The sequence below is a fragment of the Vitis riparia genome, chromosome 5, assembly GCF_004353265.1.
Source record: "Vitis riparia cultivar Riparia Gloire de Montpellier isolate 1030 chromosome 5, EGFV_Vit.rip_1.0, whole genome shotgun sequence".
Lineage (NCBI taxonomy): Eukaryota > Viridiplantae > Streptophyta > Magnoliopsida > Vitales > Vitaceae > Vitis > Vitis riparia.
The window spans coordinates 20,961,701-21,091,166 of NC_048435.1; the positions used below are offsets into that span (position 1 = coordinate 20,961,701).

Consider the following 129,466-nt stretch of genomic DNA (forward strand, 5'->3'; position numbering starts at 1 on the left):
CCAAATTCTCCAACTTCTCTTTGAGATCTTGGATCAGATTATAACTCCATAGTTGCCTCACTTATAGTTCGTGAAGGTGATATTTTTCTTCACTCAATACACAACATCCTACTTACCCATGAACAATGTTTATGCTTTCAAATTTTTGTGGTTGAAGAAGATGTTATCTTTGCCGATTTGGCTACTTCACAAAACCGAAGTTATAACAAGAAGAAGAACCATAACCTAAATAATCACACCCACAACAAAAATGCCTTTGGATATAATCCAGGGAGAAGTCCATCTGGTGGCCAGGTCAAGGACATCACAGCAACAATAACAACAATCGCCCGTAGTGCTAGCTCTGTGGGAAGTTTGGTGATAAGGTTAAATTTGAGGAAGAGAAGGTAGAAGAGAAGAAGAGGACGGAGAAGGATTTCTGGAATTTCTGCTCCCCTTTATTGATCGTAATACCGACTATTTATAATAGTCTTACAGTTGGGAAATAACAAACAATGCTATAACTTAGGAAAGAACTAAGGCCAGTCCACCTGGCAAAACAAATAAAACAACATGCTGAAGACTAGCTCCGACCAGCTCATTAAGTGGAGAATAGTTAACAGACTACTGACAAAGTCTTGCAAGGCTCACGTATCATGCCTCCTCCCTCAAGGATCCTTGTCCGCAAGGATAAAAACCTGGATAGGACCTGTTGAAGCGCCATTCGTTCTCCCAGGTTGCATCTTCCCTTGGAGCTCCCTTCCACTTGATTAAAACTTCAGACCTTGGACGGTATTTCCTTTTTTGAATAACTCGTCGATCAAGTACAGCTTCAGGTTGTGGTAGTATAACAGAATCTTTTGAGACTGGAGGAAGTTGATTCTGAACTAGAGTATGTACTGGACCCAAATGTTTCCGCAACATGCTAACATGAAATACATTGTGAATTTAGTCCCCGGAGGGAGAGCTAACCGATAAGCCACTGGACCTACTTTTCCCATAATCTGATAAGGGCCAAAGAAACGTAGAGCAAGCTTCATTGAAGCTCGAAAGGCCACAGAAGTTTGGCGATATGGTTGGAGCTTCAGATAGACATAATCGCCAATATCAAAGGAGACTTCTCGTCATTTCTGATCTGCTTGACATTTCATTCGCTAACTAGCTAGTGAAAGGTTGTGGCGTAGCACACTTAAGATGGTGTCACGGTCACAGAGGTATTCATCAACTGCTTGAATGCGAGAAGTACCTGGAACATAAGTTAGAATGCTTGGTGGAGGAATTCCATAGACGGCTTCAAATGGTGTCATTTTGGTTGAGGAATGGATGGAAGCATTATAGCTGAACTCAGCCCAGAGAATCCACTCGGGCCATTTTTGCGGTTGATCACCTGCAAAACATCGCAAGTATTGTTCCAAATGATAAGGTTAAATTTGAGGAAGAGAAGGTAGAAGAGAAAAAAAACGACGGAGAAGGATTTCTGGAATTTCTGCTCCCCTTTATTGATCATAATACCGACTATTTATAATAGTCTTACAGTTGGGAAATAACAAACAATGTTATAACTTAGGAAAGAACTAAGGCCAGTCCACCTGGAAAAACAAATAAAACAACATGCTGAAGACTAGCTCCGACCAGCTTATTAAGTGGAGAATAGTTAATAGACTACTGACTAAGTCTTGCAAGGCTCACGTATCATTTGGCTACACGATCATCAACTGCTACCACCGTTTTGATGTCAATTTTCAAGGTTATAACACCACCAACAATACCACTCCAGTTAACAAATCCAACAACAACACCTAAATGCAAGCTATGCTTGCATCTCCTCCTACGATAAATGATGAATCTTGGTTCTTCGATACCGGTGCAACACATCATCTATCCCAAGGTGTCCACACTCTCTCAGGTGTCCAACCATACCAAGGAATTGACAAAGTGATTGTTGGTAATGTTAAACAACTTCACATTCTTCATATTGGTGTTAAATTCTTCAAGCTGTTTTCAATGATAGCTAGAAAATAAAAGAAAAAAATTCAATGAACAAGCAAGAATTTGGGAATTTTTTTCTTGGACATTTAGGTTATGTTTGGTTCTCGGAAAATACTAAAGAAAGAAAAAAAAAATGTAAAGGAAAATGATTCTTTTATGTTTGGTTGTCATGTGAAAAATATAAAAGAAAATCAAATATAATTAAAACAAATTAAAAACTTATGTATTTTTAAATTATTTAATCTTTATATTGATGAGTTAAAATAAATAAAATGAGTTTGAAGTAAAAAAAAAAAAAATTTATCGACTTTTAATTTATTTTTTTTTATTTTTTTTTATTTTTTCTTTCTTTCTATTTTTCCTTTGTATTTTCTTTCTCTTGCATTTTCCCTCAAATTTTCTAGGAACCAAACATAGCATTACTTCTAGTGAAACTTGGGTAATTGAATTGGTATGGGCTGGTTTGGTCTTATTTTTGGGCTCACCCAATTATTGTACATCTACAATTCCCTCTGTTATGAACTCTGAAATTTGTAATCCACAATTTCTTTCAACTGATTTTTTTTTTTTTTTTTTTTTTATCATTTGGTTTGAAGAAAATGAAATTTTTTGTTTAACCAAGAAAATCCAATCTTTAATAAAAACCCGACTTCAAATATAGATATAAAAATTACACCTGAGGAAAAATTGAAGTCAATTATAAGTGCTGAAATTTAAGTGTTAAATTAATATAATTATGTAAAAAGTGTTTGTTATTAAAGTAAATTTAAGTGCTAAATTTAATTTCATGGTTTGATAATGAAATAGGTTAAAGTCTTTAGGATGATTCTTTCTATAGACTTAGAGTTTGTTTTATAGTGATTTAGAGAAATGGTTTTAGCCTAAAAAGTGTTTTTCTAAAAGCATAAGTTTTTGGTAAACTTTAGGAAATATTTTTAAAAATCTTAAAAATCACTTGTAATGTTTTATGAAAAAAACACTTTCAAATAAAAACACTATCAAAGTACTTTTATAACCCGTTTGGTAGTGATTCTAAGAAACGTTTTTCATATTTTTAATATTTGAAATTTTTAACATTCAAGTGTTAGAAATACTAAAAATGCTTTATAGAATTCCTCCAAAACACACTCTTAGTCTTATATCTATTATACCATGGTTTTTTCACAAATCTAATATGTAAAAAGAAGTCAAAACATGAAAGTGTGGATTTAGAATGTGTTCGGGAGTGTTTTTATTTGAAATGTTTTCAGTGAAAGAATCTTTTTCAGAAAGCATTTTTAGAAGAATAACCAATGAAGTGTTTTTCTAAAAAACACTACAAATAATTTTTTAATATTATAAGTGATTTTCAAAATTTTAAAGTGTTTTTTAAATTTTACCAAATAATAATGTTTTTTTAAAAACACCTTTTAAGTAAAAATATACCCTCAGATAGAAGCATTCGTATGATAAGTGAGAATAATGTTTTTTTTGATCAATTCAATATTTTTGAAATAAAGTACATGGCTGGTAAAGATGCAAAGTGGGGAATGCATTTATTCGTTGTTAGAAAAAAAAGGCATATGTTTCCCTCATTTCCAAATGTAATAGGAAAGTTTATGGTAAAAGCATAAGCAGTATGAGAGACTTGAAACATGACTAAAATGACTTACATTGTTGTATAACTCTCAATTCTTTTGCCATATATACAGAATCAACCATCGGGGGGTGCCCATGCATGAACAACTAGATCAAAAAACAAAAGCCAAAAGACTGGAAGGATGAAACCGGTGGTAACTTCAAGCAATGAAGAACGATGTAGCACAGCTGCCAGGCCATCAACAAATGCGAACACCATTGCAACCATTGCAGTCATGGTGAGAAAATTGCCGAAAAGTTAAGTATGCCAGAACGGTCTTCTTATTTTTGGTAGGGAATGACGCCAATGGAAAACATACCAATAGCACATATAGAAAGTACCATGGCAATGCTATCTTGTATGACAAAACTTTGAACTGTCCCTTACTGCAATTGCCATGTCTCGGTCTTGCCCTTGGTTCCATTGGTAGGGAGCGACAAGACTGCCATGCCCTGGTTATTGCTCTCGTTCTGAATGTAACCACCAGGTAGTGTGAAACCTGCCGCGAAGGTTACGGTTGCTATGAGTGCCGCCACTATCATATGGCTTTTAATTGTTCTCTTTATTCAGATATTTCTTCACTTTCTTTCCTTTCGCTGCTTCCACTGTCTTCCTTGATCTCTGGCGAACCTAAGGGTCTCATTCTAACTCTGGAGCTTCGCTCCCGAATCTGAAATTATAAATTTTTTGCAGAAAGCATGGATAGATATTCAATTAAAAGGGGTGAAATAATAATCCATGGTGCAATTTTTTTTAAGAGAAAAATCCAAAAAGTGGTAAAATAAATTGGATGTCAAAAACTAACAGTACATAGGAAATTGAAAATTTTGACGGCCTTACCCCTAATCTTACTAAGGTGTCCAATATCCACGTGAAGATCGTTTCTGGAGGTATGATATTGTTGTCATCCTTAGACAAGGGAGAAGTGTGAAACAGATGGAGGGGTGTCTTTCCTTCAACATTCTTCTCATTCATGAGTCCTCTCACCCTTAACCAGCGAATGTTTGACAAACCCGAAGTTACAAATATTTTTATTTCTGGCATAATCAAGTGAAGAACATTATTGCCCTCATCATCAACTTTCTCGCAACAATCTGGAAAGTGTGAGACCAGCACCTTCACTACGTCCACATGGCCGCGACTCGCTGCAATATGAAGAGCTGTCCTGTTTCCATGGTCTTTGACGCCTAGATAGACAACATACCTTTCAGACTTCTCTAGCAATTGCTTCACTATTGTTGGATGACAACCCACATATGCAGCAAAGTGAAGGGGAGACCACCCTTTTTCATCTAATTCGTTAGTTAAAGCCGGCTTCCATTCCAGTATCTTCTTTGTCATTGCTGATAAAATAAGGAACAAAAAGAGATATAAAAAGGTTTAAGAAAATAAAGAAAATAAATAAAAAGCTTCCTCTTGTAATTTGATTAGCAATAAAAAAAAAATGGTGGATCGTCCAATACCTTGGTGATTGAGAATCACCGAAGCGTGCAAAGCCGTCCGACCTTTGATGCCACTATGAGCTGGTGAAGCGCAATTGTCTAGGATCATCTGCACCAAGTCTCCGAATCCACACTCAGCAGCGATGTAAAGAGGAGTGTTGCCTGCGGTATTAGCACCATAGGTGAAGTCGGGGTCTTCCTGAATCAATAACTTCACCACCTCGGGGTGATGATATCTCACTGCCTCGTGCAAGGCTGTGTCTTGGTCCTCATTTGTCATCCTCAGAATCACCTTACAAATTGCTGTAACCCCTCTCTCCGAGTCTCCTTCTTGAAGTTGTTTGGCAGCGTTGATCAGATTTTTCACCACCGTCAAATGCCCTTCTCTGGCTGCAAGGTGAAGTGGAGTGTCACCTTTCTCATTGGGTTGTTGCAATAGTGATGAAGGAGAAGGCAACTGAAGGATCCACTGAACGCAGTCCGCTTGACCGAATTGGGCTGCAACATGAAGAACTGTGTTCTTTTTTGGGGTTAGTTGGACATGAATTTCATCATATTGCTCAAGTACATGGATGTGACCATCTGCTGCAGCCACGTACAATTTAGGATCCATGAATGTGATCTTGGTCAGGCAACCATCTTCAGCTGCCGCCCTGGTTGGTGATCTGGACTTCCTGAGCATCTTTAGCTGCAACCTGAATGGACTCTGTACTCAAGTTTAGTTTGGAAGTAGTGGAATCGGCCATTGTTGTTTGACAAGTATCCGTTCTATACTTTGCTCCGATGAGCAGATCGAGGGAAACTACTCCCAATATTATTTCGCAATTCAGAGTTGCTCCCACTGTGACAGATGGGAAAGATGAAATAGTACCATGCTTGCAAGGTATTCCTCTTTTTGCTTTTTCTTTGGATGGGCGGTGGAGGAGATTTGCCACCTTTAGTTTTTTTTTTTTTTTGAAATAAAAAAAATAAAAAGCCAAGCGGTTAACTTGGTGGTTGGATTGATGGTGACAAGGCCTTTTCATGGCTGCAGAGGGGAGACTGTTGTCCAGCGGCTGTTATGCATGTGTGCGGCTGGGAAAGAAAAAAAGAAATGAGGAAAGTGGTTGTCTGAAAGCTGAAAGACTAAAAAAAAAGAAGAGAAATTGCCTAGGAAAAATTGTCCTGTGAGGAAAATAATAAAGATTAACTCGCACCATGGCGCCTGTAAGGTGTTCCTTTTGTGAAGCATATATCTACCTAGAAAAGTTATTTTATTTATTTATTTTTTTTGTCCATTTTCCTCTTTTGCTTTTTCTTTGGATCGGTGGTGGAGGAGATTTGATTTTTTTTTTTTTCTCTCTCATTTCTTTTTCCTATCTTTTCCTTCTTTGGTTCTTTTTTGCTTTCTCTTTTCCACTCATTGGTGAAGGAAAAGCAAGTTCTTTTTTGCTCATTGGCGAGGGAAAAGGAAGTTCGCCAAAATTCGAGTTTAAAAGCAAGTTGGCCAAAATTCGAGTTTAAAATCAACTTTATCAAAATTCGAGTTTTCCAAAATTTGAGCTTAAAATCGAGTTTGCCGAAATTCGAGTTTAAATCCGGATCAAAATAACACCTTTTTAAGTCTTAAAAAGGTTTTTACTAAACTAATGATGAAATTATAATAGTTGATTAATTAACCACAAACACCAAAAAAAAAAAGTATGATAAACAGATTAATTTACAACACTGGTATGATAAATAAATTAGCTTACAACATTGGTAAAAAATATATATAAATTAATTTATTAGACTAATTGGATAAATGATTTGATTATTTCTAAAATATCACAATATTTATAAGAAATTTCAAAAGAATTTTATTCACATTTAAAAAAAATTTTGATCAATGATCTCAATTTATTTATTCACAAGGATTTAATTTATTGACAAAAGATTTGATTTTTATTCACATTCAATTTATTTTTTGAAATGATTTTTTTTTGTTTTTATTAAAATAATTTATTGAATACAATTTTAATTTTAAGAAGAAAATTTTAATTTTGTTTTATTTACAAGAAAAATATTTTATTTTTTATTTGCTTTTGCTAAAAAAGAAAGAATTTTTACAAATTTATTTTCAAGAAATATTTTGTTTCAATTTTTATTCCAAAAAAAATGATTTTCTACAAAATTAAAAAAAAAAAAAAAAAGAAGAAGAAGAAGAAGAAGAAGATATTTACATATTCATTTACAAAAAGAGATTTTAACCCAATTTTATTAAAAAGGATTTGTACAACTTGTTACTTACAAAATTATTCTCAATCCAATTATATTTAGGAAAATGATTTTATAGCTTTTATTGAAAAAGTAATTTTGAAATTTTATTTAAAAAAAGATCTTATGTTTTTCATTTGAAAAAGTGATTTTGAAATTTTTATTTAAAGAAGTGATTTTACCCTTTTTTTTTTTTGAAAAAAATAATTTTGCAAAAGAAATATTCTATAGTTTTTACTTGAACAAAAGATTTTAACAATTTTTATTTAAAAAGCTTCCTAACAATTTTTATTAAAGAAATATTTGACATTTTTTATTAAAAAACATTTTAACAGTTTTTTTTCTAATTTAAAGAAATATTCTGCAGTTTTATTCAAAAATAAAAAATAAAAAGGTTCTTACAATTTTGTATTTAAAAAGTATCTTTGTAGTTTTTATTATGAAAAAGTTTTATAGTTTATTAAAAAAAAACAATTATAATTTTATTAAAGAAATTTCAGATTTTAGAAATTTGATGGCTAAAAATAAAATGGAATGAAAAATTGCAAAAAATACACAAAAGAATATGGACAAACTAAATGAAATAATAAGAAAGAATGGAGCTATCAACCTAAATTATTTTTATAAAATGTCAAAACCAAATAGAGATGAGGAAATGCATCCAATAGAGTATGGGTTTACAACAAGTCAATCCCAATGGTAGTGGCTCTTCCACATCTCCTAAACTGAAGTTGAAAAATAACACAACAAAGTATCTTACTCTCCCTCACAAAATACAATCACTTAGAAAATACAAGAGAAAAGAGAAGCAAAAAATGAGAGGGTTGTACTCCACTATGAATCGTCCACCACCTCTTCCTAAATCCCAAGGCTATGTTTTATTGACAGGATATAATAGGACATGTATATCTTAGAATATCAAATCCCATTAGATAGGATATGCATATCCCAGGATATGATTTCCAATGAAATATGATATCATTGGATATACATATCCTATGATATTTTAAGGTAACATATCTATATTATATTATATTATATTTATATTTAATTTATGAAATGAATAAAAATTAATATGAAATATATATTATTTTCAATGTTTAAATAAAAATTATTTCACATTCAAATATTTTTTATTTTAAAAATGAAAATTTTGTTATGTTTAACAATATTCAAGATTAAAATATTTAAGTTTTACAAATATTTTTTTTATATTATGTTATTTAATATATAAAAATAATTTTATATATCATATATTCATATTATTTTATAAATATTTTTTTTAGTTTTTTTAATCATAAATTTAATTTATAATAAAAAAAATTATTTCGTAAAATGAGTATATTAAAAAAAATGATAAAAAATAAATTTTTAATACATGAGATATATATATTCCATATCTTACCATGAAATTGATATATCTCATGTGAAAGAAATGAAAAAAAAAAAGTGGATAATATATCTCACCACTTATCCTATCCTATGTTCAACCGAACATAGTATAGGATAAGTGATATGATAACTTATTTAATCCTATCACTAGCCAAACATGAGATGATAGGATATAATATCCCCTCTCTTATCCTATCACATGCTATATCCAACCAACCAAACATGACCTAAGGGTTTTCTACTTTATGTAGCCTTCAACTTGTTTCCCCATTGCTCCACGTATTGATCATCCAACCTTATTTTTTAATCCTCCAATGGTCATCTCTCAATCAACCAATGCAAAATAAAAACCCACAAGAGAACAAGGACGAGCCCAAAGCAAATAACAACAAGCCCAATCCAATAAAAATCAAGCCTAAGTGAATAAAACCCAATAACAAATATGCAAACAAGCCCAAAATAGCAACTGATCATACTAAGGCCTAGAAGGCCCAAATGAACACAAACCCAAAGTCCAATATGATCTAACATGCAAAACCTAACATTCATATCCATAACAAAAATAAAAAGGGCTTTGATCAACATCCAATATGCAAATTAGCCCAAGCTTAAAGTCCATAAACAAATCCAACTACTCAAAATTTAACATTTTAAAGATCTAAAGAAGGGTTTTACCTGTGTTTGAAGTACCTTAAATGAAGATGGTGGTAACTTAGTGTGAGATGCAACCATGGGAGAGGTGGTGCGTGGTGTACGGTACGGTGTGCAATGGGTAGTGGTGAAGAAAGGGGAAAAAATGGGTATGAGAGGGATGAGTGGAAAGGATAGAAAGAGAGAAGGAAGGAGAAAGATGTAGAGAAAGGGCTAACTCAAATCATGAAATATGTTCAAGAGACACCAAGGGAAAGGTGAAATATCATAAGACTGAAAGAGGCTTTACTAAAGGAGAAGTTGAAACAATAACTATAAGAAACTTTGGAGACCTTTCAATCAAGAGAGATGAATGTAAGGGTGAATAAGAGATGGAAAAAGGAAGGAAAGGAAACTAATGATAGAGGGAATGGCTCACCAAAAATATAGAAAGATGGGATGCGACTCGTGGACCGAGACTACCTAAAACATATTTAAAAGAAGGGATTTTTCTCAATAGTACGGTAATTTAAAAAAGTTATGCTTAAATTACTGTAGTAGAAGAAGTTATTACAAATATACGGTAGTTTTTGCCACCTAGGAAAGAGGATTTGCCACTTAGGAGAGAGGAGAGAGGAAAGAGGTTCAGCGGATAATTTTTTTTTTAAACAAAGGGAAATCGTCTTTTCAAAAGACGAGTTCCATGAAAAAAAAAATAGTATTTAAAAAAATTCCCCATTTACAAGGGAACTCGTCTCTTGAAGAGACGAGTTCCATGAAAAAAAATATATATATATAAAAAAAAAAATTCCTCAAGGTATATATTTAAAAAAAAATTCCTTTTAAAATAAAAAAAAAAACTTCCACAAGGGAAATTCAAGAGACGAGTTCCCATGGGAAATTTTTTTTTTTTTTAAATAATTTAAAAAAAAAATCCCAAATTAAAAAAAAAAAAAAAAACAATTCCACAAGGGAACTCGTCTCTTGAAGAGACGAGTTTCCCATGGGAAAAAAATTTAAAAATATATATTTTTTTTTTAAATTCCTAAATTAAAAAAAAAAAGAAAAAACACAATTCCACAAGGGGAACTCGTCTCTTCAAGAGACGAGTTTCCCATGGGAAAATTTTTATTTATTTATTTATTTTTTTTAAATTTCCAAATTAAAAAAAAAAATAATAATAAAATAAAATTTAATAATAAAATAAAATTTTCCACAAGGGGAACTCGTCTCTTGAAGAGACGAGTTCCCCATGGGAAATTTTTTTTTTTTTAATATTTTTTTTTAAATTCCTAAATTTAAAAAAAAAAAAAAAAAAAAAAAAAAACCCAATTCCACAAGGGGAACTCGTCTCTTCAAGAGACGAGTTCCCCATGGGAAAATTTCTTTTTTTAAAAAATTCCTAAATTTAAAAAAAAAAAAAAAACAATTCCACAAGGGGAACTCGTCTCTTCAAGAGACGAGTTTCCCATGGGAAAATTTTTTTTTTTAAAATATTTTTTTTAAAAAAATTCCCAAATTAAAAAAAAAAAAATTCCGCAAGGGAACTCGCCTCTTCAATAGACGAGTTCCCATGGAAAAAAAATATATATTTTTAAAAAAAGTTCCCAAATTAAAAAAAAAAAAAAAAAAAAAAAAAAAAAAACAATTCCTCAAGGGAACTCGTCTTTTTTTTTTTTTAAAAAAAAGTTCCCAATATATATATATATAATATATATATATATATATATATATATATAATATATATATATATATATATATATATATATATTTTTTTTTTAAAAATTCCCAAATTATATTTAAAAAAAAAAAAAAAAACAATTCCTCAAGGGAACTCGTCTCTTGAAGAGATGAGTTCCCATAAAAAAAATCCCAAATTATAAAATAAAAACATAAAAAAAATCCCAAATTATAAAATAAAAATAAAAAATTCCAAAGGGGAAATAGTCTGTTTAAAAAAAGGTAATATTTTTAATATATTTTTAAAAAAAATCCCAAAATAAAAAAAAATATTGCAAAAGGGAAATCGTCTCTTCATTAAAAAATAAATCCCAAAATATATAAAAAAAAAAAAAAAAATTTACTAATTTGGGAACTCGTCTCTTCAATTGAATTGTGTGGTTGCGTCTCTTCATTAAAATTTTTTTTTTTTCCCATGGGAACTCGTCTCTTGAAGATACGAGTTCCTTGAAGAATTGTTTTTTTTTTTTTTTTTTCTTAATTTGGGTATTTTTTTAAAAAAAATTAAAAATTTTTTTTTTCCCATGGGAACTCGTCTTTCCCTTGTGGAATTGTTTTTTTTTTTTTTTTTTTTAATTTGGGAATTTTTTTGATAAAAAAAATATTTAAAAAAAAAAAATTTTCCCATGGGAACTCGTCTCTTCAAGAGACGAGTTCCCTTGAAGAATTGTTTTTTTTTTTTTTTTTTTAATTTGGGTATTTTTTTTTTTTTAAAAAATTTTTTAAATCAAGAGACGAGTTCCCTTGTGGAATTGTTTTTTTTTTTTTTTTTTTTTTTAATTTGGGAATTTTTTTATAAAAAAATTTTTTTTTTAAAAAAAATTTCCCATGGGAACTCGAAGAGACGAGTTTCCTTGAAGAATTGTTCTTTTTTTTTTTTTTTTTTTATTTGGGAACTTTTTATAAAAAAAAAAAAATTCCCATGGGAACTCGTCTCTTGAAGAGACGAGTTTCCTTGTGGTATTGTGTGTGTGTGTGTGTTTTGTTTTTTTTTTTTTTTTTTTAATTTGGGAATTTTTTTAAAATATTTTTTAAAAATATATATATTTTTTTTCCCATGGGAACTCGTCTCTTGAAGAGACGAGTTCCCTCGAGGAATTGTTGTTTTTTTTTTTAAATAATAATTTGGGATTTTTTTAAAATATATATATATTATATATTTTCAAGGAACTCGTCTCTTGAAGAGACGAGTTCCCTTGTAAATGGGGATTTTTTTAAAATACTAATTTTTTTTTTCATGGAACTCGTCTTTTGAAAAGACGATTTCCCTTTGAAAATTTGAAAAGATGATTTTGGTTTAAAAAAAAAATTATCGGCTGAAGCTCTCTCCTCTCTCCTAAGTGGCAAATTCTCTTTCCTAGGTGGCAAAAACTACCGTATATTTGTAATAACTTCTTCTACTACAGTAATTTAAGCATAACTTTTTTAAATTACCGTACTATTGAGAAAAATCCTTAAAAGAAGATAGGACATGGTCAATGATTGAAATCAAGGGAACTAAACGTCATCATAATGATGGTTTCATGTTGTGCATTTACGGCATAGAACAAGGATTACATATTACATAAATATATAATAATGATGATAAAATTGTCTTGGTGGCTAAGGGACCCCTTTTCACACTATAAGGCCTAGGCATGCGGCCAGCCCCTTGCACTTCAAATTTTTTTAATAGGCATTGATGTGGCATGCCCAAAAAAATAAAAAAGGAAGAATTCATCAAAATATCATGATAAAATTAGGAAATTTACAATAAATTGGTAAAAAAACTCCCTGCCCTCGACATTTTCCATCTCCTATCTTTTTTACCAGAATTTTCACGTTGATGCCCACCAATATTCTTACATATCACTAATCACTTAAGATTTTCTATTTTTTTTTTCCTTGGTTCCAACCAATGAAAACCCTAATGGACCTAAAAATGGATAAAGGCCCACCAAATATTACTTGTTTTTGGAGACCCCACTATAAGTCATTCATCACCAACTCATACTAGATCCAATTGCATTTGATTGTAATTGAGAGAATAACCTAAGTGATTCTACTTTACCCTTTTTTTTAAGCAACTCTCATCAACTAGCAATACTCGGATGTGAACCCTTTAATATGTGGTGCCTGTTATAGACATGGAATTTGAATCAAATTTAAGATGCAAGTTTGTTTACTCAATTGACAAAGCGGACCTGAATTAGGTTACCTTCACCTTGGGGAAAAAAAATACTAGAGTCTAAAGTTGTAAGAAAAATATTGAGGATCTCTCTGAAAGATTTAGCTCACATGGGTTCTAATTGATTAATTAGTCTAATTAGATTATGATAAATTAATTAGCCCAATTCAAAAAGACTGTTCACAAGCTCTTGTCAAATCTTACGTATTTATAAAAATGCCTTTATATACAATAGTGAATAAAAAACTTAAACAACCCTCATAAACCATACTATCAAGGAATACTAGCTTGAGTAATGACAATTAGTACCCATAAGCAAATACTGGTCCACTTAGAATCCAATTTGAAATTTGATTCAACATCTCACTATAAAGAATCAACTATACTCTAGTATCCCATGTAATTATAACGAGACAAAAGTCCTTGGATCCATAATTATCTACTATATGTAGGCTCCTATGAATTAGTATTTGTAATTAATAAAGTGAATGTTATCAACCTTTTAAGATTACATTACAATTCTTGAGTCTCAGTTCCTTCTATTGTATGATTAACTTAGGCTTAACTCACAAAGAACATGTATCAAGTTCCTACTATGGAATTACTACTACCATAGTTTTTCCTGAATACACTTCCTTAGAATCATCCAAAGAGACGTACTGTTTCAATCTCCATGAGATATCATGGGCTTTATTGAAAAAACCTATTACCGCCACATTTCATCAACAATGACCCAATCCATAGAGAATATATGATCATATTAGGGTCTCATTTGTAGGTTAAAGACATTGCAAATTTTGGCAAAACTTAATATTTTCTCAAGGTTGAAAGATCATACAATATAGCAACATGGTGAAGTCATGAATGTTCGATATACCACAAGAAATTTGACATCTCCCAATTAAAATATACTATTGGGAAAAAAAATTGTCCCTACATGTATTCCCAATACATGATAGTTAGGGAAATATGTGTTGCCAAAAGTTTGGTGATACGATTTTTTCGTGGCCAATAAAAGTTTTTGGCAATAGATTATCCAATGGAGTTTTACATAGTCGCTATTGCCAATAGATTACATCAGTTGGAAAATATAAACAAAATAGAAGTTTTGAGCAACGGATTATCTAATGGAATTTTATTGTCATTATTGCCCATGGATTAAATCAGTTGAAAAATGCAAAAAAAAAAAAAAAAAAAAAAAAATCACTCTTACCAACATAACAAGTTTTTTGCTATAAATAAAGAATAAAGAAGATTTAATAATTAATTTTCATTAAGTTACCGACGGATAATGTGTGTCACTATCATCAATAAACTATTGATGATGTATGTCACTATCATCAATAAACTACTTGTTGAAGAAGATGATTTCAATTAATAAACGAACAAATTAAATAGTTATTATAATTTTTATAAAATATTTGAAAATTAATAAAATAATTCCATATAAATTAATATTCCACACTCTAGCAATTTAAATTATATTTAACCAATTGAAAATAGTAGAAATTAAACTTATCTATACACAAATATAAAATAAATTTAAATATTTAAACCTTAAAAAGTAATATAAATTTTGATAATGGTTATTCCACCACAAAATGTTCATTCAATCCACAAGGTTTTAAGAATCAAAACCTAAACCCTATATTGGCTACTCTTTTTTATCATAAGTATATATTTATATCCTAATTATTGCCAGTATTTATGGACCTGTTTGATCTAAGTTCTCATAATAATTGATATATTTTTAAATTACAAATTATTTCTAAAAACTGCTAGGTTCGATAAAAAAATTTGGTACTAATTGACTCAGTATTATTATATTTTTTTTTACAATTTGTTTTAAAGAAATATTATCAAATATTTTTATTTTTAAAATATTCTTTATTTTTTTTTTAAAAAAAAAGGTATAACTTATGGTTTTATTAAGACCATATTTTATTATTTCTACCGCTTTTTGGAGAATATAAGCCGAAACAATAAAAAGAATATTTATAGGGAACATCTTTCACAATTCTTAAAGAGTTAGTCCACTAATAGATTATTTGACTCATTCACATTTGGAATCCATATTATGAAAAATCCATATTATGAAAGGATACACTGTTGAAGAAATAACTAAGTTTCAGTTCCCTCGAGTACTAAATTAATCTTTCAAGGAACAAAGGGGCTTTCAAATTCCCTTGCTAAAAAGAAGATCGAAATAAAAAGAGAGTTGGGACCTTAGTCCATTATAACATCAAATCCTACTAACATGTCAACAATCGAGCATGTTCATCCCTTGAGTCTGCTTCCATTGGCACGAGTTAGAGCCCTCTTCTTCAGAGCTCTATCTTCGTTGCTTTAAGCTACTTTTTGGTTTGATTTTCTAGAACGAGCGAAATGCATAACTGAGCAGTGGACTATTTTTTTTTTTAAGACAGTTCGCCCTTTTTGATAGTCCATTGCAGGTTATTCTGGGCTATGTCAAACAATAGATCTTTCCACTAATGATTCCATTCTCCCATCGAGAGGCTATGATACTTGTAAGATTGTCCATTCATATGAATGTATTTTTTATTTATTTTTTATTTTTTATAATTTACAATCCATTTAAAGTAAATTAAAAATGTATGCAAAATTTTAAAATGTAACAATTCATTGTTAAAAAGTTTAAAATGTTATTATTCCTTTTTGATAAATAAACAAATATCTATATATATATAGTCTAAATATTTATTTTAAAAAATTGACAATAGGAGGAATTTTTAATGAAAGGTGAAAGAAAAAAAAAGAAAAACATATCTTGTTTTCAATGATAGTTAGAAAATAAAAGAAAAAAAGAATTTTTTTTTTCTTGGACATTTACTTTTATGAGGAATGAAACTTGGGTAATTGGATTGGTTGGTCTGATTTGGGCCTATTTTTGGGCTCACCCAAATATTGTACATCTATGGTTCCCATTGATATGAACCCCGAAATTTGTAATCCACAATTTCTTTAAGATATGTTTGGTTATCAGAAGATATTAAGGAAAATTGTTTTCTCATATTTGGTTTCATCATAAAAAACATAAAAGAAAATCAAATATAATTAAAATTAATTTAAAATTTTTATATTTTTAAATTACTTAATCTTGTTATAATAGAGATAAATAAGTAAAATGAGTTTGAGGAAATGTAAAAAATAATTTATTAAATTTAAATCTACTTTTTATTTTTCTTTATTTTTATTTATTTATACTTTTTCTCTCTATTTTCTTTCCTTCACATTTTTCCTCAAGTTTTTCCGAGAACCAAACATAACCTTCAACTCTCTCTCTCTCTTTTTTTTTTTTTTTTTTTTCTTTTATCATTTGATTTGAAGACAATTAATTTTTTTGTTTAACCAAGAAATAGTCCAATATTTAATAAAAACCTGACTTCAAATATAGATATAAAAATTACACCCAAAGAAAAATTAAAGTCAATTACAAGTGCTGAAATTTAAGTGTTAAATTAATATAAGTAAAAAAGCGTGTTTGGTATCATCGTCAATTTAAGTTCTGAATTTAATTTCATGATTTGATAATGAAAAAGTTAAAAATCTTTAGAATGATACATATCTTTTTACAGACTTAGCCTTATATTTATCATATGATGGTTTCTTCACAAATTTAACAAGTAAAAAAGAGGAAAAAAACATGAATGGGTACATTTAGTAAGATAAGTGTAGTGAGAATAATGCTTTTGATAAAAGAGTTCCTGCTAAGCTTATGGGCATGTACCAGGGGCATCAATATTATTAAAATAAAGTACATGGCTGGTAAAGATGTCTAAAATCATACGCATTCATACGCATATTTTTCTCGGTAATTTACAAATGTAATAGGAAACTTTACGGTAAAGCATAAACAATATGTAAGACTTGAAACATGCTAAAATCACTTACATTAATGTATAAGACTTGACTTTTTTGCCATACAGAATCCACACTGGGTGGGTGTCAATGTAAGAAACATTGGAACCAAAAACAAAAGAAAGAAGAACCAAGGATGATAGTGGTGGTACCTTCAAGCAATGAAGAAGGATACAGCACGGCTCCCAGGCCTGCAACAAATGCAAACACCATTGCAATCATCGCAGACATGGTGAGCGCATAGCCGCAGAATAAGTATACCTGGCGACCTTCTTATTTTTTATAGGGAATGACGCAAAGAAATAAATACTAATAGCGCACATAGAAAGTAACATGGCTATGCCATCTCCATGACAAAAATTCTGAAATTTTCCCTTCTGCAATTGCCATGTCTCGGTCCTGCCTTGGTGCCATTGGTAGGGAGGACAAAACTGCCAAGCCCTGGTTATTGCTTTCGTTCTGAATGTAACCACCAGGTAGTGTGAAACCTGCTGCGAAGGTTACGGTTGCTATGAGCCCGCCACTATCATATGGCTTTTCATTGTTTTCTTAATTCAGATATTTCTTTACTTCTTTGCTTTCAGATATTTCTTCACTTTCTTTGCTTTCAGAAATTTCTTTACTTCGCTGCTTCCACTGTCTTCCTTGATCTCTAGCGAACCTAAGGGTCTCAGACTAACGATTCTGGAACTTCGCATTCGTCTCTGAAATTGTAAAATTTTACAGAAAGCATGGAATTCAATTAAAAGGGGGTGAAATAATAATCTATGAAGCAATTTTTTAAGACAAAAATCCGTCCTTTTTTTTTCTCACTATATATGATACAAAAAAAAAAGAAAGAAAAAAAAAGTGGTAAAATAAATTGGATGTCAAAAACTAACAGTACATAGGAAATTGTAAATTTCGACGGCCTTACCCTTGATCTTACTAAGGTGTCCCATATCACTTGTACAACGGTTCCGGAGGTATGATACTGTGTGAAATAGATGGAGGGGTGTCTTTCCTTTACCATTCTTCTCATAAGTGAGTCCTCTCACCCTTAACCAGGGAATATTTGACAAACCCGAAGTTAAAAATATTTTCTTTTCTGGCATTATCAGGTGAAGAACATTATTGCCCTCATCATCAACTTTCTCGCAGCAATCTGGAAAGTGTGACACCAGCAGCTTCACTATTTCCACATGGCCTCGGCTAGCAGCAATGTGAAGAGCTGTCCTCTTTCCAATTCCATGGTCTTTGACGCCTAGATAGACAACATACGTGTCAGATTCTCTAGCAATTGCGTCACTATTGTTGGATGACAACCCACATATGCTGCAAAGTGAAGGGGAGACCACCCATTTTTATGTAATTCTTTAGTTAAAGTAGGCTTCCATTCCAGTATCTTCTTTGTCATTGCTGATAAAATAAACAAAAGAGAGAGAGAAAAAAAGATTAAGAAAATTAAGAAAATAAATTAAGTCTCCCCTTGTAATGTGAATCGAGCAGTAAATAAAAATGGTGCGTCCTCCACTACGCACCTGGGTCTTTGAGAATTACAGCAGCATGCAAAGCCGTTCGACCACTGAAGCCACTATGAGCTGGTGAAGAGCAATTGTCTAGGATCATCTGTACCAAGTCTCCGAATCCTCACTCCGCAGCGATGTAAAGAGGAGTGTTGCCTTCAGTATTAGTACCATAGGTAAAGTCGGGTCTTCCTTAATCAATAACTTCACCACCTCAGGGTGATGATTTCTCACTGCCTCGTGCAAGGCTGTGTCTTGTTCGTTATTTGTCGTCCTCAGCATCACCTCCAATCTGCTGCAGCCCCTCTTTCCGTGTCTTCTTCTCCAAGTATTTTGGCAGCGTGAATAAGATTTTTCACCACTGTCAAATGCCCTTCTCTGGCTGCAAGTGAAGTGGAGTGTCACCTTTCTCATTGGGCTGTTGCAATAGTGATGAAGCAGAAGCCAACTCAAGGATCCGGTTAACGCAGCCCGCCTGACCGAATTGAGCAGCAACATAGAGAACCGTGTTATTTTTGGGGGTTAGTTGGACATGAATATCAACACATTGCTGAAGTACATGGATGGCACCATCTGCTGCAGCCACGTACAATTTAGGATCCATGAATGTGCTGTGGTTCCGGCTACCATCATCAGCTGCAGCCTGGTTGGTGATCTGGATTTCCTAGCATCTTCAGCTCCAACCTGATTGGACTCTGTACTCAAGTTAAGGCTGGAATAGTGGAGTCGGCCATATTGTTGAATGAGCAGCATCCTTTCTATATTTGGCTCCAAGGATGGGAAAACAAGTTGACCAATTGTTTAATGGAGAGGGTGGCTCTTAGCTCAACCTCGGGAGAAGTGGATACTTTTTATAGGCCGCAGGCCAGAATGTTAGGCGAATGCTGAAGTATGGATTTACTAAAAAGTTATAAGAATACTAAAAAAGTTGTTTTTTATTTTCTTTAATTTAAAAACAATCTTCAAAAACAAGTGTCAAAAAATAAATATAATAAAATAATCACTTAGTATTTCCAAAACTTCCCACTTTGACAAACTAGAGATAATTTTTATCTTATCAACTTGTGAAATCGGATCAATTGAAAGCTAAATCCATTTCCCATACATCAACAAATAAACACAAAATTAAACGGTCAAATTTGTACACCTAAGAAATAAGTAAAATTAAAATAATAATCAATTTCTAACTAAAATAATAATTCATTTCTAATTAAAATAATAAGAGAATAAAACAAGCTTCAGTGATAATCAATTTCTTCCACTGGAAACAAATTAATAAATAAATATGACAAAGGGGAACAAACAAAACACCACCTACTACATACTAAACGAGTTACAACTTGTAGCCATGAAAGCGATCTTGGAGCCGACACTGTCATTTTAGTCCCTTGCAAACTTATTTAACCCAAACTCCTTTTTTTTGGCTTGATATTTGAAAATTTTAAAGGAAATATGAAAATGAAGAAAATAAAGAGAGAAAAAAATTCAAAATAAATAAATTATTTTTATGTATTACTTCAAATTCATTTATTATATTTTTTTCTTTTATATAAAGATTAAATAATTTAAAATTATATATATTTTAAAATAATTTTAATTATATTTAATTTTTTTCATATTTTTTTATAATAAAACCAAAAGAAATTTATTTTTTTAATATTCTTTTTTTCATTGGCACTTTTGGATTACGTGAAATTTATTGTATCATCTATAGCACCTCACAATCTCCTCACATTTCAAAGGTGAGACTCTTTCAAGGTTACTTTCACTTTTTCAACTTGTAACTTATAAATTGATGAGTTGGTGGTACTAGTGGGAATAATTTAAATTTTTTATTTGCTTCTAGCTAGGGTTGACAAATTTAAGTGTTATATTTTTTATAACAGAGCAAGAGTCTCCATCTCTTGTTTTGATTTTCATGCCAATGGGAATAGTCCATTATCTTTATTAAGTGAAAACATGGCACGCCGTGCACCTTCAGGAAGGTGCACAAGCTGACAAAAGATGTGAAAAGTAGTCTGTTTTTTAATTTGTCAAAAAGCTGTAATTTACAAAATTTATATTGTTTCTATTATGAAAGGGTCCATATATATATAGAATATGTATAAAATATGATTTCGATATATTCTATAAAAAAAATTATAAAATGATTGACCTTTGGGTCATTTAAAATTTGTGCGCCTATTCATGGAAGTATTGCTTAATTTATTTAAATATAAATTTTATCATTAGTGTGGACACATGTACAACACCCTTTAATTATATTAAAAGAACATAATTAAATAAAATATAAGATGATGAAGATTTCAACACAGGTGTGGTTATTTGATGAAAGCTAATACTTAATACATAATTATTATACATGACTTTTAAGTTAACTTATGTCTGAACTATCAACTTAAAACTTATTATCAAATTATTATTTTTAGTGTTAAGATTGTTTATAAATCTCTCTTAAAAAAATTTATATTATTAAATTAACAATTTACCTTCACCAATACTAAAAAAAAAGATGGGGTTAAGAAAAGAGAAATATAAAAATAAAGAGATATTTTGGTAGTGATTCTAGGAAGCACTTTGAACATTTCTAATACTTTAAAAATTTTTGTCTTTTAAGTATTGAAAAAAATAGAAACACTTCTTAGAATCACTATGAAATACACTTACAAATAATTAAAATAAAGTATTTTAGAGGATTTAGAAAAAAAATATTTATTTTAACTTATTAGTATCAACTACTTTTAACTTTAAACTACATATAAATTTACAAGTGGATTAGAACGGAGGGAAGAATTTGTATTGTTTAATTATTTATGCTATAACTTGAATATTATTTACTTATTTATTTATTTAGTGTTAGTTTGATAATGCTTAGAACTTAAATTTTCAAATTTACAAGCCTAGAGACATATGATAAATATATTAATTAATTAATTTCTTTAATTGTATCAACAATAATAAACATATGAAAATAGTGAAATAAGTTTTTCTATCCTCTCCATTTATATATAACTTTTAAGAACTCATATTAAAACTACAAAATGATTATTTATATCCATTTGATATAAATCTTCTTCAACCTTTCCATTATTTACACCTAAGTTTAAAAAAAAATGATTTTTATAAGAAAAAGACAAGACTATTTTCGTCAAAATGGATAGCTAAAAAAATATGAAGGATTAAATTTATAAATTGGGGATTATTTCATTCTTTAATCAAATGATCTTGTTTCAATTATTTTATTTCTATTGTAAACGGCTCCATTTGTAATATTTGTATTAAAAAATAATTTCATATATTCTAAAAAAATGTGAAATGATTGACTATTAGGTCATTTAAAATTTATGTGTCTATACATCAAAGTATTTAATGTAATATTACTTAATTTATTTTGATTTAAGTTTTACCATTACTTTTGAATGTTCAAAAATATACAACACTACTCAATTAAGACAAGGATTTATGATAGTATTATTTTATGTGAAATTATATATATATATATATATATATATATATATATATATATATATATATATATATTATTTTTATATTAGTTAATATAAAATATAAAATTATTCCTCAATAAGGATAAATACTTCATTAACTTATTATGGACCTGTATTTTTCTCGTATTGAGTAGAAACTCGTTTTATTGTGAAAATTTGACTTTTTGAAATAGTCCGGTTATCATTTTTTTTAAAAGGGAAAATAAAATAATTAAAAAAAAACTTAAAGTGGCTTTTTTATTTGATTATGGACTTTTTATTTGATTATTGAGATACATTTAATTCACTTGATAAAATACCCCAAAGGTAGGGAATTTGTTTTTTTTTTCTCATTTTCATTTCCTTCTTTAATATGCTACTCTGATCATCATTGTTTGATTATTGAGACTGAGATCATTGCATGGCTCAACAAGAAGGATCAGTTGTCTGCTCCATTTGTTAAAAGAGGGAACTCTGGAATCTGGTAGTGGAAATAGATGTTGAGGAAATTTAAATAATTTGTACGTAAGTTGTCCTAGTCTTTAGTGTGTTTGTTTACTTAGTCATAGGAGTTTGTTTTTAACATGGGATAGTGCCTATTTTCATGTTGCTTTCACTTATGTATTAGCCTATTTACAGGCTATTTGTTTATCAATAAAATGTGCAGAAAGCATATCCTCTGCTTACCATTGCTAAAGTGAAAAACGTTGTGTTTGTTGTTTGTTTATATCAGTGGTATCAGAGTAAGGTTCCAGGGAGAGTAAAAGTGAAATTAATGGCTTCTGAAAGTTTTGTACAACCCATCGTTCCATGCTTTGATGGTCACTATGACCATTGGAGCATGCTCATGGAGAACTTCTTGAGGTCCAAAGAATATTGGACGGTTGTTGTTTCTGGAGTAGCAGAACCAATAGAAGGTGTTCTGCTAACAGATGTGCAAAAGACAGAGCTTGAAGGGCTGAAGTTAAATGACCTTAAAGCAAAGAATTATCTTTTCCAAGCTATTGATCGTTCAATCTTGCAAACCATTCTTTGCAAGGACACCGCCAAACATATTTGGGATTCCATGAAGAAGAAGTACCAAGGTACAGCAAGAACTAAGAGGCAACAACTTCAAGCGCTTCGTTCGGAGTTTGAAATGCTTCGAATGAAGTCAGGAGAATCAGTTACAGACTATTTTTCAAGAACGATGGCAATCGTTGACAAGATGTGGATCCATGGCAACAAGACAGAGGATGTTCTCATTGTTGAGAAGATTCTTTGATCCTTAACACCAAACTTTAATTTTGTTGTCTGTTCTATAGAAGAAGCTAATGATGTTGGTTTATTGTCAATTGATGAATTACAAAGTTCTTTGTTGGTTTATGAGAAAAAAATTAACCAACAGGAAAAAGAAGAACAAGCATTGAAGGCCTTATCAAAAAATCATTCTACACCTAGTAGAGCTGATAGAGGACGAGGAAGAGGCAGAGGTCGAGGTAGAGAAAGCAGAAATAACAATGATCGTGGTAACCAACAACAAAATCATCATCATCAAGAAATTCAATTTCAAGGAAGAGGCAGAGGATGTGGAGGCCACCACTTAACAACTTATAGATCAAAGTCAACAGACAAGTCCAATGTTGAATGTTACAGATGTCATCGGTATGGCCATTATAAATCAGAATGTTAAACTGATTTGAATAAACAAAGTGGAGATCAAACTAACTTTGCAGAAAATGAAGAAGAGGTGTCTCTTTTAATGGTATGTCACGCGAATGAAGAAACTTAACAAAACATGTGGTATTTAGATACTGGCTGCAGCAACAACATGTGTGGAGAAAAGAAGGCATTCTTTGACTTGGATGAGTCATTTCGCAGCTCTGTTAAGTTTGGTGACAACTCCACAATTTCTGTTATGGGAAAAGGAAAGGTAACAATCCAAACCAAAAGAAATTCCACTCACACTATTGCCAATGTTTTTTTTTTATGCCAGATTTAAAGACCAATTTGCTTAGTGTGGGTCAATTACAAAGAAAAAGGATACGAGATTTTTATCAAAGATGGAGTATGTCAAATTCAAGATGCAAAGTTGGGCTTAATTGCTCAAGTTAACATGATGGCAAATCGTATGTTCCCACTTTATCTCCACAACACCGCTCATTTGTGCTTCTTAGCAAAATTAAAAGATGAGGCATGGCTATGGCATTTTCGCTATGGGCATCTGAATTTTGGCGGATTGAAAAAACTATAACAAAAGAACATGGTGACAAGGCTTCCTCAAATTACAGATTCTTCTCAATTTTGTGAAGAATGTGTTGTTAGCAAACAACATTGTAATCCATTCACACAAGGAAAATCTTGGAGAGCGAAAAAGGTGTTGGAGCTTGTTCATTCTGACATTTGTGGGCCAATAATACCAAATTCTAATGGAGGTAAAAGATATATAATTACCTTCATTGATGATTATAGTCATAAGATATGGGTTTATTTTTTGCAAGAAAAATCTGAAGCCTTTGTAGGTTTTAAAAGCTATAAAGCCCTTGTTGAGAAAGAAGTTGGCAACCCAATAAAAGTTATTCGCACGGATCGCGGTGGAGAATATAACTCATATGAATTTGCAAATTTTTGTGAGAACTATGGAATCAGGAGACAACTTACAACAGCTTATACACCCCAACAGAATGGTGTATGCGAGAGGAAGAACCGCATTATTATGAATATGGTGTGAAGCCTTTTGACAACAAGTGGTATTCCAAAAAGTTTCTGGCCTGAAGCAGTTAATTGGAGCATTCATATATTGAATAGAAGTACCACACTTGCTGTTCAAAATATGACACCAGAAGAAGCATGGAGTAGACAGAAACCTATTGTAGATCATTTCTGGATTTTTGGGTGCATTGCCTATGCCCATATTCCAGATTAGAAGAAAAGGAAGCTAGATAACAAGGGAGAAAAATGCATTTTTCTTGGTGTTAGTGATAAGTCAAAAGCTTATAAACTATACAATCCTAGCACCATGAAAATTGTCATCAGTCGTGATGTGGTATTTGATGAAAAAGGCACCTGGTCATGGAAACAAAATGGTGTTAAAGAAAATATTCCAATAGATTTTGATGATGATGAGAAAGGGCAGTAACCTATGGAGAATGAGCAAGAAGAGAAGTCACTCAAAATGTTCTGAGAAAACAAAGGCTATGTTTAGTTAAGAAAAACACCCATAGGGGGAAAGGGGTGGGGGGTGAATTGGGTTTTTCAAATCTTTTCAATCACAACAAAATTAAACAAAATATAAGCAAAGTAAAGAGATAGATTTTAGAGAATTCAAACTCGAGTTTATAGTGGTTCGGCACTTCCTTGCCTATGTCCACTCTCCTCAACCTCCTAACCGAGTGAGGGTTCCACTAACTTGAAGCTTCAACCAAGCTTCCAATCTTCTTACACTTGGATTCTGGCTCCAATGGGCTCTTACACAACCTCTTCAAGATTCAACCCTCTTGAAGGCTTTAACACTCAGATTGTTACAAAAAAATCACTCAACCTAGCTTAAAGATGGATTATATACAAGATAAAGCTAGGATGACAACAAGAGTGCACTAAAGGATATGCAAATGATGATTTAATGTACTATGAAAGAAATGTGAGCTTTTTGATCAAGAACAGGTAGGCTTTGAATGCAAGTGTTCTCTTATCAATAAATGAAGTGGAGCTCTCAATTTATAGGTTTCTAAGCTCAGGAGTCAAAAACAGCAAAAGGCAACCTTGTCCAGTCGAGCTAGGGGTCGACCGGTTCACTAGCCATTGGAGCATTTAATGCATGACAGGTTATCGTTGCCTCAACCAAACCTCGACCGGTCCTCGACCGGACTTCAACCGGTAAAGAAATCACCTCGACTGGGAAGAGAAGGCTACTAGGAGAGAGAGAAGGTTTTTGACCTTCCTCGACCGGACGACCACAACCGGTCGACCGGTTCCTCAACCTGTTGACCGGTTGGCTATAGCCTCGACCGGTTAAGCTTTTTTGGCCTCGAAAAACCTATTTTTTGATTCCTTTCTTTTCTAACACTTAGGCAAGGTCTTTAGGTAAATTATTAAGCCAATTTTGAAACATTTTGCCTAAAGTAAATTAGTTAAAAACTCATGTTTTAATAAAATCAACATTTTAAAGAATAAACCGAGTTTTCTAAGATGCATGAATCGTATGAAAATCCTAAGTGCACTCATGCATTCATCTTACATTAGTTTCCTATGATCACAAGTCTTCCAAGCATCTCGCTCTTGTATCCATTTGGTCATTTAATGAATTTTCGAGTTTATACCTGAGATTCTTAAACATTAAACCAATTAGTTACTTAACCATGGTTTGTTATCATCAAAACCCGATTAGGAGAACCCTTGGGCTAACAATCTCCCCCTTTTTTATGATGACAAACCTTGGTTATCTAGAAGAGAAAGAAATCTCCCCCTCAAACCAATCATGGATCAATCAAACGATTTCTAATAGGAAGTAATGTAAAACATGAAAAATGAACAATGGATCATAAAAATATCATATCATATATATATGGAAACCTCACATGTACAATAAGATAGATATGACAATGATAACAATGACATGCATGAGGGTTTCCTAGATCCTATAAATAATTTCTCCCCGTTTCGCAACATAAAAAAGAAATTAATGGGGATATCTAAAAAGTCTCAAGGCTGAGGGGATGGAGGGAGGAAACACAGAGCGAAGATATGCCATCATCTCCTCATGCTGACTCTCCTGACGGCTCTCAATACAATCAATGCACTGCTGGAGATGGTCGAAGGTAGCCTGCTGCTGATCCATACACTCCTCTATGCGCTCAAATCGTTGTTGGAAGTGATCAAACAGAGAAGTGACTCCAGTCTGATACTGATCGAGATGCTCCTCCATAGAGTAGAAGCGGGAGTCATGGACTAGGGCAAGATCCTCTATACAAGTCCCAAGAGAGCTGATTTGCGTGGAAAGATCCATCCAAGGCGCATGATCAGGAACATGAGGTGTCTGAGATGGTAACTTGGTAAATGATGGCTGAGATGAAGGGCCTGCTGTGAAAGACGACTCAGTCATCATAGGCTCTAAGAAGGTAGCCTCAACATGAATGCCCTCTGATTGATGTGAATGCAGAATGTCAAGCTCGGGCCCTCTCTGCTAAAGTCCCTCTGAGGGTCCAAACCATCCTCCATCTCTCTGATCTCGGCCTCCTCCTCTACTCTAGGGTGTATCTGATCATGTCTCCGGGCCTGTCGCTCGGCTTTCCTAACCCAGGAGCCATCGGGTGCCTTTTAGAACTTCATGTGCCCCAAAGACTGCTCATCATATGTGTCATAGCTGGTGGGGGCCTCGAAATCCGTCTCTCTGCTCAAGTCGACCCCGGCATACTTGAAAACACGGGTAAGGAAGCGGCTGTAGGGGAGTACTCGTGTCGAGCTCTCAACACAAGAGATCATATGCATCATCATCATGTATCCAACATGAATCCATCTCCCGGTGAGGATCGAGTCCACAATAAAAGCCTCGAGATAGGAGACCTCGTCTCGATGTCCTCCACGTGGCAAGAGAATAGAACAGATCATGTGGTGAAGGACTTGACTAGTCACGGTTAAGCTATAAGCCGATGGTTTGCCCATCCCCTGGGGATCGGCGAGTCCGCACAACCTCTTAACAACCTCTCTAGGCTCGAATCCCGGCACAGTGGGCCATGCCTTAGCCTCATAAACACGGAGTCTAACCGAAGGGATGTCAAGAATGCGGCAGATACTCTCGGGACTCAATCGAATCTCAACTCCTCTCACAGTAGATAATATGGGTTCTCCAAGCCCGTAGGTCGTCCGGGAATAAAAAGCCCGCACCAGAGTCGAGAAGATCGGCTAAGAGATTGTCACTACAGGCAGCCATCCCATCTGTCTGAATAACCCCTCAAACCCGAACTGCTAAAGTTGGGAGAAATTGACACTTCTCCCTCGGACTACTTTCCTCTGGGTAAATTTTTGTTTGTAGCGCTAATAGTTTTCATTCGAACTAAAGAGTGTCGTGTCAAACCTCGCCTTTCGGTGAGCCTCCGCCTGCTCGGGCTGAGATGGCTCAGCAAGGTGCTTGCCCTGAGCCCTGGAAGTGCTCGTCTCTCGCCTTGGTGCCATCCAATGGAATAGAAATGAGAAGGAGAAGGCCAAAACGAGAATGAAAGTAAAAAGGAAAGAGCAACCACCAACCCGAAGCCCTAGACGCACGAAGATGGAGCTGAACAGACCCTGAGACGTACGGTGAAGAGAGGAGACGCTCCTAAAAGCTGAAACCTTGGGTTTCAAACCAAAACCCTAGCTCAAATCCGTCCCAAAAACGAGTCCAAGCCTTCAATTAGACCAAAAACCGACCCAAAATAGCCTTTGGAAGCAGGTATGTGAAGGGACGACAAGCTTTAAAGGAGGAAATGTGAGAAATGAAGCGCGCGGGGGGCGTTTTAAATTCTCAGCCCCGACAAACCGGTTGACCGGTTCCTCAACCGGTCGACCGCGTGGTCAATGGTCAACGGTCAACGGTCTTGGTCAATGGTCAATTTTTCAAAATTTTGTTACATTTTCTTGTCTCGTGATCCTCTCCCTGCCCTTTTTAGATGAAATCCCCAATTTTTTTATGTCCAATGCCACAGGAATTTTGATTTTTGGTCAAAATTTGACCTCTTTCCTATGATTATTTCTATATGATGCATATGATATGAATTTCACGCAATCATAAGGTATATTCAAGAGTAATATCAACAAGAATTCATCAAGCAATCATTTGATCATAAAGAAATCACCCCTAGTTGTCTTCTAATATCAACAAATTGCTCTTCACTTAGGGGTTTTATAAAAATATCGGCAAGTTGATCTTTTGTGCTTACAAATTCAAGTGTAATGTCACCCTTTTGTGCATGGTCTCTAAGAAAATGATGTCTTATCTCTATATGCTTAGTCCTAGAGTGTTGTACTAGATTTTTTGAAATGTTTATGGCACTAGTGTTATCACATTTTATAGGAACATGCTCAAAAATCAAATTGAAATCACTAAGTGTTTGTTTCATCCAAAGGATTTGTGCACAACATAAACCGGCTACTAGGTATTCGGCTTCTGCCGTAGACAAAGCTACCGAATTTTGCTTCTTACTATGCCATGAAACAAGTGAGTGTCCTAGGAAATGACAAGTGCTACTAGTGTTTTTCCTCTCAACTTTACAACTGGCAAAGTCGGCATCCGAGTATCCAATTAATTCAAAGTTATCACCCTTAGGATACCATAGGCCTATGTCCATAGTTCCTTTTAAATATCTAAGAATTTGTTTTACAACACTTAAATGAGATTCCTTAGGACAAGATTGAAATCTAGCACACAAGCATACACTATACATGATGTCGGGTCTACTAGCGGCCAAGTATAGCAAAGAACCTATCATGCCTCTATACATAGTTGAGTTGACGGGCTTATCTTTCTCATCCATGTCAAGCTTGATGGATGAACTCATTGGAGTCTTCATTGTTTTGGCTTCCTCCACATTGAACCTTTTGAGGAGATCCCTTATATACTTTGCTTGATTGATGAAGGTTTCTTTCTTTAGTTGCTTGATTTGAAGTCCAAGGAAGAAGTTGAGTTCTCCCATCATGCTCATTTCGAACTCACTATGCATGCATTTAGAGAATTCTTCACAAAAAGAGACATTAGTAGCTCCAAAAATGATATCATCAACGTATATTTGTACTAAGAGCATGTCATTATCTTTGGTTTTTATGAAAAGAGTTGTGTCAATTTTTCCCATTTTAAAACCCTTTTTCAAAAGAAATTTACTCAATCTTTCATACCATGCTCTAGGTGCTTGTTTTAAACCATAAAGTGTCTTTTTAAGTCTAAAAACATGATTAGGAAAGTTAAAACTTTGAAAACCGGGTGGTTTTTCAGCATATACCTCTTCATTTATAAAGCCATTTAAGAAAGCACTTTTCACATCCATTTGATATAAAACAAAGTCTTTAAAACATGCAAAGGCAAGTAGCATCCTAATGGCTTCCAATCTAGCCACGGAAGTAAAGGTTTCTTCATAATCTATCCCTTATTCCTTATAATTATGCCATTTTCATCCATTTTGTTTCTAAAGAACCATCTAGTTCCAATAACACTTTGATTTTGAGGTCTTGACACTAATTCCCATACTTCACTTCTTTCAAATTGGTTTAACTCTTCTTGCATGGCAATTATCCAATTTTCATCAACTAGAGCATCTTTTATATTTTTAGGTTCAATTTGAGAGATAAAAGCAAGATTATTGTAAATATTTCTAAGGAGTGATCTAGTTCTTACCCCACTGGATGGATTACTTATAATTTGATCTTGTGGGTGGTTGATGACAAACTTCCAATCTTTAGGGAGGTCTTGGCTTGATTCACCTTGCACTTGTTGAGAAGGAGGTAGTGCCAAAGATGATTCCTCTTTCTTGGGATCCTCTACAACTTCTTGTTGTTGCCTTCTATCTTCAATTTGTAATTTTCCCATGGAGGTCTCCAAGCCTAAATCATCATCAAAGCTCTCTCTTTCTTGGAGAGAATTGTTAGATTCATAAAAAATAACATGGATGGACTCTTCAACAACCATGGTTCTTTTGTTAAAAACTCTAAAGGCTTTACTTGAAGTTGAGTAACCAAGAAAAATTCCAACATCCGATTTTGCATCAAATTTGCCAAGATTGTCTTTGGTGTTTTATATAAAGCATTTGCACCTAAAGACTTTGAAATAACTAATTTTGGGTTTCTTGTTTTTTCAAAGTTCATAGGGAGTTTTCTTAAGAATAGGCCTTAATAAAATTCTATTTAAAACATAACAAGAAGTGTTAACCGCTTCGGCCCAAAAGTATTTTGGTAAATTGTTTTCATTTAGCATGGTTTTAGCCATTTCTTGAAGAGTTCTATTTTTCCTTTCAACTACCCCATTTTGTTGAAGAGTTCTAGGAGCCGAAAAGTTGTGGTTAGTACCATGCTCATTGTAATAGTCTTCAAAATCAATATTTTCAAATTCTCTCCCATGATCACTTCTTATACAAGTAATTGTAAAACCTTTTTCATTTTGAACCTTGTTGCAAAACTTTGAAAACTCATAAAAGACATCATTCTTTTGACTTAAAAATAAGATCCAAGTGTATCTAGAGAAGTCATCCACAATAACAAAAGCATAAGATTTTTCTCCAAGGCTTGGTGTCCTAGAGGGACTAAATAAATCCATATCCAACAACTCAAGAGGCCTAGTGGTTGAAATGAAAATTTTGTTTTAAAAGAGTTTTTGATTTGCTTTCCCATTTGACAAGCTTCACAAACTTTATCTTTTTGAAAATTTATTTTGGGAAGACCTCTAATAAGTTCATTTTTGTTGAGTTGGGAAATAAGGTCCATGTTAGCATGTCCCAACCTCCTATGCCACAACCAACTTTGATCATGCATGCTTGAAAAGCATCTATCATGACCATCATATTTTGAAATATTTATTACATAAAGATTATCACATCTATGGCCCATGAAGATGGTTTTATCATTTTAAATATCTTTGATGATGCAATGAGATGCTTTTAAAAATCACTTTAAAACCTTTGTCACAAAGTTGACTTATGCTCAAAAGATTATGTTTTAAACCATCAACTAATAAAACACTTTCAATAAGAGAGGATGTGCCATTACCAATGTTGCCTTGACCAATGATCCTTCCTTTTGAATTGTCTCCAAAGGTAATGTATCCTCCATTTCTTTTTGTAAGGAAAGCGAACTTGGATTCATCCCCGGTCATGTGCCTTGAGCATCCACTATCCAAGAACCACTTATCCTTCTTTGATCCCTACAAAATAAAATTCAAGTTGATTTAGGTACCCATATCTTTTTGGGTCCTTGAGGATTAGTGACCTTGGATTTCTCAACCCAAACCTTTTTAGCTTTAGCATTAGAATTCTTTTGAGTGCCATTTCTTAATGGACATGTACTACTAATGTGCCCTCCTCTTCCACAAAAGTTGCAAGTGGTGGAAGGACTTGCACTTGTGGATTCTTTTACAAAGTATTTTTGATTTTTTGATGATTTGAATCCTAGCCTTTGTTTGTCAAAGACACATTTTTGGCTAGCTAAGATCATTTCAAAAGATTTTTGTCCACAAGAAAAAATTGAAAGAGAAGAGGTTAACCATTCATTTTTCTTTTTCAAAGTCTCATTTTCACTCCTCAAAATCTCATTTTCCTTTTCAAGACGAGTTTTAGATAATTCATCAATTGAAAACTTTTCTTTCACTTCTTCAAGTTCCTTTTCAAGATCTTGAATTTTCTTTTTAAGAGAATTATTTTTCAAACTAAGTTTTTCAAAATCCTCATATAATTCTTCAAAAACATCATGCATATCTTCATCACTAAAGTTAGAGTTTACCTCATCAAGATCATCTATTGCCATGAAGCACATGTTTGCCACTTCTTTCTCATTTTCTTCTTCGGAGGATTCTTCACTTTCACTCCAAGTAGCCATCATTGCCTTCTTCATTCTTCTCTTTGCTTCACTCTTGTAGAGAGGACAATCATATTTGATGTGTCTCGATGTTTTGCACTTGAAGCATGTCAATTCTCTCTTCTCTTCCCATTTCACCTTGTCACCATGGGATGAAGATTCCTTTTTAGAAGGATCCCTTCTAGAGGTGAATTTCCTTCCTCTAAACCTTTCAACTCTCATGTATTTATTGAGCTTTCTTGTGATGAGGGCTAGATCATCATCTTCATTACTTGGCTTTTCTTCTTCAACATCTTCTTCTTCCTTGGTTGTAGCTTTAAGGGCTATGCTCTTTTTTTTTTGTCTTCACCCTCTTGTAGCTTCTTTGTCAAATTAATCTCATATGTCATTAATGACCCTATGAGCTCTTCCATAGGTAGCTTAGTCAAGTCTTTTGCTTCTTGAATTGCGGTGACCTTGGTGTGCCACTTTGATGGGAAAGACCTCAATATCTTCATCACCTTCTCGGATTCCTTGTAGGTTTTTCCCAAAGCTTCAAGACCATTGACAATGTCGGTGAACCTAGTAATCATCTCAACAATAGTATCAGTTTATTTCATTGAAAACAATTCATAATTATGAACAAGTAAAATGATTTTTGACTCTTTCACTTGATTATTTCCTTCATGAGTTATTTCAAGCAACCTCCAAATTTCTTTAGCCGATTTGCATTGACATATTCTATTATATTTATTTCTATCCATAGCACATTGCAAAGTAAAAACGACTTTAGCATTTAATTGAAAGTTTCTTCTATCAAGCTCATTCCATTCTTGCTTGGGTTTTGGAACCAAAACTCCATTTACTAGTTTAGTGGGAAAAGTTGGGCCATCTTCAATGACATCCCATACATCTAAATCAATAGATTGCAAATACCAAGTCATTCTAGTTTTCCAATAGAGATAGTCGGTTCTCGTAAAGAATGGAGCTCTATGTTTTGAAAAAATTTCAGCTTGGGATGAGCTTGATGGAATAGCCATTTCCTCTTAGACGATTAATTCTTGAAAGAAGAGGTCTAGCTCTAATACCAATTGAGAAAACAAAGGCTATGCTTAGTTAAGAAAAACACCCAAAAGAGGGGAGGAGGGGAGGTGAATTGGGTTTTTAAAATATTTTCAATCATAACAAAATTAAACAAAATATAAGCAAAGTAAAGAGATAGAGTTTAGAGAATTCAAACTCGAGTTTATAGTGGTTCGACACTTCCTTGCCTACGTCCACTCTCCTCAACCTCCTAACCGAGTGAGGGTTCCACTAACTTGAAGCTTCAACCAAGCTTCCAATCTTCTTACACTTGGATTTCGGCTCCAATGGGCTCTTACACAACCTCTTCAAGATTCAACCCTCTTGAAGGCTTTAACATTCAGATTGTTACAAAATATAATCACTCAACCTAGCTTAAAGATGGATCAAATACAAGACAAAGCTAGGATGACAACAAGAGTGCACTAAAGGATATGCAAGTGGTGATTTAATGCACTATGAAAGAAATGAGAGCTTTTTGATCAAGAACAGGTAGGCTTTGAATGCAAGTGTTCTCTTATCAATAAATGAAGTGGAGCTCTCAATTTATAGGTTTCTAAGCTCGGGAGTCAAAAACAGCAAAAGGCAACCTCGTCCGATCGAGTTAGGGGTCAACTGGTTCACTAACCGTTGGAGTATTTAATGCGTGACAGGTTACCGTTGCCTCAACCAAACCTCCACTGGTCCTCGACCGGTAAAGGAATCACCTCGACCAGTAAGAGAAGGCTACTAGGAAAGAGAGAAGGTTTTTGACCTTCCTCGACCGGTCCTCGACTAGATGACCACAACCGGTCTACCGGTTCCTCAATCGGTCGACCGGTTCCTCAACCGATCGACTGGTTGGCCATAGCCTCGACCGGTTGAGCCTTTTTGGTCCCGAAAAACCTATTTTTTGATTCCTTTCTTTTCTAACACTTAGGCAAGGTCTTTAGGTAAATTATTAAGTCAATTTTGAAACATTTTGCCTAAGGTAAATTAGTTAAAAACTCGAGTTTTAATAAAATCAACATTTTAAAGAATAAACCAAGTTTTCTAAGATGCATGAATCGTATGAAAATCCTAAGTGCATTCATGCATTCATCTTACATTAGTTTCCTATGATCACAAGTCTTCCAAGCATCTTGATCTTGTATCCATTTGGTCATTTGATGAATTTTCGAGTTTATACCTGAGATTCTTAAACATTAAACCAATTAGTTACTTAACCATGGTTTGTTATCATCAAAACCCGATTAGGATAACCCTTGGGCTAACATGTTCCAATAGCTGATCAAAGCCCACTTGCAGCTGAGTCACAAAGGCCTCAACGTATTCGAAAAAGACCAGCATGGATGACTAATTATGAGGTAACTGGAGTTGATCAAGGTGATGACCCACTTACATATTTTGCTATGTTTTCAAATTGTGATCCTACCATTTTTGAAGCGGCTATCAAAGAACCTAAATGGAGAAAGGCTATGGATGCTGAAATTACAGCCATTGAAAGAAATGATACATGGGAGCAATGTGATCTTCCAAAAGGGCAAAAGACAATTGGTGTAAAGTGGGTTTACAAGACAAAGTTGAAGGAGAATGGTGAGGTTGAAGGAGAATGGTGAGGTTGACAAGCACAAGGCACGCTTGGTAGCTAAGGGCTACAAGCAGGTGTTTAGTGTTGATTATAAAGAAGTCTTTGCTCCAGTTGCAAGACATGATACAATCAGATTGGTGATTGCAATGGCAGCTCAAAACTCATGACTTATCTTCCAGTTGGACGTGAAATCAGCATTCCTTCATGGAGATTTGAAAAAAGAGGTATTTATCTATCAACCTCCTAGTTATGCAAAACTTGGCAATGAGCATAAAGTGTAAAAGTTAAAGAAAGCTCTATATGGATTAAAACAAGCTCCATGGGCTTGGTATAATCGTATAGAAACTTATTTTTTGAAGGAAGGATTTCAAAAATGTCCTTATGAACATACATTTTTTTATAAAGATTGAAGATGGAGGAAAAATGCTCATTGTTTGCTTATATGTAGATGATTTAATCTACACAAGAAATAATACAACCATGTTTGAAAGTTTTAAGAAATCCATGATGGCTGAATTTGAGATGTCTGATCTTTGCATGATGCGTTATTTTCTTGGCATTAAAGTGATGTAGTCTTCTACTGGAATTTTTTTTTCTGGGAGAAATCTTGGACAGGATTTAGATGAAGGATTGTAATCCTGTAAATACTCCATCTAAGTTTGGTATGAAGCTAAACAGAGATAATGGAGGAAAGAAGGTTGATGACACTCTTTACAAACAAATAGTAGGGAGTTTAATGTATTTGATGGCAACAAGACCTAATATAATACATGCTGTAAGTGTGATTAGTAGATACATGGAATGTCCTACAGAGATTCATCTCTTAGCTGCAAAAATAATTTTTCGGTACTTGCAAGGTACTAAGGAGTTTAGACTGTTCTACAAGAATGGAGAAAAGTCAGATTTGTTTGGCTTTATAGATAATGATTATGCAAAAGATCTAGATGACCAAAAAAGCACATCTGGGTACGTTTTCATGATGAGGACTAGAGCTGTTTCATAGTCATCAAAGAAGCAACCTATTGTCACATTATCATCCACTGAAGCTGAATTTGTTGCTGCAACAGCTTGTGCTTGTCAAGCTATTTGGTTAAAGAAAATCCTTAAAGAATTGCATTTCAAAGAAGAGGGACCTACTCAGATATATTGTGACAACAGTTCAACAATAAAGCTTTCAAAATATAGATGTGAAGTATCATTTCTTGAGGGATCTCATGAATAATGGAGTCATTAATCTTATCTACTGTAGAAGTGAAGATCAGATCGTTGATATTCTAACCAAGTCTCTCAAGTTTCCTACATTTCAAAAGTTCAGGAAGCTACTTGGTGTTTGTACTTCAAATATTTGAATTTGAGGGATGGAGCTTCAAATTTTATCCCTTATTAAACTGGATGTTATGTATGGAACATCAGTTTAAGGGAGGGATTGTTGAGGAAATTTAATTAATTTGCACGTGAGTTGTCCTAGTCTTTAGTGTGTTTGTTTACTTAGTCATAGGAGTTTGTTTTTAACGTGGGATAGTGCCTATTTTCATGTTGCTTTCAATTATGTATTAGCCTATTTACAGGTTGTTTGTTTATCAATAAAATGTGCAGAAAGCATATCCTCTGCTTACCATTGTCAAAATGAAAAACGTTGTGTTTGTTGTTTGTTTATATCAATAGATGCCATTACTTGTTTGTTTGTCTAGACGGATTTGTACATTTAAATCTTGAGAACATATGTCCATGAGGTTTAAAAATCAAGGGCCACATCAAATCTATATCTGAACTTGTAAATTTTTCATGTTGCATGTGGATGTTAATATGAAGTTGTTGGTCCCAACAACACTTCGGGACTAGTTACATCCACATGTGATATCCCATTTCAAATAAAAGAAAAAATTTCTGACACTTTATAAGTATAAACTCTTTTTGATCCTCTACACATGTTTTAAAGTTATAAGAGTCCCCTTAAATTCAGAGTATGTAATATCTACATAGTCACAAATGGGTCATTACAAAAGGTATTATAGCATTATGATATCTCATAGTATTGGATAAGGAAAAAAGTCTTTGACATTAAATAAGTATGGACTCTTCTTACCCCCTAGAGTTGATAATATCTACATGGTTGGAATGGGTCGTTCCATCATAAGTGTAATGTGCCCTTTTATGATCTAATTATAGTATAGAAATGTACTTTTTTGGAAATTATCAAAAAGGTATCACAAATCAAGTAGTATTACTTATATATTTTTAAATCTCATTGTTTGTACCATAATATCATATATTTGTATCCTTATATCTTAATCTTATTCATTTGTACCCTTATTCAACAACCTACATCTCACAAAACATATTCAATGGTCCAAGTCTTTTGTTCGCTAATAATGTTAATCTTGTTAAATATAGCAATAATTATTAGATGATCAAAAGAGCACCACCAATCAAGGATAAAAATATGGAAAACTAATAGAATAGAGGTAATTGTATTCTATAGATGCATAAGAAATTTCGTATGAAAAATTTGAAAAAAAAAGATTGGTGAAACAAAAATTGGTCAAAGCTTATAAAAATATTTAAAAACTCTATCAGATAATAAAATAAATAATAATACATATATTAATTTTTTTATTTAATAAAAGAGTTTATGCAGATAAAATTTGTGGCAATTGGGCAATAATATAATGTGCTTTGATAAAAAATATGAATTTTGAAATATAACATACTTTCATAAGAAATATGAATTTTGAAAATATATGTCGAAATAAAAATTTTGTTTATTGTATTGTATTATTTAAAACATATTATATTTCAATGTTTATAAGTTATAACATATTACATTTATAAAGAAATTTAATTTTACCCCAAAATATCTATATTAAAAAAAAAGTTAAATTGTAATTTCTTATTATAAAATATAACTTATTTTCTAAAAACATATTATAAAAAATAGGGTAGTTTTTAAGAACATTATTAATTATTTTTAGTTATTTTTACTTGTCTTTTGGAGCAATTTTTTAAAATAATTATACAAATATAAAGAATAACTCAAAATAAAATATTATAGATGAAAGTTATTTCAAGAAATATTTGTAAACATAGAAAACAAGTAAGTTCTAAAAAGCATAAGACAAATGTTTATGAAATTTATTTTCAGAAATTGTTTAATGAAAATCATTTTAAAAAAGTACCCAAAGAAATCCCAAGACTTTATTAAGGAATTGTTTTTTAAAACAATTTATATTCTCTTTAAAAAAAAATTAGAAAACAAAAAGTAGTTTTCTGTTTTTTAAAATAGAAAAATATATTATTTTTAGAAAACATCTTTTAATTGTTTTCACTTATTTTTTTTTTTTTTTAGGGTTGTTTCAAAAAATAATTATATATACAAATGTTAAAAAAATGATTAAAAATAAATCACAATATATAAGTTATTTTTGAAACATATTAAAAACATAAAAATTAGGTTAAAAACATTCTAATTCTCAAACATATTTTTGTTTTATGAATGATCTTACAATAGCTTTTAAAAACTGTTATTAAAAACTATTTTAAAAAATAGTTACTAAATAGAGTTTAGGCCTTCCTCATGTACTTGGAATAAATTTGGTGTTAAAGTGGTGGATATTGTTTAGGCCTCTAGACACTTGCTTTAAATATTTCACTCAATCATAATCAATTGTGCACATATTGAAAATGTGTTAAGAGGGTGTCTGTTTTTTTTAATTTTTTTGTTGAAAACAATTTACTTTCAAACTTTAAATGGTTTGTTTTTCTACTTTTTTATAACTTATAATAAAATTTTTGCTGAATATAAAAAACCAAAATATTTTAGTTTTTTTTAAATGAAAAAAGCAATATGTTGAATTTTTATTTTTTTATTTTTACTTTTTAATGCTTAATAAAAATAAAATATTAAAAAAACAAACAACTTAATATTAAATACTATTAAGTATTAAAGTTTTATTTAGAGTTAAGTTAAAAATAAATAAATATCACATTAGTGTAAGTAACACACAATAATATATAATTATAATTTATTGAAATATCTAGGCTATATATGTTTGGCTCAATCGGTGGTACTTAGCTTTAAAGAAATACAAAATAAACCCAGGGCCGAGTACGAATTTAAGCATACATGGAACCAAAAACAAAAGGAAGAAGACTAAAATGCTGAAAGTGGTAATACCATCAAACATATATATATATATATATTTTTCCCCTCTTTTTTTTCTTCTATATTTTTTCTCTTTATTTTTCTACTCATCGGTAAGAGACAGGAAAAACAAGTTTGTAAAAAATCAAGTCTAAACCCAAGGGTTAAATTACTTATTAAAAATGTACTTCAAAATAGCACATTTTTAAGCCTTAAAAAGATCTATACTGAACAAGTGGAGAGGATTATAATAATTTATTAATTAATCATGGATTCTAAAAAAAGTATGGTAAACTTATATACAATAATACAAGAAGGAAAATAAGATACAATAATATATAACATTGATAAAGGAAATACATAAATTAATTTATTAAACTATTTAGATAAATGATTTGATTATTTCTAAATATTACAACATCTTTAAGAATTTTCAAAAGAATTTTATTCACATTAGAAACAATTTCAGTTAATGATCTCAATTTATTTATTCACAAAAATTAAATTTATTAAAATAAAATTTGGTTTTTATTTACATTCAAATTTATTTCCAAAATGATTTTTGCTTGTTTTTATTAAAAGAATTTATTGAATATAATTTTATTTTTAAAAAGGAATGCTTAAATTTTATCTAGTTTATAAGAAAAAAAAATTATTTTTTATTTGATTTTGCTTAAAAAAAAAATACAAATTTATTTTTGAGAATTACTTTTATTAAATTTTTATCAAGAAAAATAATTTTCTAAAAAATTAAAGAAAAAACATATTTGTAAATTTATTTATAGAAGGGGATTTCAACCCAATTTTATTAAAAAATATTTTTACAATTTTTATTTACAAAATTATTCCCAATCCAATTTTATTATATATATATATATATATATGTTTAGGAAATGATTTTTCATCTTTAATTGAAAAAGTAATTTTGCAATTTTTACTTGAAAAACGGATTTTATAGTTTTTTATTTGAAAAAGTTATTTTGAAAATTTTCATTTAGAGAAGTGATTTTACCTCCTTTTATTTGAAAAGTGATTTTGCAAAAGAAATATTCTATAGTTTTTACTTGAAAAAAAAATATTACCAGATTTTATTTAAAAAGTATCATAACAGTTTTTATTTAAAGAAATATTCTATGGTATTTTTTTTAAAAAATAGTTTAAGTTTTTTTATTTAAAAAAATATTATAAAGTAATTTTTGCAGTTATACGTGTGTGTGTGTGTGAGAAAAAAATATTTATAGAACTAGAAATGAATAAAAATAAAAAATAAAATAAACAAATAGAGAGGAGGAAACATATTCAATACATAGCGGGTTTACAAGTCATCCATCACCTCTTCGTAAAACCCTAAGGATTCTCCACTTTATGAAAAGCCTTCAACTTGCTTCCTCATTGCTCCACATGTTGATCATCCAACCTTATTTTTGATCTTCCAATGGTTATCTCTCAATCAACCTATGCAAAATAAAAACCCCAAAGAGAACAAGGAACAAACCTTAAAGCATATAAAAACAAACTCAATCCAATAAAAAGCAACCCAAGTGAAATAAAGCCTAATAACAAATATACAAGCAAGCCTAAAATAACAATTGAATACTAAGGCCCAAAAGGCCAAATGAACACAAGCGTAAATTCTAAAATGATCTAACATACAAATCAACAAAAAAATAAAAAGGCTTTGATCAACATCCAAATGCAAACTATCCTAAACCTAAAGCCCACAAATAAATCCAAGTAATCAAAATTTAACATTTTTGAAGATCTAAAGGAATAGTTTTACCTGTGGTTGAACCCTGAATGAAGATGGTGATAACTTAGTGTGAGAAGGGACCATACAAGAGGTGGTATGTGGTGGGTGATATGTTGTGCAGTGGGCAATGGTGAAGAGAGGGATGAGTAGGAAAGATAGAGAGAGAGAGAGTAAGAAAGAGAAAGAGATGGAGAAGTGATGCGAACCACAATCGACACGCTTTGAGACCCAACAAACAATATTGGAATAATTGCTCAAGAAAGCTAAAATACAGATTTTTTATAGAACCCTGACCCAACTTTTATAAGTCAAATGCGAACCAAAAGTATGAGTCACAAACCTTGACCCAATGATTACAATGGAATCACAAACCAAAGGTATAAATTTGAACGCCATAAAGAAGAATCCTTGATAAGTTCACAGTTCTTGAAGAACCAAAAGAAGAGCAAAGCCTCACCTTTTCTGATGGTTTTATTCAATAAAAAGTTATCCGCTATTACAATGAGTGCATGCTATTTATATGTCATGAAAAAAACTTACTAAATATTAAAACCCTAAATAAAAGTTGATTTTGTCTGAAATTAGCAAATCCAAAATAGTAAAATAGCTAAAAAAACGTACTAAATATTAAAAGCCTAAAATTAAGTTAGATTTGGCCTGAAATTAGAAGCTCTAGAATAGGAAATAACTTATATGAAGCTGAAAAGTCAATCAGTCATTAATCCATGCCATAAATCAAGCCCAATCAAGTTATATTAGCCCTCAATAGCTTGGATTAAATTTATTACACCTTCATCTTCCTTTGGACCAAGCTTGGAATGTCCTACGTTAGAATCAGCCCAAGTCTCTTGAATTAGCCCATTGAGTGCTTCTTTGATCTTCTTGGATCTTGCTTTAGTAATACACCTAACTGGAACATGCAATGGATCCTTGAATGCTTGTTGATTCTCATCAAGAAGGGGTTGGCTAGAGATGCCACCATGGTCGATAGTATTGTTATGGACAGTGGCAGTCCGTAGTTATGCTAGTATGGGGGTGACAATGATGGTGTCTGAGTGAGGCAAAGAGAGAGGAAAGGATCGATTTGGGTGAGAGAAAGAGAGAATAAGAGAAAAAGAGAAAAAGAGAAAGAGAGAGAGAAAGAAAAAAAGAAAAAGTGAAATGAGGGGTTGCCCTCGGAGGGGATTGCTATTGGGAGGTTACATGCACTCGGCAGTTAGTGATGGCAAGGTCATTAGTGACATGATTGTTGGTGTGGATGAGGTGGTGATGGGTAAGAGAAAGAGAAGGAAAAGAAAAGAATGAAACAAAAGAATGAAGAATGGGTATGTGCTCTTGAAATGAATGGTCTAGGTTTTATCTCATGCATGGGTATGGACGTGGACTTGAAACCATGTGGTCAAAATTCCAATAGGAAAGACCCAAAAAATGTAGAAAATGAATGAGTCTAAAACAGAAGTTAGAAATGGGTTTAGGACAATTTTTGGGGTTTACAAATATGCTCATTTTCAATAAAATTCACTATAAAGAATATAAGTATTGGAGTGAAATAAAAACGAAAACAATTAATGGAATGAAGTGGACTCTATCAAAAAATAAGAAAGACCACTAAAATTATCCTAGTGTCATGAGGGCTTACTTAAATCATGAAATGCGCACAAAGGATGCTAAGGGAAAGATGAAATATCTACATGAGACTCAAAGATGGCTCTACCAAAGGAGAAACCGAAATAGTATCTATAAGAAATTCTAGGGGCCTTTGCTATAGATGAATGGAAGGGTGAATAAGAGAGGAATGACAAAAATGAAACTTATGATAAAAGGAATGACACCTAAAATATAGAAAGATGGGATGCAACTCGAAGAATGAAGACTAAAACCAAGGGAATTAGAGATAAACTGAGATGGAACCTAGAACGATGCCACAATGATGGGAATCCGCAAAACTACAAAAAGTAGATAAGATGATGCTTAACAACCAAAACTTCACTGCTATAAGCATAATTTCATTGACTTAGGATTTATTTGGATGAAAGGTAAGCCTATCTAAGTCTCAATTAATTTCCAAACATAGCTTGGAATTGGTGCACATGCAAGCATACAAAGTAAAATGTGAAAATTTTATAATTTGGCAATGGAAGCAGTTTCATTTTATTATTTCTTTTTAGAAATTTATACAAAAATTAATATATTATGAATTATAAATAATAATAATAATAATAATAATAATAAATATCCTAAATTTAAGGAAAATAAAAATTATTTCTTAAATTAAGAAAATAAAATGTTATTAATATTTAATTGCTTTTAATTTATGGAAATATTGACTAAAGTAGATTCTTATCATTTTTATGTGCATTGTTTTTATTATTGTCTTTTCATGTTTTGTCATTTCGTATCTTGCCATTCCTTGTCCTATCATTCCATGTCTTATCATTTTGTATCTTCTTTTATTCTTTTCCTTTATAAAATGTGGCACATTATATGAGTTGCATTGAAGCTACACTACTTTAAATGACTTGGAGTGTATAAAGGTAAAATTATTAATATTGTATCTTATGTTTTCTCTGGTTAATTTTTAGACTGGTATATAAAGCACATTTTCTGAGGTGGGCCTATAAGCTCACCAAGTTGGGTGTAGGAGCAATGGTGGTAGCATTCTTGACTGGCTTGTACACCATATTGTCGCATCTCTCAGGGATTGCTATTTTTACGTTGATCATCTACATTTGTTGTTCAGTTTTCATGTTAACTTTTGGTACGCTTAATGAAATTAATATTTTTAGTTATTTTTAATTTTCAAAAAATTAGAATATTTTTAGTTTCAATGTATATATATATATATAAGTAATTTATTTATTTTTTTATTTTTTTATTCAAAATTTCTATTCTCTTATATCTAAATATGGATTAAATAAAAGATTGTGTAATAGTCAATAAGATTGACCAATGTCAATAATTTTCTTTTAATTCTTTTCTTTCGATTATCTCTTTTTATGTAATTCAATCATTTCAATCCATTGAATTGGTATTAGAACCAGGATATCACAAATGCCTCATAGAATTCAAGGGCTACAATGGAAGGCTACACCAATACCCTTATGCTACAACAATACCTATAAACATTGATAATACCAAAGATACACATTGTCTTCCATGTTACAGCCTAATTTGGCCAATTCTTGGTTTCCTTTAGGCTTGATATATCTTTGATTGCTTCTTTAAAAATCTTCCTACCTAAACACACTTAAAATAAATCATTAGTTACAAACGTATTTTGTTATTATCAAAACCGAAATTAAACAAACTTTGATTTTACACATTAGAAACGTTGTCTTATCCTATTAAATTAGTTTCTACATTTAATTCATCATCCCAATGAATTAACATTATATGCTAGATATATTCATATTAGCGATAATTTTTATAACGAAACTCATAAACCTTATTAAAAAAATGCCTTCTAAGGTTAATTCGTGGCAAAGGAAATGTTAAAGAGTATACAACAACGTGTTTGTTTTGAGAAAACAAAATAAAAATGAAATCATGTTAGTTGTAGTATATTATATATTTAGAGTACTGATGTTGTATGATCAATGCATTTTGTCATACTTGTAACTTCGCTTCTATGTTAATGCATGATATCAAAGCATTAGCATTATATATAGAGTAAGTGAATTACTATGATGAATGCTTTTATAATAAAAACTATAAGCTTTATAAATTAAAAGAAAAAATATTGTCTTCTAGGACTAGTTGATTTATAATAAATGATATTATAATAATAAAAATATGAATAACAATAATTATAAAATTAATAATGTTAATAATAATCAAGACAATAAATATAATATTAGTTATACTAATAATATTTATTGTGTCAACATAAGCTTTAATATAAATAATATTAGTTTAAAAACATAAAGATAAAATAATCAACATAACGACACAGGAGATTTGATAAACTTTTTTAATAAGATGTAAAACTTTTTTTCCAATGTTCCTAGTCTTTTGGTTGTTTGATTTGATAAATTTTCATATTTTTGAAATAATATTGAATACCATTAATTACATTAAAATTTATAGATGATTATTAAACATATTATTTTTCTCATGTTCCCACCTAACAAAAGTTTCTAGCTCCACCATTGGCCAAGAGCATGCTTGATAACCTTTTTTAAAATAGCTCTTAAAAACTAGGTTGTGAGAACCGTTATTAAAATCAATTTTATTTTATTTTTAAAAATAAAATTTTATTTGAAAACTCAATTCTAATAAGATAAACAAGAAGAAAAGGATGATGAAGGGAAGTATAGGATTAAGGTCACTATTGTTACGATAGAACCCTTAAAAATATGACATAATATAACATATTTGGATTTATTATTTATTTAATAAAGTTCCAATTTCTCATTTCTATGTCTTATTCCATGCAGCATACTTAATTTCAGAGCATTATGTTTTGACATCTTTTGCATTATATATGATTTGAATGCATTTGAAATTACATGAAATATCTAAATTATAGGTTCCTTACAAAAAAATGATTTATTTAGGCAATCTATTGGTTGATATTAGTCATTGAGACGTGGTTTCTATAAATCTATGATGAATGTATTAATGTGTATGGTTACAAATTGAACATAAAATATGACTAGAAAGTGATCAAAAATTATCAAAAGAATCATTAATTTTTTTCCTTTTATTATATAGAATCATCAATATATTTTTCTATTTTTTAAAACAAAAATTAAGAAAGATATTAAATATTTTTAAAAGTTACAAAATGTAATTAAAAATTTATTTATATCTTCTACTTTTAAAAATAATAAAAGTAGATACAAGTCACCCCATTACCTAGTTCTTTTTGTCACACTCTCGGATGCTCACACACAGATATATATATATATATATATATATATACCATAAGGCCATGTTGAACTGGTGAAGTTTTGGCGTTGTGCATGATTATTTGCATCAAGTCAGCAAATCCCTTCTCGGCAGGCATGTGTAGAGGAGTTTTGCCCATAATACAAACTGACTCAAGAATATTCCTTCAATCAATATATAACATCACAACGTCAAGAGTTCTGTCCCTCTTAATCATGAGATGGTTGCGACATTTTAATTACCCATCTCAGTGATAACTAACAAGGGGATAACAGTTACAGCTGTATATAAATGGGGTCAAACAGATTCATTCCGACATGAAACTAATTACAATGGCAATAGCCATAACTCTCACTGTCTCACAGACCAAGTCTTGATCCTCTCGGGTTTGGATTTTAGAAGCCAAAAATCCAATCTCCTTTGCCCATTGGGCTCTTATATATGAAGAGGGAGAGATTTGAGGATGCCTCCAAGGTTTTAGTCCGAGCTGCAAAATGGCATAGTGATCGTGAAGTTTTTAGTTGGTATAGTCACCATCCATGGGCCTGTGTTTTTATTTTTATTTTATTTTTTTATATCTGATCTGTTTCTTAATTTCAAACGTACGTATTGATAAAGTTGACCAGATCCACTAATGGAACATCATGACACACCTTCATGTAAATTAATAATTTCACTCCCATAAAGAAAATTGGATCTTACCAATTGCAAATAGATCAATTAGCACATACTGAGAAAATTTTTTTTAAAAAAAAATTACGATAATAATTATTACAAAGCATGCTTACAAGAAAATTATTTCTAGTGCCAGAAGAAAAGGTAGTCTTACCGCGCTACAAGATCTGCTATTGCCCGAATGCAAACATAAGGTCCCACTATTGCTTTGCAGATTTAACAGCTTGTCTAAGTACAAAATAAAAGGGAAGGAGAAAGAAGCTGCAGATGATACAAGCAACAATTGGAAGCCCAGAGGAAAGTGGTAACACAGCGTATAGGCCTGTCATGAACGCAACCATCATTGCTCCTATACTAAACATGGTGAGATAAAAGCCCATAAATAAGTGTTTCTCAAGGAGTTCCTCGTCCCCATGCAACGACATAATAAAATAAACAAACACAGCAGATACAGAGAGCGTCACGGCTATGGTGTCCGTCACAATAAATGCTATGAAAGCTGCTTTCTTTGTTAAAGTTGCCATGCCATCACTGTCATAACCACCAGGTAAGGTGAATCCCGCTGCAAAGGTTACAGTTGCTACAAGTGCTGCCACTATCAAATGGGTTTCACCTATTCGGTTTATTTCCGAGATGATTTTGTCTTCTCCGACGTCTTTGCTTTTACTACTGCTACCATTATCATCAGCACTACCCTTACCAGTACTACCACTGTCTTTATTGATGGCCTCCTGCCAACTAAAGGGTCCAACAACAACTTTCTCCCCTTCCTTCAATTGTTTTAGAAGTACCTCCTGAAATTTGATCAAAATAAAAACAAATAAACCTTTTTCCTAAAAAAAAGAAAAAGAATAAGAAAAAGAATGTAGTGCATGTGTCACTGTTTTGGCTTTTTGCTCTTCTTTTTTATAAAAAGCTTTTCTCATCTTCCCTCAAAATGTTTTTCCATAAGACTACAATTTTGACCCACAGGTGCTACGAATTACCTTCATCATGGGAATTTGGTAGTTAATTTCTATTTTAAGCATGATTGTCTCTACCGATAATAAAAATAGCAAAAATAATGATGATGATGCCCTGAGTTTTTAATTCTACCATCGTGATGGAGTCTTGTCATACCATTACTAATAAAAAGATTAGGTTAGGAGCCTTACCCTGGATATATTTCCTGACTTAACGTTAGCCCTTGAAAGAATGTCTAGGGCGGTTAACTTATCCTTGTTGAGCGCCATTTTATCCACTCTATTGTTCTCTGACAAAAATGGATCATAAACTTGGTAAGAAGCAAGCAGGTGGAGGGGTGTGTCTCCTTTAGCGTCTTTCTCATTCATAAGTCCTGTCACCCATAACAAACTATTGTCCGTGAAGATATTACCAGGAGCATAATACCGCTCGCTCATAATGGCAGAGTGAAGAACATTATTTCCCTTATCATCCACTTGCTCGCAACAATCTGGGGAGTGTGACAGCAGCAGCTTTACTATATCTTGATGGTGACGGTTAGCCGCAATGTGAAGTGCTGTTTTCTTGCTGTCCTTGATTCCAAGATAAGTTACAGATTTATCTGGTGATTTGGCTAGTAATTGCTCCACAATTTCAGTATGACCGAAGTATGCAGCACAGTGAAGGGGAGACCATCCTTTCTCATCCACTTCTTTTGTCAGATCTGGCTTCCATTCCAATAACCTGGCTGTCATTTCTGTAAACAAACGAACCAACAAAAAACAGAGAAAACAAATTTAAGAAAATTAAGTTAATAATTGAAGTTCCCTCTACTGAAGCATGACTCCTAGAGGTGATCATGTTTTCTAACAATAGATTGCATGACTATCTAACCACATGGGAATCGAGATTCAAGGGAAGGATCTGCATATGTGATACCTTGGTCATTGCGAATTACAGCAGCATGTAAAGCCGTTCTACCCATCATGCCACTGTGAGCTGGTGATGTGCAAGTTCCTATGATTAAATTCACCAAATCTTCAAAACCTCTCTCGGCGGCCATGTAAAGAAGAGTGTAGCCTGTAATATTAGCCCCATAAATAAACTCGGGGTCTTCCTCGGTCAATGACTTCACAACCTCTGAATGATGATACCTCACTGCCTCATGCAAGGCTGTGTTTTCCTCCTCATTTGTCATCCTCATAATCGCCTTATCTCCTCCAACCCCACTCTCGATCTCTTGGTGAAGTCGTTTCGCAGCATCAATGAGTGCTTTCACGACTGTCAAATGGCCTTCTCTCGCTGCATGGTGAAGTGGAGTGTCGCCCTTCAGATTGGGCTTAAGCAGGAGAGATGAAGATGAATTCAGCCCCAGGATATATCGAACACAGTCCAGTTGACCGAATTGGGCTGCAATGTGGAGGACGGTATTCTTATTTGGGGTTAATTGGACCAGAAAATGATCTTCTGACATTTGTTCCAGGACATCGATCCTGCCATATGCTGCGGCCTTGTACAAAGCAGCATCCATGCAAGTGATCGGAGTTTGGTTGCCATCTGCATCTGCCGCCTGGTTCGAGATCTGGGTTTGGCTACGGTCTTGAGCTGCAACCTGTTCCAAGTAAAGAGTATGTGATTCTGCAGTGTGGATGGAAGTGGAAAGATCCATAGGTGCTTCAGCAATCAGCACTATCCTCCTCTACACAACTATTAAAGACCTTTGTAGAAATTATGAGTCCGTTTAAGCATATTTGTACTAGTATGAGCACAAAGAAATCAAGTAGTCAACCCAAATATATTTTTTAGGTCTCTCTCAAGGTCCTTTTTTATAGTCACAAGATGCAAAATATTTAATGGAGATATCACATGGGCTGTTATACACATCAAGAAATCAAAGTCGTATTTGATTACGTTTTTCTTTTCAGACGGTGAGCAGATCTAGATGTCATTTATTTGCTTCTTCGGATTTGCTTAGCTTTTTTAAGGGATTAGAATGAGAAGAACAAATAGGCTTTGGAATTTTCTTATTATCCTTTAATATGCAATTATTTATAAAATTAAAGATGTTTAATTTATTAATATCATATTTGATTTTTTTTTCCATAATTTTTATAATGAAATCAAAATGGAAAAATCATTTTTTATAACATTTCTTTTTCTTTCAGCAAATATAGCCTAATGAAATTTGAAATCTTAAAATAATCACCATCCTCGAGTAACAATACTTAGGATCTGGCCTTTGTTGTCATTAGTGTAAGTTGTAACTTGTTTATTCTATATTAGGGGGTGGTGGTACAACACCATTTGGTTTTATTTTTTTATCCTCCCTTTCTATACATTTTTTTAATTTGAATACCTTATTTTATTTTTTGATCAATTTATTTGTTAAGCATCGAAGTTTTACTATTAAGTATTCTTTAAAAATTTTTAAAACCTAAAATTAGGATAAATATAAATAAGTTTGAGATTTTTTTTTAAAACTTGAGACAAGTACAAGGTGGGTTTAGATAAGACTTTTCCCACCCACCTTGCCTCGATTATATGTAATATTAAAAAAGTTATATTAATTAATTTTTTCATTTATACTTTTTAACATATATAAAATATTTCTTTCCATAAAAATAAATTATAAATATTTATTATATTTATTTATTTTTAATAAAATTTAAATTTTTTAAATTAAAAAAACTTGAAAATTTTTGAAAAATATTAACAAAATTTAAATGGAACAGGGTGAGATGGGTGTGAGAATTTCCTACACTGGCCATGCCCTATTTTATTAGTTAATTAGTTTTATTTTATTAGTTAATTAATTTATTGGGTAGGATTTGGAATAGATATAAATAAACTTGATCAGGGATAAAGTGATTCTATCCCATTTAATTTCTTTTTTTTTTTTTTTTTTTTGAGATAGAATAGAAATAGATATTCGTAAACATAAGTAATGGAATTGGGATGAGGGCGACTCTGTCCGAAATTTGCATGTTGCCATCCCTAGTGGTGAAGAGAAAATATTAGCATATTTCTCATGCACTTACAAAATGGAGACAAGAGCCTTGGGCGAAAGAATTAACATGCCATTTTGAATTTTTTTTTTTCTCGAGTCGTACCAATACTTTCGTCCACGGGAATCCTATTTTTATACCTCATTTCTCCATTTAGATATGGAAATCCCTTTATTTTCAAATACATAATGAATTTTTTAAATCAACCATAATATGGAATTAAATTATGTACCGTGTTATTAATTTTAAAATTTGCTTCTAGAATGACAAATTAATTGTTATGTAGATAATGCCTTCCTTAGGAAGTTTTATTTTGTTAAATGTGATTGTATGTGGAAATTTAAAATTTGTTTCATCGTGTTTTCTTATGCTTGTTTTCAAAATTTGATTTTAAATTAAAAAAAAAAAAATTGTTTTTAAATATTTTATAAAAATAAGGATGTTTAGGAAATTGTTTTTAAAAATATTTTTCAAAAAGTAAAATAAAAAAACAAAAAACTTATTTGGATAAGTTGTTTATAAAAATAATTTTCTATTTTTACTTTATAAAAGCATTTTAAATTCAATATATATAATGCTAATTAAATTTAATTTAAGCCTTATTAAAAATAAAAATAATTTTATAATTAGATATAAATTAAAAAATAAATAGTTTTTGATAAAATGTGAATAGTAATAAAATAATAAATTATAGTTTTTTAATAAAAAATTATATTTTAATAAATGTTAGAAAAATATGGATATTAACGTTTTCTTCAAAGAATAATTTTTTTTTTGTTAAAAATAAATAATAATATTTTAAAAATGATAATCATTAATAATATTTTATTTAAAATGAATTAAAAATAAATAAAGTTTAGCCTTTTAAAATGCAAATGAGTCAAAATTTTCATTACATGCACACATTTAAAGTGTTATCCAATTCCAAGTTCATTTCTCTAGTTTTATTGCATTATTCCTTCATTTGCTTATAATTAAATTCTTTACTTTTCTTATTGTTTGTTTGCTATAAAAATATAATATGTATGGGAAGTCACTCCAAATACGAGATACATTCCTTTCAAGGCTTGAAGAGTCAGTGTGAAAATGATTTGTTGGCTTTGAGAATATTATAATTTAAGAAATGTTAAGATATCACAGTGATACTTACTAAAGTCCAAATGGATCCATTTGAATATTAATGGTGAGATATAGGTCATTGAATATAAGTAAATGAGAGTAAAATATAAAGGATACAAACAAATAAAATTATAATATAAACAATGAGACTCAAAAATTTGTATGTGACACACATACATAAAAATAATGATGTAAAAGGCTTACAATCATGTGAAAAATTGTTCTTTGTTACAATTTAAACATAATTTTATGGTCAAAGGGACCACATGGATCATCCAAGAAAAAATAATCTCAATAGCTTGGAAGTGGGAAACCATTGACCTTCAAATATATTTAAATTTATTTAACTGTCTTTATAAAATAACTTCCTTATTAAAGTCAATTTTAATGAAATAACATCATAAGTCTAATTAAAATGATATAGAAATTTAAAATAGTTCTGACTTCTCAATAACTCTATTTTTGGTTGCGTATAAAAAAAGGTCCACTAACACATAACTTTTACAAATGTTAGATTCCCTTCATTTGTGCTCTATTTATTCGTATGCTTAACTTACACACATGCATAAATGAAATTATAAACACCTACCATCTACATAGTATTGTGAACTAAGCTAGGATATGATTAAAAATGAGGCCTAGGAAAGTGCTCTAGTTGTATTATTTTAATATTAGTCTTCTTACATTATTGAAATTGTGTTAAAATTAGTTTGTCACAAACTAATTATTTATTTTTTAAATTTATTTTCTAACTCAAAAAAAAAAAATGGAACTATGTTCTAAATTGACAAAACACCTAGTTGAAGTGTAAACTCTATAATAAACAACTTTGTGAAGGTATGTGCAATATAAAAATTTGCTCTATTTTTTCAAAATTTTCTCAAAATATTTTATAAAAGAAAAAGACTTAGGTTGTGTTTGTTTTTTTATTTAATTCTAAATAGAATCTTAATACTTAACAGTGTTAAATATTAGGTTGTTTGTTTTTGTAGTATTTTATTTCTATTAAATATTAAAAAGTAAAGAAAAATCAATATGTTATTTTTTTCTATTTAGAAAAAGTTACATATTTTGGTTTTTTCTATTTAATAAAAAGTCTATAATAAGTCATGAAAAAGTAGAAAAACAAATAACTTAAATTTTGAAAACAAATTTCTTTCAGCAAAAAGCAAAAAAAAAAAAAAATAAACACCACCTTAGATATCTTATATTTATTTTAGAAAATTATATGATTTTAGAACAATTCCTCTAATAATTATTTTCATAGAAAAAATTGCAAAACATATTTCAAGTTAAAAAAGCTAGTTTTTGTACAAGCATCACAATCAATAAGCATCAATATTAGTGTATATTTGTTAGAATTTGATAATCTAAATTCTATTTGATTCGATCCGAAAAACTTGCGGTGCGACATATATGGTGTACATATAATTATGAGATTTTTTTGAGGGGGTTTGTTCTCATTATTAAGTGACAATATTCAATTAAATAATGAAAGGACCAACTATAAAAGCATCCTTAATTTGTTTTTTTTGTAATAGTGGAAGAACATTAAAATGTTGTTTTATAATCATTTCCAAAGAAGTTTCAAATATCCAAACATATTTTCAAACTCATTTTTTCTTTTTTTTTGAAAATGAAAACATAAAAATAGATTTTAATCTATCTTCATTTAAATTTTACCTCTTTGAGATTTATACAATAACAATAAAAATCCACTAAACGTTTTTGTTTTATTATGAAAAGCATACTAATAAAATCAAGGAAATAATTAAGATTAATCACACCAAGTTTAGGGTAATGCACCGAAAGTCTCCACTCAAAAGTTTATTTTCTTACATTATTCCTATATTTACTTACAAATTATTTACTTTTCTTATTTATTTATTTATTAGCTAGAAAAATGGACTATGTGGAAAGTCACCCCAAATATGATATACATATATCTTTCAAGGCTTGAAGGGTCATTTTGAAAATCATTTGCTGGTTTTTAGAATATTATAATATTGAACCCCAGAGGAACTCATTAGAATAGAAGTTTCTCCAAATATAATATATTCCCTTCAAAGTTCATCCCATTACGATGTGTGCAATGTTTAATACAGTGAGCATGTGAATTGGCCTTGGAAGATGTTTTGGGATGTTACTTGTTCCCGGCTCAAACTTTGACATCATGAAAACTATTATATTTACTGGTTTAGTTACACACGTAATAATTGCTAATCATATGAGAAATTATTCTTTATTTAATTGGAAACTACAATTTAGACATTGTTTTATGTATGGTCAAAGGGGCACATGGATCATGGAAGAAAAAATAATACCAATAGATTGGAAGTGGGAAAGCATTGACTTTCAAATATGTTTAAATTTGTTTAACTGTCTTTATAAAATGAGTCCTTATTAAATTCAATTTTAATAAAATAACATCATAAGTTTGATTAAAATGAGGCTAAAGACAGCGCTCTAGTTTATTATTTCAATGTTAACCTTCTTATATTATTTTAATTATGTTAAAATTCTTTTATACAAAATTTATTATATATTTTTTAAAATTATTTTTCTAGTGCAAAAAAAAAAAAAAATGGAACATATGTTCATAGAGATGCTTGTTACAAAAGATTATATATAGATAGCATTTCATTTATTTTTTATATTGTATTATATTTATAATTAATTAACTAAAATTAACTTGTTTCTAATATAAAAATATATACACATATAATTAACCTCTTCTAATAAATAAACAAAATACTCATACTTAACTTCTAAAATAATATTTAATCGACATTAATATTTTTTTTTTTATTTATAGTATTCATATTCCTTTTACACTGTAGGTCTTACCAAGTCTTTAACATGATTTTATTTCGTTCAAAGTTTTGAACTTTTCAGCATAGTATTTTCACTTTTGAAAAGTATTTTCATATTTTTTAAGAAAATTAAAAATAGAGAATTGTCGCACTTTTTCCATTTTTTGAGTTTAACTTCCTAGAAAATGAACATGGAAAAAATGTGTTCAGGTATGATTTTCTCCTTTTTTTTATATAAATAAAAAAAAACTCTAATAAATAATTTTGTGAAGGTATGTCTAATATAAAAGTTTCTACTCTAATTTTCTATTTCATTTTAAAAAATTATCAAATCTTTAGAATAACTTCTCAAATTATAAAAAAAATATAAACATCTAAACATATTTTCAGTCTTAGTTTTTATTTTCTAGAAAAATGAAAATACAAAACATAATATTAGTTTAAGTAATTTGGAGTGGAAGGGCACTCCAAATATAATATACATCCTTTTTAAGGCATGAAGAGTAGTCATTACGAAAATCATTTATTAATTTTGAGAATATTATAATTTTGAACCTCCGAGGGATTCATTAATTGGAATGGAAGTTACTCCAAATATAATATATCTCTTTCTAGGGTCATCCCATTATCCTACTACAATGTTTAATAGGTTGAGCATGTAAATTGGCCTTGGAAGAGATTTTGGGTTCATACTTGTTCCCTCCTCAAACTTTGACAATCATAAAAATTCATTACCTAAAATTAAGTATTATGATTAAAATATTTTAATTATTTTTTGAATGCAATGTTAGAATCAAAACTTTTAATATTGTCATTGGTTGAAGACAAAAATGTTAGTTTGTATTGATCGATCATTAACATTCTATCATAGTATAATACTATGATGATGTCACTAGCACGTTTAAAAATATAAAATAAAATAAAATAAAATACTAATGCATGTACACTTACATAAAGACTAATCATGTGAAAAATTGTTCTTTGTTTATGGTCAAACAGGCCACATGGGTCACATGGATCATCGAAAAAAATTAATCTTGGAAGTGGGAGACCTTTGACCTTCAAATGTATTTAAATTTATTTAACTATCTTTATAATATGATATCTCTATCAAATCAATTTTAATGAAATAACATTGTAAGTTTAATTAAAATAACATAGATATTTGGAATGGTTCTATTTTCCCTTCATTTATGTCTTCATTTATTCCATTGCTATATGAATGGAAGTATAAACTCCTACCATCTACATTGTATTGTGAAAAAAAAAAAATGTAACTAAATTAGGAAATAATTCAAATGAGGCCAAGGAAAGTCCTCTAGTCTTAGAGTGCATTCGATAGTAATTCTAATAAATGTTTCTAACTTTTGTAACATTTTTTCATTCTTCAAGTATTAAAAATGTTAGAAACACTTTTATTTTTTATTGCATTATTATAATTATGTTATGTTAAAATTATGTTATAATAAATTTATCTATATTTTTTTTTCTAATGCAAAAGGATGTAATTATGTTAACATTATTTTATTAAAAATTTATCTAATTTTTTATTTGTTTTCTAATACAAAAAGAAGAATAAGAAGAAGAAAAATCGAACTCATGTAAATGCTTTGACATTTAAAATTCAAACTCACAGTGTATGAAATTGATAAAAAGAAATTTCCATGAATTCGAAATAGAAAGCCACTGACTTGTTAAAGTAGCCTTAAATTTGTTTGTTACTCAATCAAATTTCCTGATGAAATATTTTTTATTTGAATTATTTTGATTTTCTTCAAGATGACTTGAAGAAACCGTGTGAAAACCATGAATTTGTTTGAGAATATTGTACTGTGGATCCGAGAAAATCACCGGGCATCACTCCAAATATGATACATGTCTCTTTCAAGGTTCCTTCTACGTACTGTGATGGACAGAAGAATCTTGCTATTTGTTGAAAGATTGTTTGATTTTACTTTTCTTTTCTAATAGTGGGGGAGCTGACTATTTGTGAATTGATCACCTTGAAAGATCTTCCGGGATCTTATTTCTGCATGTTCAAACTAATTATCTGAAGTTTAGTTTTATGATTAAAAATTTTAAATTATTTCTTTGATTGCAATTTGTGATTGTGTTCTTCCAAAAGTCTAATGACCATGTTCTTGCCTTCCCTGAAATCAAATAAGAGAGTGAGAACAAAAAAAAAAATATACATTTTGTATCCTATGAAAACTTATTATAATGTCGTTGTGTTGGACTTAAATAATCTGAATTTGTGTTCAGTCATTGACATTCATTCAGAAATTCTGCGCTGTGGCGTGAAAGCATATTTAAAGGTAAAAGAATAAAACAAATAAAAGTAATAATAATGAAAATAATTGTTAACCAAAATCACGCACACGAAGAAGAAAATTAAGAAAAACACAGATTTTAACATGGTTCAACAATCATTGTGGTTCCTACATCCATACGGTGCACTAAGACTTAACAATCCACTGAATACTTAACGATCCACTGATCAAAAGGAAAAAGAGTAGAATGTGAAAGCTTTTCACATTTGTGATAGGCAGCAATAAACAGCCGTGCAAGAAGCTAACTGACACTGCATGCAACAGCTGCTCCTACTTCAGTTGCTTCTCCACATAACACAAGTTCGGATTCTACACTTCCAGCATCCAGTCAGGTTTCTGATCTTCCACCTTGCATCCAAGTTCCATTTGCCAAATTTGATTCCATCACTACCAGTTCATGACAACCTCTCCCTATCAATTCCAACCCGATGGTCACTAGAGCCAAAAATGGTATCATCAAGAAAAAGATCTTTAATTTCTTGCTTCCATGGTTGCTGAACCTTCAACATTTACACAAGTTGTCAAGGATCCAAATTGTGTCCCAACTTCCGTACCAAGCTTTCTGTCGTCTCGGGTGATAGGTAGCAACAAACGGCCACTAGTGTAAGAAGCAACAAACAGCCACTGGTGCAAGAAGCTAACTGACGTTGCAGGCAACAGCTCAAGCAGTTGCAAACCTGTTGCAAGAGAGCTTCAGTTTATTAGATGGTTCGGTAATTCAAGAGATTCCAATTCTGTTAGGATACTTAAATATAAATATGTGAAACTCAGAGCTTGTTTTATATTTTAGTTTTCGTTTTCCATAAAATCAGTTTCTGAATTTACATGTTATCAGAGCGCTTCCTGGTGCTGCCTCTGAATTTTTCTTTCCTTTTCTTTTCCATTCTCTCTCTTTCTAGTATGACTCATTCCTAGTGCTGCTAGAAAATCTCATATTTCTTTGTGATTCAGACTTTAATCATGACGACCACAGCTCAGTCATCTGGGTTACAGACTGATACACCACCTTCATCTACTATTACACAGTCTCATGCAGATGCTCAACCATACTCTTCCAATAAAGCTTGACAGGAACAATTATATACTTGACGTACACAGATGGAGAATGTGATTTTCGCCAATGGCTTTGAAGATCACATAGGAGGGCTGAAGGTGTGTCCTCCAAGATCTACCAGTTCCGATGATACAAATCCAGACTTCATTGTGTGGAGAAGGTTTGATTGTATGATACTAAACTGGATTTATTCATCACTCACTCCCGAAATAATTGGCCATTAAACCTCTCATACAGCATGGTCGGCAATGGAGAAAATATTCTCAGCTTCGTCAAAGGCCCGGGTTATGCAGTTGCGATTGGAATTTCAGACAACAAGAAAGGGATATGTTTCAATGCTGGAGCATATTCTCAAATTAAAAAATTTAGTCGATAATCTAGCTGCCATTGAAGAACCCGAAAATGATAGAGATCAAATATTGCAGCTCCTTGGAGGTCTTTGAGCAGACTATAATTCTATAGTTGCTTCACTTACCACTCGTGAAGATGAAGTTTCTCTTCACACTGTCCACAGCATTTTGTTAACTCATGAACGGCTGAATCTACAAAATTCAGTAACAGAAGATGGTGTTGTCTCTGCCAACATTGCAATGCAACATCCATGACATAGAAATCATAACAAGAAGCATCACAATCGGAATGCCTCTGCCCACAACAGATATAACTCACGAAGAGTCCCCAACAGTGCCCAAAGTACAGGCCCGCACAACAATAGTGCTAACCGACCATAGTGCCAATTATGTGGAAAATTTGGGCACAGTCATTAGATGTTATCACCGACATTAACTTTCAAGGATATAATCCTCCATCAAATTTCACTTCAATTAACAAAACCCGTCAGAACAACCCCAAGCAAGCTATGTTAGACTTTCCTTCCACCATGAATAATGAAGCATGGTTTTTTTATGCCGGGCAACAGATCACCTGTCTTAAGATATTGCTGCACTCTCAGATGTTCAGCCATACAAGGGGAGTGATAAAGTGACTATTAGGAGTGGTAAGCAACTACCAATTCTCCATACTGGTACAAAGTTCTTCCACTCTTCTCCCAAAACATTTTAATTACGAAGAGTCTTTCATGTTCCTAATCTTGCAACCAATTTGATCAGTGTCTCAAAATTCTGCCATGATAACTATACTTTCTTCTTTTAGTTTCATCCTCGTTTCTTTCTTCTCAAAGATCAGACCACAAAGAAAGACTTACTCCAAGGTTAGCCTGAACAAGGATTATACAGATTCCCTACAACAATTAGCCATACACGTGCAGTTCTCTCTTGTTCCAGTCATGTCAACACACCACTAAGTTCCCGTTTTCCAGCCATGTCAAGACAACAATCGAACCTTCACATCTCAGCGGTGAACTATGGCATGCTCTAGCTGATAGTATTCTTAAACATGCTCTCAAGTTTTGTAATGTCTCCTTTCAATATTCCAAACAAAATGTATGTTATGCTTGTGAATATGCAAAAAGTTGTAGACTACGGTGGCGTTTGTTTTTTTGGCTTTTTACTGAAAGCAATTTACTTTCAGAATTTAAGTTGTTTGTTTTTCTAGTTTTTGATGATTTATTACTGAATTTTTAAAATATTTGGCTTTTTCTAAATAGAAAAAGCATTAAACCTCCCCAAATCAACCCGCCGCCTGACGAACCCAAGCCCATCCTCTGCAATGCTGCAAGCTGAGCATGCACAAACAAACGAATCTGCAATAACCTTGAGATCGGAATCCATGACGTTGAGGTAAAAGGATCAAAAACGGACTACAACAGGTCCAGCTCAACCAATCGCGAGAACCTCGCAGCCATCTTGCGAAGCATGAGAGGCCCCACCCTGGCGCACAGCTTCTTCCGCTCAGTGCTCTACAAATATAGCCATCACTTGCAAACCAACCCTCCTTGTCCTTGTCCTTGTCCTTGTCGCTCTACAGTTTCACCAGAACCGCCCGGAGCTTGTCGTTGATGCAAACCCAGATGCCTCCTCCACCCCTACCATTGACGACAAAGAAATCCCATACCGCAACCCTAGGGAGAAGAGAGAAAACAAAACCCTAATTTCGAAATGGTGGATTACGGCTAATTGAAACCCCAGAAGGAGGATAAAGAAGAGGAAAGTGGGAGTGAAATTACTAGAATAATGCTTAATATAAAAAGGCATTTAAAAATTGAAAAGTATTTAAAAATAATTTGATTTAGGTTTTATCAATTTATTATTTTTCAAATTATTAAGATTAAATATTTTATTTTAATTATATAAAAAATAAATATATTAATTATTTTTTGTAAAGATGATAATGTTAAATTATTTATTATAACAAGTTTTTATTTTGAATTTTTTAAAAATATGCTAAATTATATTTTTTTAATATATTAAAATATTAAAATATTGATTTTTAGTATATAAAAAAACAAACAATTTAATGCTTAATAGAAATAAAATATTAAAAAAACAAACAACTTAATACTGAATAATATTAAACGTTATTTAATATTAAGTTAAATATAAGTTCTATTTAGAATTAAGCTAAAAAAACAAACGTCACTTACCTTTCTCTTTTCTCTTTGTCTACATCCAGAGCAACTCATCATCTTGCTTTAGTCCATACCGACTTATGGGGCCCTACTCCAATAACATCCCGTAGCGATGCAAGATGCTTTCTTTTATTCATTAATGACTTCTCTAGGTTCTCCTAGATTTATCCTCTACATACTAAGGATCAAGCATTGGCCACTTTTGTTAAATTTAAAATTTTAGTGGAGAATTAATTCAATTCTCGAATTCAATGCTTACAATCAGATAATAGAGGAGAATTCAAAGCCTATCATTTCGTAATAGCATTGCAAGAAATATTTTTCTATTGAAGAAAAAACTTATCTCCGGTTTTTTACACTAAGACTGTGTTTGGTTCCTAGAAAATGTGAGAGAAAGAAAATTGGGAGGAAAAATGGAAGAAAAGAAAAAGTTAAGGAAAGGAATGTAATTTTTTTCACTTGTTTGGTTATCCATGGAAAATTTAAGGGGAAAAAAAAAGAATTCATTTTCTTTTATTTGGTTAACCATAAAAAAAAAAAAAAAAAAAAAAGTCAAAGAAAAATGGAAGAAAAATAAAATCAACAATTTTTCTTAGATGGTTATCAATTTGTTGAATAATAAAATAAATTAATCCAATAAAAAGACTGTTGAAAAGCGTGAATTTTTCGACATAAAACATTGCTCATAAAAAGTCTTTGTTATTATTATTTTTTATTAATAATTATAAGATTTATGTATAAAATTTTCCTCATCCAATACAAATAAAATATACGAGTAATAACTATTTTTTTATTTTCAAGGGAACATTTATAGCTAATAAAAAGCTCTTAAAAAAAATTCAGAAGGATTTTCGGAATCAAAATTTAGAAATAAAATATGTTCATATAATATAAAAATAAAAAACTACTATATAAAATATAAAATTCAAAATTAAAAAGGATTTTCTAAATCTAAATTTTAAAATTAAATTTGTAAAAATAAAAAGATACAATATAAAATATTTTTTATTTGTAAAAATAAAAAATAGTAACTTTTTATTTTTACATATTTCGATCTTACATTCGGCCAAAACTCACTAAGGAGCTCCTTCAAAATCTCCAAATTTCCCCCTCTCGTAATAGCATGAACAACTCTATTTATCATCTCCCACTTAAAAACAAAAAGAATTTCCCCAATTTGTTCTTCCATCTCTCTACCTTTGTCGGTGGAGAACCTTGGGGAGACTACAAAATAAAAAAACAAGACTAAAAACTTCACAATTCTTTCTCGTGGCAGCAGCATAAAGTATATCAGTGACACCATATTCTCCTTCTCCAAAAACAAGAAGAGGGTCTCTTTCAAGCAGTTCCTAAACAAAACCCAAGTCTCCAGCTGAGGCAGCAGTATATAGAAACCATCCACCATAGCTAGACCTGAACACAAGCTTGTGCTTCATTTGCAGTCTAGAACATGTAACCTTAGGGAAGCTGTCATTATTGGAAGCATTATTGAAAAGGTCTCCATTCCTACTCTACATTCAAGGTATGTGCTTGTGTGTATATATTTGATTGGTTTGTTCTTCTAATGATAGGTGTAAACTATAGTTTGTTAGTTGAAGCAGTTTGGTATATGGGTGACAGAGGTAGTATCCTAAAAAAAGGAGGATAGATTCAAGCTCTCCCGAATGAAATTGGAATATGTTGTGCACAAAAAATTTTCAAACTTTTTTTTAAAAAAACTTTGTAAAACTTTTTTAGCAGCATAAAAGTTTTTTTTTTTTTAATTTTCATTCTATTTTTTATGCATTCAGAGTTACAACTCAATTCAAAATTTCTCCAATTTCTCGAGCAACTATTGCATAAGCTGTCTTGGTGAAGACTTCTCCTATCTTTTGCCCTTTATGCATTTGCTCCATTAATCGATCAACCAAAAAGTTGTCCATTTAATCAATCCAAGTCAAGTTTTTTTTTTTTTCACTTACACTTTTGTGTACTTCAAAGCCTTCACTATGTTCCATCTAAAATAATAATACATATATATATATATCATCTCAGCGGTGATATATATATATATATATATATGTTTAAAATGAAAAGTCAAAAGGAGGATATATAATAATAACTTCATTGTAACTCATTCAAAATGTGATTTTAACTAGAAGAATTATAGTTCTAAATACAATCATCGAACTTAATATGAAACACAAAAAATTATACAAGAAAAGAACCATAAAATAAAAGGACTCATCAACGGTTTCTATTGTAATCTTTCCACATGTCCATGGCTATTTTCTCTCTTAAGATTTCTCCTTCCTTGCATTTTTTAGCTAAACTCAAGACCATTGATTCAAACTCTACTTCTTCGCTAAAAAGCTCTCTATCGGCCTCTGCTATTAATCTTTCATCTAGATCAACACCCATGAGATAGTTATGGAGGATACAACATGCTAGTATAATATCAGATTGTGTGTCAACAGGATAATGTGGCTCCATCCCACTAGCTATTATTGGAAACCTTTTCTTCAAAACACCAAATGCTCTTTTAATTGCATTTCTCAAGGACGAGTGTCGAAGGTTGAAAACCTCTCGAGCATTTCTGGTTGATGAACACTATACTCTTTTAAATGGTAACGAGTGCTTCTATATGGGGTAAGAAATCAAGTTTTTAGCTAAAAACCTACATCAACCAAATAATATTTACCTAAGAAGCATAGACAAAGGATCTTTGTTATTAGTAATAGTCACATGAGCTAATAAATTATGTTATTATCTAATCACCAATAATCACCTTGTGGAACAATCTATTTATCAAAATCTCTCATTAATGCATTATCTAGGATTCTCAAGCCTGACACAGATCCTTCCCAACCAGGTATAACATATGTGAACTTCAAGTCAAAAGAACATGCTGCTAAAACATTTTGTGTTGGATAGTACTTTCGCCTTCGATACCTTTGTACAACATCATTTGACACTTTTACACAAAAATGTAACCCATCAATCGCCCCTATGCAATCCTATAAAAAAAATTATTAGTTTATTTTGAAATATAAATAATATTCTAATGATGTTTGTTAGATCAGTAAGTTTACCTTAAAGTAGGGCCAAAAATTAGTATTGTCCCTGATTTCTTAAGGGCACTTTAATCCATCAGGCTACTTTAAGAAGACATCATCTAAAGATATTATAGTTCTAAGAACTTGATGAAAGTGACGACTAACAGTTTCACTAGAATGCTTAAAATAAAATTTCATAGTTCTATTCCTTAAATTATGACCAACAATGTGAAGGAATTTGGCAACTTGTTCCTTTACATTACTATGTGCATTATTTCTAAGATGACCTGTTCCCCGAAGAATGTTTACTAGTCTTGCGAATGCATCCTTTCCCATACGTAGTTGATTATAACAATCTTCATTATCCATTAGTGTAAGTCTTTCCATCAAAGCATGTCGTTCATAATCTCCTTCATTAGAGATTGATCTCTCCAAATAGTTTGAGCGATGATAAACTAAAACAAGAATTGCCACATATGCAACATACATAGCTACACAAGGTGCAGCCCATCTTCTAAGTCTTTGCCACTCTTCATTATAAGTCTACATGATAGCAAAGTAAGAGGAATGATTTAGTAAAGTCATTAGGAAAAGTAAGAGGAACTGAAGTATTATGATTTCCAGCTATGAAAATTTTGAGGAAAATATTGCATGAAAATTAAGGATAAGGAAAATATTGCAAGTCATGGAGGGTGTTGCAGTTACTGGGTGTTCCTGCCTGGCTTTCCTGGCCTAGCAGGTGAGATACCAGTACCATATGCTTTTGCTCAACTATCCGGAGACATTTTGCACACAACGGGTCAGCTCTAGGTATCGCCTAGGTAAAGGGATGCTTCTGCCTACTAGTTCTTTTCTTGATGTTAATTGCAACATGGCTTTGGTATATAATGTTGGAACAAGGAGACAAAACTGCTTGGTTCTATCAATCAAGACACTGAATTAATTGGACCTCTTTGCTTGATGTTGAACAGTTTTTAAAAATTGCACTTAATGGGTTGGGCTTAAAGTGAATACGTGTGAATTAGTGTGTCGCGTTGTGAGCTACATTTAATCCATCAAGAATATGGACCCTATGCTGTATCACAAACAAACAAAATTGAAATAAATGCTTGGAGAAAATGCATGAAAGGAAAATAACTCAGAGTTAAAACTAATTATTCTTCAGTAAAGGATTGTGTAAAAGACTTCAGATTAATCCAGCAATTACAATGGGGAAAAAGATAGTTTGGGGCGTGGGCCTCATTGGAAGTTCTTTGCATAAGATAAAAAAAGGAGAGGGCAGACATGCTATATATTAATTGGCATTAAACCCTAGCTAATAACATGAAGTATGAGCCATGACCTATGAAGATAAGCAGGAGTAAATGACACTAAAGATGACAAGCTTGGAATTTTAAATAATTTGGAATTCTGGAATCATTCAAGCTTAATTTATGAAAGAATTAATTGGTAGAAGGTTGAGGCTGATTTTCTGAGCTATTTTACCGCCAAATTGAAAAGGTAGTACTGCTGCTCCCATCAAAACTTCTCATGGCATACCATCTTAAAAAAGACTCAAGTGCACTGCACCTCTTCTGACATCTTTATTTATCCGCGTAAATCATGTTGGACAAACATGAATTCAGTAGGAATCCAGATCTCTCCTAGCATACTGCCAAATCTGGGACTGGAGAGTCCATGAGGATTGCGGACTTTGTTATTTAAGATTGATTTCATAGGATGCAAACAAACACTAATATAGTTTTTGAGTTATTTGCATTATTAGTAAAGTATGCTAAATGCTTCATAGTTTATGTTTTCTGCAGTTTTTAAGGAAGCCTGCATCATTGTATATAACAAGATCACCTAAACCAGTGGCCAACCAAAAGAACAAAACTGGCCACAGGGTTTAAAATCATGTCTCAACCATGTCTCATTAGGAGTTAGCATGGAGGACAAACCAGGTTTAAAATCTTGCACTGGAAAAAAACTTGGGTGCAATTACAGAAATTCCAGAATCACCCTAGAATGAAATGGGCAGAGCAGAGCAGGTTTCCCAGTTTAATATGTTCTATTGCCACCTCTATTTTAGACAAAGTCCCCATATCAAAAGACAGAGAATCCAAAACCCTTAAATTGTTGGCCTATTGTTGCCAGTCTATTTTCTCACTTCTCAAAGCCAAGAAAGATACACAATCATCAAATATCTAAAAAAATTTATCCATCACCATAAAGTGGGCGGCATTAGACCAAACTTATCCAACTAAAAAAGACAATTAAACTTTTCTTATATTAGAACTGAAAGACTCTTGCAACTTTGTGCCCTATACTCCCTTAGAAGCTATATAATATTGCTGAAAATTTGCCATAGTGCTTATATAACTAGTACACGCACTCCTCCACATCCCATAGAAAAACTAAGAGCCGAAATTCATCATCAACACATTTTCCCTCCATAAAATCATTTTCAAAGCACAGATCTCTAGTAATCAGATCTCAAAAACCCTAATGCTCCAGTAAACAAACACAATCAAACATTTGTAATAGCACAGATAGATTCAAACAGAGAACGTGGTTCACACTGAAACAGAAACCAAAGTACATTAGGACTGCTTCTATAGTTTCCCCCTTTTTTTTCCAGATGGACACAGATTTTTCATTTTGGGAAGAAAAAAGGCTTGCTGGTTGTGTTCTATTTGATAACCTGATTGAGATCCATGCCACCCCTTGGCCTGCTAAGGTTCTAAATGATATTCTTGCACAAATTACTCAACATGGCCCTTAAATTTCATTTTGGGAAGCATCCCTTACGTTGCAATTAATTATCGAAACTGAGGCATACTAATTAGTAATTATTCAAGTTGCAGCTCCATAGCTGATAAGAGCGCATTTGAGCCTGAATCAATAATAAGAATCCATGAAACTGTCTCCCTAGCACCCATGAACTTCTTCAATTCAATATATAGCCATCACTATTACAATCCAAATTTGTCCTTATTTTCTTTCTGGTTCCTTTTTAGCTGTCAACTTGTCATGCCCCAAGCAGAACACTTCCTTGAGCTCTAGTAAATTTTCCCATCACCAGTAGTATCAATGAGCTTAAACTCTTGCTTGATCAGCCGGTTAGACCTTCCATGGCAGCAAACGATGAGCAATTACAACTCCAAATTAAACTAGTAAGTATTACCCTGGGCTCTCTTCTCTTTTCCATCCTTTTAACATCTCTGGAGGCTTTGAAAGATGAAGACAGCTTCCACCCACTTGTCTGAACAGGCTTAGCCGTGAGGGCCCCTTTGGATCTAAAACGGACAATACCTACATGGTTGGGAGCGGGTCGTTACAATGACTTTTAATCGTTTTCTTTATTTCAGATATTTCTTCACTTTCTTCGCTGCTATCGCTGTCTTCCTTGATCTCTAACAAACCCGAGGGTCTGATACTAACTCTCTGATTCGGTCTCTGAAACTGTAAAACATTTAAAGAAAGCATGGATAGATATTCAATTCAGAGGTTTGTAAAAGAAGGAAAACAATATTTTTTTTAAGATAAAAAGTCTGTCATTTTTTTTTTCTTTTTTTCTCACTATCATCTATGATGCAAAAAAAAAAAGAATAAAAAAAAAGGTAGTAAAATAAATTGGGGTTCAAAGGAGGAACAGAAACATAGGAAATTGAAATTTTTGGCGGCCTTACCAATCTTACTAAGGTGTCCAATATCCACGTTAACATCGTCTCCGGAGATATGATCGACATGCGAAACAGATGGAGGCGTGGTGTCTTTCCTTCAACACTCTTCTCATTCATGAGTCCTCTCACCCTTAACCAGCGAATATTTGACAAACCCGAAGTTGCAAATATTCCCTTCTTTGGCACTATCAAGTGAAGAACATTATTGCCCTTATCATCAACTTTCTCGCAACAATCTGGAAAGCGCAACACCAGCAGCTTCACTATGTCCACATGGCCTCAGCTCGCTGCAATATGAAGAGTTGTCTTGTTTCCATGGTCTTTGACGCCTAGGGTAGACAACATCCCTGTCAAATTGCTCTAGCAATTGCCTCACTATTGTTGGATGACAACCCACATATGCAGCAAAGTGAAGGGGAGACCACCCGTTTTCATCCAATTCATTAGTTAAAGCACGCTTCCATTCCAGTGTTTTCTTTGTCATTACTGATAAAATCAACAGAAGAGAGAAATTTTTTTTTAAGAAAATTAAGAAAATAAATGAAGTCTCCTCTTGTATTGTGATTCCAGTAGTAAATAAAAATGGTGCATCCTCCACTACGTACCTTGTTCATTAAGAAATACCGCAGCATGCAAAGCCATTCGACCCTTGAAGCCACTATGAGCTGGTCAAGAGCAAATCTCTTGGATCATCTGCACCAAGTCTCTGAATCCCCAATCAGCAGCCATGTAAAGAGGAGTGTTGCCTTCATTATTAGCACCATAGATAAACTCGGGGTCTTCCTGAATCAATAACTTCACCACCTTAGGGTGATGATATCTCACTGCCTCGTGCAAGGCTGTGTCGTTGTCCTCATTTGTCATCCTCAGCATGGCCACACAAACTGTTGAATCCCCTCTTTCCGTGTCTCCATGAAGTTGTTTTGCAGCTTCAATCAGATTTTCCACCACTGTCAAACTGTTGAACCCTGCAGTATTTAGTTGGTATAGTCACCACCCATGGCCTGCGTTTTTATTTTTATTTATTTGTTCATTTTTTTTATATCTTTAATTTGTTTCTTAATTAATTCAAACGTTTTAATGTAAATTAATGGAACATCATGACACACTTTCATGTAAATTAATAATTTCACTCCCATAAAGAAAATGAGATCTTACCCATTGCAAATAGATCAATTAGCACATCTTGAGAAAAAGTTAAAAAGACAAATTATAATAATAATAAATTACAAAGCATGCTTACAAGAAAATTATTTCAAGTTCCAAAAGAAAAGGAAAATCACTTTGAGAGGTAGTCTAAGAGCCCGTTTTGTAGTGATTTTAGGAAGCGCTTTTAATATTTATAATACTTAAAAAAATTTATCATTTAAGTATTAAAGTGCATTTGACAATGATTCTGAAAAGTATTTTTGGTATTTATAACACTTGAAAATTTTTATTTTTCAAGTACTAGAAATGTTATAAACACTTATCAAAATCACTATCAAACTCATTCTTAAAATGTTAAAAACATCTTCTAGTCAAATGCACTCTTAAAAAATATTAAAAACATCTTCTACAATCACTCCCAAACTTACTTTAAGTTGAGGAGATGCAATGAATACGAGAAACAAGTACGCTAACATAAAAACAACGAGCCAAAGCGCAGAGGAAGATGGTAACACAGCGGCTAGGCCTGTCACGAATGCAATCACCATTAGTACCACACAAACTGTTGTATCCCCTCTCTCCGTGTCTCCATGAAGTTGTTTTGCAGCTTCAATCAGATTTTCCACCACTATCAAATGCCCTTCTCTGGCCGCAAGGTGAAGTACTGGAGTGTCACCTTTCTCATTGGGCTGTTGCAATAGTGATGAAGCAGAAGCCAACTCAAGGATCCGGTTAACGCAGCTCGCTTGACCGAATTGGGCAGCAACATGGAGAACTGTGTTCTTTTTGGGGGTTAGTTGGACATGAATATCAACGCATTACTGAAGTACATGGATGGCACCGTCTGCTGCAGCCACGTACAATCTAGGATCCATGAATGTGCTGTGGGTCCGGCTACCATCTTCAGCTGCAGCCTGGTTGGTGATCTGGACTTCCCCAACATCTTCAGCTACAACCCGAATGGACTCTGTACTCAAGTGAAGGTTGGAATTGGTGGAATCGGCCATTGTTGTGTGACAAGTATCCATTCTATATTTTGCTCGGAAGACGAAGCCGACCCAATATTATTTCAGAATTCAGAGTTGCTTCCACTGTGACAGATGGGAAAGAAGTTAACCAATTGTTCAATGGAGTGGCTGGCTCTTAGCTCAACCATTGGAGCAGTTGGTACTTTTTATAGGAGGCAGGCCAAAATGCTAGGAGGTGCTAATTTTTAATTTGAACAAAAACTTGCATAAACAGTACAAAAAATATTTGGTCACATATTCACTTTTCAGCAATCTTTTGCATGATCAAAGAATTTCATTGGATTTGACAAAAAAAATCTAAACATTATTCCAATTTTGTCTTTTATTTTTATAAATATTAAATATTTTGGTTGCTATAATTTTGTTCTTAAAAACTATAAGTACAAATTTATTTTTTCTAATTATATAAAAAAGAATAAATGCCATATTATTTTGTAATTATTATATGAAAAAGTAGAGAAAATATCTTTTGGTAGGAGTGGTTATTTGGTGGATTATATTCATGCCATATCAAAACTTTAACATTCTATTATGAATATGAAAATAATCATATAATGAACATAAACTAAATTTTACTTTTTGATTGATTTAATTATGTGTGGGTATAATGTTAAATGCCTATTATTAATTAAAGGATAGTTCCAACTACCTACTATTCTATATTTTGACCTAGTACAATGGATTCAATGCCATTTTGTAAAGGGTCTCCAAAAAGCCCGCGGCCCGCGGCCCAACCCGAGCCCATTTCTGGATGGGCCGAGCCATGGGCCCCAATTTAGGCCCGGCCCGCCCATGGGCCCGCACATAGGCCCGCCACTTAAATATATATATATATATATATATTCAAGAAATAGAAAATGCTACATTAATAAAAATATTCATTGCTAACTATTTTATTAATTGAATATATACATTACATTTGAAAATGTGGGAAAAGTTTACATCACTACAAAATAAATACATCCCAACTAGGTTGACACCTACTTATTTGTCAATCATTTGTACTTTTCAACCACAAAAATAAAAATAAAAATATGACATACATTTAGTAAAATATTTTAATCATTATCTCTTGGCGGTGATGTCGAACTATCGCAAATCCATGAAGATCTTAATGATTTTAGTTTTTCCATATCGACAAGCATATTTTCTTCTTGAATAGAATCAAATATCCTTTTATCTGCTATTGCCCAATTTTTCACACATATATTTGCTTCAATAGAATCCGGCGCTAAGTTGCATCGTTTATCACTAACTACTCTTCCACCTGCACTAAAAGCAGCTTCTGATGCAACTGTACTCACAGGAACTGTTAGTACATCACGAGCAATGATAGAAAGCACAGGACATTTGTGTTGTTGTGATTTCCACCATGTTAAAATATCAAAATCTTCATCATCTTCAAATAAAATTAAATCAATATTAAGATATCTATCTAAATCAGTTGTGTTGTTTGGAGAACTATTTGTTGTCTTCTTTCGAGTTTTTAACATTTCTAGAGCTCCTTTATAAAAAGATGAAGAACTTGTAGATGTAGGTGGTAATTTAATAGAACTAATATCATCACCATATTTTTCTTTATAATAGTTATATAAATTATATAATTATGAATTTATTTCATTTTTAATTTCTTCAATTTTTATTTGGTCATTAAAATAAATAATTGTTAACCATTCATCCAAAGCTTCAAATTTCAATCTAGGGTCCACAATTAAACCAAGATAAAAAATTAAAGGTATTTCTCCCCAATATTTTCTAAATTTTTCTATCATTGCAAATATTGCATCATTAAATATATCCAAATTTAAATATTTTTGAAGTACAATAAAAATATTAGTTATTTGCATGACAACTCGGTTTGAAGATGGATAATATACACCACAAAAAATTTTTGTTGAAGTATCAAATACTTCAAAAAGATCTCTTAAAAGATCTGCAATATGCCAATCATAATCATTTAATGCATCAATATCTGCTTCACAATCATTGCTAATTAATTGTATTTCATATAGTTCTACTACTTTTCTATATTTTATAATAATTTGTAAAAGTTTATAAGTGGAATTCCATCTAGTGGGCATATCCAAATTTATATTTCTTTTTTTCATATTTAACATTTTGCAACAATAAAAAAATAATTCATGTTTTGCTTGAGAACTATTAAGACCCGCAGCAATGCCTCTAATTTTTTATAATGTATCATCAATGTGTTTTAATCCATCTTTTACAATTAAATTTAAAATATGTGCACAACAACGCACATGAAATATTTTACATTGATCTTCTTTTATTTCCCAATATCGTTTTAATCTAGATACTGCTGCATCATTATTAAAAGCATTATCTAATGTTATTGTAAATATTTTATCACGAATGCCAAAATCTATAATTTCATCATTTATTAAAGATGCTATATTTTTACCATTATGTGGAGCATTTATTATTTTAAATGAAATAATTCTTTTATTTAATTTTCATTCATTATCAATATAATAAGCAGTCATACATAAAAAACCACTGTGAGTTAAAGATGTCCAAATATCAGATGTTAAACAAATTCTTCCTTCAAAATTTGCAAAAAAAAATTTAAAATTTTCTTTTTGTGTTTCAAAATTTTTTATAAGAGTTCTTTTAACTGTATTTCCAGAGCAGCCTTGAAACTGAGGATTAACAGCTCGTTGCATTGTTCCCGTAAAATCATGAGTTTCCATGAAATTGAAAGGTTGTTCTGCTGTTATTATATAACCAATCATTTCTTCACGACAATAAGATTCATCATAAGAAAATGTTTTTAAATTTCCATTTTCATCTTTACCTAATTGCATATAATTTCTAATATCTACATTATTTTTAGTTTTACAATTTTCATAATGCCTTTTTAAATGACTTGTACCTGCATTTGAGCCACCACTAAGAAGTTTGTTACAAATTTTACATTTTGATTTTATTTCTTTTTTATTATTTTCTAAATTTATTTCTATTCTATAAAAAAAATTCCATATATTTGAAGTAAATTTTTTGCTATCACATGCATTAGATAAAGAACAATAACCACTTGTCATAATTAAAATTATTGATAAAATATTATGCTAAAAATAATAAATGTAAAATTAAAATGTAACAAATAAATAAAAGTAAAGGTGAAGTATGTTACTAAATTGGAGAACCGAAGCAGAAATTCCTTCAAATTTGAACTCTTTGAACCACCAATGCTTGTTTTTCACCACCAATAATATTGAATAATTTGAGACAAAATGCAATAATAAGAAATATTGTGGAATGGGGAGAGCTTAAGAGTTGAGAGAATAGAAAAAAATTGAGGGTATTTAATATTTATAGGGATTTAAATATTAGGATTTAATTTTTTTTTAATTTCAAGACCGTTCAACGATCATAATATTGAATTATGAGTGGCAGACATGTTCAACAGTCACATGACCATTGAACAACCAGCTCACTTTTATTTTTTTCAAAAATCATACAATATTTCTAATATATATATAACTAATGCAAAATATTTACACAAAAGAGGGCTAGCTCAGCCGGCCCGCCCAGCCGGCTAGCCCTCCATCCGGCCCGCTGGGCAGCCCGCCATCCGGCCCACGCGGGCAGCCCGCCAACCCGCCCAGCTTGAGGGCCCACGGGCTGGGCCGCGGGCCTTAGATATACGAAGGGCCCAGCCCGGCCCGGCTCGTTGACCATTCAACGGGCTCAGTGGCCCTCCCCGGACTGGGCCATGGGCCTTACTCCTCCAGGTCGAGCGGCCCGGCCCGGCCCGTTGGAGACCCTTATTTTGTATGAGTATTAATCTATGAAATTAAAGTAAAGGTGTAAAAGATAATTTTAAGATTTTTTTCTTAGCATAAAGAAAAGTTCTCTGTCCAAATACGATTTGGATTTTCTCTTTCTTTCTGACATAGATAAGAGCAGTCTGTAAAAGTTACAAAATTAGACTAATCTGTTCTTAGTTTAGGGATAATATCTAAACCCATACTACATATTTTCTACAACAATAGTGGCTCGCATCAAGGCCTGGCGGAGGATGAAATTTGTAGATGGGTTAGGCATGGGGCCCAATGTAATTGGGTCGTAATTAGGGCGGGCCAGGCCTGTTCCAAGTGTGAATGCTGTAATATGGATTTTGAAAGGCCAAGGCTGAGCCCAACTCCCAAATGTGCAGGCTTGGTAGATCGACCTGGTTAAGCAAAAGCAAGATGAGTTTGGAATCCGACGGGGAAAAGGGCAGCAATGGTAGGGCCCACTTCCCTTTAAAACCTTGTTCAGTCGTCCGTCCCCACCCCTTTGATTGCGTAGGACAAACCCCCACCATAACACCATGTGGGTTGCCCCCTCTTTCGACATCATTCCATGAAAACAATGTCGTTCTATGAACGGAGCGGAGGATCGCTTACACATAGCACTGGTGACAGAGTCGGTGGAAAACCGGCGCAGACCAAAGTCGGGAGGCATATTTTTCATTTCTTTTTTTCTTTTTAATAATGAGGAGAATCTGGTAATTATGAATAATTGGACAGGTGGAGCCTCGGAATGAAGCATGTCAGAGACCTCTATTTCCACAAGGATACATAGTGATATAGATGTGGCCAAAAAGATTCATTCTAACATGAACCTTACAATGGCAATAGCCATCACCCTCATAGGCCAAGCCTTGATCCTCTCTGGTTTGGTTTTGGAAGCCATAAGTCCAATCTCTTTTACCCTTTGGGCCTCATATATATATATATATGGAGAGGGAGAGATTGAGGCTGTCTCGAAGCTTGTAGTACACGTTGCAAATGACATATTGATCCTGCAGTTTTTAGTTGGTATAGTCACCACCCATGGCCTGCGTTTTCATTTTTATTTATTTGTTCTTTTTTTTATATCTTTAATTTGTTTCTTAATTAATTCAAACGTTTTAATAAAGTTCAATTTTTTTATATCTTTCACGTAAATTAATAATTTCACTCCCATAAAGAAAATGAGATCTTACCCATTGCAAATAGATGAATTAGCACATCCTGATAAAAAGTTAAAAAGACAAATTATAATAATAATAAATTACAAAGCATGCGGTACAAGATCTGCCCCTTGCCCAATTGCAATTGCAAACATAAGGTCATTTGAGGATAATTTTGAGATCTGTTTTTATCTTCCTAAAATCATAACGTAAGGTAAAGACAACGATAATGACAAACAAGTACCCGGAGGTACAAACAACGAGCCCAAGCGCAGAGGAAGATGGTAACACAGCGTATAGGCCCGTCATGAATGCAAGCACCATTAGTACCACACTAGACTTAGTGAGACAAGTGCCCAGGAGTAGTAATTGTTTTGCAAGGGTGTCCTCGTCCTTAAGCAACGACATAACAAAATAAACGAACACAGCAGATACAGAGAGCATCATGGCTAATGTGTCCGTCACAATAAATGCTTTAAAAGCTCCTTGCTTTGTTAATTTTGCCATGCCATCACTGTCATTGTAACCACCGGGCAAGGTGAAACCCGCTGCACAGGATACAGTTGCTACAAGTGTTGCCACTATCAAATGGGTTTCACCTAGTATCTTTGTGAAAGCCATGCTTTCGTCTTCTCTGACGTCTTTGTTTTTACTACTACTACCATTGTCTTTATTGATGGCCTCTTGCCAACTGAAGGGTCCGACAACAACTTTCCCCCATTCCTTCATTTGTTTTTTCAGTTTCCCCTGAAATTTGATTAAAAAACAGAGAAAATTGTTGTCACTATTTTGTCCTTCGGCACTTCATTTTAACATTTCCCACCTTCCCTCACAACAAAGGAAAATGGATGATTAAACATTGATAAACTAATCAAAATATTAAGTTAGGAGCCTTACCCCGAACATTTGTCCCGACTTAATGTTAGCCCTTGAAAGAATGTCTAGGGCAGTTAACTTATCGTCGTTGAGTGCCATTTTATCCACTGCATTGTCCATTGAGAAAACTGGATTATAACATTGGCAAGAAGAAAGCAGGTGGAGGGGTGTGTCTCCTTTAGCATCCTTCTCATTTACAAGTCCTCTCACTCTTAACTTATTGTCATTCGGGAACAAATCATCAATAGCAAAAGGCTGTTTGCTCATTGCGGCAAAGTGAAGAAAATTATTTCCTTGATCATCAACCTGCTCGCAACAATCTGGAGAGTGTGAGAGCAGAAGCTTTACTGTCTCTCTATGGTGGCGGTTAGCTGCAAAGTGTAGTGCTGTTTTCTTGGTATCTTTGATTGCAAGGTAAGTTACAGACTTATCTGATGATTTGTCTAGTATTTGCTCCGCAATTTTAGTATAACCCAAGTATGCAGCACAGTGAAGGGGAGACCACCCATTTTCATCAACTTCTTTTGTTAGATCTGGCTTCCATTCCAATAACTTCGCTATCATGTCTGATAAACAAATGAACCAACAAAAAAACAGCAGAGAAAAAAATTTAAGAAATTCACTCTAGTAAAGCATGACCCCTAGAGGTGATCATGATCTCTAACAATATATTGCATGAGTAACTAACCATGTAGGAAGCAAGATTCAAGGAAAGGATCTGCATATGTGTTACCTTGGTCCTCACGAATTACAGCAGCATGCAAAGCCGTTCTACCCATTATGCCACTGTGAGATGGTGAAGCGCGAGTTTTGTCTATAATTATACACACCAAGTCTCCATATCCTCTCTCGGCAGCCATGTAAAGAGGAGTGTAGCCTGTAATATTTGCACCGTAGATAAACTCAGGGTCTTCCTCAATCAATGACACCACAATCTCTGAATGATGATACCGCACCGCCTCATGCAAGGCTGTGTCTTTCTCCTTATTGGTCATCCTCAACATCGCCTTGTCTGTTCCAACCCCACTTTCGATCTCTTGGTGAAGTGCTTTTGCGGCGTCAAGGAGAGCTTTCACAACCGCCCCATGGCCTTCTCTCGCAGCAAGGTGAAGTGGAGTGTCGCCTTTCAGATTGGGCTGCTGCAGTAGAGGTGAACATGAATGAAAGTGAAGGATCCACTCTACGCATGCCAGCTGACCGAACTGGGCTGCAATGTGGAGGCCAGTGTTCCTTTTTGGGGTTTGTTGGAATGGAAGATGAGCTTCTGAGTACTTTCTCTCGAGGATACTGATATCACCTTTATACAAAGCCTCGTACAAATCAGCATCCATGTGGGTGATCTCAGTTTGGCCATCAGCTGCAGTCTGGTTCGACATCTCAGTTTGGCTTGAAAAGGTTTCCAAGTTAAGGTTCTGCGATTCTGTAATTTAGTTGGAGCTGGACTGATTCACTATTGGCGTTGGAGGAGCAAAGTAATAATCAACTCTTCAGATTCTATATATAGCGCATAGAAAAGTTGTTTGTCCATCGCTACAATTTTACTAAACCCAAATTTATTTTTAACGTTTTCTTCTTTTTCCTTTTTCCTTGCACTCTTGCACTCCTGCACTCCTCCTGCACTCCGTGTCTGGATAGAGCCTAGAGATTAGGCTTAATTGTACGTGTCTCACCCGATTCTACTGCATCATATACGATAGAGAATAAGCTCACTGTGGCATAACTCTTTAGCTAGAGAGATTTAAGCTTATGCTTGGTACTAAAATTCAGATTTCATTTTAGTATTGGTAAAAAACCTAATCTTCGAGTCAAAAGTTTCACACTGATCTAAGTTGGTTAGGATTATTAGTGGGCAAGAATTGATATCTTGACTTTTATGACAATGTGAAAATGAAATCTAGTAGCTATTTTGATCATATATATATTAAGCTTCTTATTCGCCAAAATAATAATAATAATTACCGATTTTTTGCCTAGAGTAGACATTACGTGTTTTTATTAGAATTGTATCAGGGTATACACGATCTTATTCGAATTGCATTTTGGAGTAGTTCTTTAATTGAGATAATACACTTGGAGTGGGCATTTTGTTGAAATTGAATTTGGAGTATTTATTAACTTCTTGTTAACAAAAATTACTCCATCCTATTTAGCGATTATTTAAGCTGCTTTTACCACCAACGACAATTCTAGTGGTTTAAAGCAATTTCAACCATATTATCAGCCATTTTATCAGGCCATCTTTCAAAATAACACAAAATACTAGGGATAATAATTTGTTCTTGTGGGTTGTGTTTGTGTTATTTTAAATTGTATCTAACATGAATAATAATCGTGTTAAAAATATAAATCAAAATACTATCTATTTATTAAATAAGTAACACATCATATGATCCATTTAACTTATTTAATAATTAGGTCTTTCTATTTAATAATTAAGTTAAGTTAGGTATTATATACGTTTACATGATTAATTTATCAATCAAATATATTTATAACCTAATTCATCTATTTTTTGGAAAAAAGTGTGCTTCCATAATCATATTTAACAATATCACAAGATGAAAATCCGTTAAAAGTAATTCAATTTTTATGCACTCTAAAGTCAAGATAACATTTAGGGTAGTCAAAGGTATTACTAATATTATTAAAAATAGTACCTATTTACTAAAAAGTATGTAAAATCTGAATTATTTTTAGATAAATATATTCAATTTGAAAATTTTAAATTGGGATTGTTATATGATTTTTTTCAAATGTGTATATGAAAACACAATTTAATTTCTTAGTTTTTCTTTGTAAAGCTTGGTACCAAGGAGACTTGTTTGGCTCAAAAGTCCATGTTTCTTTGTTCGTTGTTTATTTAGTGATATTTTTCTTTTTTCTTTTTCTTTCCGTGGGGATCAAGTGTAGTACTTGTCTGGTACTGAGTTTTCTCTTTTAATTATTCTTTTTTTTCCCCTTTTGGTGGGGGATGAAGTGTAATATTTGTCCATTACTTTCCTTTTCTTTTATTAGAGACAAGTGGAATATTTGTTTGTTAGAATTTTCTCTTTTAATTATTCTTTTTATTTCTCTTTTGGTGGGATGAAGTGTAATATTTGTCCACTACTTTCCTTTTCTTTTATTAGAGACAAGTGGAATATTTGTTTGTTAGAATTTTCTCTTTTAATTATTCTTTTTATTTTTCTTTTGGTGGGATGAAGCGTAATATTTGTCCATTATTGATTTTTTTTTTCTTTTTCTTTTTTTTTTTAGGGATAGGTGGAATATTTGTTTGTTAGAATTTTCTCTTTTAATTATTCTTTTTTTTTTTTTCACTTTTGGTGGGGGATGAAGCCTAATATTTGTCATTATTGAATTTTTTCTTTTTCCTTTTCTTTTTTCTCTTTTTTCTTTTTATAGGGATGAAGTGAAATATTTGTCGGTTACTAAATTTTCTCTTTTAATTTTTTTTCTTTCACCTCTTTCAATGCTTATTTTTCTCTCTTTTTGTAGGGGATGAAACATAATATTTGTCCATTACAGACTTTACTTTATTTTCTTTCTTTTTTTGTGAACAAAATGGAATATTTTTCGGTTGTTGAATTTTCTTTTTTAATTATTTTTTTATGTTTTCTTTTTTGTGGGGGCTAAAGCAGAATATTTGTAATTTTGTGTTTCTCTTTCACTTTTTGTGGGGACGAAGTGAAAAAATTTGTCCTTTAGTATTGACATTTGGATAAAAAAATGAGTAGGAAATAGTTACACAACTTGGCATCAAACGCTTTTAAGTTAACTTCAACTCAAATATAAATATTCCTTCCAACATAAAGAAACTTAAGGAAAAAGAATGGGAAGAAGTTCCAAATTTTTTTAACCTAATTAAGTAGATTACGAAAATCGGTCGGTCTTTCAATGTAGCCTCTAGTGTTTTCTTTTTTTCTTTTCAAGTGATATCATCTCTAGCCAATTCTTAAATGTCATATTAGCTCTTCCATTAGGATTTTCCTTAGGAATTGATGAAAAACTCATCCGAAAAACAGGTAGCATTAGTATAAAATTTTATGTCATAGGTTGGAATATGTTCAAATTTTTTGTGTTGATGATATGTTTTCCATCCATTTTTTACACATGAAAAAACTTAAAAAATTATTCAATATTTAAGGATAGTGTAGGATTAATATTGTAATGCCCAAGTTTCTTTTTAGGAAAATATTATTAATAATAATATTAAATTAATTAATTAATTAATTTAATAAAATGAAAGAGAGGTGAAAAAGTAATTTTAAGAATAAATACCCTATGTATAAATTAGAATTTTGTTCTTCCTGTTCTTTTCTGAATTGCATTCCTGTTCGCAGAGAGTTCCTGAGAGCGTAAGATTACAGTCAGATTTCAGGGTTTGAAGAACATATCTCTATAGGTAAGATTCTAACCCTTAAATTAATATTTTATATTCATTAGTTAATTTTAAGCACATTAGATATTTTTTGGAAAACCCAAATCTAGATTAGGGTTAGTTTATTATTATTTTTTTAATTCATTTTAATATCAAAATAGTGAAAATTTTAGATTTTGATTTATTGTTGGAATTTGGGAGATCTAAAGTTTGTTTAGATGAAAAAAAAAAGATTCTTAGGAAGATTTCGATTTAGATTAGGGTTAATTTATTTATTTATTTTTAAATAATAATAAATAAATATATTGTTAATTGTGGCTTAAGGGATTAGAAAAATACAATTTGATTTAACAAAAAAAAAAAAAGAAAGCATGTGCACTAGAAAATAGAAGGTTGGTGAAAAAAAAAAAAAATGTGTGTGCACTGGTTGCATGCATGTGGGAACTGTGCATCCATTTTTTTTTTTTTGTAAGGATTTCATAGTTGAAACTTAGTTGGTGGATTTTCACATACTCTATTATTAGGCTTTGATGGATACTTGGATATGTAATATTTAATAGTAGCAGGACTTCGTATTATTAGACTTTGATAGGTACTTGAGTACTGAGTACTGCATTATTTAATAATGGCAGGGTTTTGTGTTATTAGACTTTGATGGGTATTGTATTATTTAATAAAAGAAGATGTGTACGAATGGTATTGGGTGGTTAATATATATACATATATATTATATTGGCAATGATGGAGAGTTGTTGTGTATAAGCTATGTTTCGTGAAAAAAAAAACTTGAAAGTGAGAAAATATAATTTATAAATAAAAGAAAGTGAAGTTTTTGGTATTATAATTATATTAATGATGGGTGTAAGGTAATAAATAGCATAGAATTTAATTAGTGAAATAAATTACAATTTAATTAAATTATGTTGTGTCTCAAGAAATAAATTGAAAATAAAATTTAAGTTTTATATGAATTAGAAATTTATTAAATTTTCTAAAATAGGAATAGATTAAATTATCTTTCATAATAATAATAATAATAAAACATTAATTTGAATATCTAAAATTTTAGGATTGTCAAACCTATAATTTTAGATAAATAATAATGGTTATTTCTCTTATATTTTGTTATGTGAAGAGTAGATTTTCAGGATTATTTTTTTCCAAAGTTTTTTAGGACTTCTTTTGAGGTAAAGGAAATTAATGCAGTTATTATTTTTTTAGAAACAAATTTTTATATACATCATTTGGAAACATTTTGAGTTATTATTCGTTTTATGCATGGATCAAATACGTTTTGCATGAAAAGTATGTTAAAACCATATTTTATTTGCAACAGAGCAATGTGGAGATATTATGTTTTGCAAATTTGAATAATTGAAATAAGTGTTTGACTCTAGTTTGTTTGGCCCTTGTCAACGAGATATAATAGTTGACCTTTATATTTCTTGGTGGAGAATGTAATTGATTTGGACCCCAGCCTCTAGGGATTTGGTTAGAAGTTACTAGTACTAGTTGTGTTTGGTTCCGTCCACCTTAAATGAACAATTTGAGGTTAGCCACCTATTTGAAAAGTCTCACATAACTGGGCACCATTTGATGTTTGATGATCAGAGTAAATAAATTATTTGAATGTTTTGACTGAATTTGACATGAAAATGTTTGAATCAGAAATGAAAGTGTACAAATAAAAGTTTTGAATGTATTGACAAAACTGACTCAAAAGTTTATGAAAATAATTAGTTATAATATCTCCTATTTTGCAAGTGAACTTGAAATATTTGATCTATGGACTGCATTAATGTTCCTTATTAGGCTTTGAACTCATTCCCCTTTGTTAATAATTTTTTTCAGGTACCTTTAGTTCGGGCGAGGAGTGATGGCTAGGTCAGGGAATGGTCCTCATTAGGATTTTGCTTAGGATGTTATTTTTGGACATTCTTAGCTTATAAGTTTATGTTGATTTGGATTATTTGGTTTTTGGAAGCTATTTAGATTTGAACTTACAAATTTTTTTTATGATAGTTTGAAGTTGAGATTTGGAGATTATGAAAATTTGTTAGCACTTGATTTGTTTGAGTTTGCAATCTATTTGGATAATGGATTTTGGTTGATGGATGCTTAGTTTTAAAATTACGTTTGAAGATTTTAAAATTTTGTTCCATTACTCCGAATAGGTATTTGGTAATTGGTTACTTCCAATTACAATATGATTGTTTGGGTCAGATTACACTTTAAGCATTCAGGTTTGAAGTGTGAAATGATCGGTATGCCCTTGGAGTGGGTCTTGGGATTTGACAAATATTATAACAATTAAAAAAAATAAAATTCGGGACTTATAAATTAAGATATAAGTAAAAGTATAAATTTCACACAAGAGAGCAGGGAAGAAAATGTCGGGATATATCGAAAGGTTTCGACATATCACCAAAAAATCGCCGATATATCGGTTGGAGGTGATAAATCGCCGATTTTTTTTCATTAATCTGTTGTCACAAAAAAAATCGCCGATATTTCTGCAAAAAGAAAACACCCTCCCCTGCCCAGGCCTACCCTCTGCCCAGGCTCCCTTTCCCCAGCCAGTCTCCTGCTCGGGCTCCATTCCCCACTTTGCCTATATATGAGACCTCCACGGTTCCACTTGCTCCTCTGCCCAGGCCTATCAGTCTACCCAAGCTTCCCTTCCCCAGCCAGTCTCCTACCCGGGCTCCATTCCCTATTTTGCCCATATATAAAACCTCCATTCCCCTTTGTTAATTTTAACCAAACGTGTGTGTATATATATATATTAAAAGTATGGACAAAAGAATATTTTTGAAAACAAATTAATTATAATTATTATAAAAAAAATTATAAAAATTATAGATATATTATCATTTATTTTATATCATTTAATATAATTAAATTAAATGAATCATAAATTTAATATTAAATATATTTTAAAATTATATATATTATGATTAAATATTATGATATTATTATAAAATAATATTTGATATAATTTAATAATAAATGTACACTTATAAAATTCATATTTTATCGATGCATACGATATTATTATCAAATGTGATAAATCATATTATACATATATCAAATTATTTAATAAAATAACTTTAAAATATCATTATACTTCTAATTACATTTTTATGAAGTTTTTCTTATATTTTTATAAATTTTGATCTATTTTAGGCTTATCAATATTTTTTTCCAAAATATCCGTCGATATATCTTCGATATATCCATAAAATTGAAGTACCGATATATCGTAATTACCGATATTTTCATCCTTCTAGGAGAGTAAATTAAATTAGAAAAAAGAAATTATTGAATTTAAATAACACTTTTCTTTCTTTCCTTTTTGTTTCCCATTGTTTTTAATGTGCTAATGGAGCCATATGTTTCCTTTTGTTTAAACATTGACCCAAAGCCTTAGTGGATCTCTACGGTTATGTTTGGTTCTTTGGAAACTTGATAGAAAATGTGAGGGGAAAAAAATAGGAAAGAAAGATAAAAGGAAAGAAAAAGTGACAAAAAAAAAAAAAAAGATTTAAAGCCAATAAATTATTTGTATATGTTTCTTCAAAAGTTATTTCACTTATTTTCCTTTATTACATAAATATTAAATAAATTAAAAATATATCAATTTTTAACAAATTTTAATTATATTTGTCAAATTATGGGTGTATATATATTTAAAAATATCACCATTAATATATATATATATATCAAATATAAATTAATCTAAAAAATGTTAATAAAGACAATGGTAGAAGTATCTTAAAAACCTACCACCTCTATCAAGATGTATGTGTTAATACTTAATATCCTCCAAACTTTGTCATTCAAATTAAAGCAAGAGTTGGAAGTATATCATAATAGAACAATTGTTTTTCAAGAGATGAATAGTACCTTTTAACTTAGGTTCACATTCCTTAATGGACCCAATTAATTAGTAAGTGAAATTTCAAACATAAATCAATCTCAAATATTAATATCGATAAAGACTAGGTATATACCATATCAAAATGGTAGAAATATCTTAAAACCCCACCATTATCAAGATGTAAGTATTAATATCCTACAAGTTTTGTCATTCAAATTAAAATAGGAGATAAAAATATATCATAATAGCACAATTATTTTTCTGTAGATGAGTAGTACGTCCCTTTCGACTTAGGTTCACATTCAAAGATATATATATATATATATATAACATGATTTTAAAACACACAATTCACTCAAATCTTATTAGATTTTACCAAATCCACATCATTGTCTCTTGTGCAAACACCTAGGTTCACATTCAAAGATATATATAACATGATTTTAAAACACACAATTCACTCAAATCTTATTAGATTTTACCAAATCCACAGCATTGTCTCTTGTGCAAAAACCGGAAAAACCATCAAATCTAATAAAAAATCATTAAAAAAATCTAATTGTAATATAATTACAAAAAAAAAAAAATCAAAAAATCTTATTTTTAAAAACAAAAGTTAAACGAGGTTCGGTGAAGGTGGTAGATGTATCTATGTTCAAACTCTACTAGCTATATTCTAAGAGTTCAAAAGAGTCAGTGGAGGTACAATGGGGCAACATAATTGTTTTGGTGGAAGTGTTTTGTGGCTCCTTCAAATCTCAAGTCCGTATTTTCAAAGTTGTTTGTCCAAATAGGATTTTCTTTTTCTTTTTGGCATGATAAGGATAGCTTGTAAAGATTAGAGAAATAAAGATTTATTTAACAAAAAAATAATTTATATAAATTAAATTTCATACTCACAAGTAAACGTAAAAATTGAAAAATTATCCAAAAAAAAATTGTTTTTTCTTTTTGTCATACTATCAAATATTTTTCTTCTTATTTTTATAAATAAAAAATAAACCCAGGATTAGAAAATATTTTTTTCTAAAAATTTTAGAAAATATGGGCATGTTTGGTTAGTTGTTTCAAAAAAAGTTTTCTGTTTTTTAGAACAAAACATGTTTGATAAGGAGAGTGGTTTTTGTTCCCATGTGTTCTCTGTGTTTTCTAAAGCCTGATTTTCAGAAAACAAAAAAATGGTGTTTTTCGCCACTATTCTAAGAAGAAAAAAAATAAAATTTTCTTCATATTTTCAATCAGTGTTCTTGGGTGTTCTCATCTCTTCACTATGAAGGAAAATTCTTTACACTATGAGAAAAAAAAAATCAGAAAATGGGCAAAATAAAAAAATCAGTCTAACAAAAATTCAAACAAAAACTTAACATTATCGACAATTTTTTTATTTTTTGGTCATTTCCATTTCAATATTTTTCGGATATTTTAGGATTTATCCCCATATGATTTTTCGGATGCATTTCAAAGCCAAAACCTCCATAAATTCTAGGGTTTCCCTGAAACCAAATAAAACATAAACAATAACACAAAAAACCAAGAATGCAAAAAATAAAAAAGAATAGAAAAATTAAAACAAAAATTGAAACCCTAACCAGGAATCTTTACAACAACCACAATATGGATTTTGATGTCAGTGAGTAATGTTTTGATCTTAGAAAAGAGAAATAGTTAAACCGACGTATATAAAAATTTGGATATTGAAAGAGAAAGGGAGATAGGAAAGAAAGAGAAATAGAGAATAGGAGAGGAAGAGAAACAAAGGAAAACAGAAGAAGGAGAGAAATGAGAACATGGTTTCAGTCCCAATAAATATAAATATATATATATATATATATATATATATATATATATATAGTAAAATAAGTAAAATAGTGAAAATTAATAAATGTTTATAAATAAATTAGTTTGATTTCCTTTTAATTTTTTTTATCTTTTACATAATTATTAAATACAAAATAAAATTTAATTTTAAATAAAATTATAAATATTTTTAAACAAAAATTATCATAAATATATCATTATTAATTAATTTTTTATATTATTAATTACATTTAAAATAGAAAAAATACATCATCTATTTCTAAGTATAATGCATTACTATTTGATATCATAAATTTTATCTTCATAAAATCCAATAATTGATATTTACCAATTTATGACATTTTGATCATATAATTTATCAATTATTGAAATCAAACATATTTAAAAATACTTATAAAGTAATTCTTTCTTTGAAAAAATTAAAAATGATGCATAAAATTTTCAAAATGAAACATTTTTATTTTTTATAAAGTGTGAATGTAAAAATTATTTATATATTTATAATATCAATTGGTTAAAGAAAATACTCTACTTTAAAAAAAAAAACCAATTATTATTATCTATTGTTGAATTGTTTTTTTATTTGTATCCTTTTTTCATTAATGGAGAGGAATTATGAAAAAAATTCAATTAAAAAAAAACCAACTTTTAAACATGTTTTTTTATTTTATTTATTCTAAAACATTTTTTTTCTTAACTTAACCAAATATATTTTTTAGGTTTTTAAGAATAAAACTATTTTTTAAAATTCAGTTTTCAAATATAATTTTACTTTTAAAAATATAAAAAACTATTCTTAAAAACTATTTTCCTCCACAAGTTTTAAAAACACCAACCAGGCCTATATTTTCTAAATGTTTTCATTACGAATCTTTACCTGCAGTTATTTTTAATAAATTTTGGTATATTTGAAAAGAAACTAAAGAATCCAATTCAACTTGATTCAATTTTGGCTAGTATAGACTTCTAAATTATTTTTATAAATTTTTAGACTTGTCATTGAGTAAATATGGATAGTTCAATAATTTCTGGAACTTGGATTATTTGGCAAAAAATTGGGAAAATAAGTGTGTTTTAAAATGTGCTATTTTACACAAATTTGGAACTAATAGAGGTTGAGACTAAGTTGATGCTCTTTTAGTCACCAGTTGACTTAGTTATCAATTTTCCAAGTATATATATAGTTGATAGACTCGTTGGTTCAAGTTTTACAAAAGTTGGACTCCATTTTCCGAAATTCTTATTTTCAAGTTCATCAATTTTAGTCTAAGGTGGTGTTTGGGTGAAAGAAGACTATTAGGTGTTGTTCGTGTGAAAGAAGACAATTAGGGCCATAGGATCTTAGCCATCTTTTATGAAATTTCCAAATCTAAAAGTTAATTTAAATATTCATTTGTTTTTGTTTTGATTACAAGGATTTTTGTGAGTACTTAAAATATAAATGGTTTTAGTAAATTTTCCTAAAATAAATATCTCTTGTATGCATTATATGTGAAATTTCTATTTGGTCGAAATACATATGATTAATATTAAGTTTGCAAAACTAAATACTACTTCTTCTTCAAGTTTAATACCTTGCATATGTGTACAATAATGTAATTACATACTTTGTTAAATTTTAAATTAATTGTTAAAGTTTTAGAGATTTATATATAATAGGTATCATACATAACACATATATCAATGAGGTGTTTCATTTTGTTTTGATCTAAAACTTTACACCATCTTCAGCTGCAGCCTGGTTGGTGATCTGGATTTCCCTATCATCTTCAGCTCCAACCTGATTGGACTCTCTACTCAAGTTAAGGCTGGAAGTAGTGGAATCGGCCATTGTTGTTTGATGAGCAGTCTCCTTTCTGATGGGAAACAAGTTGACCAATTGTTTAATGGAATGGGTGGCTCTTAGTTCAACCTTGGGAGAAGTTGATACTTCTTATAGCCTGCAGGCCAAAACGTTAAGCTAATGACAATTTCCCATCTCATTGGATGGATCCATATGCATGAACAGTGCAAAGAAATATTTGGTCACATATTCAATTCTTAAGAATCCCTTGTATGATCAAAGAAGTTCATTGAATTTTACCCAAAAAAATATAAGCATTATTCTAATTATGTCTTTTATTTTCATAAATATTAAATATATTTGGTAGCGTCATTGTTCTTAAAAATTATAAATAGAAAATTATTTTTGCTAATTGTGTTAAAAATAATAAATACAATATTAATTTTTATAATTATTATATGTTATATTTTTTATGATTTCTTCAATGGATTTCAATGACTTTTAATGTCGACAAGCAAGACATACATGCTGTTGGTTTAATTGTAGAAAACAAGATGTGGAGAGTTTTCGCGTGTTAATTTTGTAAATTGAAATGTGGAAACAGTTGGTTTCTTTCCATTTATGTTTTAATTTTTCTTCATTCATGTTTATGTTCTTATTCTTTCTTTTTCTTTTTTTTTTTCAATTTTTAATTTAAATATAGGTATGGAATCATAATTGTCCATCTCTTAAAAGTAATCTACATTAAAATGTACATCAAATAAATTTAAGTGATGATTAAGAATAAGGGCATGAAACTTAGGAAAGGGCTAAAATAAAAGTTGTAATTGTTTTTAAAAATAACTTTTTAAAACAATTTTTGAAAATTGTTATTCGATGTCTTATAGAATAAAAATTTGTTTGAAAATTTGAAATATTTTTAATCTATTTTAATGTTTTTAAATATATTTTAAAAATAATTTTTTATATTTAATCATTTTATTTATTTATATAATTATTTTTTAAAATATTCACAAAAAAATAAATAAAAACAATTAAAATATATTATTTAAAAGCACCATATTTTTTGTTTTTAAAAACATAGAACAATTTTCTAGTAGTCAAATATATTTTCCTTTTTTTTGTTTTTTTTTTTAAAAAAAACCTATTCTCGAAAACAATTATCAAATAAGACCATATGTTTTTTACTTTCATTATCTAATAACATTGCAATTATTTTATAAATTATGTTGAAAACAATTAGCCGCAAGGCATAGTAAAATTTCTTTTCCCATCCATATATAAAATTCTTTAATTAATGAAATTGTTATTATCTTATTCTAATCTAAATTCAACCCTTACGTTGAAAAACAATTACCTTGTTGCAATTGTATGATCCAAAGAATTTTTTTTACCAAAGTTTGCAGAGATTGTAGTTTTTCATTAGGATAGCACTTTTGGAGTTTGCTGGTTGGGAATCGACTAACATGAAGTTAGAAAAATTAGTATATGTCAGGTATGAGAAAAATGAGTTTCACAAAGAACAAAGCAGAGTGTAAGCTTTCTAGTAACGTGCATCATGAGATTTCAGGCCTACCAAACTTAACTGCAGAGGCAGAGTGCAAGCTTTCTGGTAGCGTTCATCAAGAGATTTCAGGTTTAGGAGGGCCTGTACTGAAGTTCTTTGACCGGTCCAACCGCCGACCTTTGACTGGTCCGGTTTGGTCCTCTCCTTCTGGGTGGTTGAACTGACCACAAACAGAGTGAACCAACTGAACCGGGCGGTTCTTCATGAACCGCACGACTCAATTCCAGCCCAGCCTTCCCCCTATTTTCTTTCATCCAAACAGTCCAACCTTCCTCTCCTCTCTTTCATAGGGGCCCAAGTAAAAGCCCAATAAGCCTGGACAGGTTCTCAATTCCAGCCCAGCCTTTCCCCTATTTTCTTTGTAGGATCCACCGCAAGCATTTGAACCCTAAACCTCAACTGCGCAAGCATCACAGAGCACCACTTGGCCATGGGCTCATAGCACATTTTTTTATACTAAGTTTAGCAAATAAAAAAATCTATATGTGTTTCTAAAATAATTTATAATATTAAATAAAAATAATATAATATTTTTTGAAATTATAAAATTAGTTAAAATTTTCTTTCATTTTTAATATATTCACATTTAAATATTATATATATTCCATTTAATAAAGTTTAAAATATTAATATATTTATATTTATAATTGATAACATCAAAAATAAAAATAAAAATTATTAGTTTTTAATTTATTTATATATATTTTAAAAATTATTATTTTTAATATTAATAGCATATAAATTATATATTTATAATGTTACTAGTTTGATCACGATTTGACCACGAGTGAATAATTGAATTGTGAATTATAATAATTTTTTTTTGTTCAGTGACAAGTTTCCATGCTAAAAACATTGTGAGAAACCTTCAATGACTATGCACCAGAGATTTGCATGAAGGACCAACAGTGCTCAGCACTCCTACCTTTATCTCTTCTTGGCAGGGCTACACAGCTGTGAGGGCGATGACCGAAGCTGCCAAGCCTCTGTTTGAGCTGTTGTACCACTTTCATCTTCTCAGACGGAGGATGCTGAGGCAAAAAACTGTAGTTGTCGACAAGGAAAAGGGCAAGCTGGTGGCAGTAGTTGAGTCATAATCCACTGATGAGCTGCTGGGCAAGAAGATAAAAGGGACAACTAGCATTAACTTTGCAACATTTGAGCGCTCTTTGCTGCGGATGGAACCTTTAGATGTCTTATCAGTGACTGACAACTTCAGCAAGACTTATGTTATTGGTGAGGGTGGGTTTGGTACAGTATAATTATAGAGCCTCACTGCCAGAGGGATGAACAGAAGGCGTTTGCATGGTGACTGGGAATTCTTATCTGAAATGGGGATAGTTGGAAAGGTTAAGCGTGAAAACCTGGTTCCACTCCTTGGATGCTGCATCCTTCAGGACAGTTGGGAATTATAGGGTGTGTTTGCTACTGTGAAAATGAAGATTGCGAATCAACATCTTATTTCTTCTCCTTCATTCCCATATGGATAATTTATAAATGATGATGAGAATGAAATCAAAAGTGATTTCAATGGAAATGAAATCTCACTTATAAATGAGATTTCAATTCATTCAAACTAATAGGTATTTTGATTCTTTAGTGCAAGTTCTTCTTAAAAATATTTTTCAAAAATTAAAAAACTAAGACTTTTTTAGATAAGTTATTTTAAAAATAATTTTTTATTTTAATTTTGTAAAAAGCACAAATTATAAATTTAATTTATATAATGCAAATTAAATTTAATTCATATTTTATTAAAAATAAAAACAAGTTTTGTTAGAAGCATTCGTCTACACCTCAAAAGGAAGCTTCAGGTGCAGGAGTCTCAACACTGGACCCATTGTAAGCGTGTTTTTCAAGCATTGGTCAAAAGAATGATCATCTCATAATAGCCTTTTATTAAACGCCGTTAGTAATTAGGTAAACCAAGGAAGGAATATGGATATTGAGATCTTATAAAAGCAAAATTAATTTATTTTGTTAAAAATAAAGAAAAATTATTCAAAATTAATCATTTCTAATAATATTCTATTTTGAATGAATATAAAAACAAATAAAATTTAATTTTTTTAAGGTGTAAATGAGCCAAAATTTTCATTTTATGCATACATTTATAATCAATTACAAATATAACATTCTAAATTATTTTATTTAATCTATAATTAATTAATTAGTTTTTTGAATTTCAAATTATTATTAAAAATTACAAGATTTGTTAAAGAATCTAAAACATTAATTATGTCATTATATATATCAAGTTTTAAATTATTTTTTAAAATCATTAAACTTATTAATAAATTAATACAAAGTCTCACTACATTTGAAATTCATTTCTCTATTTTACTTTTAAAATAAAGAATAATAACTAAATAATGGTATAAATCTTTAAAAACAATTTTGTTTTTAAATCACATGCCTAAATAGGTTTTTATCATTTAGCAATTTTTTTTAAAAAAAAAATCTCAAGGATTTTCTTTTAAATGAAAATAAAAAATTATTTCAAACTATGTTGAATGTGAGAATTTTTTAAAATAAATATAAAAAAAAAATTATTTTAAACCATGAGAAAGAATATCTTTGAAAATTTTGTTTATTTTTTCGTTTGAATTCCCATTTTTACTTAGAATTAAAATGGAAATAAATTATCATTTTTATCTTATATTTCTATATGCATCCAAATAAAAGAATTAAAATTATCAAATTTATTTCTAAGAATGAAAACAAAGTATTTATTCACATATTTTTTGTTTCCACCGCCCAAGACGCATGCTCTCAAGTCCAACATATGCAGCATAGAGATAGAAGAGGCTGCTGAAGATGCAATGAAAAGTGAGAATTGGGAATCCAAAGGAATGTGGCAGCACAGCATACAGCCCCGTCGTGAATGCTACCACCATTGCTCCCATCCCAAACAGGGTGAGATAAGAGGCATAAAAAAACAAGTGTAGCCACGTCCTCATATTGAGGTCATAAAACAGTGCATGTTGCGCTGCCATACTAAAAAATATGAATACGGCACTTACCGAGAACGTCAGGGCTATGGTATCCGACACAACAAATGCTTTGAAAGATGCTTTCTTTGTTAAGATTGCCATCCCATCTGTGTCGCTGTAACCACCAGGCAAGGTGAAGCCTGCCGCAAAGGTTACTGTTGCCGTAAGTGTTGCCACTATCAAATGGGATTCACTTGCCTTTTTCACGGAAGAGATGATTTTGTCTTCCTCCTCCTTATCATCGTCATTTATTTTGCCACCATATTTGCTGTCATCCTTTCTGACGACGTGCTGCAAACTGGAAGGTCTAAAAGGCAGTCTTAAATATTTCTTAAATCCTTCAAATCGGTCATCTACTTGTGCCTGCTGCGAACTGGCCGGTCTAAAAGGCCGTCTAAGATATTCCTTACTTCTCTCATATAGGTGATATAACTGCGGATATTCTAATGCAGAGAGCTGAAATTTGAGTAAAATTCCTATTAGAGAAAAACAGAAAATTATATATATAATGCATGAGAAGATCAAATAAATGGATGATTGACAAATGGGATAAAGTAATAGAAAATTTAGTTAAAAAGCCTTACCGTGCCCCATGAAAATTTATTCCGGGAAGAAAAAAGGTTGTCAGAAAAGTTTAACTTTTCTTTGTTCCGTTCCATCTTATCCACCGTTTTGTCCAATATGAAATCTACATCATTAACTCCGAAAGAAGCAAGCAGGTGGAGGGGTGTGTCTCCTTGAGCATCTTTCTCATTTACAAGTCCTCTCACTCTTAATCCATCCTTTATTAGTAGCTCACTACCAAAATGAGAAGGGTGCTTCTTCATCATGGCAAAGTGAAAAACATTATTGCCATTCTCATCAACCTGCTCACAACAATCTGGAGCGTGTGACAGCAGCAACTTTACTATGTCCATACAGCCATTGTAACTTGCAATGTGAAGGGCTGTTCTGTTGCTGTTTTTTATTCCAAGGTAGATTACAGACTTGTCTGGTGATCTGTCCAGCAATTGCTTGGTAATTGCAGCGTCACGCATGTATGCAGCACAATGAAGCGGAGACCACCCATTTTCATCCACTTCGTTGATTAGCATTGGCTTCCATCCTAGTATCTTCTTTGTCATTGCTGATCAAATAAATAAATGAAGAAAGAGAGGTCAAGGAATATTAAAGAAAATTAATTATGAAATGAATAACCTAATGCATTACTATAGGCCCTTATATGCACTACCTTGGTGACGGCAGAGTACAGCAGCATGCAAAGCTGTTCTACCCTCGATGCCTTTGTGATCTGATGAAGGGCTGGTGTCTATGATTATTTCCACCAAGTCCCCATATTCTCTCTCGGCAGCCATGTAAAGAGGAGTGTATCCTGTACTGTTAGCACCATAGATGAACTGGGGGTCTGCCTCAATCAATAACTTCACCACTTTTGAGTGATGATACCGCACTGCCTCATGCAAGGCTGTGTCTTTCTCCTTATTTTCCATCCTCATCATGGCCTGATCTGCTCCAACCTCACTTTCCATCTCTTGAAGTTCTTTTGCAGCATCAATCAGAGCTTTCACGACCCCCCAATGCCCTTCCCTGGCTGAAAGGTGAAGTGGTGAGTCAAGCTTCAGATTGGGATGCCGCAGGAGAGATGAACATGAATGAAAGTGAAGGATCCAGTTTACGCATTCCAACTGACCGAATTGAGCTGCAATATGGAGGACAGTGTTCTGTTTTGGGGTTCGTTGGAGTTGAAGATGAGCTTCTGAGTACTTTCCCTGGAGGATACTGATATCACCTTCATACAAAGCCTTGTACAAGGCAGCATCCATGTGGGTGATATCAGTTTGGCCATCAGCTGCAATCTGTTTCGACATCTCAGTTTGGCTTGAAAATGTTTCCAAGTTAAGGTTCTGCGATTCTGTAATTTGGTGGGAGCTGGACAGATCCATTATTGGTGTTGGAGGAACAAAGTAATAATCAATGTTTTTAGAACCGGACCGGTCATCGAACCGGAAAAGTTACCGGTTCACGGTTCACCGGTCGGACCGGTGGTTGAACCGCGGTCGAACCGGTGACGTCATAAATATGCAATTTTTTTATATATATTATTAAAATTAAAAATAATTATAAAAAATTTAAAATATATATGAATAAATTAAAAATCCATAATATTATTTTATATCTTTGATATTATCAAATTAAAATTTTAAATTTTATTAGATGAAATATGTATAATATTTAAATGTGAACATATTTGAAACTTTAAACTAATTTTATAATTTTTAAAAATATTATATTATTTTTATTTAATATTATAAAAAATTTTAAAATCTAAAATATATTATTTAGTTTGGCATGATAGATAACTAAATGCATATAGCCGAGTGGCTTTTAGGGAGGGTAGTGTACCGGAGGTCCCAGGTTCAAGCTCTCATGGTGGATATTTGTTATATAATTTTTTCATTGATAATGTTAGCAATCCCACATCGGAAAATGAGAGGAATCAGGATGCAAATGACTCCTATAAAAAGGCATCCTCAGGGCATAGGAATGACCACGATTAATAGGCTCAAGACTCAGTCCAAAATGTGGTTGGGTTGGGTGTGTGGGCTTTGTCATAAGAGAAGACCCAGCATGGGCCTTGGTACAAATCAATTAAATTCAATGGGCCCTTCTTGCAAAATGTGGGGCTAATTTGAACTATTCGGTTCGTTTGGAACCGTCCGGTTTGACCGGGTCACCGGTCTGACCGCCGGTTCAGGCGGTTCATGTCCGGTCCAATAGCCAAGCGATTCAATAGAGTGAATCAGACCGGAAATGTGACCGATCCGATTTTTAAAACATTGGTAATAATCAACTCTTTACATTCTATCTATCCATCTATCTATATATATTTATATTTTGTGAACAATTCCTTTCAAGCTTTTGTCCATGATTGAAAGATATTTTATGTAAGAGCATATGTGGAAGGGTTTTTGTCCACGGATGAAAGATATTTTATTTAGAGCATATGTGGGAAGGAAAAGTTGTTTGCACATATATATTTTTCTCTTTCTATCTTTTCTGACAGTTCCCGTTTTTAATCAATTACTTGATCAGATTTTTTTGATGGGATTGTGAAGTCACTACAAAATGGATAGACAACTTTGGGCAACACCAATAGGAGATGCTTGTGGAAAATGATGAAGAAAAGCGCTTTGAAAAATGGTTTTCTTACCCTGTTATACATTGTACAGCGTTTTCAACCTATTCTCTAATTTTCAATTATTCAAGCATTCTACAAAAAAGAACACAATATATATATATACATATCTTAAATTTCTTCTTAAAATTGATATTATATTCAAAATAAATTTTAAAAAAAGAAAATTATTTTCGGTCCAAAACCTATTAAAGGTGTTTTGGAAATTGAAAAATGTTTTTCTTATTAAGAACAAAATATTGTTCTTAAACAAATCACTTAGACATGTCTTGAAAATAATTCTCAAAAAATAGTCTTTCAAAATAATTTTAAAAAAAAATTATCAATTGAAAAAAAGTTTTCTTAATTCATTCTCATGTAATGCAATAATTTCTTAAGTATTCTTGATAATTTTAATTATTTGTTACAATACTTAACAATTTTTTTTTTTTTAAATATTGAAAAGACTTTAAATTCATTTTGAAAAATAGCTTATCTTATGACAATTTTTTTAAAAATCATTTTCTATATTTTCCTTTTTATTATTGTATAATCATCAATATATTTGTTCTATTTTTAGAAACAAAAATAAAACTAGAATTAGGGAAGATAATAAATATTTTTTAAAATTAAAAAATGTAATTAAAAATTTATTTATACAATCTACTTTTAAAGATAGTACAAATAGATGTATAAATACATATTTCTTCTCCTTTCTCTTTTTTGGTATTTTCTTTCTCTTTTTTATTTGATTGTTCTATTCAATGGATTTCACTAATTATTAATTATTTATTTATTAAGTAGTAATTGGTCCACTTTTCTCTCATATTTGGATTAACTAATTAATTTGATTTCCATTGTAAGGGGACCCAACTAGTGGCATTTCAAACATGAATCAATGTCAAATAGTAATGTTGATAAAGACCAGGTATCTACCATATCAAAGTGGTAGAAGAATCACAAGGCCCTATTACCTTTGTCAAGATATATGTGTTGGCCCTACCATATTTGTTAAGACGTATGTGTTAATATCCTTGAAGCTTTATCATACAAATTAAAATAGTAAGTGGAAATATATCATAACACGACAATTGTTTCTCTATCAAAGATTGTTGTTTTGGAGATGAGTAGTCCCTTTCAACTTAGATTCACAATCATAGATATTTTGTATAGCTTATGTTTATATTTGAAAATATTTTATTAAGATATATATATATATATATATATTTTAATGATTAAACAAAAGTAAAGGTATCGATTTGTTTTTCATTCCTAATTTATTCAATGTTATTTTAAAACTCGAAATTCACTCATATCTTTTTTTTATTAAATCAAAACCATCAATATCTCTAGCGTAACCATTGGAAAAATCATGGAAACCTACTGAAAAATCATTAAAAAAATCTACTAATTGTGATAAAGACCGGGTATCCACCATATCAAAGTGGTAGAAGTATCTTAAGGCCATATCACCTTTATCAAGATATATGTGTTGGCCCTACCACCTTTGTCAAGATGTATGTGTTAATATTCTCAAAACTTTATCATACAAATTAAACAATAAGTGGAAATATATCATAACATAACAATTGTTTTTTTGACAACAATTGTTTTTTTTGGAGATGAGTAGTCCATTTCAACATAGGTTCACAATCATAGATATTTTTGTATAACTTATTTCTATATTAAAAGATATTTTATGTCCAATATTGGTTGTAATTTTTTGGTAATATATAATATAAATCAATATCAAATATTAATGTATGAAGACTGAGTATCTACCATGTCAAAGGTGGAATAAGTATCTTAAGGCCCTATCACCTTTGTCAAGATGTATGTATTGGCCCTACCGCATTTGTGAAGATGTATGTATTAATATCCTCGAAGCTTTATCATATAAACTAAAACAACAAGTGGGGAAATATATCATGACATAATAATTGTTTTTTTAACAACAATTGTTTTTTTGGAGATAAGTAGTCCTTTTCAACTTAGGTTCACAATCATAGATATTTTTTATAGCTTATGTCTATATTCAATAATATTTTATGCACAACATTGGTTGTAATTCAATGTTCTTTTCAACTTGATTTCAATCCATTCCTTAGTGAAGAAATATTCTTTGAATATGTCCTCCTCCAAGGATATCACCAAAAAATGCTTTGAATTAGTCCATTTTTCTTCCTCTTTTCTATTTGATTGGTCTATTTGGTGGACATTACTAATTATTATTTATTTTTGAAGTGTTAATTGATTCATTTTTCTCTCACATTCAGACTAGCTAATTAACTTTATTTCCAACCATTCCTTAGTGAAGAAAAATGTTTTGAATATGGCTTCCTCCAAGGATATCACCAAAAATATCTTTGCTAAAGATCACTTGTGTCAAAAAAAAAAAAAATGAATACATATTTCTTCATTTTTTTTTATTTATCTCTCCCTTTTGGTAAAGATCATGAAATCTCGTTACTAAAGCAAGATCTGACATCATTTTAAGCTATAGATTTTACCCAAAAACTTAAGCTTATAATGCAATGGGGCGACAATACATATCAAGTCATGAACTTGGCGTACACACACATAAATGCAAAGTGATCATTATCTATATATATAACACATTACATAACAAGTAAATTAACCACATAGGAATCTTGGTTCAAGGAATCATCACACTATCTTTGTTATTTCGAATAACAACAACATGGAAAGTCGTTCTACTCATGATGCCAGTGTGAGTTGGTAAAGTGTGAGACTCATCTATGATCTTTTCCACCAAGTCACCTTGTTGGATATGCAGAAGCGTTAATACCAATTTGGTTGGAGTAATGGGGTTGATAGAAAGAAACACACATGTTTACAAAGGAAGATAAATTTAGGAAAATTAAAAATTTATTATCTTCTATCACTCTCTTTTTGTCATACATTACATAATCTCCTATTTATAACTACTCACACTAAACAAAATAGAAACTCCTAATTCTAACATATAGAAACCTTCTAGGACTTAACAACTCAAAAATATAAACTAGTAATTAGAACAACTACTCAAAATATAATATTCTCCTTTAACCTTTTAGAAACTAAATTTAATTTTAATATTTAGAAAGCTCCTAATTCAAGTTTACTTTTCAACATACCCCCTTAAACTTGATTTGTGACTCTAAGTAACATCCTCAACTCTAAAAAATCATCAAACTTGAGAGACTTGGTTAAAATATCCACAATTTGATCTTGAGATTTTGCAAATTTTAATTGCAATTCTTTCTTAGTCTATCAACTAAGAATGGGCCGAATTTAGGGGTCAAGTTACTTATGTGGAAGGTATGAGAATAACCCTTAGACACCGCTAAACATGTTACTTGCAGTCTCTAATAAATAATAAGAGAGACTTTAACATTTAATTAGTTAATCAATGTATACAAAAGAAATCAAGAAACTTGATATCTCACATATAAAGATTAAAAAGTGGTTAAAACTGATAATGAAAAAATAATTAATTTTTTTTCTTTTTATTATTTATAATCAACAATATATTTTTCTATTTTATATTTTTAAAAACAAAAATAAAACTAGAATTAAGGAAGATATTAAATATTTTTTAAAGTTAAAAAATGTAATTAAAAATTTATTTATATATTCTACTTTTAAAAATAGTACAAATCGACATATGAATACATATTTCTTCTCATTTTTCCTTTTTGGTATTTTTCTTCTTTTCTATTTGATTGGTTTATTCAATGGATTTCACTAATTATTATTTATTTTTTTAAGTAGTAATTGGTCCTCTTTTCTCTCATATTTAGATTAGCTAATTCACTTGATTTTCATGACAAGGACTTAACCTGTGGCATTTCAATTATAAATCAATATCAAATATTAATATTGATAAAGACCGGGGATATATCATATCAAAGTAGTAGAAGTATCTTAAGACCCTACCACCTTTGTCAAGATGTATATATTAATACCCTTCAAGCTTTTATCATACGAAGTAAAACAGTAAGTGGGAGAATATCATAACACAACAATTGTTCTTCTATAGTGCCTTTCAACTTAGGTTCACAATCATATATATTTTGTATAGCTTATGTCATATTAAAAGATATTTTATGTACAATATTGATTGTTATTTTGTTGGTAATATTGTGTTTTTGGAGATATCCATCTCTTTCAACTTAGATTCACAGCCTAGATATTTTGTATAGCTTATGTCATATTCAAAGATATTTTATCTACAATTTTGATCGTTATATATTTTGTTGGTAATATATATATATATATATATATATATATATATATATATATATTTCAAAAGTAAAGGTATCAATTCTCTTTTCATTCCTAAATTTATTTAATGTAATTTTAAAACTCAAAATTTACTCTCTTTTTTTTTTAATCAAATCAAAGCATCAATATCTCTTGTGCAAAAATTGGAAAAATAATGGAAACCTATTAAAAAAATTTCTACTAATTGTGATATAATTACAAAAAAAAAAAAAAAAAAAAAAAAATCTATTTTTGAAAAAAAAAAAAGTGAGAAAAGAATTTTTTTTTTTAAAGAAATATTTAATATTTATTTTTTTTAAATATATAAAAATAAAACATTATTTGTATTTTTACTTTTAAAAATAATAAAAAACAAAAATATATCTAGATGCAACCTAAGGATATCACCACAGTCTAAATATATTCTAGTTTTGTGCGTAGCCCCCCCACAAAACATTCCAAGATGATATTATTTTATTAGAAATGTATCTTGAAGTCATTACTAACTTCTGCTATTCACGCATGTCCATATCCAACTCAAGATTTGTATTAAAGAACAAGTCTCTCAAATACTTTGTTGTAGTTGACTCATTATTGGATGCATCATAAGATTCATAAGACACTTTGAGATGATGTATATTCTGGTGTGATTTTAGAGGAGTGTTGTCTTTTATATTAGTTCCCTTCCATAGGCAAACTCTGAGTCTTTCTTGATAAAAAGCCTTATAACATTAAGGTGATTTATTTTTTTCATTTTTGAAACTCTACAGTTTTCTTCAAATTACTTGACACCCCCAAATAGCCTTTTAACTCTATTCAAGAAATAAAAAAATATATGTGAAATTAATCAATCGAGTAATTGTTAAAAATAATTTTATGCTTTTAGCTTACATATTCTACTATATATGCATGTGTCCCCTTTAAACTAGCCATGTGCCAACTTCCAATAATTACTCTCCATTTTGATATAAAGTACAAAACATGTTATTATGTATGAGGCATTAATCTATGAAATGAAAGTGAAATTAATGTAGAAATCCTAATGAAGATCAACACATGACCATTTAAGTGAAAGTGGTAAATGTATCTTTGTTCAAACCCTACTAACTTCATTATAGGAGTTAAAAAGAGTAGATGAAAGTATAGTAGAGCAATATAATTGTTTTGGTCAAAGTGCATGGCTCTTTCAAAGTTATATCCATATTTTCAAAGTTCCAGTCTAAATAGGATTTTCTTTTTCTTTCTATCATGGATAAGAATAGCTTGTAAAGATTTAGGAAAATAAAGTTTTTTTTAAAATAAATTTTAATATATGTTAGATTTAAAATAAAAAGTTATACTCACAAGTCATCCATTATTTTATTCCTTTCGTCAAATTTAACAATATTGATACCTTAAATGTGAAAATTGAAAATTTATCCAAAAAAATGTTTTTTATTTTTATTTTTGTTATACTGTCAAATACCTTTTTTCCTGTTTTAAAAAAAAAAGAAAATAAACTTAGGATTACAAATTATATTCTCCAAAAATTTTAGAAAATATATTTTCTAATTGGGTTGTGTTGTACTATGTGGCTTATATCGAGGGAAAGACATATATGGAGAAAAATTGGTAAATGCCGGAGTGGAACAATGACACTCAAGCTTATATTTTTATTGTTAAGGGTGAGCGATAGGTTGGAGGGTGCAAGGGGGCATTGCCCTCTCGTAGTACGATTCAAGGGTATTTTTCGAATTTCATTACCTGGGGGTTAGTATAAATATTCTTTTATGTAATCCTAATTTGATATATAGTAAAAGTCTTTTTCCCTATTCCCGTGGATGTAGTCAATCCATCGAACCACGTTAAATCTGTGTGTTTCTTTTGTTTTTCTCTAATTTCTTCACCATGAATTGTTGCATGAAGATCAACAGGTTGTTACGTTCAATAGTGATGAAGGAGAACATGCCTAAAGAATCCACTTGACCAAATACATCCCACTTGCCCTTTTTTTTTTTTTCCGATGTTTTAAATATCAATTTGTTGGGCAATTAAAAATTTCTTTGAAGTAATTTTAAAACTTACAAGTCATCCATATTTATTCTTTTTTATAACCAAATCAAGAAACTTGGTATCTTTCATGCAAAGATTACAAAGTGGTCAAAACCCATTAAAATTTAAAAAAAAAATCATAATTTTTTTAATTTTTAATATTATATAATTATCAATATATATTTTTATTTTAAAAACAAAAATAAAATTAGATTTAACTAAGAAAGATATTAATATTTTTAAAAATTAAAAAATGTAATTAAAATTTTATTTATGTACTTTTAAAAATAATAAAAATAGAATTATGAATACATCTCTTCTCATTTTTGGTAAAAATAACTAGTATCAAGGAAATTATGAATACATATTTCTTCATCTTTTTCTCTTTTATTGTTTTCTTCCTCTTTTCTATTTGATTTGCCTATTCGGTTAATGTTACTAATTATAATTCATTTCTTAAGCCGAAATTGGTCCATTTTTATCTCATATTTCAATTAGCTAATTAACTTGATTTTCATCCATTCCTTAGTGGACCAGCTAGCTAGTAAGTGGAATTCCAAACAAAATCAATCTCAAATATTAATGTTGACAAAGATCGGGTATCTACCATATCAAAATGGTAGAAGTATCTTAAGTCCCCTACCATCTTTATCAAGATGTATGTGTTAATATCTTCCAAGCTTTGTCATTCAAATTAAAACAAGATGTGGAAGTATATTATAACAAAACAATTGTTATTTGGAAATGAGTCGTCTCTTTCTAAGTTCACGTTCCTTATTGAACCCAACTAGCTAATAAGTGGAATTCCAAACATAAATGAATCTCAAATATTAATGTTGATAAAGACCGAGCATCTACCATATCAAAGTAGTAAAAGTATCTTAAGACCCTACCACCTCTATCAAGATGTATGTATTATATCCTCCATGCTTTGTCATTTGAATTAAATCAATAGGTGGAAGTATATCTTAACAAAAAAATTTTTTTTAGAGATGAGTAGCCCCTTTCAACTTAAGTTTACATTCAAAGATATTTTATATAGTATATGCTTATATTCAAAGATATTTTATATATATTCACTCGTATCTTATTCTTTTTTATCAAATCCACATCATTAATGTCTCTTGTGCAAATATTGGAAAAATCATCAAACCCATTAAAAAATCGTTAAAAAAAATCTACTAATTGTGATATACTAATTTGATAGGAAGAAATCCCAATAGCTAATTATGTTTTTTTTCCTTGATCATTGACACTTAGGTATGATCCATCAAATTCATCTTCCACAAGTGGTCAACTTCTTAGTTAATTTTGTTTACCAATTTTTATATGATCAAAATTAATTTTAAAATTTTACATTATGTTTGGTTTAAAAAAAAAGAGAGAGAGAAAATATAAGGGAAAGAAAACAGAGAGGAAAATGAGAAGGAAATAAACATGAATGAAAATAAAATAGATTTAAAATTAATAAATTATTTTTATATGTTATTTTAAACTAAATTCAATTATTTCCACTTTTCTGTATAAAAATTAAATAATTTGAAAATATATAAGTTTTAACTAATTTTAATTATATTTTATTTTCTTTGATATTTTTCATAGTACCACAACCAAATATAAGAAAATAATTTTTTCTTAACATTTTTTCCTTAATACCTTATAAGAACGAAACATGACCTTAATGTTAAAATTGAATAAAATATAATTATTTTTTATCTCCAAAACTTGCTACTTTGACAAACTAGAGATAAATTTTATCTTATCAACAATTGTGAAGTTGGACCAATTGAAAGCTAAATCAATTTCCAATACATCAACAAATAAAAACAAAATTAAATAGTCAAATACCATATTTTTCTAGAGTTTGTAGTACATCAAAATACCACAATTATTTTTTTAGGGGTGAGTAGTCCCTTTGAATTTAAATCCAATTTTGAAGATATTTTCTATAGCTTATGTCTATCGTTCAAAGATATTTTCTATAGCTCTACATTTCACATTCTATATTGTGAGCAATTCCCTTCAAGCTTTTGTCCATGATTGTAAGATATTTTCTGTAGAGCATATGTGGAAGGGCTTTTGTCCATGATTGAAAGATATTTTATGTAAAGCATATGTGGAAGGAAAAGTTCTTTGCACATACATATTTTTCTCTTTCTTTCTTGTGAAGTTCTTCTATCTTTCCTTACATCTCCCATTTTTATTTACACTGTACAGCGTTTTCATCTTATTCTCTATTTTTCAATTATTCAAGCATTTTATAAAAAAGAATACATAAAAAAATCTTAAATTTCTTCTTAAAATTGATATTGTTTTGAAAATAAATTTTAAAAAGGAAAATTGTTTTCAGTCCAAAACTTGTTAAAGGTGTTTTGGAAATTGAAAAATGTTTTTCTTCTTTAGAACAAAAAAATGTTCTTAAAATCAGTTCTAAAACAAATCACTTATATGTGTCTTGAAAATAATTCTTGAAAAGTAGTCTTTTAAAATAATTTTAAAAAAAAATTATCAATTGTTGTCAATAACAAAATTCTTTTTAAAAATCTAAATAGGATAAAAAGTTTTCTTAATTTATTTTCATATAATGCAATAATTTTTAAAGTATTCTTCATATTTTTCATTATTCATCATCGAGATATCGGACGAGCTAGCTTCCATACTTGCTTCCATTCAAGAGTTCATGGCAAGGGTTAGTAGACGTTTGGATCAAATAGAGAGTTCTCGCCAGGATCATCATCCAGTCGGCATTAGCACTGATGATACAGTTTCCCACGTACCTCAGACAGTGCAGGTTTTTCCACCTGGGACTTCACATGGCGTTCCATTCCATTTATCAGATCATTGTGAGACGGCTCCACCACCTACTGTCACAGTGTCACCTCCCATGGTTCCTACTATTGAGGATACTCGATTAGCCAAGCAGGAGGCCAAGGTTGAGAGGCTTGAGTCCATGATGAGATAGATCAGATTGCAGGACGGAGGTTTGACTTGGGATGACAGAGACGGCATACCGGCGGCTAGCTTGCCCGCCAAGTTTCGCGTGCCAGACATCGAGCGTTACAGTGGGATTGGTTGTCCCAGGATCCACTTGAGACTATACAGCACAGTCATGAGGGCACATGGTATAGATGATGCGCAGTTGGTGGCCCTCTTCCTTATGTCACTTAGTGGAGCAGCTCAGAAGTGGTTTACTTCGGTTGAGCCTTCGAGACTCCGCACCTGGGGGGATTTGGCTCATGAGTTCCTGACTTAGTTCGCTTTCAGTGCTGATATTGACGTATCTAGACGAGAGTTAGAGGCCACCAGGCAGAGGCCAGATGAGTCTATTTCTTCCTTTATCACTCGCTGGAGGGCAAAGGTGGCTGGTATGATAGACCAGCCTAAGGAGCAGGATCAGATTGATATGGTTCTTCGGAACCTACAACCGAGGTTCGCGAGACGTCTTGTGGGCGTCCCATTTCAGGACCTAAAGAGTCTGGTTCAGGCAGCTTTTAGTGTTGAGAAGGCCATCGCTCGAGGATTATGGACGGATGCTACTCCTTCCCCTGACAGTAAGGGGAAAAAGCCGATTGGATCATTTAGTAGATCTGGAGAGGTTGGCGCTATTAGCTATCAGTATCGGAGGCCCGCACATCACTCGCCTTACAGACCTCCTCCAGTCAGGGCTCATTTCTCTCATCCACAGTATCAGTATCAGCCGGATTATGTTCAGGAGCCTTACATTGCTCAGACTAGCATGCAGCCACGACCACCGCATCCGAGAGCCGCTACTCACCTGCCACCTAGACCATATGCACAGAGGTCAGCGAGACAGTTCACTCCCTTGGGCATGACTTTGACTAGAGCTTTTGAGAAGCTCAGAGATGGTGGTTTGATTATTCCTTTGGCGCCACGCCCTTTACCACATCCTATTCCTCCACATTTTCGCTCTCATGAGCATTGCTTGTATCATCAGATTCAGGGACATGATATTGAGCGTTGTTCGGCACTCCATCATGTGATACAGGACTTGATCAATTCGGGGTTGGTCAACTTGGTTGGGCCAAGTGTGACCACCAATCCTCTGCCTACACATTCTACACATGCGGTTCCTCTTCCTCCTAGTCTTCAGTAGATTGATTTGGATGTTGATGGTATTGATGGTCGCATGGTATTTTGGGACATCTCGGGTTGGGGACTTTGTTTCAGTTGACATGGGTACATCATTTTGCAGCGATTTAGCTCAGAGCACCTTCCATTTTGATTTATGGTCATCATCAGAGTCGTTCCCGTTCTGTCGGGTCCAGTGTTTAGCTCATCAGAGTTGCTTTGTCGAGTACAGTTTGGTTCAGAGTCGTTGTTTGTAGTTCATGCTGAGAGTCTAGTCTTTTGTAGTCCTCTATCGCTTCACACATGATGTAATCATTTGGTTCATTTAGTGATATGATCTTTTTATTTTGAGTATGTGTTATTCTCTTTTCTAATGAGTATGTTTTGCATATCTTGCGTTGATGTATGCTACCCTTTTGATTTGAGACATATTTTCACTTATGCATCATGATCACTTTAGTCTGACCTATCATGGAGGATATTGAACCTATTGACCCAGGATTAGGAGATCGACCTAGGGAATTCGAGATTGTGACCCGTTTCACCTTCTAATCTGAGCAGTATTGTATCTATATCCATATCCTGACTTTGTAGGCTTTATGACCTACCCATTTTGAGCCTGACATGACACCACCCCTTGGTACCATTACACGACTTTACTACCCTTGTTCACCTTAGCATGCTACAGCACCATCGCCTTTCCTTTCCATCATTTCATTGATATGACCGGGTAGTGTCTGAGATGGTTAGACCTGAGGTGAGTTTTGCATGATGATAGATGGATCACGATGAGAGAGCGGTTTGACTGCTTGATGATGTTGTTGAGGCAGAGGGGTTGTCTTGGGGCATCCAGATTTGAGTCGTTACATGCGACTTCAGAGAGTCGGGATGATTAGAGATGGTGATTTTTATGAGACGATGGTGAGTGGCTTATGATGATGGAGTGAGGTGATTATCAGAGGACACTGACGGTTATCACAGAGCATCAGTGGGAGCTTTCACACGATTTCAGAGGAGTTGTTATGACTTTGTTGGACGGGTGCCAGTCTTTGGTATTGACCATGTGAGATATTGAAAGCATGATGTTCAAGGTTTTGGTCAAAGGATGGGTGGTCATCATTTCATGAGCCTATTTACTTTATCACCCTCACATATAGAGTTACCCGTTGCTAGCCCTTTGAGCCTCACACGAGCACATAGTCTTTTCTTTCATCACCTCATTTACCTATTACACCGGGTTGGGGACCCTGTAGTGCTTGCATGCTATGATTGGATACGTCATGAGTTCCAGACCTGACATACATATTCAGGCATCATTCCTCACTCTTCATTATGATATTTTCCGCTTGGACATCATTTCATCACTATTTTCCAATATCACATACCACCACTTGTGATATTCGTTCTCTGTCTTTTCCTTTCCTCATTAATTACTCAACATTATCCTTGTTTCACCTTGAGTGGTGGTTTCTCACACGCCACTGCATGGAGAATTGTCACATTCTTTCACCCCATTCACCCCATGGGCAGTGGTTCAGGGATTTCAGTTTGAGAGGTTGTCTTGTTAGTGAGGATTCATGTTACATCAGTACATGGGAAGAGTCTATTCATGTAGCTATGTATTTCATGGGAGATCATTTATTATTGATCAAAGTATGCGCAAAAAAAAAAAAAAAAAAAAGGATAGCGCATTGTTCATTTTATCATTCACCATTGGGCATGTGTATGAATGTGCTAGTTTGCTTCATTGAGTTTGTGTTAGAGAGAGTTCGTATGAGAGTTTCTTTCTGAGATTCATCTTGATGTATATTTTGAGTGAGAGTGGAGTCGCCATTTTGTGGACCCCGCATTTTCGGCTCATGCGTCTCTACTCGATGGTGAAACTCGCTTTTTATTTGAAAATTTGATTTTATGTTGTTTTCTAGGAAATCGACTTAGGGTTTTTCTTTCTTATTTTGTTTACCCTTTTAAAAATAAAACAAAAATAAGTGGCGATTCCAAGTCATTTTCCTAGAAAACAACATAAAATCAATTTTTCAAATAAAAAACGAGTTTCACCATCGAGTGGGAATGCATGAGCCGAAAATGCGGAGTCCACACAACATAAAATAATTAAAAGTTATCGGTTGAAACACTTTATTATGTTTTTAAGGATAAAAAATTGTTTTTCACTTTTTTGTTATTACACATGTTTTTCTATTTTTTTTTTAATTTTTATGAAAAAAAAATAGTTATGAAACAAGACTTTAACTTCCACATCATGTTCTCCTCCACCGTCATTATTAACCAACTTATAAATTAATTTTGCTTATTAATTCCATAAGATCAAAATTTATTTTAAAATTTTAATATTAAAATTGAATGGAATATGATTATTTAGTATCTCAAAAATTTGTCACTAACAATCTACAGGTAATTTTTATCTTATCAACTTATGAACTCAGACCAATAGAGAGTTAGAGCTATTTTGCATATACCAACAAATAAAAAAAGCTAAATAGTCAAATTTGTACATCTAGTCATTAATTAAAATTATTTTTTTTTGTATAAAATATTTCTTTTTTATTATTTTTAATAATTATATAATTTTTTAAAATAATTATAAAAAAGTAATAAAAAAAAGTGATAACAACATAAAATAATTAAAAGTTATCGGTTGAAACACTTTATTATGTTTTTAAGGATAAAAAATTGTTTTTCACTTTTTTGTTATTACACATGTTTTTCTATTTTTTTTATTTTTTAATAAAAAAAATTAGTTATGAAACAAGACTTTAACTTCCACATCATGTTCTCCTCAACCGTCATTATTAATCAACTTATAAATTAATTTTGCTTATTAATTCCATAAGATCAAAATTTATTTTAAAATTTTAATATTAAAATTGAATGGAATATGATTATTTAGTATCTCAAAAATTTGTCACTGACAAACTATAGGTAATTTTTATCTTATCAACTTATGAACTCAGACCAATAGAGAGTTGGAGCTATTTTGCATATACCAACAAATAAAAAAAGCTAAATAGTCAAATTTGTACATCTAGTCATTAATTAAAATTATTTTTGTTTATGTATAAAATATTTCTTTTTTATTATTTTTATAATTATATAATTTTTTAAAATAATTATAAAAAAGTAATAAAAAAAAGTGATAACAATATAAAATAATTAAAAGTTATCGATTGAAACACTTTACTATGTTTTTAAGGATAAAAAATTGTTTTTCACTTTTTTGTTATTACACATGTTTTTCTATTTTTTTTTAATTTTTTATGAAAAAAAATAGTTATGAAACAAGACTTTAACTTCCACATCATGTTCTCCTCAACCGTCATTATTAATCAACTTATAAATTAATTCGATAAGATCAAAATTTATTTTAAAATTTTAATATTAAAATTAAATGGAATATGATTATTTAGTATCTCAAAAATTTGTCACTAACAAACTACAGGTAATTTTTATCTTATCAACTTATGAACTCAAACCAATAGAGAGTTAGAGCTATTTTGCATATACAAACAAATAAAAAAAGCTAAATAGTCAAATTTGTACATCTAGTCATTAATTAAAATTATTTTTGTTTTTGTATAAAATATTTCTTTTTATTATTTTTAATAATTATATAATTTTTTAAAATAATTATAAAAAAGTAATAAAAAAAAAGTGATAACAACATAAAATAATTAAAAGTTATTGGTTGAAACACTTTATTATGTTTTTAAGGATAAAAAATTGTTTCACTTTTTGTTATTACACATGTTTTTCTATTTTTTTTTTAATTTTTTATGAAAAGAAAATAGTTATGAAACAAGACTTTAACTTCCACATCATGTTCTCCTCAACTATCATTATTAATCAACTTATAAATTAATTTTGCTTATTAATTCCATAAGATCAAAATTTATTTTAAAATTTTAATATTAAAATTGAATGGAATATGATTATTTAGTATCTCAAAAATTTGTCACCGACAAACTATCGGTAATTTTTATCTTATCAACTTATGAACTCAGACCAATAGAGAGTTAGAGCTGATTTCCATATACCAACAAATAAAAAAAACTAAATAGTCAAATTTGTACATCTAGTCAAATTTGAATAACACAATTTTTCCCACTTACCGACGACTGGGTATACTGGAATACTAAAATATTTCATACAATGCATATTAACCATTTCTCATCGCTTGTGGCCACAACTTACCACATAAAAGAATGTATAAAAATTATGGTAACTATAATGAAAAGAAGAACACTACTATTTATTATTTATTAATATTAAATAACATTAATTATTATAAATATTTTATTTAGTACTCATACTTTTAGGTTTAATTTGAAGATGATAATTATCAGGTTAGTTTTACAATTCTAGGTTTTATTGAAATTTCCTATTATCCATAATATGTTATACGAAATATAAGTATTAATGTAATTTATTGTATTCATCGAATGGTATGTGACCATGTGACAACGCCAGAGTATATAATGTTTCTTCTTTGTTTTAGTCTGCCACTCAATGGATTCGTCTATAGTGTGTTCTTTGTTTGATCTGCCACTCAATGATTCCGAATCATTGCATGTGCAAGTGTTTTACCGAATGGTTTGTGATAATATATATCACGTGAATTGTGAAAGAAAAGTGCCTTTTCTCCCTTTGATTGCATTCACTGAACAGCATGTGACCACTCAGAGCAAAAGCAAGATGAGTTTGGAATCCGACGGGGAAAAGGGCAGCAATGGTAGGGCCCACTTCCCTTTGAAACCTTGTTCAGTCGTCCGTCCCAACCCTTTGATTGCGTAGGACAAACCCCCACCATAACACCATGTGGGTTGCCCCCTCTTTCGACATCATTCCATGAAAACAATGCCGTTCTATGAACGGAGCGGAGGATTGCTTGCACATGGCACTTATTTGATTTTTTGATTTGAACAGCCAAAGGTATTGCTAACATTATTAAAAATAGTACTTATTTGCTAGAAGGTATGTAAAATCTGAATTATTTTTAGATAAATGTATTCAATTTGAAAATTTTAAATTAGGATTGTTATTTGATTTTTTTTCAAATGTATGTATGAAAAAACAATTTAACTTATATCATATATAATGTTAGTGTAAGGAAGAGTTGTCTAGCTAGATCCTGATCCTGGTCTTATTGGGATCCCAAAATATGATTTGATCTCGAATTACGATTATAAAACAAGATTCTGTGTTCCTTTGCTGTACAAAATAGGAGCTTCTCTACAACACTACCCATTTTCTGCTCCCCACAAAAACCATGGCCGTGGTTTTATTTTTATTTATCTAGGCTATGTTTGTTTAAAAAATGTTATAGAAAATGATTTTTCATATTTGATTTCATCATTAAAAATATAAAAAAATCAAATATAATTAAAATTAATTAAAATTTTATATATTTTAAATTTATTTAATCTTTATATATAAAAAAAATAAGTAAAATAAATTTAAAGAAACATATAAAAATAATTTATTAATTTAAATATATTTTTTATTTTTGTTTTTTTTTTTTTCACTTTTTTCTCTCCATTTTCTTTCCTTAAAATTTTATGGGAATCAAAGATAGCCTTATTTTGTATATTGATTTGTTTATTTCAAGGGTACATTTTAATAAACCAGATCTTATGGAAGGTCTTGACATACCTTCATGTTAATTATTAATTTCACTCCCATAAAGAAAATGAGATCTTACCAATTGCAAATAGATCAATTAGCACATCCTGAGAAAATTATTTCTAGTGCTGGAAGAAAAGGCATTCTTACCGCGGTACAAGATCTGCTATTTGCCCAACTGCAAAATCATAAACATGAGGTCCCACTATTTATTTACATCTTTAAGAAGTTGTCTAAATACAAAATAAAAGGCAAGAAGAAAGATGCAGCAGATGATACAAGTAACGATTGGAAGGCCAGAGGAAAGTGGTAACACAGCGTATAGGCCCGTCATGAATGCAACCACCATTGCTCCCATGCTTAACAGGGTGAGAAAAAAGCCCATAACTAAGTGGTTTCCAAGGACGTCCTCGTCCTCATGCAACGACATAAAAAAATAAACGAACACAGCAGATACGGACAGGATCACGGCTACGGTGTCTGTCACAATAAATGCTTTGAAAGCTGCTCTCTTTGTTAAAATGGCCATGCCATTGTCATTGTAACCACCAGGTAAGGTGAAACCCGCAGCAAAGGTTACAGTTGCTACAAGTGCTGCCACTATCAAATGGGTTTCACCTTGTCTCTTTTTGTTAGAGACGCTTTCGTCTTTTTCGACGTCTTCGCTTTTACTACTACCACTGTCTTTATTGATAGCCTCCTGCCAACTAAAGGGTCCAACAACTTCTTTCTCCCATTCGCTCAAGTGACTTTGAAATATTTCCTGAAATTTGATCAAAATAAAACAAATAAACCTTTTTCCTTAAAAAAAAATAAAAATAAAAATAAAAGAAATAAAGAAAGAAAAAGAATGTAGTTCATGTGTCGCTGTTTTGGCTTTTTGCTCTTCCTTTATATAAAAAGATTTTCTCATCTTCCCTCAAAATGTTTTTCCATAAGTCTACAATTTAGACCCACAGGTTCTACAAATTGCCTTCATTATGGTAATTTGGTAGTTAATTTCTATTTTAAGCATGATTGTCTCTACCGATAATAAAAATAGAAAAAATAATGATGATGGAGTCTTTCCATATCATTACTAATAAAAAGATTAGGTTAGGATCCTTACTGACTTAACGTTAGCCCTTGAAAAAATGTCTAGGGCGGTTAACTTATCCTTGTTGAGTGCCATTTTATCCACTCTATTGTCCGCTGACAAAGATGGATCATAAACTTGGTAAGAAGCAAGCAGGTGGAGGGGTGTGTCTCCTTTAGCGTCTTTCTCATTCGTAAGTCTTCTCACCCTTAACAAACTATTCTCATTCAAGATTTCACCAGTAGCAAAATGCGCCCTGCTCATAATGGCATAGTGAAGAACATTATTTCCCTTATCATCCACTTGCTCGCAACAATCTGGGAAGCGTGACAGCAGCAGCTTTACTATATCTTGACGGCTACGGCTAGCTGCAATGTGAAGTGCTGTTTTCTTGCTGTCCTTGATTCCAAGATAAGTTACAGATTTATCTGGTGATTTGTCTAGTAATTGCTTCACAATTGCAGTATAACCCAAGTATGCAGCACAGTGAAGGGGAGACCATCCATTCTCATCCACTTCTTTTGTCAGATCTGGCTTCCATTCCAATAACCTCGCTGTCATTTCTGTAAACAAACGAACCAACAAAAAACAGAGAAAACAAATTGAAGAAAATTAAGTTAATAATTGAAGTTCCCTCTACTGAAGCATGACTCCTAGAGGTGATCATGTTTTCTAACAATAGATTGCATGACTATCTAACCACATGGGAATCGAGATTCAAGGGAAGGATCTGCATATGTGATACCTTGGTTATTGCGAATTACAGCAGCATGTAAAGCCGTTCTACCCATCATGCCACTGTAAGATGGTGAAGTGCAAGTTCCTAAGATTAAATTTACCAAATCTTCAAAACCTCTCTCGGCGGCCATGTAAAGAAGAGTGTAGCCTGCAATATTAGCCCCATAAATAAACTCGGGGTCTTCCTCGGTCAATGACTTCACAACCTCTGAATGATGATACCTCACTGCCTCATGCAAGGCTGTGTTTTCCTCCTCATTTGTCATCCTCATAATCGCCTTATCTCCTCCAACCCCACTCTCGATCTCTTGGTGAAGTCGTTTCGCAGCATCAATGAGTGCTTTCACGACTGTCAAATGGCCTTCTCTCGCTGCATGGTGAAGTGGAGTGTCGCCCTTCAGATTGGGCTTAAGCAGGAGAGATGAAGATGAATTCAGCCCCAGGATATACTGAACACAGTCCAGTTGACCGAATTGGGCTGCAATGTGGAGGACGGTATTCTTATTTGGGGTTAATTGGACCACAAAATGATCTTCTGACATTTGTTTCAGGACATCGATCCTGCCATATGCTGCGGCCTCGTACAAAGCAGCATCCATGCAAGTGATCGGAGTTTGGCTGCCATCTGCATCTGCCGCCTGGTTCGAGATCTGGGTTTGGCTACCGTCTTGAGCTGCAAGCTGTTCCAGGTAAAGAGTATGTGATTCTGCAGTGTGGATGGAAGTGGAAAGATCCATAGGTGCTTCAGCAATCAGCACTATCCTCCTCTACACAACTTTTCCCCACCCCACCTTGCCTCCATTATATATAATATTAAAAAAAAAAATTATATTAATTAATTTTTTCATTTCTACCTTTTAACATATATAAAATATTTCTTTCCATAAAAATAAATTATAAATATTTATCATATTTATTTATTTTTAATAAAATTTAAAATTTTATAACTAAAAAACTTGAAAATTTTTGTCAAGATATATGCGTTGACCCTACCACCTTTGTCAAGATCTGGTTGGTGATCTGGGCTTCCCGAGCATCTTCAGCTGCAACCTGAATGGACTCTGTACTCAAGTTAAGTTTGGAAGTAGTGGAATCGGACATTATTGTTTGACAAGTATCCGTTCTATATGTTGCTCCGATGAGGAGGCCGAGGGAAGCCACTCCCAATATTATTTCGCAATTCAGAATTGCTTCCACTGTGAGAAACGGGAAAGAAGTAGTGGCTCTCAGCTCAACCATTGGAGAAGTTCTATTATTTATAGGCCGCAGGCCAAAATGTTAGGGCTGCTAATTTTTAATTTGAACAAAAACTTGCATAAACAGTACAAAAAATATTTCGTCAGGTATTCAATTTTTGGCTATCTTTTGCATGATCAAAGAATTTTAATGGGTTCGACCAAAAAATATAAACATTATATTATTTGGTAGCTGTAATTTATTTTGTTGTTAAAAAATATAAATACAAATTTATTTTTGCTAATTATATACAAAGTAAGAGATACAATATTATTTTTTGTAATTATTATACGAAAAATACCTTTATGAACACGTGCAAGTTAAAGAATTCATTAACATATACAAAGTTAACAAAATTAGTTTGCACACAGCTGCATGCAGGAACAAATTTATTGTTAAAGAAAAAATACTTTAATCTACATAGGGAGGAATTTCAAATTCATTTATTTAATTTAGAGAATATTGTAAGAATCTTCCTTTTTTTTTTAATCAATTTTTGCATTTTTTGTAAGTTTTTCTAGTATTATTTATTTTTGAGTTTTTTTTTTAATATGAGATTAATGGAAAAAGGAAAAGAAAAATCATGGTATAAATATTATATTTGTGATTGTTTTGCATAGATGCTTTTGTGTTTGAAAAGAGAGTATGGTTTTCAAATTTAAATGTTGAGCTTTATTTCAATGATTATGTAAAAAAAATTATTTTATTGTATTAAATAAGTGACTTTAATAAATTTTAAAAGTAAGTTTCTAGATGTCGAATCCAAAATTAGTTATACGGACAGACCAAAAAAAAAGATTGAAATAAAAAAGGTCAAAAGTCTTAACTTGGCAATTGGATTAATGGTGATAAGGTCTTTTTAAGGTTGCAAGAGACAGGTTGTTGTCTAACAGTTGTTGTCCAGTGGCCTTTATTAATTCACACCATGGTTGTAAGGCATTCTTTTTATGACCCACACGATATCTAAAGAATTTATTTATTTATTTGGCCTCCTTTGCTCTTTTTCTTTTTCTTTGGATGGGTGGTGGGGTAGATTTCCCAACCATCCCCTCCTCCCCCCTCCCCCTACTTTTTTTTTTCTTTTCTGAAAGAAAAAAAATTTATGTGAAAAATCAATTTAAATTCAAGGATTAAGTTACTTATTAGAAATGTACTTCTGAATAACACATCGTTCAACCCCTAAAAAAATCATTGTTAAATAAGTAGTACCCCTCTCCCCCTTTTTTTCTTTCTTTTTCCTTTTTTTTTTCTCTGAAAGAAAAAAAAATTATGTGAAAAATGAATCTAAATTCAAGGGTTAAGTTACTTATTAGAAATGTACTTCAGCATAACACATCGTTCAACCCTAAAAAAATCTTTGTTAAATAAGTAGCAAGGAGAATTACAACAATTGATTAATTAATCACAAATACCAAAAAAGTATGATAAACTTATATACAACAATAATTGGATTGATGGTGATAAAGTCTTTTTGTGGTTGTAATGGAGAGGCTATCTTCGAGCGATTGTTGTCTAGCGACCTTTATTAACTCGCAAGGGATTCCTTTTGTGACGCATACAATACTTAAAGAAGGTTTTTTTTTTTTTTTTTCCTATTTTCCTCTTTTATTTTTTCTTTGGATGGGTGGTGGGGTATATTTGTATTTTTTTTTCCTTATTATTATTTTTTTCCTTTCTCTTTTCTACTCCACTGATGAGGGAAAGAGAAAATAAGTATGTGAAAAATTAATCTAAATCCAAGGGTTGAGTTACTTATTATAAATGTATTTTAGAATAACATATCTTTAAACCGTAAAATATATTTTACTCAACAAGTGGAGATAATTATAATAATTGATTAATTAATCACAGATATCAATAAAAGTATGATAAATTTATATACAACAATACAAGAAGGAAAATAAAATACAATAATATACAACATTGGTAAAGGAAATACATAAATTAATTTATTAAACTATTTAAATAAATAATTTTATTATTTCTAAATATCGCCAGATTTCTAAGAAATTTCAAAAGAATTTGATTCACATTAAAAACAATTCCAAGTTAATGATATCAAATTTATTTATTCACAAAAATTCAATTTGTTCACAAAAGATTTGATTTTTATTTACATTCAAATTTATTTCCAAAATAACTTTTGCTTGTTTTTATTAAAAGAATTTATTGAATACATTTTTTTTTCAAAAAAAAGAATGTTTAAATTTTATCTAATTTATAAGAAAAATTCTTTTTAATTTTTATTTACTTTTTCTAAAAAAAATTACAAATTTATTATCGAGAAACAATTTGATTCAATTTTTTAATCAAGAAAAATGATTTTCTAAAAAAAAAAAGTTAAAAATATTTGCAAATTTATTTATAGAAAGGGATTTCAACCCAATTTTAGTAAAAAGAAAATATATATTTTTACAACTTCTATATTTAAGAAATTATTCCCAGTCCAATTTTATTAAAAATAGAATTATATTTAGGAAATGATTTTACATCTGTAATTGAAAAAGTAATTTTGCAATTTTTATTTTAAAAAAAGGATTTTATAGGTTTTTTATTCTCAGCTTCGTCAAAGGCCCGGGGGTTATGCGGTTGCGATTGGAATTTCAGACAAGAAGAAAGGGATATCTTTCAATGCTGGAGCATATTCTCAAATTAAAGAATTTAGTCGATAACCTAGCTGCCATTGGAGAACCGTAAATGATAGAGATCAAATATTGCAGCTCTTTGGAGGTCTTTGAGCAGACTATAATTCTATAGTTGCTTCACTTACCACTCGTGAAGATGAAGTTTCTCTTCACACTGTCCACAGCATTTTGTTAACTCATGAACGGCTAAATCTACAAAATTCAGTAACAGAAGATGGTGTTGTCTCTGCCAACATTGCAATGCAACATCCACAACATAGAAATCATAACAAGAAGCATCACAATCGGAATGCCTCTGCCCACAACAGATATAACTCACAAAGAGTCCCCAACAGTGCCCAAAGTACAGGCCCGCACAACAATAGTGCTAACCGACCATAATGCCAATTATGGGGAAAATTTGGGCACACAGTCATTAGCTGTTATCACCGATCCGACATTAACTTTCAAGGATATAATCCTCCATCAAATTTCACTTCAGTTAACAAAACTCATCGGAACAACCCCAAGCAAGGGATGTTAGCCTTTCCTTCCACCATGAATGATGAATCATGGTTTTTTGATGCCGGGCAACAGGTCACCTGTCTCAAGATATTGCTGCACTCTCAGATGTTCAGCCATACAAGGGGAGTGATAAGGCGACTATTAGGAGTGGTAAGCAACTACCAATTCTCCATACTGGTACAAAGTTCTTCCACTCTTCTCCCAAAACATTTTAATTACGAAGAGTCTTTCATGTTCCTAATCTTGCAACCAATTTGATCAGTGTCTCAAAATTCTGCTATGATAACCATACTTTCTTCTTTGAGTTTCATCCTCGTTTCTTTCTTGTCAAAGATCAGGCCACAAAGAAAATCTTACTCCAAGGGGTTAGCCTGAACAAGGATTATACAGATTCCCTACAAGAATTCTATCTTGTTCCAGTCATGTCAACACACCACTAAGTTCCCGTTTTCCAGCCATGTCAAGACAACAATCAAACCTTCACATCTCAGCAGCGAACTATGGCATGCTCGCCTTGGCCATCTAGCTGATAGTATTCTTAAACATGCTTCAAGTTTTGTAATGTCTCCTTTCAATATTCCAAACAAAATTTATGTTGTGCTTGTCAATATGCAAAAAGTCGTAGACTACCTTTCTCTTTGTCTACATCCAGAGCAACTCATCCTCTTGCTTTAGTCCGTACCGACTTATGGGGCCCTGCTCCAATAACATCCAGCACCGATGCAAGATACTATCTTTTATTCATTAATGACTTCTCTCGGTTCTCCTGGATTTATCCTCTACATACTAAGGATCAATCATTGGCCACTTTTGTTAAATTTAAAATTTTAGTAGAGAATTAATTCAATTGTCGAATTCAATGCTTACAATCAGATAATGGAGGAGAATTCAAAGCCTATCATTTCGTAATAGCATTGCAAGAAATATTTTTCTATTGAAGAAAAAACTAATCTCCAGTTCTTTAACACCTGGAGACGTTCAACAAACTCTGGTTATTTTCAGTTGGTTTCTTGCAGGTTTGGTTTTTTGTAGCTTGAGACACCTGTTGCTACTGCCATTGTCTATTATAATGGTGAAGCACTAAAAAAAACTTCTCACGGGACTCTTTAAAAACAAAACTTTAAAACATAAAAGGATTAAATATATAATAGGAGTAACTCTTCACAATCCAACAATGATAAAGCTACTAATCATGCATGCTCTTCCAATGATAATGAACAGCCAAAAGTCTAATGATGGCTAAAGAGAGCAAGGAAATACGTGATTGGAATTACATATTCCTTTAATTCACGGTTTCTAAATTGCCAAAACATCTAGTTGATGTGTTGCAGGACAATCAACAGGATCTTATGTCCTTAATTTGAATTTTTCTGTGAAGTTGTTAAATGTTTAATTAAGATCTTGTAGGAGATTGCAATGTTAACAAAAGACAGACATGATCGAGAGAAACTAGTAACCAATACCCAGCTGGATTCTAGTGAAATTGGAAATTTTTTTAAAACGCACAATACATCTGTTTTCTTTAGCTGAGTTACCCTCATGATTCTGGTGTGTATGGTGATTTAATAACTTGTGGTAATTGAAGGCCTATGTAATGATGATACTTTCTTTGAAGATGACGGCAGACTTGCAGTTGATGGTGCTAGGGAATTGTATCATCCGTCTCATGCTTTTTCCATTATTATTATTATTATTTTATCATTGCATCCCACATTTATATTTATTTATTTATAAAAAATTAAATTTTATATAAAAATAAAAGGATACAAAAATAAAATAAATGACTTATTTTTTAATCTCATCTTCAAGTGACATAATAGGATAAATTAACCAATCTATTACTTCTTTGAGCATGAAACACCAATCTAATAATAAATCATTACAAATATTTAATTGAAAAATTTTACTACTTCAACATCATTACATCGTTATTTGAGTTGATTAAAGTTTTACAAACAATAAAAACTGCATTTGATAAGAGATAAATCCATTAATTAGATGCGAATTATTTTTTTGGGTGTTGTTTATCTCAAGACAACTTTAAACTTAAACCAAATTTGGATTATGATTATTTGGAGTTATAAAATTTTAGGTAAGTGTGCATTTATAGTTAGTAAAGCTTTTGTATTTGTGGTTTCTACTATGTTTTAATTTGAAAAATTATTTTTATAAGTTTTAAAATAATTTTCTCTAAATTAGTGTTTAATTTTAAAAACAATTTTTAGAATGTTTCTAGAAAATTTTAAATTTGTGTTTGTTTTTAAATTAATTACTATTTGATTCTAAGTGGGTTTTTTTTTTTTCTATATAAAATAAGGAATCACTTCATAAATTTTTTTCTAGGTAGAAAAGCTTAAAGAATCCATGACTTTCATATGAACACTTCTATAATATTTGAAAATCCCCTTAGTTATCCTAAAGGAATTTATCACTAATATTTCTAAGATCATATAAACCTTGTGTTTATGATAGTCTTAAAGGCAATTTGTCAAGCTAACTACCCCTTATCACCCCTTATCACCAAATATTCATTATTAACCGAAGGGAATATCAAAGACCATGACAACAAACATGTGTCATTATTGCAACATATTATTCAAAGACCCAAGTATGAGACACTTGGTCTTGTGATACTTCTTATGTCATCTTTGATACATCAATTTTTTCTCTTGTTAACTAGGTTTGTTTATATGGAATAGACAACTCTAAATATGATTTAAAATCAATGATATAAATACTAGTTAAAATTAATGAAAATAAATATATCAATTTAATGATTTAAAATAAATTTTAATTTAACTTTAACAAAAGACCTTAATACTTAAAAGTAAAAAAATAAATAATAAGTTTTAAACCAACAATTTAAGAATAATTTAATTTAAAATCAGCTTAAGTTTGTATTAAGTTTTACTAAGCGCATCCACATTATCCCGAACTTAACAAGGCAATACAAAATCATCAAAATGTTAGGTCCTATTGTGAAAACACATGGAGCCAAAAACAAAAGGTAGAAGACCGGAAAGATGAAGCTGATGGCATTTTCAAGAAATTCAGAATGATGCAGCACAGCTTGCGGGCCCTCAACAAATGCAGTCACTGTTGCAATCATCGCAGCCATGGTTAGCTTATAGCCGCATAATAAGCATGACAGGAGGGTGGTCTTGCAATTCTTAGGGAATACGGCAACGAAATAAACACCAATAGCAGACAAGAAAGTACCATGGCTATGCTATCTTCCACGACAAAAGCTTTGAAATTTTGCCTTACTGTAGTTGCCATGAGTCCGTCCTGGTCCATGGTGCCATTGGTAAGGAACGATAAGACTGCCATGCCCTGGTTATTGCCCTTGTCTTGAATGTAACCACCAGGCAGTGAGAAACCTGCCGCGAAGGTTGCGGTTGCTATGAGTGCCGCCACTATCATATAGCTTTTAATTGTTTTCTTTATTTCAGATATTTTATTCACTGTCTTTGCTATAGTTGCTGACGCTTTCTTCCTTGATCTCTAGCGAACCTCTAAAGTGTGATTAAAGGGTCAAAGCTTAACCCTAATTGATATTCATCCACGTCAATATATAGTACATCAAGCAAACCTAATTAAGGGAAAACCGTGAGTTTAGGAAACAATCCTAAACAATGCCGTGAGTTTAGGAAACAATCCTAAACAATCCTAAACAATAGCAACTACTTTCCTAGAATATATCATAATATCTCAACACCCTCCCTCAAGTTGGAGCATGAGGTTCAAAAATGCCCAACTTGGCAAGAAGATAATCAAATTGTTTCTTTCCAAGAGCCTTTGTAAAAATATCCGCCAATTGTGTAACAGTAGGAACATATGACGGAGCAATCAAACCATCTGTTATCGCATCCCGAACAAAGTGACAATCAACCTCAATGTGTTTGGTGCGTTCATGAAATACTGGATTTTTGGTCATATGAAGGGCTGACTGACTATCACAAAAGAGCTTGATTGCCTTTGGGTGGTGCACACCCAAGCTCAGAAGCAACCCTTTCAACCATTTGAGCTCACAAGTAACTGCTGCATAGCTCGGTATTCCGCTTCTGCGGACGAGCGGGAAACTGTGTGTTGCTTTTTTGTCTTCCAAGAAATAGGAGATTGCCCAAGAAACACAAGCCATCCGGACAAAGAGCGTCTAGTGACTGGACATGCTGCCCAATCAGAATCACACCAACCCTGCAGGGACAGATCACTATCTGCACGTAACAAGAGACCCTGACCCGGAGTACCTTTCAAATAACGAACGACTCTCAAAGCCGCCTCCCAATGCTCAATTCTAGGCTCCTGCATAAATTGAGATAATATATGAACCGAGTAGGCCAAATTTGGACGGGTCACTGCCAGATAAATGAGTCGACCTACTAATCTGCGATAGGACTCAGGATTCGACAAGAGCTCCCCATTTGCAAGTCCTAATGTGGACCCGCATTTTTCACGTGCGTCCCCACTCGATCGGCGAGACTCGCTTTTTATTTGTGAAAAATTAATTTTTTGGAAAAAGTTGGAGTCGCCACTTATTTTATTTTTATTTTAAAGGGAAAATAAAACAAGAAAGAAAAACCCTAAAATGTGACTCCATAATTTTTGGAAAAAAGGCATGTCTTTGAAAAACCCGAGTCTTGGTCCGGGGATCAGGTTACTCATTGGGAAGGTACCTCTAGGAGGTAGCACCCCTCTAAGCCTTAAAAGGTCTCTACTGACTAAGTTAAGGGTAATGTGGCAATTAATTGATTAATTGTAGATGCCTAAGTAAGCTAGGTGGTTTCAAATATTGCATGCCTAATAAGAAAACCAACCACAAGAGGGAGTCAAAGTGCGTACTTGAACGGCTTCTCAAGCGCTATCATAAAACATAAGAGATTAGTTTGGGAATCTATCACACAGCATGTGTCTTATCCGAGCAAATCAAGTATGTATTTAAACACCCAAGAATCACATCATGCATGGATATGGTCACTAATCACATACGTGTCCATAGAATTCTCGAAAAAGAAAGATGAGAAGAAGCATACCTGGATAGCAAGCTAAAGTGCCTTTACGGGAAGCAAGGTTAGCCCAATAACAAATATAAAATAAATTCAAGCATATCTCCAAGAGAAATAAAAATAATAAAAAAAAATCAATCAGATATTAAACAAACAATATGGTAGAGGGTATCAAGAATGTTGGGCCCCCACCAAAGCCCTGATTAATTTTGCATGAGTTGATTCTATGAATTCCATTATTTGGAATCATGAAGTTTATTCATGCTTGTTGAAAATCAAGAAAATTAGTTGAAAATCAAATAAAATAGTGAAGACGCATGCCAGAAGCAAAATGGCAGCAAAAGGGTGTTGAAATTTAGATTTCAATGCCTAGAGAAGGTCTAAAGATGATTCTCTAAAATCAGGTTTATTTGGATGAAAACGATTTTTGAAAACACAATTCAAGACACGTAAAATCACGAGGAAAGCAAGAGGGGTGTGAAAGGAAGAGAGTAGTGTGCACCAGACCGGTCATAGCGAATGGGGTTTGGGGGTTTGGCTGTGACTGCGTTGCTGGTGGTTGTGTGAAGAGATCTCCGTATACTACTGGCATGACTGGAAACGAACTGTCCATATTCATTTCAGAGTCAAAGCTCGTAGGGTTTGATACATGATTTCATCAGCAATGTCGTCTGGATTCAACTTTAGTTTCTCGAGATCACAATTTGAATCATCAACTAGAGCTTGTAGTGTGGCAGTAGGTCTTAATTCCAGATCAGATTTCCTGCGTTGCTGCTCAGCTCCATAAGTTGGAGGTTCATTCTCAGATTTGTCAATATACTCAACTTCAGCTATTGAGTTGTTTTTATGCATGGCGATCATAAAAGGTCCTAAAAACAATGCTACTCTGCTCTTTCCACTTTTAGTTTCACTATTGGGTGAAGAAGCTGACTATTCATTGGCAATTTGTTGGCATGTCTTAAAGCTCCTTATTCATGGAATTCCACCGTTTGAAGATGAAGTTGTCAATTCCCAAGCTAAATTGATAAAACAGCTTTGTATCATGACTTCCCATCCTTTCCATATCATTACAATTCCTACCCAGAGAGAGTCCTCCTTCTGTATCTAATGAAAAAGGATATGGCATTTGAAGTGTTCTTTACTTATTGCCTAAGATTTTGGTCTTCTCACTTCCGATTTTCTCTGTTTTGAAGCCCTGCTTGCTGACCTTTACTACCAGGTGGGTTCTATTTAGCTATTGGGTTCCAAATTGGAACCTGCCATTGTTGTCTGGAAAACAAATTCTGAGGGAAGTATAATGAAAGAGGTAGACCATATGCCAATCGTATGAAGCTGGTGATGCTAATTCAACTACAGATATTAGAGGGAGGAGATTGGTAGTGACGGGGCTCCATATGGCTGACCAACATATCCAACAATTGGAATCTGGGAACTGGTCTGATCGCTGTTGTTTTGGAATTCTGGTTGTCATTTCCATGGGCAGAATGCAGAGACTTGTCTGAAAAATTCGAATGAAATCCGACACCATAGGCAACTATAATAGCAAACGAAAACAAACATGAAGAGAACATTTGGCAAGAGGTTTTGATGGGATTCCAAATCTTGAAGATGAAACCATTCTCTCAGTATGAACCTTGGTGAAGACCCCTACTTCCATTTCATGTCCAAATTTGTCCTTTCCTTTCTCGTCCCCAACTACCTTTTTGCTCCCACCCTTGGTTCATTTTTGCATGTCTTGTATTTATTCTACCAGTTAACTGTAGGGCTAGACACAATCTAGCATCGTCCACATTTTAAGACTCCGTCAACTCTTGTCATGAGGAACATCATACTGTATTCTTTGAGGTGCAATCAATCTCCTTTAGTAAACTTTTCGAAATCTGAGCGAATTCATGTATGAACCGTCCAAGTATCCTTTGTTTATGTGATAAGATGTCAATCATCCATAAAATTGTTTTGAAACCGTCTCAGCATTTACTTTGGCTTCATTTATAAGCTCCTCCTGTACATTCTTGAGCATGGAAGAACTCTCAATTGGTTTTAGAAAAGAGCAAAGAGTTGCTGCAGCATAAGAAAGGGAAGCGTCTGACATTTCAGTTTTAAAATATTCTCTCCCACTGTTGAAAGGAGGCTGGTTAGGAGCGCTCTGCTCTAGCTCCGGTGACTCATCTTGGGTAGCTACCGAAATTCTAGGGACTGGTCCAAAGTCTATCTCACAATAAGGATGGTGTCTATCATCTTCAGACATTAAGAACATATTTGACAGAGGAGATGTGTCATCGTCACTTTTAGCATGTTGAATCTCCTAAAATGTTTCTTCCTCCTGCTCAAACCTCTTAGCTGCAGCTTCCATTTCTGAAATGTCTTCCCTCACAGAGAGAGAGAGAGAGATGATTATGATTGCTCTCACATGGTAACTTAAACGAGTCAACATCATGGCGAAAGCACTCAAGCTGCAAGCAACAGTTGTAGTAGAGATATGCGACATAGCAGTCACGTTTGCATAGGCTGTAGAGAACAGTTTTACCAGAATTTAGAAATATTGTTGTGCATGCCCTTGATTTCATTAAAGCCTAGTGAGCATTAGACTCTGAATTGTATGAAAACTGGATTGGACCTTTCTTTAATTATGAAGACGATGTGACTAAAGTATCCTCCCTACTCCATTGAAACCCTTTGTCAGTTGAAGCTTTTGAGAGATGTCCTTCAAAATAATTTGACAATTGAATCTGTGGGATGATGTGGCTAGACTTTGCAGTGGAATGTTTCCGCTCGGGAGCATGAGTAGAAGTGAGACATTCAGCAAGATGCTACAAAGCTGTATAAGCACGTTTCCAATTGCCTGAATATATATTCATTAGGAGCGCCTCAGGATGATAAACATGTAAAGATCCGCATAATTTCTCGGCCATTTCTAGTATACTCCAGAAACTGAGCTTGGCCACAGAACCATATTTCATTCGAGTCCTTGCCGCAAACAAACTGCTAGATAGATGGCCATTCGTATTCATGTTAATAGGCAGCTGGGATTTGCATTCTCCTTGGTTTCTGAATCTTTTACAGTGCATTAAAAAGACTTTTGGCCACTTGTATCTGCATCATCATTTTCCTTTCTTCTCACATTCAAACGGACAACAGAAGTTCTTCTCCTTCAGTTCTGTCTTTCAATAGAGCAAATACGATAATTATTCCCAAAAGTCTGATGACCAGCAAACGTCCTCAGAATTCCCTCTTTCGTCTTGCTTTGAATCCCCATCATCAGTCTCTGCCAATGAAGCATGAGCCCTAATCATTCGGGTCAACATTACCTTTGATGCTGTTTGGTTTATAGGACTTTTAGGGATACCGCTATCAGATGACGAATTATCAACTCAACCGCACACCGCATTCAGAATGCCCATGAACAGTGGCACGTTTCTACAAATAATCGGATGCTTCATTATTTTCTACTGATGAATATAGCTGGAAATGGGACAGTTTCTTAGTCTGAGTAACACTTCCAGAAATAGTTCAGGCTCCTGTAATTATCTGCTTCTTCACCTCTTCAAACAACCGCGGAGTTGATTCTTTTATTTTGCCTTCATTTAATATAAAATCCAATGTATCATGTTCTGAAGAAAATATCCACTGCCATAGGTCATTGAATAAGTGTTTTCAGCTTTGTATAAACCTGTAGGCTTTCATTTTCACCTCCAGATCAGCTTCTTTGGTGATCTTTGTACCGTGGAACTTCAGGGATATACCAGATTATATTAGCAGCGACATTGTCAAATAGCTTCAATCAACTAAAATCAAAACCAGGTTTCAAACCTGAACCATAAATCAGTAGGAAATCAGCCATGAAAATTGGCCACGTGCTGAATCCAGCAAACCTCAATTAAGACAGCTCAAACAATTGGGAGCAAATTAGGAACCTTCATCTGATAGACATTCCAAATGCTTGCTCAAAGTTTGTAATAGAGAAATACGGACATAATCGAACAAAGGGTTGAAAAAAAAAAAAAGCATCTTAATGCTCCCACAGAATCTTCCAACTCAAAGGGACTTAGATGTAACAATGTACTGAGTGACCTTTAAAAGGTATAAACAGAGAAAAAGCCAAATTTGAGAGTTCCATCCAAATTCAAGTTCTGTGATGAAATGGGGAATTGCAGCTTTGGGGGAAGGCCAATGCAATCTTCAATTCCTGCATGACTAAGGATAATAGGCTTCTCCTTTGATATTAGACTAACAGTTGTGGATGAGGATCTGTCACTGACTGCAAATTAGGATAAAATGGACTTCCTGAAGCGATATACATTGCTGCTGTTGCATACTGAGGAGGGGTGAGCCTAGGAGACTGCATCATAGATTGTACCTCAACTGGAGGGAACTTGGAGAGTGCATGGGGAAGTTTTTCCATGTCATTATAAGAGTGGTTCATTCCCTGAGAGATCTTTATGTGGAGGTAATGCGATTAAATAGTTCATCCATTGCTGCATAGCTTGAGGAAGGAAACTAATTTATATAGGTGATGAGGTGCGGGGGAAGTCCTCTTGTATCAGATCAACTGAACTTTTATGACGATCTGCTGAAGAAACTGTCCTCTGTCTAGGCATAGCTGCACTGCTGCTTTCTGGCCAATCATCTGAGGTTTTCCGGGATGGCTTATCGTCATCAGACTCCTCTTTGTAAGTGGATAAGGAACAGGCATTGATTCTCCCATTAAATGAGAGGTGGAGGAAGCCTTGGATTCAGGTTGACGCTAGAGTAAAAGGTCGTGAAATAAGCTGGATCAGCTATAGTTATTCCACAGTCCCATAACTCTCAAAAGCACTGCTTAAATTCGACAGGCTTGAATTCAAATTGTTCAGAACAACAATTGAGATCCATCGACAAGGTCTTAGCCATCCTGACTGCTCCTGGGATGTCACGAACACAAAACTTTGCCCTCCCCTGTCTTGGACATGCCTTCCCTAAAGGGAACCAAACTTGTAATCCACTGTAGGACGCATTGAAGTATCCATTCCCCATCAATCCATATTCAATCGCTATCAAGTCATGTTTCCCATGAAACAAAATTCTCATTAGAGTCATCAAGCCAGCTTGCCGCTTCCGAATTTGGGTTCTAAGTCTCAGGTTTCAGCAGTATTCAAAAGCTCCTCTCTAACGTAATTAGTTAGTGATGCACGTCTCCCTTGAAAATACACACAAGAACAAAAGAAGGCAACCAAGAAAAGAAAGCATAGAGGATGAAAATAGAATGATCTAGAGAAAGTCGTGTTTCATATTTCGATCCACGAGATTAGGTTGGTGGGAGGAGTAAAGAGAATCTGGGCAACCAAAATCTTGAAATAATATACCATAAAACTGAGTCTCATTGAGTTCAAATGATAAAAAAAAAAAAAAAAAAAGTAGGGAATGAAACAATATTCGTAACAATATATGAGAAATCAGCAAGATTCACATGGAGTTTATGCCGTCCTCAACCCAACAAGCAAACAACATCCCAGGTCATAAAAGAAATAATAAGGAACATAGATTGATAATACGAGCCAAAAAATAAAAAAATAAAATAAATAAAATAACAGTAGACTTACCTTAGAACTCTTCTGAAGAAGCAAAAATTGCTTCTCTTTTCCAAATCTCCTCTGTTCTCAACGTGTGCTGAAAGTTTTCTTAAAAAAAAATCTCCTTTCCTGCTATCTTCTTTCTTCTCCCTTTCCTTTCTCCCATGCGTGTCCTCCCCTCTGTACTTCTCCTCAAGACAATCCCGGAATCTCCCAAAAGAATCCTCTCCTCCCCCCCCCTTCCCCCCCCTTTTCTTCTTTTCCTTTTTCCCTTATATTTGTATCAGCCTCTCAAACCAAATATGCTAAAGAAAATCCACTTTCCTTTCTTCTATTTCCTTTCCTTTTTCGAAAATCAGAATGCTCCTTTAGGATCTCTTATTTCCATATGTATGCAGCCACATTAATTCCTATTTCCCTCACAAAATATTTTTCTTACCTTTTTGAGTGCACATACCTTAGTGAGATTTGAATAGTAGCCCCCATTCTCTTGCCAAACAATAAAAAAACGAAAATAGAGAGAATAAAAAAATAAAAAAAAGTTAGCAATCTTACAACCTATCAAAGATTAAAATAAAATAAAAATAAATAAAGTAAAACATAATAAAATGAAATGAAGTAAAATAGTCAATCCCATGCGGGCCATGCAAGTCATACAAGTCATGCTAAAAAAAAAGTCTTAATGGGCCAAGTGCGTCTAAAAGGGCTTAGGTGAACCTAAATGAGCCTAAGGTTGGGCCAAGGGTGCCTAAGGTGCCTAAGTGGGCCTAAGTAGACTACCCTAAAAGCTATCCTAAAAATGAGTGAAAAAAACCTAAGTCTAGAATAGGGCTGCCAAGGGTCACAATAAGGGATCAAGTAATTCCTCAACCAAAGTCTCCAAGGTGACAGAAAAGGTAAGTAGTATGAGTAGCAATGGGCCACCAAGGAACTACTGTGGAGCATTGAAAACGAATTTAAAGACATGTGCTAAAGGGACAAAATTGAGGGTCTACACCTAATCTGTGATTTTGCTCGATCGGGAAGCCACACGGCTTGGCTCCCAGTAATCCGGCCTCCGATACAATGTCAAGTGTGTACTTGCGTTGACACAAGAACAAACCAGCCGAACTCCTGGCCACCTCGATTCCGAGGAAATACTTCAAAACACCAAGATCTTTCATCTTAAAACAATCACTGAGATAGGCTTTAAAGGTCTTAAGTGTAGCGGAATCATTCCCAGAGATAATAAGATCGTCGGCACACACTAGCACATTTATTTGAACATTGCCCTTAGTGTAAGTAAAAAGAGAATAATCAGAGTAGGATTGTAAGAAACCATATCCTTTAAGAGCCGTGACCAACTTGGCAAACCAACATCTCGGAGCCTGTTTCAACCCATAAAGTGATTTTCGTAACCTGCAAACCAAGTTCGGATCGGAACGCTCAAATCCTGGGGGTAGCTTCATATACACTTCCTCCTCAAGATCTCCATGCAAAAAGGCATTGTGAACATCCATCTGATGAAGTTCCTAATTTTTCGAAGCCGCAATAGCCAAGAAAGCACGCACCGTAGTCATTTTGGCAACTGGAGAAAATGTCTCATGATAATCAATACCGGCTTCTTGATGATTCCCCAAAACTACTAATCTAGATTTGAGCCTTTCAATATCACCGTTTGAGAAGTACTTGGTTCTGTAAACCCACTGACTTCCCAAAGCACGCTTACCCTTTGGAAGAGGTTCAAGAGTCCACGTACCATTGTCCTCCAAAGCCCGAATCTCCTCATGCATTGACTTTTGCCAACCGACATCTTTCATAACCTCTTTAAATGACTTAGGATCATTGCTCGAAATAATAGCTGCAAGAAACTTTCGATAATGTATAGAAAAATTGTCACAATTTATATAATGTGCTATGGGATAAGGAGTACCTGAGGGATGCTGTGGAGACGGA

At 32.0% G+C, this 129,466-nt stretch overlaps 3 protein-coding genes across 3 annotated transcripts; all 3 read right to left on the bottom strand.

Annotated features, from left to right (window-relative positions):
• Positions 1 to 3,969: 3,969 nt before the first annotated feature.
• On the bottom strand, positions 3,970 to 5,710 carry LOC117915275 (ankyrin repeat-containing protein At5g02620-like). Its single transcript, XM_034830829.1, has 4 exons — positions 5,050 to 5,710; positions 4,427 to 4,929; positions 4,169 to 4,256; positions 3,970 to 4,085 (listed from the first exon to the last, which is right to left on the bottom strand). The coding sequence occupies exons 1-4, from the start codon at positions 5,708 to 5,710 to the stop codon at positions 3,970 to 3,972; spliced, it is 1,368 nt and encodes a 455-aa protein (XP_034686720.1).
• A 41,001-nt stretch (positions 5,711 to 46,711) lies between these two features.
• LOC117914002 (ankyrin-3-like) lies at positions 46,712 to 113,350 on the bottom strand. Its single transcript, XM_034829151.1, has 4 exons — positions 112,910 to 113,350; positions 48,540 to 48,916; positions 47,813 to 48,357; positions 46,712 to 47,452 (listed from the first exon to the last, which is right to left on the bottom strand). Exons 1-4 carry the CDS (start codon positions 113,326 to 113,328, stop codon positions 46,859 to 46,861), a joined length of 1,935 nt encoding a protein of 644 aa, XP_034685042.1. The 5' UTR covers positions 113,329 to 113,350; the 3' UTR covers positions 46,712 to 46,858.
• Positions 74,345 to 76,565, bottom strand: LOC117914003 (ankyrin repeat-containing protein At5g02620-like). The gene is made up of 3 exons (XM_034829152.1): positions 75,895 to 76,565; positions 75,183 to 75,727; positions 74,345 to 75,032 (listed from the first exon to the last, which is right to left on the bottom strand). Exons 1-3 carry the CDS (start codon positions 76,535 to 76,537, stop codon positions 74,445 to 74,447), a joined length of 1,776 nt encoding a protein of 591 aa, XP_034685043.1. The 5' UTR covers positions 76,538 to 76,565; the 3' UTR covers positions 74,345 to 74,444.
• Positions 113,351 to 129,466: the final 16,116 nt, after the last annotated feature.

Excerpts from the sequence above, each read along its gene's own strand:
- LOC117915275 (XM_034830829.1), bottom strand. The coding sequence starts at position 5,710 with ATGCTCAGGAAGTCCAGATCACCAACCAGGGCGGCAGCTGAAGATGGT. Across the intron at positions 4,930-5,049 it reads GGTGATTCTCAATCACCAAG|CAATGACAAAGAAGATACTG; the intron begins GTATTGGACGAT and ends TTATTTTATCAG. Across the intron at positions 4,257-4,426 it reads ACACCTTAGTAAGATTAGGG|ATTCGGGAGCGAAGCTCCAG; the intron begins GTAAGGCCGTCA and ends TTATAATTTCAG.
- LOC117914003 (XM_034829152.1), bottom strand. The coding sequence starts at position 76,537 with ATGTCGAACCAGACTGCAGCTGATGGCCAAACTGAGATCACCCACATG. Across the intron at positions 75,728-75,894 it reads TGTAATTCGTGAGGACCAAG|ACATGATAGCGAAGTTATTG; the intron begins GTAACACATATG and ends TTTGTTTATCAG. Across the intron at positions 75,033-75,182 it reads AGTCGGGACAAATGTTCGGG|GGGAAACTGAAAAAACAAAT; the intron begins GTAAGGCTCCTA and ends ATCAAATTTCAG.
- LOC117914002 (XM_034829151.1), bottom strand. The coding sequence starts at position 113,328 with ATGGATCTTTCCACTTCCATCCACACTGCAGAATCACATACTCTTTAC. Across the intron at positions 48,358-48,539 it reads TGTAATTCGCAATGACCAAG|AAATGACAGCCAGGTTATTG; the intron begins GTATCACATATG and ends GTTTGTTTACAG. Across the intron at positions 47,453-47,812 it reads AGTCAGGAAATATATCCAGG|GAGGTACTTCTAAAACAATT; the intron begins GTAAGGCTCCTA and ends ATCAAATTTCAG.